This window comes from Chiloscyllium punctatum, chromosome 42 (assembly GCF_047496795.1).
Source record: "Chiloscyllium punctatum isolate Juve2018m chromosome 42, sChiPun1.3, whole genome shotgun sequence".
NCBI classification, from domain to species: Eukaryota; Metazoa; Chordata; class Chondrichthyes; order Orectolobiformes; family Hemiscylliidae; genus Chiloscyllium; species Chiloscyllium punctatum.
The window spans coordinates 31,581,655-31,693,214 of record NC_092780.1 but is presented as its reverse complement, the minus strand read 5'-3'; the positions used below and the strand labels follow the sequence as shown (position 1 = coordinate 31,693,214).

Here is a 111,560-nt window from a genome sequence, read left to right as displayed (position 1 = left end):
TCAGGCATTTATCCAAATGTTTTTTAAATGATGTAACTGTATCTGCATCCATCACTTCCTCTGGCAGTTCATTCCACACACGAAACATACTCTGTGTTAAAAACAAGTTGCCCCTCATGTCCTTTTTAAAACTTTCTCCTTAAAAATATGTCCCCTTGTTTTGAAGTCCAAATGGTCTCTTTCTGCATTGGGACTGTAAAACTCAATGAAATGGACCAGGAGGCAACTATTTAAAGCTAATGTGAAAAAAAAATTGAAGTCCTATGCTAGTATGTTAAATTTGCAGAGATTAACTATAATTGTAACTTACTCTCAGCTATTGTATTTTCAGTATGATTGAGCACCATTGCCTCCGAATGGCTTTCCTTGTCTTGTTATTTGCCTGCATCCACGGATCCCCTCCTAAAGTGATAGACTTTCTGTCCCAAGGTGAAGTGGACAATCAGTGCTTTGATGCATCATCCCTTGCTCTCGTTGAAACACGACACATAAATGCAGTTGAAAGTGTACATGACCTATGGAAGTTCCTGATATACCTGAGGGAGTCCAAGATACCCAAGCACAGATTCCTCTTCTGGGATTTGGCTCAGCTGTTCTGGGATGTTTATGTGGATTGCGTGTTGGCAAGAACTCATGGCCTAGGCAAATGAGAAACAATCTCTGATGGGAATTTCACAGTTCAAAGGTAATGACAATCATTCCCCACTTTCCATCTTCTATGCATGCAGAGAACATTCAAGAAATGGATTAATCAGGCCACCCTGAACTGTATCATCATGATACTGCAATTGATAGCAATCTTTTGTTACATAAGGAAGTTTAAGTCAATTGAGGTACAGTGACCTCTGAACTGTTGAATTGAGACTGACCTTAGAGCAATGGTCAGTTTTGCAAATAAGCCTATTTTTAAAAAATATTCCACTGAGTACTGTAGTTAACTTTGATTAGTTGAAAACAAGTTCTGCTGAAGAAAAACACTTGCAACTCCACAATTCATTTTAGATAAGAAAGGATTGATATGGATAATCTTCCTTTACTTGGCACCACCAATAGCTAATATATAATTAGAATATTCTATCTAGATTTGTAGCACCAAACCTACCAGCATAATACTGGTGCATATCACTATTTTACCTAATTAACGTGAATATATGCTGCACTAACTCAAGAGCTCAACATACATTTGTGTAGCACCTTCAATACAGTACCTTGTTACATGATGTTCATAAGTGCATCATCGGCAAAGTATCCCACTGAACCACGAGAAAATATTGAAACAGGTAATAAAACGTTGGTTGAAGAGGTAGGTTTAAGGAACATCACAAAGAAGGGGGAGGGATACAGAGCCTGAGGGGTTTAGGGAGAAAATTCTAAATGTTTGAGACCACATAGTCAGGGATACAAATGGCAGGCATTGGAAACTGGGGCTGAATATGTCAATGTGAGCAACTACAGTTATCTGCAAATTGTACAGCTGGAGGAAGTTTACAAATTATGATAAGCTATTCTTAAACTGACTGGAATAGGGAGTCTCCTATAGCTAAGTGCATGTGCTCCATGTAGAGTAGGTTCAACTCTATGGCTGTCTTGGCCACCTTCACCTTTCACAATATTTGGCTGACTGTCAAGGAATTGGGTTTTATAGTCTGGAGCACGCACAGGCATTCCTCACACTTTTAGTTCCTCAGGCTTGTCCAAAGTCAAAACTATTACAAAGTTTAATACTAGAGAAAACAAAACTGAATTCCTTATGTACTGCAGTCCAGAATCCCATTCAGCATCAGTGCTGCACACATTGACACTGCTCGCAAAGATTTCTGAACGCTGGCCCTTCATCCTGGGTGAAACATAAGTGGAACCTGCCAGATATCCACAAGGAAGACAAAGACAAAGACAAACAAAGAAATGTGGAAAATAGTAGATCATTCAACCCCGGTCCACCTTTCAATGTGATCATCCTGCTCACTACCCTGCTCCTGCTTCCTCCCCATGCCCTTTGATTCTTTTAGTTCTAAAGAACGAGGAGGACATTTTCCCTCTCTCTCTCCCTCCTCCCTCCTTTCTATACGCCCCCACCCCCACAGATGCAGCTGCCATATTTCAGAAACTTTTTAAAAATCTCTCAAGTCTTTCAAAGAGTGATTGCATGAGAAGATGAATGAGTGAGGGAATAGAGAGATGGGCAGTATTGTTGTGTTGATGTGAGGGGTCAGTTTTGGTGCTCAGTTGATTTAAGTTGGCTAGTTACAGGTGCTATATAAATGTAGGTAATCAATGTAACATATCCAGGGTAAGTATCCAGGTGTGTCCTGCAATCTAACTCAAGACTTGTGAAAGAAAAATAATGTTTAATCCATCTGTTGGAGTTCTTTGGGGAAGCAACACAATGTAAGGAGCTGGTGAATATACTACACATGAACTTCCAGAAGGCATTTAGTAAAGTGTCACAGCAAAGGTTTTTGTGAAACATAAAAGTTCATAATGTTGAGGAAAGCATATTGACATGAAAATGATAATTTGCTGGCTAACAAGACGCAGAGAATATGCATAGAGGAATCTTTTTTCAGGTTGGGAGGATGGAGGGAGTGGTATCTGCAGGGATTGGTGTTGGGAACTCAACTGTTTATATAAATGACTTGAATGAAGGGACCATAGATCTGGTTGCCAAAAGACACAAAGATAGGTAAGAAAACAAACAGAGAAGAGAACATAAGGAGGTTACAAAGTGGCAAAAGTAAATGGATGCGGGGAAAGTGTGAAACTGAGTTTTGTCAGGAAGATTATAAAACATATAATCTAAACAGTGAGAGTACAACGCTCTAAGAAACAGAGGCATCCATTTGTCCTCATGCATGTTTCACAAAAGGTCAATAAGCAGTTCCAGCAAGTGAGAAAGATGTTACAATGCTATCATTTATTACAAGGGGAACTGAATACAGAAGTAGGAAAGCTATGTTTCCATTGCACAAGGGTCTGAAGAGACTACATTGGGGAAGAAGGATACATATGTATTAGAAGTAATTCCAAGAAGATTTGTCAGATTAAAACCTGGAATGGGCACATTGTTGGGATGGGTGAGGCTTGTCTCAACTGGACATAAGAGTATGGGGTGACTTGATTGAAATATACAAGATCCCAGGGACATTCACAAGAGAGATGTGGACAGGATGCTTCCTCTTATTAGAGAATCTAGAATGCAGGGTCACAATTTAAAAATCGGGCTGCCCGATTAAAACTTTTTCTCACAGAGGTCTGAGTGTCTTTGGAACACTTTCTTCCTGATAAAGTGTTGAAAGCATTGTCCTTGAACATTTTTAAGGCAGTTAGATAAATTCTTGCTAAACAAGGGGAATGCAAGGTTATCTGAGTAGGCAGGAGTGTGGTTTTGAGGTTAAAATCAAATCAAGTGTTAAACAATGGGGCACACCTTACTGATATGCTTTGTATTCGAGACATTGAACTCGGAATGGAGACTTTCACAGAGGGTTCCAGGCAATGGAAATCGACCCTTTGGAAACTTACACTTTCCAGACAAGTTCAGCTCACGTGGTAGGATTTCCAAGGGATTGTGTGTGTGTATATCTCCCAACTCACATAAATTCTTCAACTATCTAGATAAGAGGATTTGGGTCAATGTATTTTCTACATATCGAATGTCCACTCATTGATCAGAAAGGTGTCAGAAGTTACTCAGTTTCATTAATATTTATTGGGTCTTAAGTTTTAATGTTTAAACACCCAAAGCTTGATGGACTTGAAACTTAAAACAATTTTTTTTTTAAAAATCAGGTACCTGATAAAACCAAAGGTGGCAATCTATACTGAGCAATGTAAATACTGGTATAAATGCATTGTAATGAATTAGTGTTTTCACTAATCAAATTTTGTTCTTCTTTGCCAAAGCCACAACATTTGTGATGCTGAAGAATTCCTCTTAAAATAAGGAAGCCCGGTAGTGATAGGATCAACTTTTGGACACAAGTCGTCTCTGAACTTCTGTTTTATAATTGAATGTGACTCTTTCTTGTACTTATTGTCTCAATCCTAAAATGCTGCATTCCAGAATAAAGGCTGGCATAAAATAGGAAATTTAACATCAACTGATTTATATAAAGGAACATATTTTTGCTATAAGATTATTTCATGCGTAAAACAGAAAGAGGCAGACGTGAAAAATCTGCATTCCACTTTCAATTGTTCCTGACCTTTGGTGTAGTCTTCAAATATTTTTATGCTATATAATTAGAACAAATGTACCTCAGTAATACCAGTGTTATCACTATTAAAACACATTGATGCTTCAAACTTGACAAATGAATGCTTACGTTATAGATTAAAATGAAAATTATTAATAATTCTCTTTTTGGAAAACTGTTGACTGGATATATTGTAGAATACAGAGTAAGCTACATTAAGCAAGTCACATTGGAGACTGTTGTGAGAAACAGAAACATACGTATGTATTTTAAACAATGGTTTAAGCAATTGAACGTACAAACAAAAATCCCAAGCCTGTGTCCCTTCCCTGTTCCAAAAGTGATAATTCAGCAAGATTTCAGGATCTTTCTAACCTACTGATGTATCTAACATTCATAATATATCTTGGGCAGTTATCTTCCTTGAAATAACATATCCTGTTCCTGGCAATTTATAAATCATAATTTATATGTAAACTTTTAACCATAATCCATAAGCACTGTTTTAAAAAAATGCATAACATTGTTTTACCCACAATGGTATGTACATATTTCAATTTTCCCTGCAGTCATCTTACAAATTCTAACAGTAAGGTTTGATTTCATTTATATGTGTTTCGAATAAATCCCATTATAGTACCAGCATACAATGCAGTTCCTGCAGTTTATTAACTTTTATCTGTAAAACCATGAAACAGCTATTAATGGGGACTGTTAGTGGCTAACAATGGGTTGTGTGTAATAACAGACTATGTGATACCAAGGCCTGGTGTATAGGGGTTGGAGTAAGGACATGGGAGATCTCAAGTTCTAAAGCTACATTTTCAGCCCCATGTTTGGCCCGATTGTTTGCCTAAAGCACGCATCAGCCATCTTGCACAAGTTAATTAAGGGAGTAAAACCTTATTTACAATACCTCTGTAAAAGCAAAATACTATGGATGCTGGAAATCTTAAATGAGATACTCAGAAGGTTGGCTGACAGGCTGCTACCTTGTAAACTGATGGTGGTAGGGGTGGGATTACATTCTGACACCTGTAAAATGGTGGATAGGTCGTAATATTGTTGTCAATAGTGTAATAATCACTAAGTGGCTGTCTAGCATCTGTTGAAAGAGAAACAGAGTTATCAGGCAGAGTCCACCTGCACACACACGACATGTGTGCTGGGGAAAAATAAGCACTACTGCTGTCAGGTGGTAGTGTGCAGGAAAATAAAAAATAAATAAACAGGAATGTCAGAAAGAGCAGTAAAAAAAATTAACAGGCAAACCCACTGAGGGGCTGGCTGTGTTCCCATTACTAAGCAATATGTTCGAAAGGGGAAATGGCAGTGATTGGGCAGCCATTTAGTTATTTAGCCTATTGACAGCCATTTTATGAACTACCACCCATTTTTACTGCTGTCACCATGAGCAGTTTGTATGATAACAGCTTCCTAGCCATTCTGGGAATGGGGAGATATCCCTTTATGAAGTTTTTTTTTTATTTCAAAAATATACTTTATTCATAAAATGATTTGATGGTCTGTACATTTGGTCATGCCATACATATGTCCACATTTACAAACACAGATTCGAATTTATCATTGTCATATACAGGTCTGTGCATTTTTCAATCTTATACATATATTTGGCTGAGGCATCAGCAGAGCCCAAAAAACGTCCACATGGGTCCCCTGTTCTTCTTTAGGCAGGCCGATCTTACACAGTGGTCTTTTCCATGGCCCAAAGAGCAACTCCGTAGTGGCAACACACTCTCATTAGCTCCATTACTATTGCAGAAAGGGTTCAGTCATCCACTTCTTGGGTCTGCTGACTCTTCGAGGCACTTCAATATGGAGATGCCCTCTCTCTCTCAGCCCAATCAGTGACCACCTTTATCCATGGCCCTACACAGGAGCCAACCATTTAATTTGACCAGCAGGTTGGAGAGCAGGTCGCCATCTCCAATGAGTGGGCAGTCTTGGTTCTGAACTGGCCGTCACAGGTTTAGAAAAGTGTCATCACAGTTCACCAGCATAGACTCATTCAGTCCCAATTTTACTGCCAATTATATGCTGGTGAAATTTCAGCCAACATTTCAGATTTATGACCTTCTATTATAATCCCTATCATCCAGTCATCAAGTCATTACTATTTACAACTAACTAAATTTGTAGTCAAACTCCCAAGTTGTGGATTTAGAAAAATATATGTATTTCCAATTGACCTGTTCAGAGATGTTACTAAGCATTTCTGGAGCAGACGAGACGTGAATCTAGGTCTCTTGACTCAGCGATAGGTGCACTACCACTGCAGCACAAGACCCCTCCCCCACCTAAGTTATAGATACATTTTTTTTGTCAATAACCAGAAGTGCTATCTCACACAATTAAGCAACTTTACTACCACAAAAATCACCATGTCTTTTTTTCCATTTTAAATACTAACCACCACCAATTACACATCCATACAGCCAATTCAAAGTTTCCATGCAAAGCCCCATTAAGGTAATGCAAAGTTTGAAAAGTGAGGCAACGTTAGCAGGGGAAAGGGGCCAACTCAAAATAGAGTTGGAGAGGAAAATAAGAGCACTGTATCCAACTGAAATTACTTCACAGGGGCCAGTAGTCATCACCGAGTCACCTTTTATTTACACAAGAACAGTCCTTGACTATAGTACTGTCTCACTCAGAGTCAGGTACCAGAGTGTCAGTATCTCTGACACTCCCTTTTTTTAATCAATCAATCAATCAATCAATCAGCCAGGGCTCCCTGATTGGACCATATTAAACAGGGAACCCATTTTCTATGAGGTCCAACTTTGTTACAGTCATGACACTCATCTCTCTCTAAAGGCAGTGAGAGCGTAGATGGATACCACATGCTTTCTCTTCAAAAGGTATTGAGGTATAAACATAACTGTGAAAGAGAGGCAGTAAGCATTGGTGACCCCCACCCCTCCACAGCCCACTGCCTGAAGCTGTTTAAAGCAAGATGTGGATATTTTGGGCACTTTTGTAATGTGCCCTAATTAACAGAGCTAATACCTGCCACTCAATTCACCCAATGACTACTTAATTGTGCTGAAACACCAATGCTACTCAGAAGTTGTCCTCGATTCAAAGATTATTGTTCAAAAGACATCAGAAACTCATGCTTAGAAAAATCTTATAAAGTAATACGTCCGCACAAGTGTAACACTTAGCCTATTCAATTTGAATTATTCCAGGCCTTTTCTATTAAAAAGTTGTTTAGAAAGGTGCCATTCCTTCAAGTGTTTGGAAACAAAGATTTGATGGCATAAGAGAAACAGGAGAAAGGAGTTATTCATCCTTTAATATTGAATGAAACAACATCAATCTGTTAACAATCACATTCATACTTAGGCTCAGTTCCCACCTCAAACGACAAATCGATGAAATCACAGAGTCCATTTAAAGTAAGTTTAATAAATCTTCTCAATGTAATCAGCTTCTAATGAGATGCAGCATTCAACCGTGAGTATCTTATTTTGTGCATAATCATGCAACCACATCATTCAGACTGTCGTGTCTCTTTTGAACATGCTGTAAATGCTGAAACTTTAGCTAAATCTGGCAGGTTCTCGGCATCAGCAGTTTACCATTTATGCTATGTTAAAGAACAAGAGTTACTGTGTAACAGCAATGCTTCTTTCTTGAGGTGGAACCGATCAACTTGATAATAAAGTTATGGGATTATTTCAAACTACATACTAGACATTTATTTGGAATCAAATAACCGTAACAATTCAACTCACCTTAACTAGGTTAAGTACACTCATGCCCTGAAGGAAAACAAATTCCATAGGAAAGCCTCACTCCTAAAAAATGCATTTATATATCAGATAATGGAACATAATGCAAAATAAAAGCATTTTAAAAAATTGTGGACACTGGAGATCTGAAATAAAAAACAGAAAAACGTTGGAGAAGTTCAGTGGGCCTGGCAGTATCAGTGGAAAAAGGGTCAGAGTTAATGACTCTTCCTCGGAACTTGATATAATGCACAGAATATAATGTACTCTGGATGAGCAACAAATACCTTTTAGGTTTTGTAGATCAAAAGTAGAGACACTTAGGGTGTAGGTTTGCTCACTGAGCTGTAGGTTTGATATCCAGACGTTTCATTACCTGGCTAGGTAACATCATCAGTGGCAACCTCCAAGTCCACAAAACTTGCAGTAGAGACACTATTGAACAAATCAGTTGAATACTAAAGCTTTCAGCAGCCACCTCACAGCATGAAACGGATACTTTTTGTTTCTATAAACTAATATTTTTATTGTTTTCCTGAATTGAAAGAATTGGCAGAAACCATGACCCTGGCATCAATACATTCACTTAATGCCATTGTCAAAACATAGAACATTACAGCGCAGTACAGGCCCTTCGATCCTCAATGGTTTCACATGTTGGTGCAACAATCTGAAGCCCATCTAACCTACACTATTCCATTGACATCCATATTTATCAAATGACCATTTAAATGTCCTTAATGTTGGTGAATCCACTACTGCTGCAGGCAAGGCATTCCACGCCCTTACTGCTCTGAGTAAAGAATCTACCTCTGACATCTGTCCTATATCTATTCCTGATGAAGGGCTTATGGCGAAAATGTTGATTCTCCTGATCTTCGGATGCTGCCTGAACTGCTGTGCTTTTCCAGCACCTCACTCTTGACTCTATATCGATCATGCCTCAATTTAAAGCTATGACCCCTTATGTTAGCCATCACCATCTGAGGAAAAAGGCTTTTGCTGTCCACCCTTAATTCTCCGATCATCTTGTATACCTGTATTAAGTTACCTCTTAATCTTCTTCTAACAAAAACAGCCTCAAGTCCCTCAGCATTTCCTCATAAGATCTTCCCTCCATACCAGGCAGCATCCTGGTAAGTCTCCTCTGAACCTTTTCCAGTGTTTCCACATCTTTCCTATAATGCGATGACCAGGACCGTATGCAATACTCCAAGTGCAGCCGCACCGAAGTTTTGTACCGCTGCAACATGCCTTCATGGCTCAGAAACTCAATCCCTCTCAAAAACTCAATAAAAACTAACACACCATATGCCTTCTTAACAACCCTATCAACCTGGGTGGCAACTTTTAGGGATCTATGCACATGGACACAGATCTCTCTGCTCATCCACACTACCAAGAATCTTACCATTAGCCCACTACATATTCCTGTTGCTCCTTCCAAAGTGAATCACCTCATACTTTTCCACATTAAACACCATTTACCACCTCTTAGCCCAGCTCTGCACCTTATCTATGTCCCTATGTAACGTGCAACATCCTAGCCACAACTCCAACCTTAGGGTAATGTGTAAATTTACTAACTCATCCTTTTATGCCCTCCTCCAAGTGATTTATAAAAATGACAAACAATAGTGGGCTCAAAACAGATCCTGATGGTACACCACTAATAACTAAACTCCAGTATTAACACTGCCCATCAACCATCATCCTCTGCCTTATATATAGCCAATTTCTGATCCAAACCACGAAATCACTCTCAACCCCATATCTTCATATTTTCTGCAATACCTATTGTGGGGAACCTTATCAAACGCTTTACTGAAATCTATATACACCATATCAACTGCTTTACCCTCACCCATGTGTTTGGTCACCTTCTCAAAGAACTCAGTAAGGTTTGTGAGGCACAACCTACCCTTCACAAAACAGTGTTGACTATCCCTAATCAAATTATTACTTTCTAGATGATTATAAATTGTAACTCTTAAAATCCTTTCCAAAGGAAAAAGTGAGGACTGCAGATGCTGGAAATTAGAGTGGAGAGTGTGGTGCTGGAAAAGCACAGCAGTTCAGGTAGCATCCAAGGAGCAGGAAAATCAACATTTTGGGCAAAAGCCCTTCATCAGGAATGAGGCTGTGAGTCGAGGGGGTGGTGAGATAGATGGGGGTATGGGGGGGGGGGGCGGGTAAGGTAGCTGAGACAGCCATAGGTAGATGTAGGTGAGGGACGGGGGTAATGGTGATAGGTTGGAGAGGAGGGTGGAGCGGATAGGTGGGAAGGAAGATGGACAGGTAGGACAGGTCATGAGGGTGGTGCAGAGTAGGAATGTTGGAACTGGGATAAGGTGCAGGGAGGGGAAATGAGGAAACTGGTGAAATCCACATTGATGCCATGGGGTTGGAGGGTCCCAAAGCGGAAGATGAGGCGTTCTTCCTACAGGCATCGGGTGGTTAGGGAGTGGCAATGGAGGTGGCCCAGGACCTGCATGTACTTGGCAGAGTGGGAGGGGAAGTTGAAGTGTATGGCCATGGGGCAGTGGGGTTGGATGGTGCAAGTATCCTGGAAATGTTCTCTGATGCGTTCTGAGTAGACGCTCTGTCTCCCCAGTGTAGAGGAGACCACATCGGGAGCAAAGGGTACAGTAAGTGACGTGTCGTCCTTTCCAAAACTTTGCCCACAACAGAGGTAAGGCTCACTGGTCTTTAATTAAAAGGGTTGTCTCTACTCCCTTTCTTGAATAAGAGGACACCATTTGCTATCCTCCAGTCTTCTGACACTATATGTCGTCATTGTCTACAGGAAAGGATCAAAGCCAAAGGCTCGGCAATCTCCTCCCTAAATTCCCCATATAACAAAAGGGCTTCAAATGAACATTAATGTTTCAACTCTTGAACTTTAACATGGTTAGGATCACATCCTGCCATCCAGGAAAAGTTATATATTACTACACAGGCCACACCTTAACATGAAGAAGGGACCAATGCACTGTCAAGTGGGAGACAATAGCTCTAGACAGCAAGACAATTGTGCATTTGGAGATAGTTGAAAGCTCTACTTACTGAGGAGGCAGTACCACCTGTTTCAAACATAGTGACAGTGATTCAGGATATAAACATAACCTCAATTAACGTGCTATGTTATCTTTTATCCCATGTGCTGTTAAATTCTTTATCAGTCTACCATTGGAACCTTGTCAAAGGCCTTACTGATATCCATATTAACAACACCAAGTTCCTCACTCTCAGCTACAGACATAGTCATTGCCTTGAAATATTCAAACAGATTTGTTAGACATGACATCCCTTGATAGAGTCATGCTGACTATCCCTGATTAAACTTTACCTCCCTAAATGGATTAAACCTTAACTCTCCAAATGGAGATTAATTCTCCTTCTGAATATCTCCAGTTGTTTCCCGACCACTGATATGGGACTGAGTAGTCTATAACTTCCTGCTTTATCTCTACCACCCTTGTTGAAAAGTGGAATCACATTGGTTATCCTCCAGTCCTCACTTCTGGAATCATTCTGATGAATCTTTTCCTAAAGTGTGTTGTCACAAGCTGGACACAATGCTCTAACATTGGTATAATTAAAATCAATGATGTTTACAGTGTTGACTCTGTCCAAGCACAACAGGTACTCGAAGTTGACTGAAGTCCCATTCTCCCAGTGTCTGCGTGGGTTTCCTCCGGGTGCTCCGGTTTCCTCCCACAGTCCAAAGATGTGCAGGTCAGGTGAATTGGCCATGCTAAATTGCCCGTAGTGTTAGGTAAGGGGTAAATGTAGGGGTATGGGTGGGTTGCGCTTCAGCGAGTCGGTGTGGACTCGTTGGGCCGAAGGGCCTGTTTCCACACTAAGTAATCTAATCTAATCTAATCTAATCTAGATCATGTGAAATTGATGAAGGAAATCATTTGAGGTTTGAATACACAAATACACACCAGTAAGAAGATAAGGCAGACAATATATTGAACAAAACCTCTATTTGCAGTTACAACTTTGAAGTATTTTTGAAACATGCAGAAAACAGACATTCAAACTTTTTTCTCCAAATACATAGACACGTTTTTTTAAAAAAAAACATCCATCTGTTTCATATAAAACTAGAATAATTTGCATAGATGTTGCAATGACATGTCATATTTACTTAGACAACTGTGTAACACAATTAAACGACAATGCACATTTTCACTGAAACAAAATACTTCTGCAGTTTGGAATGTAGCATGAAGTCTGTTTTTGTTTGTAGGTAACAGCAACATAAAAAGGCACCTGTTTCTGTTCCTTATGGCAACATCATTGTTTTTGTAAAGTGACTCATTGAAATCACATTAGACAGTTTTACCATTTGGCACTCCAATTACTTCATTAAAGATGTGCTGTGTAGCTAAATTAAAAACAATTACATAGAAAGTACACTTATTTTTACACAGTTCAATATTCTTGAAAATATTTAATGTTTTATGTCTTTCCCTTTTAGCTAGAAACTACCCTTTGTAGAATACTGCTTTAATATTGATTCACAATGGTGCTTTCAACCAATCAGAAGCAACCTTTTCACCATGAAGTGAACAATCAGAAGTTGACAATCAGAATACTGCCAATAACTGGAACAAAACCCTACTCTGTACCTAATATTACTTGGGCTCATTAAACTTTCCATTAAAAATATATAATGATGCTTAAACTAAAAACGTTCCTTATCAGCGATTTCTCTATCATTTTGACCTAAAACAAAACACTTAACCAAGTACAAGGTCATATGCAATAGACTGAAACCAACCAAAGGCATTCTTCAAATGTTACAATTTGTTCTCGTATATAAAAAGGTACATTTGGTTCTTTGGGAGTCAGAGTTGACTGTTTTTCGAAATAATATTTGAAGACAGTGGATTTTAATTTGGCAATTCCATTCTTAAAAGTACCCAAGGGGAACATCAAAAATTCCTTACAAGAAATGTAAAATACAAAATAAGCAAAGGATATTTCTCCTAAATGTGTGTCATTAAGAATATACTAGGATAACTTGTATTCCAAATTTGCCCTAGATGATATATATATTCTACACAAACTGTAAACATCTGCTTTTACACAATAAAGCAATCAATACTGGCATTCAGGACACTGCCACTTAGACAATGAGGGTCATAATTAAGATGATCGAACCATTTTACAAGCTTTGGAACACTAACTGAAAAATGCTAAGTCACCAAAGTAAATGTGATGGCTTCTTTTTGGAACAGATTGACAACTTTAGCAAATATTGATGAAGCTCAACAACTGATCATATAATGTTCACTTTGGTTAACCAACTGTGAAAATAAGAAAAAAGCGATATTTGGAAGTCTTCTCTCAAGAAACCTTACTGCCTAACATGCTATGGTAATTGCCTGCTCTTTGCACCTCATCATTCTTCAGAAAAAGCATCTTATTCAGGAACACATCAAAATATTGTAGTTCCTAAGTTCTAAGATACTGTGGTACGAACAATATATTCCAGAAAAATGCTCTTTTACTCAAAATGAATACAATTCAAAAAATTAAAACCGAACATCTTCTGATTGAAGATGAAAAATAAAAAGCTACATTTCAAACAATAAGGATAATTTAGCATCATCAGTCTCTTAAATAGAGAACTTTAGATTTATGAAGTGCCTCTATTAAGTATCAATTTCAAACCTTATCCCATTTGATTTCAACATATTTTTGTGCTACTTGCTTGTCTTCCTTCTCATTATGTAGAGTACTCCATAACTGATTTGGGAATAAGATCATGATTACAAATCAAGTTTTGGACAGTGCGATTCCTTGAATGTACACTGCTATCAATGACACCTCAAATTAAACATTCCTACCGTTATTTTACAGTAACACAAGCCAAAACACTAGACTCAAAAGAGATTCTGCAACTATAACAATCTACATTACAGCAAGGAAAACCTATTGTAATCAGACATAATTTTGACAAAGTGGGAATTATCCAAAGAGACAGCCATTATTCTCAGTGTTGTATAATGTGTCTTATTTGAAGTCAGTATCTGGTCTTGGTAAATCATTATCCTTAAATGTTGTGTGCAAGTATCAATATATAAAAAAAGATATAGAAGTACTATTGACCTGAATATCTAAATAACACCATTTTACACAAAATTCTTCAAATAACCTTTCACTAACTATGCAACACAGGCTGTAACTACAACCGGCCTGTATCTTATGTGTGTTCCTGCCCTTTCTCCAAGGCACTTATATATTGCTGAATAGTTAGAGCTGCATTCAGTTTTCAAAATACCTATGCCCAACTCAACAATACAGTAACTGGAAACAATAGGTACATCAAATCCAAGAATTGCAATTAATTTACTAAAGTCTACCGAACAGAAGCAACCTCCCAGTTAGCAGAGTTCTTCAAAACAAAGCTTAATGTGTCGCAAGTTCCAATGTAGACCTCCATAGATGGAGTCAAAATAAACCAAGCCTGTAGTAGGTAACACTTTGTTTTTCATGAGCTGGATCTCAGATGCTTATTTACCTTAACTGACAGAAATGGATGAACTATTCATTCATAATAAGTTAGCTTCAAGTCCACAAGTAACTGAACTAGTTGAGCAACAAAACAACTATCAAATCCACACGGAAGTTTTACCGTCTCCAGATTTGTTGCTTATGCTGCTCTTATTTGATCCAGACTTTTTCTTGTCGCTGGGATGGTTCGAGGGGTTATTGTGCTCATTATAAGCCTTGAATGCCAGGTCCAGTTGCTCCTGGGCCATTTTCAGCTGTTGCTGCACACTTTCCAAGTTGAACGGGATGTTCTCATCATTACTACCATATTGCTGCTCTTGAGCAATATTTGCCTTATTTTGTTTGCAAGCCATTTTAGCATTTGACAGTTCTGTGTACGGAATCTGATCTGGTTTGACTGCAATGTTGTAACCTGGGGGAGCTGAAGGGGTATTCCACGTGTACGGGTAACTGTAACTTGCCTCCGTCATCGAGTTTTGCTTGCTTCGTAGTATATCCCTGATCATGCCAAATCCCAAATGAATCAACTCCCAAATGTCTATTATTAAACAAAGACAGCTTACTGCGTACATTATTAACAGAAAAATGGTCTTTTCTGTCGGCCTAGATACGAAGCAGTCTACTTTATGAGGGCATGGAGAAGTTTCACACTGATATTTCGCTGCCACCTTAAAGCCATATAAAATATACTGACCCACAAGAAAACTCAACTCAAAGGCAGTCCTGGCGAGCAACTGCATCACATAAATTTTCATTAAACCATCCCTTATTATGAGACGCCTCCCATCATGCTTGGTCGGGTGTTTGTGGTCTTGGTTCTCTTTATCACTGTGCAGTTCTATCTCTGGATATAGAATGGGATCCTCAATGTTGTCATCTTCAGCTTCCTCCAAGGCACGGTGCTGTCTCCACTGCACTGCATACTGGTGTTTCTTTGGCTTACGCTGTCCATGTTCATGATCCTCCGCTGCAGCAATTTTGTGGACAGCATAACCCAGATATATAACAGACGGAGTTGCAATCAGGATTATCTGGAATACCCAGAATCTTACGTGGGATAATGGAGCAAAGGAATCGTAGCAGACATTCTCACAACCTGGCTGTTGGGTATTGCAAACGAACTTGGTCTGTTCGTCATAGTAAATAGATTCTCCTCCGACCACTGTCAGCACAATGCGGAATATAACAAGGCAAGTCAGCCACAATTTGCCAACAAATGTGGAATGGTTATGGATTTCCTCGAGAAGGCGTGTCAGAAAACTCCAGCTCATGTTATTCAATCAGATTCCCAATCAGCTCCTGCAACATAGTAAACAATTTTTATTAAATCACAGAATAAAGCATTGTGTGAACAAGTTTCAAGATAATACTAAATTAACTTTTCATTAAACAATGTTATAGAATCAACAACGTAATTTGAAGAACCTGTAAATGTTTTTGTTTTTATTAATATGTTCACTGGGTATGAGCATCGCTGGTTGGACCAGCAATTAACATCCACGCCTATGGAACAGCCAGTGGTGAGCTGCCTTCTTGAAGCATGTGGTGTAGGTAAGTGTCCATTGGCAGGGGGAGTCTAGTATTTTGATCCAGCAACAGTGAAGGAATAGCAATATATTTCCAAATCAGAACGGAGTGTGCCTTGCAAAGGAATTCCCATTTAGACATTGCCCTTATCCTTTCAAGGTCAGGGCTTTGACCAACTCTTTCCCACCTCGGCCTCATTTTGAGGCTTGAAAATTGTCACGAAACCTCAAATGAGAGGTGGAAGTGATACAGGAAGATCTGCTGGCATAAACGGTCCTGCGTAAGACTCACTGTTGGTGTGGACACAGCTATTATAACTCAACCATGGCAACAGAACACACAATGTTGTCTCAAAGCTTATGACCCCAAAGTTCAACACACAACCCCACACTTTGGGAAGCTCTGTTCTAAGTGGTGGAGGTCCCAGTCTGGAAGGTTTGCAAGTTGAGGAGCTTTGGTGAATTTCTGAAGATCATTTTGTGGACTGCTGCTGAGAATATGTATCAGGCATGAGCAGGCAAAGAAAGGGTTAAGTTTTGAGTTTTGTGAAACAAGAGGTTCAGCTAAGCATGACTCAGATCAGATAAGAACTTGCAGTTAACAATGGGGTGCTGGAGGCAAGGCTAATGGGTTAACTAGGTGGAAAAGCAGTCATTATGTAAAACCATTTAACAATATTGGAAGTATCAGCATGTAAGGTCAGTTAACAAGGTGAAAAGTATTCATTATACGAAGCCAGTTAAGGTTAAGAACATTCATTGCGTAACAGCAGGTGGTTTAATCTTTACCATTGACACTCGCTGATGGTAACGGTCAGCCAATCAATATGTATGTTGCCTTACCTGAATGCTCCTCCCTATAAAATGACTATATAACTCATGAAGAAACTGCTATTCCAGAGAAGACCGTGAATTCATGTCTCTGTACACATGGATGGTCATTTTCTCTCCCTCCAGGACCAGGAGGTAAAAATGAAGGAGGTAAAACTATACTGTGTCTCTGAACGTTTTGCTTCGACTGAAGGGGGCAAATGGGATGACGCTGCCACTGTGCTTTGGCGAAGAAGAGATTGAATGTTTAATCCAGCAGATGGGGGTTCCAATCAAGCAACTACAAGCACATGGCAAAATTGACGGAAATCTTAAATTGCATCTGAAATGTAAAGCAAACACCTGAAAATGAAAGCGGGTCACGTTCGATAAGGCACTTCATCAGAAAGGGTACAGAGAAAGAAAAATGTTTGAGGTGGAACAAGAGAGGAACTATGAGAATCCAACAGAATAAGAAAGAGAGAATGCGAGAGTGAGTGCAAAAGGTTACAGCGAGATAATTTATCAGAAAAAAAAACAGGTTGTTGAAGAAAGACGTAACAGTAAAGCTGAACTGTTGCTGATACTTCAGCGGGATTCTATTTCATACATTGAACATAGAACAGCACAGGCCCTTCTGCCCATGCTGTTGTGCCAAGTACTTATCTTAATCTAAAATCAACCTAACATACATACCCCTCAATTTACTGCAGTCCATGTGCTTCTCCAGCAGTCACTTAAATGTCCCTTGATGTATCTGACTCTACTACCAGCGCTAGTAATGCATTCCACGCACTCTCTACATAAAGAACCTACCTCTGCCATCTCCCCTATACCCTCCTCCAATCACTTTAAAATCATGACCCCTCTGTGACAGCCATTTTTGTCCTGGGGAAAAAGTCTCTGGCTATCTACTCTATCTGTGCCTCTCATTACCTTGTACATCTCCATCCAGTCACCTCTCCACTGTGAAAAGCCCAAGCTCACGCAACCTCTCTTCATAAGACATTCTTTCCAATCCAGGCAGCATCCTGGTAAATCTCCTCTGCAACCTCTCTAAAGCATCGATATCCTTGCTATAATGAGGCAAACAGATTAGGATCAAATATTCTAAGTGTGGTCTAACCAGAGTTTTATAGAGCTACAGCAAAACCTTGCGACTCTTAACCTCAATTCCCCTGTTAACGAAAGCCAAGACAGCACGCGTCTTCCTAACAACCCGATCAACGTGGGTGGCAACTTTGTACATGGATCTATATACATGGACTCCAAGACCCTGCTGTTCCTCCACACTGCCAAGAATCCTGTCTCTAACCTTGTATTCAGCATTCAAGCTCGACCTTCCAAAATGAACCACTTCACATTTATCCAGGTTGAACTCTATCGGCCACTTCTCAGCCCAGCACTGCATCCTGTTAATGTTTTGTTGTAGCGTGCAACAGACCTCAACACTATTTATAACACCAGTGACCTTTGTGTCATCTGCAAACTTACTAAGCCACCCTTCCATTTCTTTATCCAAGTCATTTATAAAAACTACAAAGAGCTGAGGCCCATGAACAGATCCCTGCGGGACATCACTGGTCACCGACTCCAGGTGGAATACTTTCCATCCACTACCACTCGCTGTCTTCTTTCAGCCAGCCAATTCTGTTTCCAGACAGCCAAGTTTCCCTGTATCCCTTACCTCCTAACATTCTGGATGAGCCTACTATGGGGAACCTTATCAAATGTCTTACTGAAATCCATATACACCACATCCACTGCTCGACCTTTGTGAACTTGTCTCATCACATCCTAAAATAACTCAATAAGGCTTATGAGGCGTGACCTGTCCCTCAAAGCCATGCTGACTATCTTTAATCAAACTATGCTTTTTCCAAATAGTCATGCATCCTATCTCTCAGAATCCTTTCCAGTACCTTGCTTACCACAGACTAACTGGTCTGCAATTCCCAGGGATTTCCCTATTCCCTTTCTTGAACAAAGGAACAACATTCTCCTCCCTCCAATCATCCAGTACTATTCCTGTTGAGAGTGAAAATGCAAAGATCATCGCCAGAGGCACAGTAATCTCAGTCCTCACTTGCAATAGTAACCTTGGATATATTTGGTCCGGGCCTGGGGACTTATCTATATTGATGCTTCCCAGAATTTCCAGCACATCCACTTTCTTCATATCAATCTGTTCAAGCCTATTAGCCTGGTACACGGTGTTCTCACTATCAACAAAGTCCCTCTCTCTAAGGAATACTGAAGTAAAAATCTCATTTAAGGCCACCCCTACCTCTTCAGACTCCAGGCACAAGTTCTCTCCACTATTCCTGATCGGCCTTACCCTCTCTCTTATTATTCTCTTATTCTCTTTCTTAGGGATTGCTATTAGAACAAGCGACAATGTATCCAAGAAAGGAGAAGTCAGAAAACAGGAGGAAAGGAAATAGAGGGAACAAAAATTGTCCTCAAAAACTAAGACAATAGATTGTCACTTCATTCAGTGATAATTACAAATCAGATTATGGACTAAAGGACTGCTTTAGGACTTCAGAGCAGTAAATAAACACAGTACTGAGGGAGTGCTCCAATATCAGAACTGCCACCGGGGAGTTTCTCTCAGCAGAATGCAAAGGAGCCCTGGTTCCATTTGACAGGCAGGGGATTATACTGCTGTCCTGGTCAAAACTCAACAGATTTACCTGTTCAATTATCTCATTTGCTGTTTCTGTGGGACAGTAATGCATACAAATTGATTGCTCCAAAAACAATAACTCTTCAGGTGCGAAACATTCTGGAAAGTCCTTAGTATCTGAAAAAGACTGCAGTCTTCTCTTGATAATTCAAAGCCTTTTATATCCCCAAATTAAAATGTAGGTATCAGGGCCCCACAAGATACAGTTCCAAATCAGTGGTCATTTGTATCTCACACTGTTCTAGGACAATTTGGAATTTGAAATGGAAACTACTCTTCTTGTAATATCTGGGCTCTTCATAAGGTGGAGCCATAACACTGCAATGGGACAAAACTATACACACAGGGATGGAAACAGAGAGCAAGGCATGCCTGTAATTTAGCTCATTCATTGACTAATTAATAAATAGTTAAAAATACACTTCACAGCAGAGACAGTCACCGAGAGGAGGCTGACCGAAGGCTTGTATGCTCTAATAGAGGGGAATGTGGAGATCAAGAAGGGATTTCAAAACATAGGATGCAAGGGATTAATGGCATGACCACACTGATTGGGCAAAGAGAAAATGCACAAAAGAATGAAACTATAGCAATGGAGAAACTTAGGAGCTCAACGAGGGAATACCTTTCAGTATTATATGGGGCGCAATTAATATGGGTGACTTGTTGGCTCAGTGGTTAGCACTGCCACCTCACAGTACCAGGGCTTGATTCCACCCTAGGGTGGAGTTTATATACACTCCCTGTGTCTGCATGGGTTTCCTCCGAGTGCTCCGGTTTTCTCCCACAATCTAAAGATATGCAGTTTAGGTGGATTGGCCATGCTAAATTGCCCGTAGTGTTAGGTAAGGGGTAGATGTAGGGGTATGGGTGGGTTGCGCTTCGGCGGGGCGGTGTGGACTTGTTGGGCCGAAGGGCCTGTTTCCACACTGTAAGTAATCTAATCTAATCTAATCTAAATGGGTGGCACGGTGGCACAGTGGTTAGCACTGCTGCCTCACAGCGCCAGAGACCCGGGTTCAATTCCCGTCTCAGGCGACTGACTGTGTGGAGTTTGCACATTCTCCCCGTGTCTGCGTGGGTTTCCTCCTGGTGCTCCGGTTTCCTCCCACAGTCCAAAAATGTGCAGGTTAGATGAATTGGCCATGCTAGATTGTCCGTAGTGCAGGGGAATGGGTCTGGGTGGATGTGCTTCGGCGGGTTGGTGTGGACTTGTTGGGCCAAAGGGCCTGTTTTCACACTGTAAGTAATCTAATCTAAATTGCCCATAGTATCCAGAGATGTGCGGGCTAGATGGATTAGCCATGGGGAATACAGGGTTACGGGGATGGGGTGGGGTGGGTTCTAGGTGGGATGCTCTTCTGAGGATTGTTGTGGATTCAATGGGCCAAATGACAGATAAGGTCTCAGTTTAATGTTTCTTCAAAAGGTACCTCCAACAGCGCGCACTCCTTCAGTACTGCACTAACATTTCAAGCCTTGGGGCAAGACTTGAACCCAAAACCTCATAACAGAACTGGTGAGAATGTTACCAACTGAGCCACGACTGACAGTCATAGATTCATACAGCACGGAAACAGACCTTTCAGTCCAACCAGTCCATGCTGAACATAATCCCAAACTAAATTAGTTCCACCTGCCTGGTCCTGGCCCATATCCCTCCAAACCTTTCCTATTCACGTATTTATCCAAATGTCTTTTAAACATTGTAATTGTACCTTCATCCACCGCTTCCTCAGGAAGTTCATTCCATACACAAACCACTGTAAAAAAATATTGCCCCCATGTCTTTTTTAAATCTCTCTCCTCTCACCTTAAAAATGTGCCTCCAGTCTTGAATTTCCCCATCCTAGAGAAGAAAGCAATTACCATTAACTATCTACACTCATCATTATATTATAAACTTCTAGAAGGTCACCCCCAACCTCAGTGAAAAAAAAGTCCCAGCTTGTCCATCCTATCTTCATAACTCAAACCTTCCATATCCAGCAACAACCAGGCAAATCTCTTCTGAACTCTCTCCAGCTTAATAATATCCACCCTATAACTGGGCAACCAGATTTTTTTTAAGTATGACAGTGAGGAATGCAGTACTTCTGGAACTGGTGAATGATTGTTAGGTCAGGGAGGACAGGTTGTTAGGAGAACAGGATTCGGCACTGGGAAGGAAATGGGTTACAGAATTTTGGAATCACGGGAGTTTTCTGAACGCCAGAGAATAGGTTGACTGGAAGGAGACCGTTGCGATAATCAAGTCCAAAGATGACATAATTATGGATGAGACAATCAGCAGCAGATAAGCAGGATAAAAGGAGGCAAGAGCTGGTGATATAAGGGTAGAAACAGACAGCTTCTTCATTAGAGAACACATGGGGTCATGGGCTAAGTAGCCTGCACAGATTCCTGAGGTTGTAAGAAATCTGGCTCGATCTGAGACAGAGGCCAAAGAATGTAACATAACATTGTCTTTGTACTGTGTACAAAATCAATCCATTTTTTTATTCATGGAATGAGGGCATTACTGACTGGGCCTGCATTTATTTCCCATCCCTAATTGCCGAAGGGCAGCTAAGAATCAGCAACATTGCTGTGGGTCTGGAGTCACACGTAGGTCAGACCACGAAAGGATGGCAGCTTCCTTCCCTAAAAGACATTAGTTGGGTTTTTCCTAACAATTGACAATGGATTCACGATCAACTCCAGATTTTTATTGAATCTAAATTCCATCATCTGCTGTGATGGGATTTGAACTCAGGTCTCCAGCACATTACCTAGGTCTCTGGATTAATAGTCTCGCCATTAGGCAGCCACCTCCCCTAGTGCTTAACTGGGGGTGGGGTGCATGTCACTGACAAAGGGGACGCAGAGTTTGTGGCAGGATCCTACACCATGTTTAACTGGAGGAAATGACGGTTAATCCAAACAAGGATTGCAACAGGACTCCAGCAATGCATAAACAGCATAGGTAGCACAGGTCAAGTAGGGTCACAAAGAGTCATGGTGGTATCACTGTGGATGCTGCCTATGATATTGCCAACGGCTACATTTGAAATTTTGTAATTTGTTCAATGAGTAGGAAGATTGTAGACAAGGCCAGTAATTTACCGTTCAGCAGGTGACACTGAGACACTTCTTGAAATGCTGCAGTGAAGGCAATGCAGAATGCAATGAGAGAGAGGTGTTTTTCGGATGAGGAAGAGGAAACAGAAAAATGGATTCTTCGGAAATAGGTGACAGCAATGGATGAGAAGCCTCTCAACATGATTGGATAAATAAGATCGAGCCAAGCAAGGCAATCTACCTGAAATTTAAAAATAGAAAAGATTTGACAAGGATACTCAATTGTGTTAATGGTCCCAGATAATCTTCATAGAGTCCTATGTTCCAAGCCATTTAATATTTCAAACTTGTTCCACCATTTTTAAAAATTATTAATTCATGGGATGTGGCCATCATAACCAGGCTATTACCAAATGCCCATCTCTGCTTGCCCTGGAGAAGTTGGTGGTGATCTGCCTTTGTGAATCACTGCAATCCTTGTAATATAGGTACGCCCACAGGGTTTTAAGGAAGGAGATTATTCAAAGATGTTATAACTAAATAGGACACTAATTCAGTTTATCCACATTGGTTCAATTATTTGTAATACAACCGACTAACAAAAATTTTCCAACCTTAGATTTAAATTATTAACTGAGCTCAATCCATTGTTTTACATTAGCAACACACTTACCCATACTTTTCATGAACTGTTTCCTAAATTCTCTCCTAATTAACGTATTCTGATTTTTCTGTCCCCTTATCTTCAGACTCCCTGCACCAGCAGAAAAGCTTTCTATTTGCCCTGTCAATTTTTTCCAAAATCTTAAAAACTCAACTTCTGGAGAGAGAACCCAGACTCAGAAGGTGATAAATTGATTCACAGGAAATAGAAGGGAAAGGTGAGGCATAGATTAGAAGGGCAGGAGAGATGAGGGGTTTTCTTGAGAAATTGAAATTAAGACAGTGGCTTTGGATAACCTCCCGAGACAAGTGCATTCTGAAGGAAGAACACCTCGTCTTCCGCCTCAGAACACTTCAACCCCAGGGCATCAATGTGGACTTCACTAGTTTCCTCATTTCCCCTTCCCCCCACCTTACCCCAGTTCCAACCTTCCAGCTCAGCACCATCCTCATGACCTGTCCTACCTTCCAATCTTCCTACCTATCCGCTCCACCCTCCTCTCTGACCTATCACCTTCATCCCCACCTCCATCCACCTATTGCGCTCTTCGCTACCTTCTCCCCAGCTCCACCCCCACTCCCATTTGTCTTTCCACCCTGGAGGCTCCCAGCCTCATTCCTGATGAAGGGCTCCTGCCCAAAACTTTGATTCTCCTGCTCCTTGGATGCTGCCTGACCTGCTGCGCTTTTCCAGCAACACATTTTCAGCTCTGATCTCCGACATCTGCAGTCCTCACTTTCTCCTCAAAAATCAAGGAAACAGGAATTGGATGACAATGACACAAAAAGCACTGAGGCAGCACGATGGAAATATTAGATACACTTGATAGAGATGGGAGTTTGGGGTTAGATAGGTCCGAGTCAAAGATTGGCTGCTTGAACATCAGACAATGCTAAACGGATAGTTTGTGACTTGAGGTCAATGAGCTGTATTTGTTAGAGATAAGGATGGAGTGAGTAAGATAAAATAAACACAGGAACACAAAGAACCTATTTAGGTCTTCAGGATTAGGACTGTTGTAAGCTCCAATTAACTATGTTTGACCCATAACCTGTTCATGCTCTTAACTAATAAAACTATACAACTCTGGTTGCCTTCTGGGCGAAACCAAGCCTTCTATAATGCTCTGGATTAAAAAGTGCTTCTTGCTTTCAGTCCTTAGTGTTTTCACTCTCACTCTGTGATTCCACATTCGTGTTCTGGCTGGCCTGATCAGAGAATGCAGCTTCTTCATTTCTACCCTAGCAAATCCTTTTAAATATATTGAATATCTCAATTACTGCATCCAGTTCTCAAGGAAAACATACAAGTTTATGCAGGTAAAAACAATGAATGCAGATGCTGGAAACCAGATTCTGGATTAGTGGTGCTGGAAGAGCACAGCAGTTCAGGCAGCATCCGAGGAGCAGGAAAATCGACGTTTCGGGCAAAAGTCCTTCATCAGGATGCTGCCTGAACTGCTGTGCTCTTCCAGCACCACTAATCCAGAATACCACTTTATGCAACCTGTTGTCTTTATAATATAACCCTTTGGCCCCATTGTAATTTTGATAAATCTTCTCTGTTCCCCCTCTAGGCCCCTATATACACACATGCTTGGGGCGGGGCGGGGGGGGGGGGGGGGGTTGGGTGTCACTGACAAAGAGGACACATAACGTCACACCGTGCATATGGGTATTATTCACAAAGCTCCCATGCAAGCAACTACAGTGCCCAGAACTGAACTCAGTAATTCCAATATCGTCTAATCAAGGGCTCTGTACAACTGAAGCACAACTTCCTTTTCTATTCCACACGGTGACAGAATAGAATTTAGTACAGTGTGGTCTCTTATCATGTTCATGTTCCTTTGTAATTTCCTGATTACATCTAGACAACTTAACTCCCCTCTTAACTTCAGTCAGCAGTTGGATTCAAGAACAAACCCTTGGAGTTTCTCAGTATCTGGTTCTTCAACTCCCCAAACGACAAAGCTCAGTGTTAGACACTATTCTAATTGCTCCTCACCAGTTCATTAGTATTAGCAAATCAGCATTGGGAACATACAAATGTGGAAAAAGTAGTGATTGAATTATCCGACTATGACTGTCTAGCAAAGTATCTTCAAAATATAATAGCCCTATAATTACAAAAGCAACTGACCTGTAATTAGCAGCATTGAAACTGACAATATTGCTATAAATAATCACTAAACCATCATTTAGAGAGATTAAATGTAAGGGTGTACAGTTGAATATCCTCTACAATTCAAAGTAGCTCTAACTTTCACATGTTACCCTTGTCTGTAAAGTTATGGAAAGGGCACTTTCCTAACCACAACACGACAAGAGTTACAGCAACAGAGACATCAACAAAAGAACTGTATCTAAAGCAACCAGATTCATTTTGCCTGCAAGCAATAAACTGCAGGCAGAAAGTTCACTTCCAGTGATGTCAGTTATAGTACTTCTCCACAGTCATTTCCTCAACCAAAATAGAAGAAGGACATGACTAAGGAAGCATCAACTGCAAAACAGGCTAGTTCATCTGTTTACTCACCCCTGGCCGAGTACCCAGTCATGACCAGAAAAAAAAAATTAAAGTCTTCTGTGGGTGTATGCTTTTCATGCCGACGGAATAACTAACGGGTGAAATAAAATTGTATGATCTTAAATTTCCCTTCATCTCCATTGCCCTATTTCCAAGGGGTTTTATCTCCAGCTACAACTCTAGCTCAGAAAATATGTTTTTAAGGTACAGAATATCAACAAACATATATCAATTTTCAAAAAAAACGTAGAGAGAGGGGGGCTAAAGTATAAATGTTTTTGATAGCTGCCTACATTAAAACATTTGCATGTAGGGTTAAATGAACGATACGAAACATGTGACTCAACCTTACGACAAAATGATCAGATTTTTGTTAACTTCACGTTTGGAGTTATGCTGATGCAGACAGAATGGCAGCTCTCCCTGAAAACGGTACTTCGTGAATGCATGAACAATTATTCAACTTTAAAACTACTGCAAACAATTCCCAACCCATCGCAGTGAAAATGGAACCACGTCCTGTTCGCTCTCATTCTTGACATTCCGATATTTTCCAGAAACCCACCGCGGGTGTCGAAACACCAGACCCGGGAAAGCAGACGAGAAGCTAGTGCATCAGTCGTACGTCTCGACGCGGACAATAAAGTCGGAAACAGCAATGTACTTTGCTTTCGTTTGAATATATGCAGTCTGGGGGGAAAAAAAACAACGGCAGAGCGCGAAAAAGAGAAAGACAAAGAAAAGCAGACAGGAAGAAAAAGTTACAACTTCGACATGTAACGACTTTGACAGTAACAAGGCGATTCCCTGGGAGCGTTAATGCTGGAAATAATACAATGCAAAACTTTAAATTAGTAGGGAGGATCTGTCTTTCTCCCATTTCCAGCCCGGAATGTTTCCCTCCCTTTCTCTACCCACTTCCCCCACTCCTGAAATTACACAAACTGTAACTTTCGGTCGGATGCATCCTTCCATTTCGAAGCCTGCAGTTGGTTGTTTGCAAATGTTAGACAAGAATGTTAACCCGGGCGGAAACTTTGTGTTCAAAGAAAAGTAACTTTTTTTTTCCAAAAACTTCTTACCTCTCCCTATTTCCAGACAGACCAGCGGCTTCCCAACGTCACTGAGGGAAGATTTTAACCTCCTCCTAGGACTAGCCTCGAACCCTCTCCTTGTGTCCCAAATCATCCCGTTATTCCCACCCCCCCGGGTAAGAGCAACACAGTCAGGTAGGGCGGGATTTCCCTGAGCGGAAACTCTCCTCCCAATCCCGAGCTGACAGTAGAAACGATTGCAAATATTCCCAAATATAACAGGCGCATCGAGTGCTGCCATCTGACTCCCAATGGCTGTAGCATCTGTTTCAATAACGCTGGGGCACAAAGTTAAACGAATTTTATCCTTTTACTGAGTTTTATTTTCCCACTTAAAGTACGTAAGAACGTAAAGTTACACCGCACACATGGGTATTATTCACAAAGACCCCATGCAAACAACTGCATGTTTCACTTTTCGTAAAACTAAGCCTGGCTAGTCTAACTAAAGTGACAGACGGTTAGAAGGTCTGTTGCATAACATTGAGGTCATTGGTTGTTTGGGAAAGGTTTTGGCTGAAATCTTCCCAATTCCTGATCATCAGAGATCGAATGTTGTAGTAATTGGGATTGTAAAGAGGTCAGAATCAAGATTGGAGTGGTGCTGGAAAAGCACAGCAGGTCGGGCAGCATCCAAGGAGCAGGAAAATAACATTTCGGGCAAAACCCCTTCATCAGGAGGTCAGCCAGGTGGAAGTCATAGAAGAGGAGTTCTCTGATTGTGGCTGTTACTCTGATCCAATCAGAGACCCCTAGCTGACAGAGATTAAACTGGAGTCTTAATAAGCACTACCGCAGTTAGGCGGTAGTGTGGGGGTTAAAAAAAAGGAAAAAAAATAAACAGGAAAAAAAATTAACAGGGGATTTTGATGAGAAGGGCAAAAAAAGAAAAAAAAAATTAAACTGGAGTCTCAGGGTTTGGGCTCTGGCTTTGCTGCCCCTCTCCCTTGTAAATTACTGTATCTCTGTATACAGCTTCTGGATTAGTGGTGCAGGAAGAGCACAGCAGTTCGGGCAGCATCCAAGGAGCAGCGAAATCGAAGTTTCGGGCAAAAGGCCTTCATCAGGAATAAAAACGTCGATTTCGCTGCTCCTTGGATGCTGCCCGAACTGCTGTGCTCTTCCTGCACCACTAATCCAGAATCTGGTTTCCAGCATCTGCAGTCATTGTTTTTACCTCTGTATACAGCTGTTAACATTAATTGTTTATTTGTAAACTGTACTGTTTAATAAAATAACATAAAAATAAACTGGACTCTCAGACTTTCTGCTCACACTGAAGAAGCCAGTGTCAAGTACTATGCACATGTAAATAAAGGGTGACCTGGTGACGGGATACCAGCCTCTGGAGTTATTTCAGTGATGATGAGAGTGGGACTATTAAAGGAGTCAAGGCCACCCTGCATGTTGGCCAGGAAGCAATTCCACGATTCTGCAAGGTCCACCCAGTGCAATTTGCCTTTCCAAGCAAATTGAGGCTGGAAAATGAAGGAATCATCAGTTTGTGGAATGGGCAGCACAGGTCATACCGATTGTGAGAGCTGACGGGTCAGTTTGCCTCTGTGGAGACTTTAAACAAATGGTGAACCAGTTCTCTCAGCTGGATAAATACCGAATCCCTCGCATAGAAAGCTCATACGCAAAGCTAACATGGGAATTGTCCTGAATGAAGCTGGGCGCGAGCCATCCGTACCTGCAATTCCAGTTAGATGAGGATTCCCAGAAGTATGCTACAATTTTTACCCAAAAAGGGTTTGTACTAATATATGAGACTGCCATCTGGGGTATCATCAGCCCGTGCCATTATTCAGTGATGATAGAAAAGCTGCAAGCATCTTTTGCAACAAATGGACTCCCAGACATTGGGCCATATTTACCAGCAGCGACTTTGAGTATTTTCTAAAGTCGCACGGCATTTCACATTTAAGGGCAGCTCGTTACCATTCATTGTATAATGGTCTGGCAGAAAGAGCGGTCCAAATTTTGAAGGCGGGCTTATAGGAACAGCCCGCAGCATCAGTCGACACCAAACTGTCCCGGTTCCTATTTGATTATAGAACCACCCCTCACACAACAACAGGGATAGCTCCAGCCGTGTTGCTAATAGGGAGAAGACTCTGCATCAGGTTGAATCTGATCTTCCTGGGGGGAAGGTGAAACGGCAACAGGAAGGCTAACACCAGACACAAGACACCGCTAAGCAAGGGAGACAGTTTACTTCAGGGGATGGAGTTTGGTGCTAAAACCATGGAAATGGCCCTGCATGGGTAAGAGTTATGGTTGATGCAAGGTCATGCCCATGACATTCGAAGTTTGGGTAAATGAGGCAGTCCTGACCAAGCACATGGACCACATGCACACTCTCAATCAGAGCAGATTCAAAACATACCCAGACCCTCAGGGCATCCGGCAAGACTACCAGAACCTGTGGGTCCTCCACCTCTCTCTAGTGTCGAAGAAACTTTGGAGGCTGAGGTGGACAGGTTGGATGTTGCAGCCTCGACATCTTTACCGCCTGAAGAAGAGGATGAATTTCTTCCGAGATGCTCGGGGCACAAGAGGCAGGCTATGATCTGGTTCATGCTGACCGTATCCAAAGCTGAGTCAGAGGAACAAGACCTGGTGCAAAAATGCCCCAGGAGAGGTGACTAGAAAAAGAATAGGTCTATGTCTCAAACATAGAGAGAGAGAGATATAGTGAGTGTAACAAGATCATAGAATAAGAATTCCCTGACTGGGGCTGTTAACCCGTGTCCAGTCAGGGACCCCTGGCTGACAAATATAAACAGGAGTCTCACCAACACCCTGGAGTTGTTCAGGGAGAGGTGGGCGCCGCAGGGAGTGGAGTGCATTATTTCCCCCTCCAACTCTATTTTGATTTAAATCCCTGCCCTCCCCTTCACTGTTTGATCACACAGCATTGCCCTTTGATGTGAAGGGCACTGCTTGTCATTGGCCACTTGGGTGTTTTCCTATCTTCCTGGTGGTGGAAATTGAATAAAGATTCGTACACCTTGTGTCTCTCACTGTGTCTCACACCTGCACACACACAACATGAGTGCTGGGGAAAAAATAAGCATTACCGCAGTTAGGCGGTAGTGTGGGGGTTAATTTAAAAAAAGAGAAAAAAAAACAAAAAAACATAAACAGGTTTCTCAGAGGTTCTGTATACTCAGAGAGCCTTTTCAGAGGAAACCAGACCATTGTCAAGTACCATGCTTGTGCAAATAAAGGGTGACTTGATGACCGGATTCCAGCCTCTGTGGAATTATTTCTGATGTGAGCTGTGACTCATATCCATTTGGAAATGTGCTTGTTTGTGCAGCCTGGGACCCTTCGCTCAATGTCTGATTTGAACCTAGCATGCTTACCTTGGAAATGTATTTGGAACAATGAATATGTGAGGACACTGTTGATCTTTCAAAAATGTCCATCTGTTCAGACAAATCAAAACAGACCTCTGGATCCAATTGGGTTTGAACCCAGAAACAAACAGAAATAGGAATCACTGGAAGAAGTTCAGCAAGGTCTTGCAGCACCTGTGGAGGGAAAACAGCATTAATGTTTTGAGTCTAGTGACCCTTCTTCAACTCTGAAGAAGGGTTTTGAAGAAGGGTCACTGGACTAGAAACCTTTATGCTATTTTCTATCCACTGATGCTGCAAGACCTGCTGAGTTTCTCCAGCAATTTCTATTTTTGCTTGTTTTAGATCTCCAGTATTCCAGTTCTTTGTTTTATTTTAACCAGGCCTTCTGCCCCAGAGGTAGAGCCACTCCCAGAAGAACCCAATTAAGGTCACTTTACAGTTGTGAATAGCCATAAATGTGTGTCCCCATTGTGCTTTCAGTTTTAGAGAGAGAGAGGTTTTTAAGATGTATACACATGAAACATTGAGAAACAAACGAACAGTTGAAATTATGTGTGGATTTTGAGAACTGTATGAAATTCAGTTACTGTAGGAAATAGCAAGGAATAAAGAAGGACAGAACTATTATCCTCAGGGTGAATCAGGATGGCTGTAGATTTCTCACTCCTTGCTCCTGTAGAAATAAGAAGTGACGAGGAGTTGGGCATCTTCCAGCCTCAAAGGCGAAATTGAGATTGCCACAGAACAGAAAACCTGAACAATTAAGACTAGCAATTTTTAACAGGGCTAGGCAAACTGTACTACAAGCTGTATTGTATTCTAGACCTTATTGAAGAGCAGAAAAATCTAAGGTGGAAATGTATTGAAGACCATGTATGATCTATCTCCAGCCCTCCAGTTACTTAGGAATGTGTTCAGTGGCAGAGTTCAGGAAAAGAAGAGGATTATTAATTAATATTGCGATCAAAATTGTGTAAGTTTAGATTCTCCAGCTTATGAAGAGTATGTATCAGCAGACTGGGAAACTCATCAAATTGTCTCCACGGTCCAATAGAAAAGAAGCCCTGGAAGGTATCAGTTTAGCAGAGAGTTAAAGAATTAAGATAGGACTGTTATTTCCCTGCACTTGAGTCTCTACTGAATAGTATTTGGAAACGGGTTAAGTTTTTTTAAAAGTTCATGTTAAGATCATTTTAGCTGCAATGTATATGCTGTTTGGTTAGTTTACTTTCTTTTGTATATTAAACTTATAGATTTGTCTCATTACTCCAACTATAATTTCTCCATTTACCAAGTCACTTTTTAAACCAACTCAGTGTCATGAGACCTCCATACGTACCATCAATTAATATTTTGTCTTTTATTATCACCCCGGAAGACAAATTATATCATGATCCATTATTAGGCTGCACCAGCATCTCTTGATTTACCTCCTAGACTTGAACAATAAGGAAATAGTTTTCACTTTGAGATAAAATATTCAGAACCCATGATCATTTGATTTTTTTATCACTACTTGATAAAAAAAATTCCAAACTCATCTTTCCCTGCTTAGTAGATTCTAAACATATTCTGTTCAAAATACTGGCAAAGTCTTAACACACATTTCCTTTCCTGATGCACCCTTTTCTGAGGATTTCTTAGACACTCCTACTATTACAATTGGTCTCCCATTTAAGGTCAAGCAACTGACTTTGGTACATCTTATCTTATTGCAGCAGAAACATATTATTTCCTTGTTCATCTATCCCTTTTGGTTGGTTGCAAGAAAGCTAACTTGGAAAGTATTTCAAGCTCAAATGAGCATGTGTTTTAAAGAAGCCAAGTTAAGCAGACTTCTTGAATTAACAAAAGGACTGAGTTCATTAATTACTAACGCACGAGACATACAACCAGAACAGGAACAACAGGTGAGTCCAAAAAGATAAAAGTTATTTTTAAAAATTCATGGATCCATCTCTGAATTGCTCATGAATTGTACATGGCCGAAAATGTGTTGCTGGAAAAGCGCAGCAGGTCAGGCAGCATCCAAGGAGCAGGAGAATCGACGTTTCGGGGATGAGCCCTTCTTCACGAAGAAGGACCCTTCCTGAAGAAGGGCTTATGCCCGAACCGTCGATTCACCTGCTCCTTGGATGCTGCCTGACCTGCTGCGCTTTTCCAGCACCACATTTTCGGCTCTGATCTCCAGCATCTGCAGTCCTCACTTTCTCCATGAATTGTACATTGCAACTGTCACAGTGGAGGTTATTGGTAGTGTTGATATTGATAGTTGAACAGTTGTTTTTTTTAAGAACCTTGATTTTACAGGATGGTCAAAGAGCCTTTGAACAGATTCTTTTTTTTTAATTGGTTGCAATACTCAGAATTAGAGAGGGTCTTTACCTGTGATACAGCATAACTAGAGGATAGTTCTTTGACTGTGATGTATCTCCGCATTCAGTCCCTCTAGTCTATTCCAGTAGAATTGAAACAGGTTTTCGTTTAACCTCTGTCCTTATGGAGACTTAAAAGTACAAGATGTGTCTGCCGTTTGGGACCTAATCCATAGGGGAAGGCTTGTTGCTGAGCAGGGGTCATCAGCCTCTCATTATCTTTCTGGTCACCAGAGATGACAAGTCCAGTTTATCTTAAGTTAATTTGACAGCTTTAGCTGTTACATCTCCTTGGATCCACACAGAATTATTTCACACTTGCAGCTACCAGGCTCCTACAACAATTTTTGTGAATTATGCAAAGAAATACAATCAGTTTCATGTTCAAATTGTATCTCGCTTATTCAAGTGAATATTGAGTGATTTGGAAATAAAACAATTTACATTTGCTGATCATTGCCCAAAACTCAAGGTGTGTTAGAAATTGTATCTTTGAAGATTACGATTAAAACTTATTTTCAAGAATGTCCTAATGACTGGGAGAAAATAATTCTTTTGTTACAGTTTGCCATTAGGCTTGTCCCTAATGAGTCCACAGGATTCAATCCCTTTGAATTGATATGTGGGCATGAAGTCAGAGAATTAGCAAATTATTTAAAGAGAAATTTATAAACCAATTTTCAGAAACTGCACATTTAGCCCACGTTTCAAGTTTCAGAGAGAAACTAACCTTAGCATGTGCGCTGGTCAAAATCATCTGGAAAGCGTTCAACAACAATGAAAACTGGAGCAAATAAAATAAAATTAAACTTCAAAGCTGTGTGCTGGAGACAAGGTATTAATATTATTATCTGTCTCTGGAGAATCAGTAAAAGAAAAGTTTATTGACTTCATCAAATCAAGAAAAAACTCAATGATGTGAATAACGTAGTGACTAGAATCATAGAGATGTACAGCATGGAAACAGACCCTTCGGTCCAACTCATTCATGCCAACCAGATATCCTATATTAATCTAATCCCATTTGCCAGAATTTGGCCCATATCCCTCTAAACTCTTCCTATTCATATACCCATCCAGGTGCCTTTTAAATGTTGCAATTGTAGTTGCCTCCACCACTTCCTCTGGCAGCTCATTCCGTACATGGACCAACCTCTGTGTGAAAAAGTTGTCCCTTTTAGGTCTTTCCCCTCGCACCCTACACCAATGCCCTCTAGTTCTGGAATCCCCAACCCAGGGAAAAGACCTTGTCTATTTACTCCATCCATGCTCCTCATGATTTTATAAACTTCTATGAGGTCACCCCTCAAGCCTTCAATGCTCCAGGGAAAAAAGCCCCAGCCTATTCAGTCTCTCTCTATAACTCAAAACCTTCAACCCTGGCAACATCCTTGTAAATCTTTTCTGAACCCTTTCAAGTTTCACAACGTCCTTCCTAGAGGTGGGAGACCAGAATTGCACACGATATTCCAATAGTGGCCGAAACAATGTCCTGTACAGCCGCAACACAACCTCCCAACACCTATACTCAATGCTCTGACCAATACAGGAAAGCATACCAAATGCCTTCTTCACTATCTTATCTACCTGGGACTCCACTTTCAAGGAACTATGAACTGCACTCCAAGGTCCTTTTGTTCAGCAGGACCTTACCATTAAATGTATACATCCTGTCCTGATTTGCCTTACCATAAAGCAGCATCGCACATTTATCTAAATTAAACTCCATCTGACACTTCTTGGTCCTCCAAGCCATGCACCTTCCTGACTTGGAAATAAATCATTGTTCCTTCACCGTCACTGAGTCAAAATCCTTCTTGATTGCATTGAGTGAGTAACTACACCAGATGGACTGTAACCGTTCAAGAGTGCAGCTTACCACCATCTTCTTAAGGACAACCAGAGATGAGCAATAAATGCCAGCTCAGCCAGTGAAGCCCATATCGCCTGAATGAGTTAAAAAAGAAAGCTGAGTTAACATGTTAAATTAGCTTAGGACTGGTTAACTGATTTAAACTAAATATGAGAAAGTGTTATAACAGATAGCATCTAGATCAATGATCCACGGCTGCAGACTACAGAACTAATAACTTAGAACAAACTAGTTCCGCCTAGAGCTATTTCTATCTCAATAGATGGACCTATTCAAAGTTCTGAGTTAAGCCTTTTAGGCCAACTGTCTTAAGTGAGCAGATTGATGGCTCAGTAGTTAGCACTGCTTCTCACTGTGCCAGGGACCTAGGTTTGATTGTAGCTTGGGTAATGATCTGGGTGGAGTTTGTACGTGTTCCCTGTTTCTGCCAGATGCTCTGGTTTCCACCCATTGTCCAAAGATGTGCAGATTAAGTGGATTGGGCATACTACATTGTCACAAAGTGTCTTGGAATGTGCAGGTTAGGTGGATTAGCCATGGGTTGCAGAGATAGGTGTGGATAGGATGCCCTTCAAAGGGTCAGTGCACAACAGGTGGGCCAAATGGCCTCTTTCTACACAGAAAGGATTCTATGATTATAACAACATTATCAGCTTAATATTTTTGTTTAAATAGATTAACACTTACTGCAACACAAATTCCCAGCTCGACGAACAGACCACGATAACACTTACTCTTTGATACAGTACATAGGTTAGCTCTGTGATGAACAGAATACAATAACATTTTCATCTATTTGTTTGTTAATAAGGCTGGTGATGTTTGGGAGGAAATAATGTGAGTTTGAATATATATTTCACAATTATTACACTTTACTTATATTTATGGGAAGCAAATAATAAGGTATAAAAATTATTCAGCACCAGTATTTGAAAAATCAGTACTGAGATCATAGGCTATTTAGGGCTGCATCTGATTTCAGGATCAGCCTCCATTTTAATGTATCCACGAGGAGCTGTTCTGGCCTCATATTACCAAATAAGCCTATTCACGTCCAAATGCTGCCATTGCAGCACTAACAATGACATTTCTGCTGCTATATATCTGTGCATTGCAATCCCATTGATAGCCCCAGCCCCTGGCCCCTCTCACTATTCAACTTCTGCTCCAAATCTCAGCCCCTGCTGCTTTTTGCTTGTCATCAGATTGCAATCTGGCAGATAGGGAAAGCATTAGGCCACAGCTCACTTGGTCTTCATGTTATAACATGCCAAGGACTCCAGATGCAAAATGCCTTTTCATAAAGTGAAGTGTAAGATGAACACAAACTGAAACAGCCAAGCAAAAGCATGAGTAAAAAAAGTGCTACCAAAAGACAGAAAATAAAGGGACAAAAGAAAAAGTTTTCAGCATGGAACAGAGGAAAGCAAGAAGCCCTCTATAGAGAGACAAAACAACATGAAAAATATTTTATTATAATTTTATAATCCTCATTTGTCTGAGAAATAATATTGTAGAATAGAAATTGTACAAAGTTAAAATACTCAAGTTATTTACTTATAGCTAAAAATGGTAAATTGGCCCATATGTTGATTCTAATCTTGTGGTGTGAATCCTTCATTTGTTCATTTGTAAGTTGACATGTAAGGGCCATAGTGGTCATAGAATCATATAACACAAGTCAGTTTTAATAATATACCAGATATATAACTGCTTTGCAATGTCATCAAAACCTCAGTATCCTCCTTCAAATCTGAACTCCAGCACGAATCCTGTGACCTGTGAAATGTGTGAAAGGTAAATGTAGGCTTGATATGACCTCACAGCAAAACGACTGTGAACCCAAAGTATCCGACCTCATGGCACTACCTGAGCACAATAGGGTTATCGGTAAATTTAGCTCCAAAGTGGAGTTTTGACGTTTCAAGAACTGGATCAGGATCAGAGAATAGAATCTCTACAATTCAGAAAGTGACCATTGGCTCATTGAGTCTGCACTGACCCTGTGAAGAGCATCCCACCATATCCCTGTATTTACCTTGGCTAATCCACCTAACCTGTCCATCCCTGGAAACTATGGGGCAATTTTTAGCATGGCCAACTCACATAACCTGCATATCTTTTGGCCTGTGAGTCCTGGTGATGTGAGGCAGCTGTGCTAACCACTGTGCCACTGAGCTGCCCGGGGAATATGTTACCAGGGAATATATATTTATTTTTATTTGGCTCCTTCAACATTTTTGATGATTACTGGAGATTTTAATCCTTAACCAAGACCATATAAATCTCCTTAATCTAAAACCTATGGGACACACACAATTCTTCATCTTGTCATGAGCCCAGTTTAATTTAGCAAGCTAATTTTTTATTTGTTGGTTTTTCCTGGTTGAAATTTACAGGCCTGGTAGGGCAGTTTATAATGCTGTTTCCTGGAATTAAATCTTAAATTAGAATGTCAGAATATATTCAAAGTACTAACTTGAAGTGTTAATGGGTACTTTGATTAAGGTTTATAGCCCCAGTGCTCATGCAATGTTCATGAGAAACTCATAAAATCAAATGGCTTGTAATGCATTTTTCCCAAAAGACATCAAGGTAATTCAAACTTATAATACAATCAAATCATCATTGGTTAGGCCACTGTTGGAATATTGCATGCAATTCTGGTCTCCTTCCTATTGGAAAGATGCTGTGAAACTTGAAAGGGTTCAGAAAACATTTACAAGGATGTTGCCAGGGTTGGAGAATCTGAGCTACAGGGAGAAGCTGAACAGGCTGGGGCTGTTTTCCCTGGCGTGTCAGAGGCCGAAACCTTATAGAAGTTTACTAAATTATGAGGGACATGGATAGGATAAATAGACAAAGTCTTTTCCCTGGGGTCGGGGAGTCCAGAACTAGAGGGCATAGGTTTAGGGTGAGAGGGAAAAGATATAAAAGAGACCTAAGGGGCGACTTTTTCACGCAGAGGGTGGTACGTGTATGGAATGAGCTGCCAGATGATGTGTTGGAGGTTGGTACAATTGCGACATCTAAGAGGCATTTGGATGGGTATATGAATAGGAAGGGTTTGGAGGGATATGGGCTGGGTGCTGGCAGGTGGGACTAGATTGGGTTGGGATATCTGGTCGGCATGGAAAGGTTGGACCGAAGGGTCTGTTTCTGTGCTGTACATGTCTCTGACTCTATTACTCCATGACTCTAGTCCGACCTGCTCCCAAAGTGTGTAATAACATCTGAGAACAGGTAGATTAGGAAATATCTACAAGTTATATTATTTTTCAGAAAAGCACAATTTAATTGAAGGTAATATAAATTGAAACCATTGGGAATAGCCAGCAGGTCCACTACCAACTGTGGAGAGAGGAATAAACGTTTCAGATCTGCAACCATTGAAAGCTGATGAATTTCACTCGTATTTTATATTTTTATTTTAGATTTCTAACATTCCTTTTTTTTTGCATTTTTTATTTAGTTGCAGTTGTTTATTGCCTTTTTAATGAAAAACATACATAAATGGTGCAGCAGATTAAGTGAATTGGCCATGCTAAATTGCCCGTAGTGTTAGGTGAAGGGGTAAATATAGGGGAATGGGTATGGGTGGGTCTGTGTGGACTTGTTGGGCCGAAGGGCCTGTTTCCACACTGTAAGTAATCTAATCTAATAAAAGATCATGTAGAAGAGTTTCAATAACTGCACGTTCAAATCAAGATTTTTCAGTGAAAGCTAGTAATCTCTACACTCTTGATACTTGGCCAGTGAACAAACAAAGCCAAAAGAAAGGTTTTACTTTCCAAAAAGAAGGCCTGGCTCCAGACAGAAGGAGTAAAGGTTATTTTACCCTCCCAAATCTCTTTCTGAATGCTTGGCCAGTCCTCTTGCGTCAAAGAGCGATGAGGAACAAATATGCACACAGCGCTGCATGCACACAAGCTCGTCCTTTGTATTGTGAGGCCTCTCCATTCACAAAGGACGGCTGGAAGTAGTGTGACTAATGCACTATCCCAGGCCCTTTTGTTTGTGCCATAATAATTTCCATGTGAAAAGACATGACATTGAATCCAGCTGGAAGAATGAAATGTTAGGTCAAATTACAGAACTCAATCACTGCCTCAATGCATTGAGCTTTTGTATGGAATTGAAAGGGTGAATTTTGTTCCCAGTAATTCTTGAAAGACAAGTTATATCGCTACTGAAATGGAAAATAATGATCCCAAAATGTGAGGTTTTTTTAAGAAGCTGCTGTTTCTGTTGTCTGTATATTTCTTCTATAATTTCATTCGCGTGTATATTTTAGACATGGCTTTGACCCTCAAGTTAAAGCACCACCAGACACCCGTCTCTAAGGAGAGAGCAGCCAGATGATTATAGTGACTCTTATTTATTTCATCTTAAACATTTTTACTACCTTTCAAATTTGTACTTAAATTAAATACCAGATACAATAACTTGGCACAACTGAAGATGGTTATTGTTGGAGGTCAGTCATCGCAGTTCCAGGACATAGAGTCAGAGTCAGAGAGATGTACAGTACAGAAACAAACGCTGTCCCTTAGGGCTTTTTTTATATCTTTGCCCTCTCAGCCTAAACCTGGCTCAGTAGTAGAGACTCTATCACTGCCCAACAAGAGACCTATTGATTTGATTGTATTATAAATTTGAATCACCTTGATGTCTTTTGGGAAAATCTCTCAGAGTTCCTCAAGGTAGTTTTCTAGGACCAATAAATAGGAAGTGACAAGTAACTTGTGTATCACACAAATGCCAAACACTTGCCATCCTGATGAAGGGCTTATGCCCGAAACGTCAATTCTCCTGCTCTTCAGATTGTGCCTGACTCACTGACCATCTCCAACAACAGAGAACCTGAACCATTCAGTGGAATTACCATTACCAAGTCCCCCACTCTCAACATCCTGACTAAATTGGACTAGCCATATGTCCAGTGGCTGAAAAAGCAAGTCAAGTAACTTACCTCCTTAACCCTCCAGCATCTAACTATCTCATACAAGGCACAAGGTACTCTTTGGTGGGTTGGTGTGGGCTGAATGGCATGCTTCAACTTTGTGGAAATCTATTCGATTTCTTTTGTATTTCATCTGTTGCATGTCTTAGCTTATAGGATGGTTCAGAAAAGATTTACAAGAATATTGCTAGGGTTGAAGGATTTGAGCTGTAGGAAGAGGCTAAATCGGCTGGGACTATTTTCCCTGGAGCATTGGAAGCTGAGAGGTACCCTTACAGCATCGGAGGCTCAGGGCTGACCTTATAGAGGTTTATAAAATCATAAGGGACATGGATAGGATAAATAGATAAGGTCTTTTCTCTGAAGTGGGCGAGCCCAGAATTCTGTAAATGCTGCAATTACAGTATTTAAAAGGCATCTGGATGGGTATATGAACGTGAAGAGTTTAGACGGATATGGGCCAAGTGCTGGCAAATGGGACTAGATGAGGTTAGGATATCTGGTTGGCATGGACGAGTTGGACCGAAGGGTCTGTTTCCATGCTGTACATCACTTTGACTCTATGATTGAACTTCTCACCCATATATATCGGTAACTCAGCCAGTTGGCATCCAACATGTAGAAATAATTGAGCTACATGTGTATTTGCTTTCCAAGGGTGGAGACAAATTGACTCCAACTGTAATTTCAAGCTGCATAGAAATGACCAACAGTCCTATATTCAGGCAAAAGAATTGTAGCGTTACAGATTGGTTACAGCCCAGGAGGAGCCCACTTGGTGCATCAAGTCTGTGTTGGCTTTCTGCAAGAAAAGAATCAGCTGGTCTCAATATCCTGCCCTTTCTTTGTAATCATGTAAATTTATTTTCTTTATGTGCTCATCCAATTCCTCTTTAATAATCTTGACTGATTCCATCTCCAGTCACACTCTCAGGCAGTGCATTCCAGATTCTAACCATTCACTGCATAAGACAGTCTCTCATGTTGCCATTGGTTTGTTTGCCACTAACATTCTTGATTTCTCGATTCTGTTCCATGATTTTGAACTTTTCTATTGACTCTCTTCTCAATTTTCTCTTCTCCGGGGGAACAACTCCAGCTTCTCCAACTGTCAGGATACCTGATGTCTTCCTCATCTTGTAGACTCAGAGATGTACAGCACAGAAACAGATGCTTCTGTCCAACTTGTCCATGCTGACCAGATACCCCAACCTAATCTTGTCCCATTTCCCAGCACTTGGCCCATATCCCTCTTAACCTTTCCTATTCATATACCCATCCAGATGCCTTTTAAATGTTGCAATTGTACCAGCCTCCACCACTTCCTCTAGTAGCTCATTCCATACACGCACCATCCTCTGTGTGAAAAAGTTGTCCCTTAGGTCTCTTTCATATCTTTCCCTTCTCACCCTAAACCTATGCCCTCTAGTTTTGGACTCACCCACCCCAGGGAAAAGACCTTGTCTATTTATCCTAACCACACCTCTCATGATTTTATAAACCTCTATGAAGCCACCCCTCAGCCTTCGACGCTCTGGGAAAATAGCCCCAGCCTATTCAGCCTCTCCTTATAGCTCAAATCCTTCAACACTGGCAACATCCTTGTAAATCTTTTCTGAACCCTTTCAAGTTTCACAACATCTTTCCTTGAGACCAGAATTGCATGCAAGGTTCCAACAGTGGCCTAACCAATGTCCTGTACAGCTGCAACATGACCTCTCAACTCTTATACTCAATCATACCAATAAAAGAAAGCAGACCAAACACCTTCTTCACTATCCTATCTACCTGTGACTCTACTTTCAAGGAGCTATGAACCTGCATTCCAAGGTCTCTTTGTTCAGCAACACTCCCTAGGACCTTACCATTAAGTGTATCAGTCCTGAAGCACCTTGGATTTATTTAAATTAAACTCCATCTGCCACTCCTTAGCCCATTGGCCCATCTGATCAAGATCCTGTTATAATTGGAGGTAACCTTCTTTGCTGTCTACTACACCTCCAATTTTGGTGTCATCTGCAAACATACTAACTATACTTCTTATTTTCATATCCAAATCATTTATATAAATGACAAAAAGTAGTGGACTCACAGTGAATACAGCACCAATCCTTATAGCATTCCTCTGGTCACAGGCCTCCAGTCTCAAAAACAACCCTCCACCACCACCCTCTGTCTTCTACCTTTGAGTGAGTTCTGTATCCAAATGGCTAGTTCTCCCTGTATTCCATGAGATCCAACCTTGCTAACCAGTCTCCCATGGGGAACCTTGCTGAATGCCTTACTGAATTCCATATAGCTCACGTCCACCGCTCTGACCTCATCAATCCTCTTTGTTACTTTTTCAAAAAACTCAATCAAGCTCGTGAGACATGATTTCCCACGCACAAAGCTATGTTGACTATTCCTAATCAGTTCATGCCTTTCCAAATACATGTAAATCCTGTCCCTCAGGATTCCCTCCATCACCGACATCAGGCTCACCGGTCTATAGTACCCTGGCTTGTCCTTACCATCTCTCTTAAATAATGGTATCACGGTAGCCAACCTCCAGTCTTCTGGCATCTCACCTGTGACTATCTCAGATACAAATATCTCAGTAAGGGGCCCAGCAATCACTTCCCTAGCTTCCCACAGAGTTCTAGGGTACACCTGATCAGGTCCTGGGAAATTATCCACCTTATCCACCTTTCAAGATACCCAACACCTCCTCCTTTGTAAAATGGACATCTTCCAAGATATCACCATCTATTTCCCCATATTCAAATCTTCCATGTCCTTCTCCACAGTAAACACTGATGCAAAATATTTGTTTAGTATGTCCCCCACCTCCGGTGGCTCCACACAAAGGCTGCCTTGCTGATCTGAGGAGTCCTATTCTCTCCCTAATCACCCTTTTGTCCTTAATGTATTTGTAAAAACCTTTTGGATTCTCCTTCACCCTATTTGCCAAAGCTATCTCATGTCCCCTTTTTACCCTCCTGATTCCCCTCATAAGTATATTCCGAATGCCTTAATACTCTTCTCTGGAACCATTCTTGTTAATCTTTTCTGCATCCTTTCTAATGTCTGCACATTCTTCTGAAACTGTGTGGTGCACTGAATTCCACTTAGGCTAAGCAAGGTTTTTAAATAAAAGTTTATTATACATTCCCTGCTCTATAAAAGAACTCTTCCTAAAACTCAGGATCACTCTTTAAGTGCTTTATCAATCTGCCCTTCTACCTTCAACTTGTAGGATTGGAGATAATTTACAGAACAGGGTAAAAAAAACTGTTCAAACCTAATGTTCAACCAAAACTAAATTGTCTCCAAATTCGGATGTTGAGCTCCAACAAAGCAGATGCTGCTTGTCTCTCTGCCTGTGCAAAGAAATGCAGCTCCAGGTCATAATTCACTTCTTCCCTGAAAATGGGCCTTTCTTCAATCATCGAGAAAATGCCAGGCCTCTTCCGAGCAGCCCTCACACCTTGACATGGCCCCCAACCCTTCCCCCATCAAATAGAACGGTCCTGGATGTTCTAAACCACTATCTATATTCTGGAAATTTCTTCTTGACAAAAATGGACGCAAATGAAAAAAATTCCAGCAGCAAGTGGCGATAGTGATGGAGGGTTCTGGTCTAGGAATTGGGGCAAATTCTATGAGACCTCCACCTACTATTGTCAGTGGTGAGGGAGGATAGCTACAGCATTGCAACAGACTTGCGGGAGAAAGGGGACATTTGATGGGAGGGGGTGATGGGAAGGGAGAGCAGGCAGACAAAAGGAATTCCTCAGCTCAATGAAACCCACACAATCATCACATACATCAGTGTTTGTCCTTAATTTTTTTTCTTGTTTGTAATGATTTGTTGCCATTCAAAGAAAGAATTCCTGCATCATGAATTTGGGTGGTCAAATCTCATGCTACAATTTCATCTTAGCTTCCGAAATGCCAATTCAGATTTTGAGAAAAAGAATATTAGAGGACCAGGATCTCAAACCTAAGATTAAGGTCATGTTTTACCAGCAGTGCAGCATCTGAGACTTATAGCAGACACCTCAAAACAAAAACTGGTCACATACTGGATGGTGCCATAGCGAGATCTTCCAAATCTGGTGGCTCAAAAAGTGATCCAACAACGATGTCCTCTCCCAGCATCGAGGTGCTAATCACTGGAAACCTGCTGTGCTGTACAGGACATGTCATGCACGCCCCGGCACAAGATTCCTGAAGCAATTACTCTACTTGGAACACGACTATGGCAGGAAACCCTTCATTTACCAACACAAGCCTGATTGCCTGAAAATAGCAGCCATGGGAGTTGGGGTTGTTGTCTTAGATACCATATCTTGTATTCAACCTGGCAAGGTTAGCACTGTTGCATGAGGGGTCATTACCCACAGCCTAACCCACTAAAAAAAAGCTGGCAATAGCTAAATGGGGCTGGAATTCTCGAATCAGATTTGGCCTGCCACTTTTGAAGTCCACCTCCTTCTATTTCTGCATGAGTGGATGACCAAAGATCTAGCTCCTCGTAGTTCACATTTGCTGAAATGTAATCATTGAAGATGACATATTCTGCTAAGTTACTGAGTTTTATTATTGGATAAATAATGCTATTTATCTGTCATAGAGTCTTAGAATCAAAGACATATACAGTATGGAAACAGACCTTTTGGTTCAACTCGTCCATGCTGACCAGATATCCTACGTAACTCTAGTTCCATTTGCCAGCAATTGGCCCATATCCGCCTGAATCCTTCCTATTCATACACACGTTCAGAAGCCTTCCAAATGTTGCAATTGTACCAGTCTCTACCACTTCCTCTGGGAGCTCATTCCGTACATGCATCACCATCTGCTTAAAAAGGTTGCCCCTTAGGTACCTTTTATACCTTTCCCCTCTCACCCTAAACCTATGTCCTCTAGTTCTGGACTCCCCCACCCCCAAGGAAAATACCTTGCCTATTTAACCTATCCAAGCCCCTCATGATTTTATAAACCGCTGTAAGGGCACTTTTCAGCTTCTGACACTCCAGGGAAAATAGCCCCATCCTATTCAGCCTCTCCCTGTAGCTCAAACCCTCCAACCCTGGCAACATCTCTGTCAATCTTTTCTGAACCCTTTCAAGTTTCACAACATCCTTCCTGTAGGAGGGAAATCAGAATACTCCAAACCGTCATCTCTTTACATCTCAAAGCCTTTTTGTTTTAACCTTGCATGTAAAAGTAAGCAGCTTTGGATATAAGGTGAACACATGAAACATTCCCTTTTAGATTGGGAGCTTCATACTAACAAGGAAGTTTGATTCAATAATTAAATTATTTGACTTTCCTGATGTACGTTTACAGATATACAAGTGTAATTTACTTCTATGATGTACCAGAGGAAAAGTTCAATACAATTTTAATTTTATGGTATTATTATTAAAGTAACTTATCCTTTTTAAAGGTTGACCAAATGTTTTGAAAAAATGTTATATTATCATTTTGCAGTCAGATTAAAGTAGATTTGATTTTCTGTACTAAATATAAGTGATTACTACTGGCCATTTTCAAACATTTGTTGCATGTGACAATAAATCTAATTCTCATTCAAATACTATGGTAGACCTTCCTTTCAAATGTGTGCATCATTTGTGCCATTGTTTTTTTCCAAAAATTGTCTAATACAGTCTGAAATAACTCCACAGAGGCTGGTAACCCATCACCAAGTCACTCTTTATTTAAACGTGCACAGTACATGGACTCTGACCAGCTAGCTCAGAGTCCCTAGAGTGAAGAGAATCCCTGAGACGCCTGTTTATATCTGTCAGCCAGGGCTCCCTGATTGACCCAGGTAAACAACCACAACCAGGGAACTGATACTTAATGAGATCCACCTGGTCAACATTGTTCCAATCACTACAGGGGTCATCAATAATATACTGGAAAGTGAACTCCCCTTTATATTAACATGGCTTCAGACTCACTCAAAAACAAAACATACGAACAGTAATACACAGGCAAAATTTATTTGACTATCAAATTTATTCTCCATCAGCCAATATCTAAGTTGTTTTCTCTTCTGACTTGTATGACAAGAATAATTAAATCACTGTTTTGCAGGAATAAAGGTATTTGTATCTGGCTAACTTTATCAAATATTCATTAGCTTGCCTTGAGTCCTTGTGGTGACTTGCACTTTGGTTCAGTTCACCTATCTTTAATGATAGCATGACTGAAAGTTGCCATTTTTATCTCATCCTGGTCACGCAATCTACTGTTTAATGAATAATGTACTGGAAACAAGGATTATAACTGAAGATATCTTCTTACGCACAGTATAGTAACTACAATCTGTGAGTTTCTAACCTTGATAACTATGGATTAACCAGCTTCAAGAGGTACTTTGGGATTGCAAGAAGTATTTTGGACTTCCTTGTCACTTTTCAATTTTACAGAGTTTGGCTTTCATTATTTTACATGATAATAGAAAATGAGTTCTTTGGCATAGATTAAAACATTTTCTTCCATCAGGCAGAAGCCTATTCATCTGTTATGATTTCTTTTATAGAATATTGCACATATGTCAAATTGTTCACTCAATGAAATCCCTGTAGCATTAAAAGAGCCCAATAAGGTAATGCTTTTGAAAAGATGGCACATGACCAGGGAACACTCTAAAAGAGAATGCAGCATACCAAGTGAGGCAAAGTAAATTTGGTTAGTCATGCATCTGTCACAAATAGCGTGAGGCTAGAAATCTCCTGCAGCAATCTACAATGGATGCCTGTGACGGATCAGAGATTTCACAAATGATTTAATTTAGATATGTAATATTAGTATGGATTTTTATCTCAGAACTAGCTTAAAAGTTGTAGTTATCTAAAAAAAGCAGATCCTCAAAATGGTTTCAGAATTCTATACTGGGAGGATGCTTTGTATTTTTTGACTTTTCATTAAGCATGTAAGACAGGGAAAGGTCTGTCATCTTGGCTGAGTAGTTAAGCCCAAATAGCTGAAATGTACAGGGGAACCTCGGTTATCCGGTATTCAATTAACCGAACGAAATACTTCCCACCTGTGTCCTTCGGATAATTAAGGTTTCTCTGTATTGGGTATACCCTATGTAGGTTCAAATTCCAGAGATCTTGTGGTGCAATGATAGTATCCCTACATCTGGGTTAGATAATCTGAGCTCAAGTCCTACCTGTGTGTCACAACATGTCCAAACTATTTGATAAGATTAGCTATAAGACAAATGACAATTTATTTGATGATTCACTTAAATGTATATATTAGTTAATAATCAAGTAGATTATTGCTAAGTAATTATTACAAGTAGTATATATTAACATATATTAATCAATAATATAATTGGATCAACAGAAATGGTATTTATCAAATGCCTTAGATGTTCATTGCTATGTATTTTTGCATATTATTGAGCCTATTGGCCAGTGTTTGAATGAACCTATTCTATCTGGCAGACTAACTTATCTGTGATGATGCTGTACATCATTAAATTTTCCATCCATAAAATCATAACACTTCATGATTTTGTGACAAACACACAGAAGGTACCATTCTGTAGGCAGGAACATAGTTGTTTCATATACTGTAACTAATTGGAATCATATGTCTATTCCCATTTTAAAAAGTGCATGCCCATTCATATTTAAAATTTCTCAAAAGAAATGTCAACTGATGGACGTTTAACCGGTTTAACACTCCAATGAACTGATTCAAAGCTATTTTAGTTTGGACTACCCTCAACTCCTGTTGCTGTATGAGCTTGCAAATTACTCTTGCGAATAAATCTGTTTGATGGTTTAGACTGCCATGCAAGTTAATTGGTGATGGAAGTAACCATGGAAGGGAGTTCTTCCCCTGCCATCATAGGAATTGCAAACCTGTACCCACACCTCCCCTGTCACCTCCATCCAAGGCCCCAAAGGAACCTTCCACATCCATCAAAGTTTCACCTACACATCCACAAATATCATTTATTGTATCCTTGGCTCCCAATGCATTGTGGAGCTCGGACACCTTCTTCCTGTGCTATCTCTTTCAATCCCTCTGCTAACATATTGATTGTCAAAAATTTAGCCCTAGAGGAACGTCAATTTACTCCAGTCAAATATTGCCTCTGGTTCCTGCTGCAAACACACTGCCATTGGTGCTTAGCCTATTCCCCTCATCTGGTAATGACTCATGCTGAATCACAGTGTTCACATATTTTATGATTCCAATTTCGATCTGACGCCACATCCTCACCATCAAAGACTGCCTTGATGTACAGGAACAGAGACCCAGCTCATGGAGCAGACCAGGCTGTTTCTCAGGGCTGCTCTCTTAGCACTGCTCTTGCTTAGCCCTGGCCTAAATCTTCACAGATCCCTTGCCAAACCAGTTAGCACAGTCACACAAGCGTGCAGCGAGTCCTCAGTCAAGCAGGCACACATTTTGCTGTACAATAGTGTGGTACATCAATCTCATACCTCCACGATGTGCCAGCAGCTAACATGACAAACAAGAGCATCCACACAAATGTTCCTGACATCAACAGTTCTGTTTCATTGGCCTCTCATAATTCCATGCTGCTTAAATTGCCAGAATTGTCAGTATGGTTTTCAAGTTACCAAAGGCACTCTGACATTCTTTTATCCATTCAAATTTCTTGATTTGGAGGAGCCAATGTTAGGCTAGGGAGTACAAAGTTAAAAATCATACAACACCAGGTTATAGTCCAACAGGTTTATTTGGAAGCATTAGCTTTCGAAGTACTGCTGATGAAGGAGCAGCGCTCTGAAAGCTAGTACTTCCAAATAAACCTGTTGGACTATAACCTGATGTTGTGTGATTTTTAACTTCAAATTTCTTGCCTTTCTTCAATAAATTTGTCAAAGGAGGTACGACAATGCAGAAATTTTGAAAGGATATCCGATACAACTTACTTATGCCAATACATATTGTAGGATTTCATATTTTGCCTTCAGCATGGGATAATCCAAAATAGCCCTTTCGCATTTCTACATGCTTCTCGACGTGTCTCATGGTTTAGCCCAAATAAGTCGACCTTGCTTTAGCATATTCACTTTAACCAGATTTATGATCAAGTTGTATCTTTGTAACTGATCAAACAATTTGTTCAAGAGATGCAAATGTTCTTCCCAGATCTATTTGGATGCAATCAAGTCATCGTTATAAACAATGTACTTAGATAGTATTCAATAATTCTCTTGGTTAATCATTGGAAAGTTGCTGATGTATTTTTCTTTCCAAATGGCATGACTTCACATTGATAAAGTCCATCCAGTATCATAAAAATCAACATTTGTTTCACTCAATCAGTCAATACAACTTTTCAATATCCTTCCAACAAGTCAATTTGATGATGAACCATGTTTGCCTAAATCTTTCTATACTTCAAGTCATGGAATTGGAAATAAATCCACTTTTGTTACCTCATTAACTTTGTAATAATCTATGCAGAATCTTTGCAAAGTATCCAGTTTCAGCACTATCAAGACAAGTGAGCTTCAGCTGCTATGACTCAGTTCAATAATGTCATTGTCCTTCTTGAACAAATTTCTTTGGATTGAGTCTATAAGGTTGTTGTTTTAAAAGTAATGCATTCTCTTTATTAACATCATGTATAACCAAAAAGGTTTTTCCAGAATATTTAACAAATTGCTTCATAAGTGTCTAACAGCTTTTGTAAGTCACTTAAGTAATTTTCTAGAAAACAGAGTATTCAGCTATCCAGTGTTTTAAACATTTTGATAGCAACTAATTTTAATTACTGGTAGATCAACTTTAGAAGTCTTGGTCTCTGATTAATTTTCAAATTACTCTGATGTATTCATTTAATTCCCTTTTTCTCTCACTAAAATAAGTATACTGTTATCCTGACTGTTCTTGCTGGCATAAAACTTCCTACCATGACAGACTCACTGAGTTTTTTTTTCTACCTGGAGTACTATGGGAAGGATGTTGTGAGGCTTGGGGGATGTTTGGAGGGGATTTGTGGGGATGATGCTAGGGGTGGAGGGTTTGGGCTATCAGAAGAGGCTGAATAGGCTGGTGCTGTTTTCCCTGGAGCATCATAGGCTGAGGGGTGACTAGATTAACTTAGGATATCTGGTCTGCATGGATGAGTTGGACCGAAGGTTTTGTTTCCGTGCTGTACATCTATGGTGGTATTTCCATGTATCTGCCACCCTGTATCTTCTTGCTACTCAATTCTCTTTTCCCAAAGACACCTTCAGCATTTAATATTAGCAAGCCCTATTGACTAGTGTTGGAAGGAAGGTTTGTGGCAAGAAATCTATTCAAAGAAAATCCTAGCAGAGCCAGATGTCAACAGCAGGTATCTTTTGCAATATAGCAGCAAGTGGTATGTACTTCTTACTACACGGTGGAGCAGTGTTTAAAGTGTCAAAAGTGAAGAAAACATCAGCAGAAAAAATCTATAGAAATTCAAAGAGAAGATTGAAGAGAACTCAGCAAAAGAAGAAATGTTAAGAATTCAGCAGCTTAAAAGTCACACAGAATCAGTCAGCCACTGTGACAGCAGCAGCTAACATTTAAAGGCTGAAACAGCTATAGCAATAGTGAGACTTCCTTTAAAAGTTTAAATCAGCCAGAACCAGGCAACAACAAAAGTATTAAAAAACTTGTGAGGACCAGGAAGAGTCTGCCTGAAGCTACAACTTGATAAATCTGGGAGAGAAACTTTTAACATCAAGCTCCAGAAGTAAACTCAAACCTTTGCAGAAAGGATAAAATATTTCATTTTATGATGAAATTCAGCGGTTGGGAAGCTGAAGAAAGCAGACTTTGTTACCTTTCAAACAAAACAAGCATCTTTTTAACCACAAAAAACATTATCATGAGCTGCAGCGATTTTGTTTTCTGAAAGAAGGGAATTACTTTAACGGCTCTTCAAGCTTTCGATTAAAAACAAATAATTTGCATTTTAAAATGAATTTATGTTCTACAACAGAAAATATTTACAGGCATAGAAATGCTGCAACATCAAGTGGGACATTTAAAAAATGCACTAAATCCAGAATTTGCTGATTATATTGGCAAAGAAATCATTACATAATACCATACACCATTAGAAAAACAATTCTGACTCCCGAGATAAACTTCCATTAGAACATGCATCATTAGATACTGATGTATCTATTTTAAAAGAAGCACCACAGCCATTTTTAAAGGAAATAAATGACCCATCTGACTGAATTCAACCATGGCAATTGACATTAAACTTAATTAAGCTTGATACAGGAGTGCCCGTCACTGTATTAACTGAGAGAAACCCTTGGTTGAAAAACAAAGTTACAACCTACCAATCAGACATTACATTGGGCAGACAAACAAGACCTAAGAGTAAAAAAGTTGAAATGTGTCTTTATGAAATAAAGATTATCAGTTTGCAGAACATGCTTAGGCCATCCAGAACAGAAAATTTAACTTTAGAGCAGATGTTTTGCTCTAAATTTGCTGTTTCAGCCCTTAGATATTTGCTGCTGCCGTTACAGTGGCTGACCGACTCTCTGTGATTTTTAAGCTGCTAAATTCTTAAATTTACTTCTTTTGCTGAATTTTCCTTCTCTCTTTTTGGATTTTTGTAGATTTTTTGTTTTGCTGATGTTTTCTTCACTTTAAACACTACTCCACCACGTAGTAAGAAGTAATGATGTCCATACCACTTGCTGCTATATTGCAAAAGAAACCTACTGTTGACATCTGGTTTAGATTAGATTATATTCCCTACAATGTGGAAACAGGCCCTTCGGCCCAACCAGTCCACACAGACCCTCCAAAGAGTAACCCACCCAGACTCATTTCCCTCTGACTAATGCACCTAACACTATCAAACTTTTAGGAAAAACCCAACATTCAAAGGAGACTTCTCTCATTAACTAAATATATGTGGGTCAGCACCAAGCTTTAATGGTTTTCAAAGTTTCTTGTCTGAGCCCAGGAAGAAGCATGTACCAACTGAGATCAGCTACTTTGTGACTAAACAATTGTTTCACATTACCAACTTGATTTCATTAAGCTGAAGGAACTGTTTACTTGTTCCTCACCTGTGGAAAGATTTTCAAGGCTTGATTTCCAAAATCTGAGGTAGAACCACCATTGGACAATCGCTAAACTCATACTCCAACACAACTAGAGAACACAAACTGTTGAGAGAAGAGTTTGCCAATACTGCACAGCACTGCACTGACAACATCGATAGCAATGGAAGATCTTGACCAGGTGACAATGTCAAAGGAAGAAGATTAGTTCTTTCACGAACTCAATTGTTTCCCATTGCATACTTTGCAGAACATAAAGATTCTACAAACAGGATAACTGCTGCACCAACATCAAGAAACATCTTTAATGAAAGATATTCAAGAAGTCAAAGAGCCACTGGCACAAAATGACAAAAAGCAACGTCTGAGCAGATCATTGTTGAGCCAACAACCACCTACTCATCCAAGTCAAGAAAAGTTTACAAAGTCAGAACATTGGACAGGTGAAGGTACACTGGCAAGCTAGTTATACTTAGTAAACAATTGTATTATGGTTTAAACAAAGGAGAAGCAGCTTGGAGATTGATTTTGTATAAACCTAGTGATGTGGACTGGTTAAATTGAACGCTCCGGAATAGTGACACCCACTGATATAGAAATTACCGTCTCTGGGGAGGAGCTAGTCAGTTCTAAGTTGTGAATTCTATAACCTACAACCATTTGGTATGGACCTAGTTACTATCTCTTAGGAGATAACAATATTGCTTACCTAGTTAACACATCTTAAATTATGATGTGGAGGAACCGATGTTGGATGGGGTGGACAAAGTTAAAAATCACACACAACACCAGGTTATAGCTAGACAGGATTATTTGGAAGCACTAGTTTTCAGAGCACTGCTCCTTCATCAGGTAGCTATGGAACAAGATCATATGACACAGAATTTATAGCTATAACCTGGTGCTGTGTGATTTTTAATCTTAAATTAATGTAACCTGTAATCTTACTATTATGTAAGAGATAACTTGATGTTACTCAGCATAAACCTCTTCCAAAGATGTATTGTGGTTATTCCTTCACCATTTATCATAAGTCACTCCCATATACTAGTATTACAAGAAGTATTAGTGGCAGAAAATCTACTCAAAGAAGATTCTGCCAGACCACATGCTAGCAGCACAAATCATTTACAATGTGGTGGTAATTGGTGAAAACATTGCCATCTCTTACCATTATCCACTTAGTTCCAAAATTAATTTTTAATAAAGTCAGCAGTCATGTGAATATTTTAAATTTCAATTATTCAAAGTCAACACAGCCAAAGGACTAAAACTATTCTACAAACCTGAAACAATTGCAGAAAATGGCTAGGCCAATCGACAATACTTTTCAGTAACACTGATATGTGCCTGATTCTTTGTGCAACACTTTTGGTTGGCATTGCCTGGTCGTAATTGGGTTTGTAACTAGCTGGAGTCAAGATTAGAGTGGTGCTGGAAAAAGCACAGCAGGTCAGGCAGCATCCAAGGAGCGGGAAAATCGATGTTTCGGGCAGGAGTCCTTCATCAGGAATGAGGCTGGAAGCCTCCGGGGTGGAGAGATAAATGGGAGGGGGTGGGTCTGGGGAGAAGATAGCTGAGAGTGCAATAGGTGGATGGAGGAGGGGGTAAAGGTAATAGGTTGGAGACGAGGGTAGAGCGGATAAGTGGGAAGGAAAATTGACAGGTAGGACAGATCATGAGGATGGTGCGAAGCTGGAAATTTGGAACTGGGGTAAGGTGGGTGGGGGAGAAATGAGGAAACTGGTGAAGTCCACATTGATGCCCTAGGGTTGAAGAGTTCAGAGGCGTTCTTCCTCCAGGCGTCGGGTGGTGAGGGAGTGGCAGTGGAGGAGGCCCAGGACCTGCATGTCCTCGGTAGAGTAGGAGAGGGAGTTGAAATGTTGGCCCACGGGTGGTGGGGTTGATTGGTGCGGGTGTCCCAGAGATGTTCCCTGAAGCACTCTGCGAGAAGGCATCCATTCTCCCCCGTGTAAAGGAGACCGCATCGGGAGCAACGGAGGCAATAAATGGCATTAATGGAAGTGCAGGTGAAACTTTGATGGATGTGGAAGGCTTCTTTTGGGCCTTGGATGGAGGTGAAGGGGGAGGTGTGGGCGTACATTTTGCAATTCCTGCGGTGGCGAGGGAAGGTGCCAGGAAGGGAAGGTGGGTTGTTGGGGGGGGTGTGGACCTGACCTGGTAGTCATGGAGGGAACGGTCTTTGCGGAAAGCAGATGGAGAGGAGGGAAATATATCCATGGTGGTGGGGTCCATTTGTAGGTGGAAAAAACATCCGCGGATGATATGGTTTATGCGGAGATTGATGGGGTGGAAGGTGAGGACTGGGAGGTTCGGTCCTTGTTGCGGTTGGAGGGATGGGGTTTAAGGGTGGTGGTGCGGGAAGTGGATGGGATACGCTGGACGGCATCTTCAACCATGTGGGAGGGGAAATTACGGTTTTTAAAGAAGGAGACTATCTGGTGTGTTTTGTGGTGGAACCAGTCCTTCTCAGAGCAGATACGGCAGAGGCGGAGGAATTGAGAATACGGGATGGCATTTTTGCAGGAGGTAGGGTGGAAGGAGGCGTAATCCAGGTAGCTGTGGGAGTCGGTGGGTTTGTAAAAAAATGCTGGTGTTGTAACTAGCTAGGCTACTTCTAAGATCAATGCTGCACACATAGATAGCTTTACCCAGGATCAAAATCTCAAGAAAACAGCATAAAAATTCAAGCAACAGGGACTGGGATTATTTCTGTTTGACCGGAAATAGAAACTTCAATCCTGGTTGAAATGAAATGTCAACATGAAGACTTCTATGACAGTTGGCTATGGATAACTCTTACTAAATTGCCACCAGGTCACCACTAAATTGTGCTACAATTTCACTAAGGAGTATAAATTAGAATTGGCAAAACTACATGCTCCCAAAACCAAACTGCACATGGCTAAATATTTTGAGAGTGAACAATAACATTTTCTTCACCAAACGTTTTAAAAAGATAACTCAAGTTTTCAAAATTTCTCAAGCATCATTTCAAACAGAACCCAATACAGTGGTGCCTTGGAATCCGAATTTAATTCGTTCCAGGAGGCTGTTCGGATGCGAAAAGTTTGGATTCCGAAACTATTTTCCCCGTAAGAAATAATGGAAAGTGAATGAATCCGTTTCTGGACCCAAAAAAAACATTTTCAAGACACTTTTAACTGCAAATACACATGGTTAAGGTAAAATAAGATGAGTAAATGACCTAAACATCAAATAATAATAATAATAAAAGCAAGAAGTAAATGTACTAACATGTAAATAACTTCATTTACCTTAGTCAGGAGTGCTCATGGTGAATGCACTTATTTGCTTCACTACTCTTCTTGGGTGCCATGGTGAATGCACAAGGGTGATAATTAAAAAAACAGCACAAATCAAGGTGAAAACACGAGGTAAACTAGTGATGAACACACGAGAGATGCTTTCATGACTACTTCCTGGGACGAACTGAACAAACAATGTGTGACCTGAACGGTACGTGGTGTTCGGATTCTGAAAATGTGTTTGGATTTTAGGGCAAAATTTTCTCGAAATAATTGTTCGGATTCCAAGTTGTTCGAACAATAGGGCGTTCGGATTCCAGGGTCACCACTGTATTTCACACAAGGAGTATCACTGGCAGCACTGTTGGAAGCTCAGACGTATTTTATATAAAAGTAGCAATTGCTCTGATGCAGTTGTGGGGAGGGTAGGGCTTTTTGTTATATATTAACTTATAGGATGTGGACAACAGTGGCTTGGTCAGCATTTATTATCCATTCATAATTGCCATTGGAAGGTGTTGGTGAGTGACGTTTTTGTATCACTATAATCATGGGATTCAAAGTCTCCTTTAGAACTGCTGAACTTCTTTTATTGTTCTTGATTCTAACATCCTTTCCCGTATCTGATACCTCCTGAGAATGTCTTTTCCAGCATCTGTCTGCTGCTATGTTGAAAGGCAATCCAAGTGGAGAAAATTATTCCATTTGGCATGACTGGCATTTCCTAACTTTTTGAAAGTAAAGATGTAATTAATATTTCTCAATATTATGTTAGTATATTATGCTTCAGAAGTTCCTGTTCTTATGGGTTTTTGCCACTTACAGGCAAAGAGATTCTTTTTAGTTCTTAGTTACAATGCCTTTTTGACCACTGCATGAACTAAATGCTGTTGACACCAATGCTTGCAATCTGTAAACAATATCAACAAAATGAGCAGACTTTTATAAACTGGCACATAAAATTAATCACAATGTTGAGATTGACATAATGGAGAGAAGCCTTTTACAGATGTATTTAAAATTAAAAGCAGTCAGTTAATGTGTTTGGCTCTAGTAAGTCTCCTGGTTTTCTAATAGGCATGGGAAGAGCTTTGGAGACATAATGACTCAGATACTATTCAACCAATGCAAATGCCAATAAAATTCTTTGATCATTATGCCAAATAAGCTACTGTACTTAACCAGCCAGAAGAACTGGCTATTCTTCTGCTTAAGAATGAACAATCAAGCACACCACATTCAGGGTGACAACTCAAGTGGTCAAAGCCAAGACTGCAATTAACTCATAGTTTTATTTTGCAGGGCATCTGTTACAGGGCAAGACTTAACTCCCCTCAGTATTATTCTTGGCTCCTCTCTTACTGGCACATAGTTGCATAAGTGTTGGCAATTGTGTGACTGATCTGATCAGAGTTAAAAATCACACAGCACCAGGTTACAGTCCTTCAAGGAGCGCTGCTCCGAGAGCTAGTGCTTCCAATTAGACCTGTTGGACTATAAACTGGTGTTTTCTGATTTTTAACTTTGTACATCCCAGTCCAACACCGGCATCTCTAAATCAGATCTGATCAGAGTCAACTGTCAAAGAGGGTATGGCTTTTCATAAAATATTAAAGCATTTTTAAAGATGGACACAAACTAAAATCTGACTAGCAAGCTGGACAAGGAAAGTGGTCAGCAAAGCTGGTGAACAATGAAGAAGAATAGTTCATATTTCATATAAAAGAATATAGGAATTAGCTTTACTAATAAGAAGTCCCACCAGCTTGTTGGTGGCTTAAGTCTATGTACTCAGTATATCATACGTTCCCCCTCATCTTTCTAGAAATGCATCGAATTGCAGCTTGAATCCATTTATACTGTCCTCTTGAATATCTTTCATAAGTTGTGCATTGCCATCGCCCACAACCCTCCAGATGAAAGGATTTTGCCTGAAAAGAGAGAAGTATTACCCAAAATATTCATCGTATACTCATTAGGACAAATGCAAGAATACCAAATTTCAAGCAATTAAAACAATTTATGCCATAGAGGAAGAGAATGCTGTTCGTTGACAAGTTGACTGTGATTGACAGTCAGACTGTTATGGAGAAAGAGACTATTAGTTACCCGAGCTACTGGCTAATTAAAAACTGTGCAAGGCTAGAACATATTCCTTTTGCTTGGAGAGAACAGCTCCATATGTACGAATGTATGTAACTTGTAACAAGTGTAAATGAGTCATGTTATGATCTAGATTGGTTATCACAATTTAATTGTTACTGTTCAATCTACTACAGACAACCAGAGAATCATAGGGTCTAATTTCCTCCTCTCTGGAGGTCACAAATTGTTTTATGAAACAGATCCCAGACAACACAGCACTGTACTTTTAAGACATCATGACACGTAATATTCCAGTATAAAAGTAGTTGCCTTATTCTCATTGTTTGTCATGGAGACTGTATAGTGTGTTCAATCAATTATGTGTAACAGAAGTTAAATTACCATTGTCCCAATAGAGAGACACAATTAGCAATAAGTTTAACTCAAGGATCACTACACCTCAGGCGAGGTGAAGATTGACAAGGGAATATCTTCAAAGTGACCTCAGCCAGTGCATGAGTTCAACCCACACTATTGGCAGCACTCAGTGTCAGAGACCAGCCATCCAGCTAACTGGGATAACCAACTTGTTGACAAAATGTGTAAAAGCTACAACATTTTGTTGAACTCAATATAGTGAAACTACAAGGAAAATCATCACTCAATCTCAGGGGCTGATTGACATACTTATATCTTTATAAAATCTTCGCCATAGGTCTACGAGTACTTTCATGACCACTACATATTACTTCATAGCTAAAATTTAAACACCACAAACTGTCTATAAGAACAACAGCAATGTTGGAAACCTTGTAGCTTAAAATTAGAAGGCACAAAGGCTGGATAAATAGCAGTTATACCAACTTGGGAGACATTGATCAAAGCCCGAATAGAACCTGACATCCTACACATGAGGCTTTAATCTCAAATTCCAAGAATATTAAACCAGTCAAACCCTTTAATTACATTGGTGTCCAGAGCTGTTAAACATTACTTGGGGAAAAGAAATGCTTAGAGATATCTCTTTGTGTGAAGACACTACATTCTGAAGTTCACAAACTCGCTTAGTTTGTATTTATATGCTGTTGGAGAGCATGTTGAAGGTCAAAGATGTAGGAAGGCTTACATAGAATCAATGAATAAAATCAATCAATTATTCAAATTAAATAATTAGTTCAGTTATTTAAATTAATCATCTTAATCGACCACATCAATCATTATTAAGCAGATTAATCTAATTGTTTAGCTCAAATGATGTACTTATTCAAATCAATTAACAATAGTTAATTCAATTAATTGGTTAAATCAATTGATCTGGTTAATTAATCAAGTCAATTAATCTAATTCCTTGAAAGTGGAGTCGTAGCTAGATAAGATATTGAAAAAGGCATTTAGTGTGCTTGCCTTTATTGGTCTGTGCATTGAGTATCAGAGTTGGGAGGTCATGTTGTGGGTGTTCAGGACATTGGTTGGGCCACGGCTGTTGTGAAACATGAAAGAGTGCAGAGAAGATTTACAAGGACGTTGCCAGGGTTGGAGGCTTTGAGATGTAGGGAGAGGCTGAATAGGTTGGGGCTGTTTTCCCTGGAGCATTGGAGGTGACCTTATAGAGGTTTATAGAATCATGATGAGCATGAATAATGTAAATATTCAAGGCAATTTCCCAAGGGTATCTGAGTCCAAAACTAGAAGGCATAGGCTTAAGGTGAGAAGGGAAAGATTTAAAAGGGATCTAAGGGGCAGCTTTTTCATGCAGAGGGTGGTGTGTGTATGGAATGAGCTGCCAGAGGAAGTGGTGGAAGCTGGTACAATTGCAACATTTGAAAGGCATTTGGATGGATACATGAATAGGAAGGGTTTAGGGCGATATGGGCTAAGTGCTGGCAAATGGGACAAGATTAGGTTGGGACATCTGGTCAGCATGGACTAGTTGGACTGAAGGGTCTGTATCTGTGCTGAAGTTGACCTTCTTCAGGACTAGGGGTGGGTGTGGGGGGAGCTGCAGATAAAGGGGGTGGCAGGGGCAGGGTGGTGAACTAGGGATAGGTGAAGACAGGCAGAGGTTGATCAATGGGAGGAATGAATCTGGTAGGTGGCTGGGAGGTGTGGAAGGGAGGGGGAAGGCATGGGAAGGGAGTTGGGGGATGGGAAGGGAGGTTATTTGAAATTGGAGAACTCAATGTTGAGTCCTTTGGGCTGTAGACTGCCCAGGTGGAAGATGAAGTGTTGTTCCTCCAATTTGTGGTTTAATTCATTGTGGCAATGGAAGAGGCCAAGGATGGTCAAGTCAGAAAGCAAGTGGAAAGAGGAATTCCCACCAGGCCCCTGCCGACCTGGCTGAGATGCTTGGCGAACCATTCCCTAAGTTTCTGTTTGATCTCCCCAGTGTAGTGAAAACCACTTTGGGAGCACCTGATGCAGTAAAGAGAGGCATGTGAACCTCTGTCTCACCTGGAACAAGTATTTGGCACCCTGGATGGAGGTTTTGCATCTTTTCCAGTTGCAGGGGGAGGTACTTGGTGGTTTGGGGTTTGGTGGGGAGAGTGGCACAAACTGAGGACTGTCGAAGGGAACATTCCTTGTGGAAGGCAAAGAGGGGTGGGGAGGGGAAGATGTTCTTGGTGGTGGGGTCTAGTTGGAGTTGGCTGAAGTGCTTAGGGACTGGTGGGGTAGTTGGTGAGGACAAGGAGGACTCTTGTCTTTATTGCATTTGGGGAGAAGTTAGAGCAGGAAATGGGAATGAAGGTGGTGCAATGGAGGGCTATTTGGATGACAGAGAGGAAAAGCATGTTGTTCGAAATAGATGGACATCTGGGATGTTTGTGAGTGGAATATCTCTGCGTCCAAGCAGATGTGGCAGAGGCGGAGGAATTGGGAGAATTGGATGGAGTTCTTGCAGGATACTGGGTGGGAGGAGGTGTAGTCCAGGTAGTTATGGGAGTCTGTGGGTTTGTAATAAACGTCCGTCTGCATATTGTCGCTGGAGATGAAAATGGAGAAATCAAGAAAGGAGAGGGAGGTTCTGAGGGGGACCAAATGAATATGAGGGAGGGGTGGAAGTTGTGGGCGAAGTTGATGAACTGCTCCAGTTCAGCCTAAATGCAGGATGCTGCACTGATGCAGTCACTAATGTAACAATGGAAACGTTGGGGCACAGTGCCTGTCTAGGTACTGAAGAGGGACTGTTTGACATAGCTAACAAAGAGGCAGGTGTAGCTGGGACCCATCTGGGTGCTCATGGTCACCCCCTGGATTTGGACTAAATGGGAGAAGTTAAAGGGAGAAGTTAAGGGTGAGGACCAGTTCGATGAAGCAGAGAGGATATTGGGGAAGGGGGAAGTACTGGAGGCCATCCTTGTGGGGTATCAATGTGTATAAGGACTGCACATCCATAGTGAAGATAAAGTGCTAGGGGCCAGGGAACTGGAAGTTACTGAAGAGATAGTGGGCATGTTTGGTGTTGCGGATGTAGGTAGGAAGTGCCTGAACGTGGGGGAGAGGATGGGGTTGAGGTAGGACGAGATGAGTTCAGTGAGGTATGAGCATGTCGAGATGATGGATCAGCCAGGGTTGTTGGGCTTGTGGATCTTGGGGAGTAGGTAGAACCGGGCAGTGTGGGGCTGGGGGACTATGAGTTTGGAGGCAGTGGAGGGGAGATCACCAGAGGAAATGAGGGCACAGACAGTGCGAGTGATGTATGGAGTGAGGTACCAGAGGAAGTGGTGGAGGCTGGTACAATTACAACATTTGAAAGGCACTTGGATGGATGCATGAATAGGAAGAGTTTAGAGTGATATGGGCCAAATGCTGGCTAATGGGACTAGATTAATTGAGGTTCTCTGGTTGGCATGGATGAGTTGGCTGGAAGGGTCTGTTTCTGTGCCGCATTTCTCTTGGACTCTAATTGATTCAATTAATTCTAAAAAGAAAAAGAAAAAAAATCCAGAAAGCTTTTAATGAATGACCATTCAAAAAACTATTGGATCAGATTTAATTGTGTGGAATTGGGAGAAAGACCGAATCAGTGATTTGGAGTGTCTGGAAACAATAGGCATTAACTGAAGTAATTCAGTGTGGAATCAAATGAATGCTGGATTCCTATGAAGATCCAATTCAAGATTATCGCTCATCACATCTTCCTTTATGATTTCAATGAGGGCATGACCGAAGTTTTTGCAATTAAACTGCAATACAGTAAAAAAGCAAAAATTATTAGCAACTGAACTCAAGTACAAAGGCCAGCATTTTTTGCTGACTTCGGACAACTCCAGAAATCTTTAAAATGAGAAGTGGAACAGGGTCCTCAGAATCAAAACATCGTTTCATTCCAAATGCTTGCCTGAGATTTAAGACTCACTTATAGATTAGCTCCGCAGGAGTCTGTTTGATATTTAAACAACCTGTCTGGATATAGAACACTAAAAATCACACTACAACAGATTACAGTCCAACCGGTTTATTTGGAAGCACTAACTTTTGGAGCACCGTTCCTTCGTCAGGAGCAGCGCTCTGAAAGCCAATGCTTCCAAATAAACCTGTTGAACTATAACTTGGTGTTGTGAGATTTTTAACTTTTCCCACCCTAGTCCAACACTGGCACCTGCACATCATGGATATATAATGACACACCTGAGGCAGGTGAGACTTGAACGCACATGTAGAAAGACTATCATTGTGCTACATGACTGTCATCGAGTCATAGAGATGTACAGCATGGAAACAGACCCTTCGGTCCAACCTGTCCATGCCGACCAGATATCCCAACCCAATCTAGTCTCACCTGCCAGCACCCAGCCCATATCCCTCCAAACCCTTCCTATTAATATACCCATCCAAATGCCTCTTAAATGTTGCAATTGTATCAGCCTCCACCACATCCTCTGGCAGCTCATTCCATACACGTACCACCCTCTGCATGAAAAAGTTGCCCCTTAGGTCTCTTTTATATCTTTCTCCTCTCACCCTAAACCTATGCCCTCTAGTTCTGGACTCCTCGACCCCAGGGAAAAGATTTTGTCTATTTATCCTATCCATGCCCCTCATAATTTTGTAAACCTCTCTAAGATCACCCCTCAGCCTCCGACACTCCAGGAAAAACAGCCCCAGCCTGTTGAGCCTCTCCCTGTAGCTCAGATCCTCCAACCCTGGCAACATCCTTGTAAATCTTTTCTGAACCCTTTCAAGTTTCACAACATCTTTCTGATAGGAAGGAGACCAGAATTGCACGCAATATTCCAACAGTGGCCTAACCAATGTCCTGTACAGCTGCAACATGACCTCCCAACTCCTGTACTCAATACTCTGACCAATAAAGGAAAGCACACCAAATGCCTTCTTCGCTATCCTATCTACCTGCCAGTCCACTTTCAAGGAGCTATGAACCTGCACTCCAAGGTCTCTTTGTTCAGCAACACTCCCTAGGGCCTTACCATTAAGTGTATAAGTCCTGCTAAGATTAGCTTTCCCAAAATGCAGCATCTCGCATTTATCTGAATTAAACTCCATCTGCCACTTCTCAGCCCATTGGCCCATCTGGTCCAGATCCTGTTGTAATCTGAAGTAACCCTCTACACCTCCAATTTTGGTGTCATCTGCAAACTTACTAACTGTACCTCTTATACTCGCACCCTGTCTTCAACTATACTTTATAGAGATTTTTGATTAACCTCTTCAGACACATTATGTCACAGCTCTGGACTGTGGACTTGAAGCCAGGCCTCTTGGTTCAGGGGTAGGGACGCTACCACAATGCTAAAAGAGGGTCCTCACAGGAGTCTGTTTAACAAAGGCTGAAGTGCATTGTCAGTTTTAATTGATTGGCATCATTATGAAGTTATAATAAGTAACTCTTTAGTATTTTTCCCAATGTCTAACATTTATTTGGACATTATTTATAAGTATGAAACTAGGTTCAGATTCAGTTATTGAATTATGAATGGCAATGGCTAATGAACACTTTTTATAAGGTTGTAAGAGCAGCAGTAGTATTTCCAAACAATATTTATGAATGGATGCCTTTATTGATGAATGTTTCAAAACTTGCAAGTGTTGTTTTACGTCTCAATGGTTCAGCACATAATACATAATGTGGGAGTGGGCATGGAAGAAGAATATGGATATCAGGGATGTGGGGGATAAGAGTGCTTGGGAGCTGGATGAGGGTGAGAGTACATTAATGCTGATGGGCATTTAACGTAACTGGGATTTTAGTTGCAGAACTTCAAGGCAAGCCTTCTAAGCTGCATGCCTTGGCTCTCATCTATCTCTCTGACCAACTCCAAATCACATCCAGGGTCATCCCAACTCTCCAGAATCGAAATATACACTCAGGAGTCATTTATGTGAGATGGTTCTGCCAAGTGGGGAAAGTTCCTGATTTAAGCTTCCTGCCTTATTATTGGAAATTAGGCCCAAAGGGTACAACACAATTCCTGGGCACACTGGAGTAACGAATCTTTGTGACAGGCATCTTTCAATATTTGGAGACAAAGTGTGATCAGTTGTGGGTTGGGTTATTCCAGTCATTAAAGTAATGGCTCCATTTAATCTAACATAGCCACTAACAAGTACAATAAGTAACTTATTCACCTAGAAAGTTCATGGATGCAACAATGAACATCAATGTATTTGAAGGGAAATTTAGACATATGAGGGTGAAAGGAATAGTAGGGTATGTTGATGGATGCTTGAATGAAGAAGGTAGTGAGGAAGTTAGTGTGAAGTATAAAAACACAGCATAGTTCTAATGATGTGTTTCAGGGCTGTACATATTATGTAATACAATGCTAGGAAACCCAACTAAGAGCTGGATTAGGAGGATCAGCGTAAATAAATCTTTAAATGCTCACATGGAATTTGTGGATTTAACTGGAAAGACATAGATATTGGAGGTATGATTGAGGTAACAAGAATGATAAAGATTCTCGGTGGGCAATATGCCACTCAATCTCAACTAGCCTGTGTTTGCAAGCTTTAGAAAAGCACATATAATATTAGTTAAGATTTTGCTACTGGAGTAATCTGGACTGTGCTACTGGAAACCAAATTTCAGTTCATTATTTGAGCTTGTAGTGTAATGTATTTGCATGTGTTGGAAGCCACATGTATAAATACCCAGAGCCCTGTTTTAACTAGCTGAAAGGAATTTGTTCATGCATCACTCCTTTTTCAAAACTAGGGACTGCAGAGACAACCAATCTGTGCTGCATCCCCATGGTAACAGCCTAACCAATCAGAATCTACCCATGTGGTCTGAGAAATAAGATTGACAGGTAACTGCTCATGCTGCATTTCCATGTTGATGATAGCCCAACCAATCAGCACCCACTTTCTCATTCTGTATAAAAGGGTATCCCACTGTTCAAGTATGTTTCTTGTATCCAAGATCTGTTGTGTATAAGATGAATGTTCAACTTCTAGTCTTTGTTCATCAGTGTTTAATTTGGGGACTACTGAGCAATTATTATTAAAGAAAATAGAGTCTGCCAACATGTAATGCAGCCAATTGACAGCAAATAGAAGTTTAGGCTACAATTGTGCAATATAAAACCAGAAATTTATCCTTGCACGGTACATAATTTGTTACAGCCACATTCACAGGACACATCCAGTTTTGGTCTCTACATTTTTTTTCTTTGGAACTAAAGCCTTGAAACCAAAGAAACTTGAATAAAGTAACACTCATTCTTAGGGTTGTTAACAATCAGGATAACTTCAAGTCATTTGTCATTTTCAATGGAGAAATATAGATACAAGATTCAGGTATCAAATAATGGTCAAAATATCTTATCAAGATTGTACCAGTGAGAGAAGGATCAGAAATCTCTTTCAAATAAGTGTAAATATTCCAGACTTTTTTGTAATATTGGTCCTGAATTTTTCTTTCTTTTGCCTTGAAGATGAGATGACTGCAGAGGAACTGGAGCATGTATTGGGTATGGATACCTTCTCAATTTTCAAAAGAGAGTTGTGATGATACTATGTCTTTCAGGGCTGTATTGTGTCCTGTTTTTTTTAATGAAGAAATGTTGTGACAGAGGTGACTAGCAGTCTGTTTCAAAGCCAATAAAATACAAAACTTGTGAAGCCTTGGGCTTTTTTCCAAAGTTGGAACAATAGAAGCATACTGAATCGGTGGGGTCAAGCTCCCACAGAATCAGGATTTCTTTTTTTTTAAACCTTCAGTAGCAGTTGCTGGGACCTTGAAGCTGGATGTGGAAGCTCTAATTTCTCTGTCACAGCTAAAAGCTGGGGTACTCATCCTGTTGCTAGAATTACGTGGGAGATAATCTACTTTACTGAATTAGTCTTTGCCAAAGGTGCATTTATAGGTGATTACTATATTGGAACAGTTAATTAAGAGTAGTTAACATATTTTGTTCAGCATTTTTATAGAATTACAGTTAAGGCAGCTTTTCTTTTGTATTTTATCTGTGTTTTAAATGTAGTATAAAAATAAATTGTGTTTTACTTAACATCCAGTAGTTTGACCAATTAAGTTACATCCATATCACAACACTTTACACTTAGCTTTAAAATAAGAAGAATTTATGGCCTAGACTATTTTATGAATATATTTTGAGGGGGTTTGGTCTTGTCCATAACAGTTCTTCAGAGAGACAAGCAATTTCAAGTTATAAAAAAGTTAGATTACACAGAAGTTTGGTAGAACATGCTTATTTGGGTCCTGAGATCAGAGAGGGAGTTTCCAGAAATTTTTCTAAATTGTTAATTTTATTTGCTTTTCCATGGAAATTACAAAACTGGTGGTTGGGTTAACTGAGTACAAATTTGCACATTTCCATACCAAAGGATTTATGGATCAGATGGTTATTATTTAACCTTTTTCATGCATCCAAAAACATGAATTGTCATGTTAGATATTAGTATTGAATTAAAACAAGAACATATTAGTTTAATGGTAATCAAAAATATTATATCAAATTTAAAAGGCTGGAGTACAAATTTATTGTACAAAAGACACCAACAATTTGTAGTGTGGTGTGATTTTAGAATGAACAACTTGATACTATATATTATATATTTGTATGTATGAAAACTTTTTCTGCTTTTCTGCACAAAACATTTCCAGCAGCTCTGGATTCAATCACTTCCACATTTGAGAGCATGTACACTCTAGACAAGTAGCAAATAGATACAGCTCCAAAGTTCAGAATATAGATGACCTTCCTCTTGCCTTAATGCACACATCGATTCTAATGTTCAACATTAAGTGTAATTGGTCAATAATTATCAAACAGGCAAACTGCAGTGTTACAGGTCTTGCTTTCAAATATGCGTTCAATTCCAGTAAATCCAAACCGCTTAACAGGTGTGTTCAGAAGGAATATAAGGGTGAGGCTGATAGATTGAGGAAATGCTTGTTTTGAAACTTAATTTTGGTTGCTACCTGTCACCAGTGGATCACTTTGTAGCACTCATATCTCTGGTTACAAGTTATGTCCAACCCAAAGGCCAAATCTAGGTTGGTACTCCAATGCATTACTGAAGGAATGCTCCACTGGTGAAGGTGCTGTCTTTCAGGTAAGCCCCATCTGCCAACCCTGGTTGACATAAAACATCCCATTTGAAGCCAAGCAGGGAAGATATCCCAAATAACCCATTGGATATTTGTCAATCAATCAACAGCACAAAAATAGATTATCAGATTGTTATCATATTAATATGTGTGGGAGTTTGCTGTTTGCTGCTGTTTGTCATGTGATACAACAGGGACTACATCCTTGGCAATAAGTACTTTGAGATATTTGGTGGATATGAAAGTTTCAATGCAAAGCATTTATGGAGAAGGTATGGTTTACTGTGAAAATTATTTAAAGCCTTGCACTTTGTTCTATCCTTGCCTTCTCCAAAATGGGCAGGATGGTGACTCAGTGATTAGCACTGTTGCCTCACACTAGGAACCTGGATTTGATTCCAGCCTCGAGCGACTGCGTGTGGAGTTTGCACGTTCTCCCTGTGTCTGCATGGTTTCTCCAGTTTCTGGTTCACAAAGATGTGCAAGCTAGTTGGTTTGGCCTTGTTAGATTGCGCATAAATTGTCGGGCTAAGCAGGCTAAGTGGATTAGACATAGGAAATGCAGGGAAAGGGTAGATGGATGTGGCTGGACAGGATGCTCTTTGGAGGGTCAGTGTGGACTTGATGGGCCGAATGGCCTGCTTCTGCATGGTAGGGATTCTAAAAATAAAATGCTGCTGTTCTAATTAGGGAGAAACTAATTAGCAACAGTGCAATACAAGAATTTGCAAGAATTTAAAAATAAAATCTATGTTGATATAAATCGATTTTGAGAGAAAGACATGTTAACACTCAGACGATGAAAATAGAATTCAAACTTTTAAATTTACAGATTACATAGACTTACAGTCCAGTAGGAAAAAGAAAAAAAAATCATGAAAAGGTAACTAATTATTAAAAACACAACAGAAATTAATGAGTATATCTTCAAACTACATTTACTGGAATAAACTTAAATTACTTTCCATAAATCAGTACTGTACATTAATATGTCTGAACTATAACTTACTTTTAAATTATCCCTCATGGAATGATTTTATGTCCATAATTTTTCTAAATTATTGTGGATTACAATAAATATTGCAGATCAAATTGATACACAAGTATGTGCAGGAAATGAGAATTTAATTATACTTTTAAAAAGTATTTCTAAAATGTACAAGCATAAGCATGTTTTAAGTTTCTACAACTTGTCCAATATGTTTCATTTCAGGCGTAAAACAAAGTTCAGGATGATGAACTTTTAGAAACATGTACAACATTGGGTTATACTTTTAGATTCCCATTTTATAAACCTGGATGTTTGTGATTGAGAATAAGAAAGTTTTAAGCTAGGGACAGCTTTCTGCCAACCTTGTATCAAATTTGGGAGCCAGTTAGCTCAGTAAGTTGGATGTCTAGTTTGCAACATAATAATGCCAACAATGCATGGTTCAGTTACAGTTACCATAAAAGTCCCACCTTCTCAACCTCACTTGAGGTGTGGTGATCCTCAAATTAAACCTCTGCCAGTTGGCCCTCTCTCTGTCTCTTTAATGGGAGGGCATAAAACAATAAGATACAGGAGCAGAACTCGCCTTTTGGCCCATCGAACCTGTTCCATCATTTGAAAATGGCTGATATGTTTCTCAGCTCCATTCGCTTGTCTTCTCCCATAATCCTCGATTCCCATACTTATCAAAAACGTATCTATTTCCTGCTTAAAGACTCTCAATAACCTGGCTTCCACAGCCTTGTGAGGCAATGAGTTCCACAAATTCACTATCTTCCTCCTCAACTCAGTTCTAAGTTATTCTGAGGCTTTGCCCTTGGATCCTAGTCCCTCCTATTAATGGAAACATCTTCTCTGCATCCACTCTGTCTCGACCTCTCAGCATTCTTTATGTTTCAACAAGATTTCTCCCTCATCCTTATAAAGTCCATCAAAAACACATCCAGAGTCAAATCAAACAGAGGACCTCAACTGCTCCTCCTGCAACAAAACCTTCCAGCTCAGCGAACAAACCTACATCCACAAACCCTTCATCCCCGGATCATTCTTATGGACCTCCTCCAAGACCAGTGTATCCTTCCTTGGATATGAAGCCCAAAACTCCTCACAACATTCCAATTACAGTCTGACCAGAACCTTATACAGCCTCAGAAGTACACCTCTGCTCCTGTATTCTAGCCCTCTCCAAAGGAATACTAGCATTGCATATATGTACCTCACTGCCATCTGAGCCTGCATGGTAACCTTAACAGAATCATAAACTAGGATTCCCAAGTCCCTTTGAGCTTCAGATTTCCCAAACCTTTCCCCATTAGAAAACAGCCTGTGCCTCCATTCTTCCCACCAAAATGCATAACCTCACACTTTCCCACATTGTATTCCATGTGTCACTTAGATTAGATTAGATTACATTACAGCGTGGAAACAGGCCCTTCAGCCCAACAAGTCCACACCGACCCGCCGAAGCACAACCCACCCATGCCCCTACATTTATCCCTTACCTAACACTATGGGCAATTTAGCATGGCCAATTCACCTGACCTGCACATTTTTGGAATGTGGGAGGAAACCGGAGCACCCGGAGGAAACCCACGCAGACACGGGGAGAAGGTGTAAACTCCACACAGTCAGTCGCCTGAGGCGGGAATTGAACCCAGGTCCCTGGCGCTGTGAGACAGCAGTGCTAACCACTGTGCCACCATGCCGCCCATTCACCTAGCCAGTCCTTGCTTCCTCAACACTACCTGCCCCTCCACCTATCTTTGTCTTATCTGAAAACTTAGTAACAGTGCCTTAGATCCTTCATCCAGGGCATTAATGTATTACATGAATAGTGTGGTCCTGACACTAACCCCTGCAGACCTTCACTAGTCACTGGCTGTCATGCTTTATTTCTAAAGGACCATTTATATCTACTCTCTGCCTTCTGCCAGTCAGTCAATCATCCATGCAATAAATTGCCACTAAACACCTTGGGGCTCATATTTTGTTTAGCAGCCTCCTGTACTATACCTTGTCAAAGGCTTTCTGGAAATCCAAATAGGTCATATCCACTGACTCTCCTTTATCTAACTACTCATTACCATTTCAAAGAATCCTAACAGATTTTTTAGGCATGACCTCCTCTTGACAAAGCCATACTGACTCAGGCCTATTTTACCTTGCACTTCCAAGTACTCCAAAATCTAATCCTTAATAATGGACCTTAAAATCTTACCAATGACTGAGGTCAGGCTAACTGCTCTGTATTTTCCTGTCTTTTGCCTCCCTCCCTTCTTTAACAGGGGTGGTACATTAGATATTTTCCAGTTCTCTGGGATACACCCTGAATCCAGTGATTCCTGAAAGATCACCACCAATGACTTCACAGTTTCCTCAGCTATCTCCTTCAAAGCTCTGGGGTGTAGTTCATCTGATCGGATTGATTTATCCACCTTCAGACCATTCTCATTCCCCATCCCCTTCTCATTGTGATGACCACTACACTCACCTCTGCTGCCTGACTTTCTTGATTTTCTGGTACGCTGCTAGTGTCTTCCACCATGAAGACTGATGCAAAGTACCTATTCAGTTCCTCTGCCAATTCTTTGTTTCCAATTATTACTTCTCCAGCCTTATTTTCTGGTGGTCCAACGTCCGCTGTTGCTTCTCTCTTACCTTAATACGAATTTAAAAGCAACTCTTTTCATCTTCTTTTATATTACTAGCTAGCTTACCCTCATATGCCATATTCTCCTCTTATTGCTTTTCTTAGTTATCCTCTGCTGGATTTTGAAGGTTTCCCATTAATCCTCACCACATTGAATGCTTTTCCTTTTTTTTTATGCTGTTCCTGACTTCACTTGTCAGCTATGGTTGCCTCATCTTCCCTTTTCTATGGGGTTTAAAAATTCTTTTTTGGGATCAATTTCTGCTGTGCCTCCCTTATTAACACCCCCTCCCCTCCCAGAAACTCCTGCCATTGCTGCTCCATTATCTTCCCTGTTAGGCTCCCCTTCCAATTAACTCTACCAGCTCTTCCCTCATGTCTTTGTTGTTACCTTTACGTCTGATTCTAGCTTCTCCCTCTCAAACTGCAGAGTGAATTCTATCATTTTATAGTCATTGTTCCCTAATAAAATCTGCTAATCAAGTTATACATATCACCAAATTCAGAACTGCGTGTTGTCTACTGGGCTGAACCACAAGCTTTTCCAAGAGTCCATCTTGTAGACATTCCCACAAGTTCCTTTTCTTGAGATCTGCTAACAATCTGATATCTTCCAGGTCATCAGCATATTAAAGTCTCCCATAATTATTGTAATTGTGCCTTCCTTACATGTCTTTTCTATCTCCTGATTTATTTTCTACCCCACGTCCTGACTACTGCTAGGGGGCCTAAACATAATTCTCATCTGAGTCCTTTTTCCTTTGTGGTTCCTCAACTCTACCCACACAGATTCAACGCTTCTGACCCTGTATCATTTCTTGCTATTGATTTAATTTCATTTCCTACTAACATGACAACCCTGCCCTCTCTGTCTATTTGCCTGTCCTTTCAATAGGAAATATATCCTTTGTTAATTAGTTCCCAGCCCTGTCCCCTTATAGCCATTTCTCTATGATGCCAACAATATCATACTTGCCAATTTCAATTCGAGCTACAAGCTCACTTAACTTGTTTGGTATACTCCATGCATTTAAGTACAATATCTTCTTTAGTCATGTGTTGACTGTCCCCCTTCTCATAGCTGTCCCCTCATTTGCTATGCCTGAAGTTAGATTCCCTAGCATTCCCATACTGTCTGTCCTATTACTTATTCAGGAAGGTTTAATAATCTCTCCTCAACACTTGTCACAGATGAACCACAATGGGGTTCACCATCTCCCACAACATGCAGTACAATACATTGCCTGGTCCTGCATTTCAAAACAATTTAACTAGTTTTTAATTTGTATTTTAAAATTTTCTACTCATCTTTAGTTTTTAGTCTATAAAATATTTCTCCAATTTACTTTTAATCTGAAAGTTAATTAGAATTGGTATTCACTCTACTTAACGATTTTCTCCACCCCCCCCCTTGGTTTTTTAAAATTATTCTATATATATATATATATATAGGCCGGGGGGGGGTCTAGTTAATGTTGGTGGGGGAGGTGGTTACCTTATTCTATTTTACCTCTGTCTCTAGGAGCGGGGTTGTTTTCCTTTGTTATTTTGCATTATTATATTTAATTATTACTTGTTGAGGTTGTAATTTTATAGTTATATATGTTTATACATGGTATTAACATTACTTAATATATCCAGGTGTTGGTGTGGGTGGAGGGGTGGGGGTGGGGTGCTCACTGTTAACTCTAGCTCTGTAGTATATTTGAATTTTCCTTATCCTATTGAGGAGCGCCTGGGTCAAGGGTGGGGCACTGGTTGGGAGAGGATACGATGGACCTTTGGAAAGGAAGTGATACCCCCTGCGAACAAGGGGGAAAATCTCCATTTAAAGACTTTTTTTTATTTAGAAATAGTTTTTTATTATACTGTTGTGAGTGTATTAGAGAGCCTTTATTTTTGTGAATTTTATATGCTCTATGCTCGGGATGTTCTGGATAGGGTTTCCCCTCCCGAGAAGTCTCGGATTTGCCCGGACGATTATGGTTGATCAGTCGGTTAAGTGGTGCACCTGGAATGTTAAGGGGAGTAATTCGCCGGTCAAAAGGAAGAAAATATTATCAAATCTCAAGAAAGAAAGGGTTGATATAGCTCTCCTATAGGAGACACACTTGTTGGATAAAGAACACTTGAAATTACGACAGGGTGGATTTGATCAGGCCTTTTTTTCTTCTTTTAGCTCAAAAAGCAGGAGAGTTGTTATTCTTATTCGGAAGAATTTCCCTTTCAAAATTCTAAATCAGATAAAAGACGAATCTGGACGATATATTCTGATTAAAGCCCTTATAAATGGAGAGGAATATGGGATTTTAAATTTGTATTTCCCCCCAGCACATCCTTTTAAATTTATAACGGAAGCCTTCTCAAAATTGATGGCTCTTGGTGCCGGTCATACAATTATAGGGGGAGACTTTAATTGTATTATGGATCCGGAAATAGATAGGATTCCCAAGAGTACTGCAGGAGTATCTCCCAGATCTAGACAATTGGTGGATCTGAACAAAGAATTAGGACTAGTAGATGTGTGGAGATGTCTTCATCCACAGGGCAGAGATTTTTCTTTTTACTCCAATCCACATAAATGTCATACCAGAATTGATATGTTTTTTGCCCCTACAATTTTTAAAAATTCCATATCATCCTGTAAAATAGGTAGTATAGCAATTTCTGATCATGCTGCTGTATATATGGAAATCAAGGCGAGGAACAATGAGACATCCCCTTGGCATTGGCGTATGGACCCCTTCCTGATGAAAGATAGTAAATTCGTAAGGCACTTCTGTCAAGAATTTAAAACTTTTTTAGAAATTTATCAATGATGTGGGAGACCATCATCAAAGCTTACGCACCAAGTTTGATCATCTCATACTCAGCGACCCAGAAAAAATTAAAGGGAGAACAACAGCGTCTGCTCGAAGCTCGCTTAAAAGCAGCTGAAACAGCACACGCTGATAGACCTTCTATTATCAAATTGCAAAGGATTACGGCCCTTAGGACAGCTCTAAACACCATGCTTACCCAAACGGCTAAGAGGGAAATATTATTTGCAAAACAAAGGTTATATGAATTTGGCGATAAACCGGGTAGATACTTAGCATTTCTTGCAAAGAAAATAAAGGCCCCTCAAACTATCACGTCTATCAAGGAAAGTACGGGTATTTTGACACATGATCATAAAAGGATTAACGCAATCTTTAGAAAATTTTATTCTGATTTATATAAATCGCAGAATTGTGAAGATAGGACTAGGAGGATGCAATCATTTTTTAAAAATTTAACCTTTCCGGACCTAACTCCGGAACAGGTATCGGTCTTGAATGCTCCCCTAACAATTCAAGAAATACTTGACGCAATCAGGCAACTTCAGAGCGGTAAGGCACCTGGCCCAGATGGCTTTCAAGCTGAATTCTATAAAGAATTTACAGGAATATTGGCTGGTCCACTTATGGACATGTATAACTACTCATACAGTCAGGGCTGTCCCCCGGCTTCGTTGAAAGAGGCGAATATCTCTCATATCCTTAAAAAAGGAAAGGACCCAGAAGATTGCGCGTCATACAGACCAATATCCTCGCTAAATGTAGATTTTAAAATCCTTTCTAAAACGTTAGCATTGAGGCTAGAAAGGGTATTGCCACATATCATAAAGGAGGATCAGACGGGGTTTATTAAGGGCCGTAAATCATCCAATAATATTAGAAGGGTTTTGAATATGATTCAAGCCTGCCATCAGGGAAAGATACCAGGAGTAGTAGTCTCATTAGACACGGAGAAGGCATTCGATAGGGTTGAATGGTCATATTTGTTTTACACGTTGGAAAGGTTTGGCGTTGGAAAGGTGTTTACCAAATGGGTCTAAACATTGTATAGTGATCCCAAAGCAGTTGTAGTTACCAATGGATTAGGTTCGGATAGCTTCAGTGTGGGTAGGGGCTGCCGTCAGGAATGTCCTCTCTCGCCATTGTTATTTACTCTAATAATTGAGCTACTAGCAGAAGCTATACGGGGTGATCCTAATATAACGGCCCCGAGGATTGGTATAGGTAAACATAAAATTACCCTTTATGCAGATGATGTTCTTCTATTCATCAGTAATCCTCTGATGTCCGTGCTTCGCTTAATCCAAGTTATTAATGCTTTTAGTGCATTCTCAGGCTATAAAATTTACTGGAAAGGATAAGGCAGGACCTCCAGTGATGGAGAGACCTTCCAATTTCCTGGCTGGGTAGAATAGCACTTATTAAAATGAATGTCCTGCCCCGTCTCCTATACCCTATGAGAATGCTTCCGGTGATGCTGCCGAGGCTGGCACTACGTAAATTATATGGCTGGTTAGGTTCCTTTATCTGGAATCATAGACGGCCCCTCATTAAGCTGAAAAAGCTACAGCTTCCACAGGCAAGGGGAGGATTGGACTTCCCAGATTTTAGGAAATATCAGTTAAGTTCCCTATTAAATTACATAGCTGATTGGGTCTTGACTGATCCGCAATCAATTTGGCTGGACATCGAGGCTTCTCAAGTAAAATGCCCACTTATTAACCTTTTATTTTCAGACAAGAGGAAAATCATTACGGATCACTGTAAAAATCTTATAATACTAAACACAATTAAAGCTTGGAATATAATGCGGCAAAATGAGGGCAACATGGGAGCATGGGGATTTCAACCGGGGTTTACAGATGCCACTTTTAAACTCTGGAGATCCAGGGGTATCTCATGTCTAGGGGACCTATTTAAAGAAGGGGTCCTGATGTCTTTTGAACAGCTGCGTCAGAAATTCGGATTACCTACTGGAGATTTCTTTCGATACTTCCAAATTCGAGATTATATACAGAAGAAAACTACGTTATTAGATCATCTTTATAAATCAGATAGAGAATGTAGAGTGCTATGGCCAATGGGGGTATCTTCCGTCAGTACTATTTATCATTTACTACATGATGAAGTATCAGGAGATATGGACAATCTGCTTAAAACATGGGATCAGGATTTGGGACTAGAAATCTCTATAGAAACGTGGAATGACATTTGGGAAAACACCAGAAGAATCACCATCTGCAACAGAACTCAGGCTATCCATAGGGCCCATATAGCACCGGATCGATTGGCAAAATTTAAGGCAGGAGCATCTCCAATATGTCCCAAATGTAAAATAGAGGTGGGCACTCTTGTACATTGCCTATGGACCTGTCATAAAATCCGTAGATATTGGACTAAAGTAGCAAGTACCCTGACAGAAATTTTAGGAACGGAAATTAAAGTGGACCCTGTATCTCTCCTTTTGGGCTTTTCAAACTTACCCTCCCTGGATATGCACGGGAAGAGATTATTTTCTATTCTCTCTTTCCGTGCAAGGAAAAATATTTTGGTAAACTGGGTGGCTGAGGGCCCCCCTGGATTTTCAAATTGGCACAGATTAATTATGGAATGTATTCCCCTTGACTTCCTTACAAATATGGTGCAGCGAAAGACTGAATTACTTCATAAAATATGGCAGCCCTTCTTGAATTATATAAATAGAGATATTTCGGTGATCCTAACAAGGGCTTTTATTTAATTGAGATTGCGAACCTGGCTGGTCCGAGACCATTTGGGAGAGGAATCCCGCACGAATACGGGTTTTGTTACATTTGATGTTAACACATTCCGAGCATGTATCTCACTACCCAATTTCTGCGTTATCTGTTGGTTTTTTTTTTCCTTTCTTTCTCTTATTTGAATAACGTAAGAGACGTAATTATACACTCTGGTTAGTTGTAGGTTAGGTTAGTAGTTAGTTGAGTTTTGTTTTTTTTCTCTCGGTATTTTTCTTTTGTTAAATTTTGGTTATTATTTATTTAAGATTTCATTGTATATCAATATTTGTACTTGAGATTTTTTTTATTTTTGTAAATTTGTAAAAATATTGAATTTCCAATAAAAATATCTGTTAAAAAAAGAATTGGTATTCAAATAAACAGACCAATATTAACATCATTTGTCCAATTTTTGAATTGAATTTATTTTTAAGTTGCAAATCTTAAAAAATAAACAAGTAATTAACACAAAATAAATAAGAAAGACATTGTTTGCATTTTTGGGTGTCTTTCACACCATCAGGATGTTCAAAAATTCATTATAGATAATGTATTACTTTCACTAAACTCTAGGCACAGTGTAGAAAGCAGTCAAATTGTATGTAGCAAGGCTTCACAAATAGGAAATGTTGGGATAATAATATCCATTTGAATCTGTGAATTAGGAGTGCAATAGCTTGCTTAGTCACTCAAGCTGATCTGATTGCGGCCTTAACCCCATTTTCCTACCTACTCCCATCACCTTTGAGACAATTGTCAAACAAGAATCTTAAGACTTGCTTCCATTGCTCTTATGGGAAGAGAATCCTGTATACTATAACTCGCTAAGAACAAAAAAAACTCTTCATTCCAGTCTTTAATGGGAGACCCCTTATTCTTAAACTGTGTCCCCGGTTCTAATTTCTCCGACAAGAGGCAATATTCTCTCAGCATCTACCCTGTCAAGTCTCTTCGTAATGTTATATGACTTAGTAAGATCACCTCTCATTTTTCTAAACTCCAGTAGATACATGCCCAATTTGTTTCCTCATAAGATAACTCCCATGTCCCAGGAATCATTTGAGTGATCATTCTCTTAACTACTTGTAATACTAATATATCATCGCTTCTTAAGTAAGGAGACCAAAACAGTACACAATACCTCAGAAGTGGTCCATCAGCACTCTATAGAATTGGACCAAAGCTTTTCTATTCTTCTACTTGATTTCCTTACAGTAAATATCAACATTCCAGATCTTCCTAGTCACTCACTGCACCTGCCCACCAAATGTAGAGATTTCAGTACCAGGATACTGGGCTCACTGTTCCGCAAATTTCGGCAACCTGAATCCTTTTAAATAATATGCTGCTTTTCTGATCTTCCTGTTGAAATGGACAAGGTCACATTTTCTCACATTAAACTTCTTCTGCGAATTTTTCTTTTTCTCACTTAGTTAATCTGTCTATGGTCCTTTACAGTCTCCTTATATCCTTTTCAACACATACCCTTCTACATAATTTTGCATCATTGGTTTAATGTAGATTAGATTCCTTACAGTATGGAAACAGGCCCTTCAGCCCAACAAGTCCACACTGACCCTCCTAAGAGTAACCCACCCTGACCCTATATTTACCCCTGCCTAATGCATCTAACTACGGATAATTTAGCACAGCCAATTCACCTGATGTGCACATCTTTGGATCGTGGGAGGAAACTGGAGCACCCGGAGGAAGCTCGCACAGACACAGAGAGAATGTGCAAACTCCACACAGGCAGTTGCCCAAGACTGGAACTGAACCCAGGTCCCTGGTGCTGTGAGGCAGCAGTGCTAACCACTGAGCCACCCCAAATGTACTGACCATACATTCTGTGCTTTCACACAATCATTTATACAGATTGTAAATCTCTGAGGCCCCAGCATTGATCCCTGTAGGATTCCAGCAACTTGAGATTAGTGCCCAATTTGATTTTGGTTTTTCGAGAATAAATATTGACCAGGAGAACTTTTACAGACATTTCCTTCAGACATCTACCCAAGCGGGTAAGGAGGACCTTGGGTTAACATATCATTCAAAAGACAATTTCAACATTGTTGTCCTTCCTTTGCCCTGTATTGAAGTGCCTGTCTCGATAACAAGCTCAACTTCCAAAGTGGGGCTTGAAGCCAGTTTCTTGTGGGGTTTCTTCAACCCTAAGCTGCTTCTTAATTTCTGGCTCAAACCAGAATCACTCTGCTTAACAACAATGTCGATTCATTATAATTGCTTCCCATATTGAGAATCAAAATTCCTTTAATTCTCCCTCAAGATTCTATGACAGACTTACCATCCTATTTGCATCCTAAATATAGAGTTAGATAAAATGGACAAAGTAACAATCCATAGTATCCAACCTCTTGAATTTTCTGAACAGGGACATCTTTTCAGCAAGATTGTTAAATTCACACTCAAAGTAATATTCATGATTTTTTTGTGACAAGCTAGTTATCACAATGAAATGCAAACATTGTGTCATTATTATTCAAACAGACTCCAGGTCAAGAAGGATTCTAGACTTTAAATTCTACATTGATTTTATAGCAATTTCATAACATCAGTAATTCTCAGGGTACCATTGACCCTCATTACCTTCATTGTTTTGTTTTCTATTGTGTTACAAACTATTTCCCTTTCTTCACATCATTGTCAGCCTTATTTTAATGTCAAACGTTTCAACTAAGATGCTACCTTGGCAAAATCACACACTCTTCAATAATTCTTCCCTCTCTCTCTCTTCTCCTGTCATGCTTCCTTCCTTTTAGAAATGGCAACAGAAATTACCTTCACCATGATATCATTGGTTATAGAAATCTTAATAAAGTATGTTTTCTTAGAACAGGAAAAGGTAGAAAGAGAGTAATGGTCACAAATTCAAACTGCTGTGCAGATCTCATGAGTGTACTATGACTGAAGGTCTTGGGAATTCAATCTTTCATTGTAGAAGTGTGTTTGGAAATACAAACAGCTGCATCATTTCTCAAACTGCTTCTATAGTTTGTGGGATGACAGCATGTTCTCAAAGTGTATGAGAACATGAAATGATTCCCAAGATATTTTGATGTGCCAAAACAAGCAGAAGAGCAGGCCAAAGGCCCAAATGATAATGCATTGAAATTTGTAAATGTTGATGTTCAGAGAGATTTGGACGTCTTCATGGAAAGGAACTCAAAACTTTAACCTGCACGTACAGCAATCACTCAGAAGGTAAATGACATGCTGGCCTTTATTTCACGGGGATTGTAGTGCAGTAATCACACATATTAAATACCATGTGCAGATTTGGTCTCACAGGTTTGGTCTTCATTGTAAGGAAGGATATCTTTGCATTTGATTATTCATTAGATCGGTCCCGAATTATCCCATGTTGAAAAGTTAAGTAAATTGTGCTTATATTCACTGGAAAAAAGAAAAACAGAAAGTGTTCCCATTGAACGATTCTGAAGAGACTTGACTGGGTAGGTGCTGACAGGTTGTTTACCCTGGCTGGAGAATCTAAAATGTAAAATCTCAGGATAAGAGGGTGATCATTTCGAGCTGAGATGAAATGGAATTTCTTCTTTCAAAAGGATTGTGTAACTTTGGAATTCTCTACCTCTTTAGTGTGCTACCGTTGTTCAGGTTTTCATTGCTCAATACGTCAAGGGATAGAAGGCGCAATCAGAAAGTGGAGTTTAGGCTGAAGATCCGCCTTTATGATGCCGCTGATATGATGAGCCACATGATCTACTCCTGCTCCTCTTTCTTGTATGTTGTTCATTATTGCAGTGCTAGTACTTACATTCAGAAGTAATTCCCAAGCTTCATGTCTGAACTGGTTTCAATTATATACAATTGATTGTCTCATGTGTGTGTAGAGCCTTTTACTGTGTGGGATAGGCCAATTAATACCATCTTTTCTTGTTCTCCATTCTAAGCCACTCCTGTTGTTCCTAGCTGAAAATGCTGGAAAAGCACTTACCTGTTAAATCCAGGAGTGCTCCCCTCTTCTTAGCTATCAAGTTTCCAACCCCTGAGAAATATGGCCATTAAACTTAAAAGGTTGCTCTATTTAGGGGCGTGCAGCCTGAATAGCATTAAGGTTTGTTATATTAGCTCAATATTGAATATTGAATTTTAACTTCCACCATTTAATTGTTATATCAGAGACCTGTCATGGTTTCTGAAAGATAGGAAATAATTACCTGATCACAGATTAAGCAAGCTTTGAGGAATGAATAAAACCATATGCACTGACATTACCATTTGTATCTGAAGATATTGAAATCAGGCTTTCCTTCTAGTTAGCCAGCTCAGAAAGACAAGGAGGCCATACTCCAAAATATACACTAAACTATATTTTAGCAGCTGCTTTGAGGAAGAAGGAGAAAAAGTAAATTTGTGACAAGTGCTGGAACCTTTTCCCTCTTCCTGCCTGTTTCTCTCACTAGCTTGGAATAGCACCCAGTGAAAAAGCAAGTTGGGAAATTGACCATTCACCAAGAATTCAAAAAAATCTATTGATTCTACTATTGTTGAGCATACTAGTCAACAACTATTCAACTGTGGTTTCAGGTAAAGAATCTAAAACCTCAAGGATTCTCAACACTTTATGTAAACTGCTGTCTGTACCAGGCATTACCTTTTATAAACTTATTATCTTTGTTTGTGCTTATGTTTGACGTAGTGTCTTTTTTTTTCCCCAAGGGTTAATAGGTAATAAAATTCCTACTCTTTCACTCAATAAAGCCTTCGTGATTTGCTCCTCTATTTTCTAGTCAAATCCGTTTTTAAGTGTAGTCTGATAGTTGTGTGCGATAAGAAATTGTTGCATTAAAATGAAGGGAACCAATTTTCCTTTCCACCTGACCATTGCAAATTCTTGACTTTTCACTGTGTAAGTGAGTTGATAATGACTTGTAGTTGGATTTCCCATTTTCACCCTTTTAATCCACTTTTTGTTGGCCTCTCTCTCTTACCCTTCTAGGAGTGCAACTCCCCCCCTCTGAAGCTAGAGCTTTCTTAGTTTCTGCTCTCTCCAACTGGGCATTGTGATGATATGTGTCTTTAAAAAGGATTTGTTCTGTCCTGTTTCTCTGGAAGAGGAGTGTTGTAAACTTGGTGGTGATGTGTCTGCTTTATGGAAAGCAGAGTAAATAGCTTTGGGCTTTTTCTTTAATGTTAGACAGAGGAAGTGGGTGGAGTCATCCTCTCGCACACCCGGGGTTTTAGTTTTTGCTTTCAGTTGATGAAGTTGGGTTTTTTTTGGAGTTGTAGCTGCTAGACACAGATCTCTCTCTGCTGCTGCAAAAAGCTGGCATTCTCTTTCTCTCTCTCTGTCTCACAGCGCCTGAGACCCGGGTTCAATTCCCACCTCAGGCGACTCTCTGTGTGAAGTTTGCACATTCTCCCCGTGTCTGCGTGGGTTTCCTCCGGGTGCTCCGGTTTCCTCCCACTATCCAAAAATGTGCAGGGTAGGTGAATTGGCCATGCTAAATTGCCCGTAGTGTTAGGTGGAGGGGTAAATGTAGAGGAATGGGTTTAGGTGGGTTGCGCTTCGGCGGGTCGGTGTGGACTTGTTGGGCCGAAGGGCCTGTTTCCACACTGTAAGTAATCTAATCTATCTCTCTCTGCTTCTAGATTCATTCTTTCCTTTCTCCTGGACTGGACAAGACAGCAAGTGAGTGAAATCTGTCTTGCTGAATTTGCCTTTGTCAAGGGCATGTTTGTGGGATGCTGCTATAATGGGATAGTTGATGAGTAATAGTTATATAATACATTATTCTGTTAAGTCTTTAAATAGAGTTAAAGTTATGCCAATTCTTCTTTTTCTGTTTATAGTGTAGTGTACAATGTCTTACACTGCAGTATAAGACTAAAGAGTGTTTTACTTAAAGTCTAGTACCAATGGATTCACATGTGGAACACAGCAGATTACGCTGGCCTTTAAATAAAAGTTAGAGTCGAGGCTATCTCCTTGATATGTTTTGAGGGGGTTTGGTCTGGTCCATAGCAACATGGTTGGGAAGGCCTTCTCTATGGATCTGATGGAACTCTGCTCTCAGAACTCCAGCAATGGTGACTCAATAAAGATGGAGCAAGATTTTGATCAGAACTGAAGAAAGAGTTCAGGATGAATCACGGGAACTTTTCAAACTGAAAAGTATAGAAAATTCAGGAATTTCCAAAATCACACGATCAGAAAAAAAGTCAGTGAAATATGCAAATGATACAAACAGGTGCAGTTTTAAAAATAAAAGTTATTCATAGGATGGGGATATTCTCAGCCAGCATTTATTGCCCATCCCTAATTGCCAAGAATCAGCCACATTACTGGAGTCTGACGTGTCAGCAAGACCATGTAAGGACAGCAGATTTCCTCCGTAAAGGACATTAGTGAACAAGACAGGTTTTTACAATAATCGGTAATAGTTCTATGATAATCATTAGGCTCGATTTTAATTCCAAATTTTTAAAATTGAATTAAAGTTTCACCACCTACCATGCTGGAATTTGAACACATGTCCCCTGAATATTGGTCTACAGTTCTGGATTACTAATCCAGCAACATCACCGACTGACACCTCACAAACAAAAACCCATGTTATTCACTAATGTTCAGGGAAGGGAATCTGCCATCTTTACAAAGCAGAGCCCAGCATTGTGGTTGATTCTTGACAAATTATGGATGGGCGATAAATGCTGGCCGAGCCAGCGATACCCTTAGCCCATGAATAATCTTTTTAAAAAACTGGACCTGTTTGTACAGCACAAAATGGAGCTCCAGTCTGATGAAGTTGTTTATTTCCAAGTATTACATGCTTTTCGTTCTGACAGTCCAGTCCCTCAGGTAGGGTCGTGGGGATGGGTGTGAGGAGATGGTTTGGTGGACGTGTGATCCTATTCAATATGGGACATTTCAAAGATATACCTGCATATATTCATACAGCATGAACAGCCTAGTTTCCTGATTGATGAGAATATAGCTATCAAATTCATCCATTAGCTGACATCAGATGCTAAAATATGTATGACAAACACATATAGCAGAACGATGCGTCATCCAAAATGATAAAATTATAGGTCAATCTAAAATCTTGCCATAAACCATTAATACTATCACACATTACAGTAGCAACTCAAGAATGGAGGGACTTAAAACCCTAAGAAGAACCTTTAATTTTATATGTGTTGATCTTCATCAGAGCCCGATGAGACACATTCAGGGTCATATTCAGAGTTGCTCAGCAGAAAAGGTGATAGCAAAAATAAAATCAGCACTCATATTCCGGATACTCCATGGGAGAGTGTTTGGAGCAACAGGTGGGGGAGGATTTAGGATTGAGAAATCTGGAAAGATGTTTTCCTCCAAATGGCAAGGAGTTTTGAGTGTTTTTACATATAGATTTCCTGCCAAAAGTTAGCCTCATTGAATACTTCCCTATCTATCCAGCATCCCAGAGGAGTGTACAGTTGAAGACAACTCAATTCCTTGGTTGTTGGAAGTAGAGGTTGTGGAAGGTATATGCAGGGGTTTAGATTGTGGTGTGGTAAAGGAGGTCAGGCATAATTAAAGGTGTTGACATTTCCATGGTGTAATTCAGGAAGACTGAAATGGCTCTGATATCCAATGTGGATGATATATTAATATACTACACTTGAATGCTCATGGCATAATTTCAAAATTGTCAGATGACATAGAATCTGAAAGTATTATGAGCCATGGGAATGGTACCGTTAAATTTCAATGGTGAAACAGGCAAATATTTGGAATTAAAATTTAAAGCAGAGAAATTATTAATTTTCACAGGGATGAGGAGAGACAACATGAAAAAAGCAAGACAATTAAAGGATAGAGGAGGAGAAGGACCTGTGGGTAAATTTGCATAAGGCTGACAGGGCCAGTTGGAAAAGGATCCTGGTCTTAATAAAGCCACAGCATATGAAAGCAGGAAAGTTACACTGAATCTTCATAGAAGATTTTTGTCCTCATTTGAAGTATTGTCCAGTTTTGGCACAACAGCTTAGGAAGAATGTGAAGGCATTAGGGAGAAAAGATTGGCAAGGTTTCCAGGGAAGATGAAACTCTGTTCCAAGAACAAACTTAAAAACCTAGGACCCTGCTCCTTTGCAGAAAGAAGGTTTATTGAGATCTTCAAAACTGAATGATCTAAATGACAAAAAACAGTTCGTGTTGGGAATGAATTTTAGGTGATGGGTAAATAAAGAAAGAACATTTTTAGGTTGTCTAAATCTGGCTTCATGAGTTGAAAAGGCAAAGTAGATAATTATCTGGAGAGGACACAACAATTACAGAGCTATGGACACCAGGGAAGAGCAGTAGGTGAATTGGTCTTGCACAAAACAAGCATGAATATAATGGGCTAAATGGTTACCTTCTATTCTGTAACCTTTCTATAGATTGAATTGGTTGAAGACCGGCATCTGTGAAGCTGCTTATCCATGATTTAATTCCATTTTTGAATTCTGTTTGGATCTCTTTTAGTCCTGGTATAAATTAGGAAGCTATCCTCCCCTCAGAATAACTATAGTCTGAGCTGAAAAATGTGTTGCTGGAAAAGCACAGCAGGTCAGGCAGCATCAAAGGAGCAGGAGAATCGACGTTTCGGGCATAAGCCCTTCTTCAGGACTCTGGTAAGTTTCTATGAAACTAATTCTGTTGGAATAAAATGAATTGTGTGAATTTGAATCCTTTTCTGATGTCTGTGAGGGAATCTCTCTGACTTTCTTTGTGTAATGGAGTTCATATTTTTATTGTTTAATAAATAATGCATCCTTTGATTTCAAAGCACACTGGCATCTTCCTGTGAATATATTGGGTAACTAACCCCCACAGGTGAAAAAACAATATTAGGATCTAACAATCCACGTTTCACTACTGGAACTGAGTTATTCAGTATGAACATCACCTGGGATCATAATGTTACCCCCAGTGCTTCTTCAAAGTGCTTTAAGTTCATTTGAGAACGTAGGCAGGACTTTCAACAGCACAGTCAACAGTACGGCTTCCTTGGTGTTGTAAACCCAGATTATTTAATGTTAAATAGTCCACAATCTTTGAACTCATGGACTGCGCTGACACTTTAATCAGAATCTATTTGGCTGTGGTTTCAAACTTCACTGGAGAACTGAACATATACATTGTTATCACTGAGTTATCCCCATTTATCCAAGATCTAAAATTGACGATCAGCTCATTTATTTCATTTTCTTTTTTCACACAACAAGTACCTAGGTTATAGAATGCAGTGGCTGGAGATGTAGAGGGGTTAAGTTCAAGGTGATATTGGATGACTAGTTAATATAAATAATACAAAAGAGCCTGGGTAAAAAGCAGGAAGGTGACAGTAGGTAATGGTGCTCATTTGAAAAGCTGGTGCAGATATGACAGGACGAATGGCCTTGTACTGCATCCTAACATTTCTGTGAATGTGTAATATTTGTGAAATATCCCTGTGTAACCCAATAACTGCCATGTTGCATAAATAACAGCAATAAGTACTCTTTATGAAGTTAAAAGCTTTGGGACATCCCAAAGATATAAAAAGGTATATATAAATGCAAGTTCTTTCCTTACTGGTGCAGGGCCATGCTAAATATAGGGTGAGTGTGGGAATAAAAAAAAGTTAAAAATGACTCCTATTTGTTAAACATCTGGTGATAAAAATAGGGAGCTGGATTGTAATGTGAAAAACATGGATTCAAGAATGCAAAGCAAAAGCATTCAAAATCATGAGAAAAAAAGAATGCCTTTAGCCTCACAGAAATTAAATAGATTTTGATTTCTCTCAAAGAGGCTATTGAGTTAGTGGGATTCCCAGAAGCCAAAAACACAAAACTAAATTAGAGAGGGGTTAGTGGGTGCATCTGGAAACTCACAAAGCTTCCCAGCTGCAGTGTAAGAGCCACACTGACTTCAGTGATAATACAACAGCGCTACCACAAACAGATTTTTTAAAAGTCAATAAATCTAACTGAGAAATATTTGCATGAAAGTTAAACCCATTACCAAAACTTAAAGCAAAATCTGAGCCTTCAGAATTAAGTGATGGTACAGATCATCACAAACACAGTAAATGACTGTTGAACTCTTGTCACCATCAAACAATTCACTGTATCTAATTTTCACAAAGCAATAAAAATGCAAGAGAGAATGTGAAAAATTGAAGCCCTGTATCATTATCCCGTCAGGACTGAGAATGCTTCGCCTAATGCTGTTTTCAAGTGGCAGTGATGAGCGTGGTATGCTTACAATTAATGCTTTTGCCAAACTAAAACTGTCTTGTTGCATAGGTCAGGAGCAGTTTCCCTGAATCTTACCTTCAGAAAGTCTTTGTTTTGTTCTCCATCAATGTGCCGCAGTTTGCCAAACTATTTGGAGCTGACCCGATCAGGAATTCCACAACAGACTCCTTAGCATCCACTGCTTTCCAAGATTAGCTACAGCCTATCAGTGGTGGGAAAGCTGTCTGCTGTAAATGCTTACATAAATGTGTCCATGCATCAATGACAGAGGCTTAAGCCAAGAACAGGCTCCAGTTTTCAGTACCCAAATGTCCAGTGCCTGTAGGCTTCGCTAGTGGCAGAGACAAATGAGGACTGGTATAAAAACTTCATAACTGGTCAGTTCTGGCTGAGTTTTAAATAATTAATGAGGCCCCCTTCCTTTTTTAAATAAATTTATCTGAATGCAAGTCTACACTGCAGCAACTCAGGCACAAATAAATCCTGTCATGGATAAATGGGATCTGGAGCATTTATTCTGGTTATAATGGTAAAGTCCATAGTCTGATTGGACCATAGGCTGCACTCTCATTAGGGAGAGACAACTGGTGGTGGTTAAACCTGAGGGTCACCATAGTTTAGGTGAGGGAAAGAGGTTGAAAAGAAGAGTCCTTCATAGTAACCTCAACCAAGGCAGGAGTTGAACCCATGCTGTTGGCATCACCCGACATTGCAAGCCAAGCCATCTAGCCAACAAAACTAAAGTGGAGTCACAGCTAGATAGGATACTGAAGAAGGCATTTGGTGTGCTTGCCTTTATTGGTCACTTTATAAGAGTTGGGAGGTCATGTTGTTGCTGTACAGGACATTGGCTAAAAAGTGTGGTGCTGGTAAAGCACAGCAGGTCAGGCAGCATCCGAAGAGCAGGAGAGTCGACATTTCGGGCATAGGCCCTTCAGGGCTTATGCTTAATACGTCGACTCTCCTGCTCCTCGGATGCTGCCTGACCTGCTGTGCTTTTCTAGCGCCACACTTGTTGAATCTGATTTCCAGCATCCGCAGTCCTCATTTTTCCAGGACATTGGTTAGGCCACTGCATGCAATTTTAGTCTTCCTGCCAAAGGAAGCATGTCGTGAAATTTGAAAGGGTTCAGAAAAGATTTACAAGGATGTTGCCAGGGTTGGAGGGTTTGAGCTATAGCAAGAGGCTGAATAGACTGGGGCTATTTTCCCTGGAGCTTTGAAGACTGAGGGGTGATCTTGTTGAGGTTTATAAAATCATGAGGGGTACAAATAGCATGAATATTCAAGATCTTTTCCCCAGGGTAGGGGAGTCCAAAACTAACGGTTGCTCAGTGATTAGCACTACTGCCTCACAGCACCAGGGACCCGGGTTCAATTCCCGCCTCAGGCAATTGCCTGTGTGGGGTTTGTACATTCTCCCTGTGTCTGCGTGGGTTTCCTCCGGGTGCTCCGGCTTCCTCCCACAGTCCAAAAATACGCAGGTTAGGTGAACGTAAGGGAATGGGTCTCGGTGGGTTGCTCTTCAGATGGTTGGTGTGGACTTGTTGGGCCTAAGGGCCTGTTTTCACACTGTAGGGAATCTAATCTAATGTAAAGGGCACAGGTTTAAGGTGAGGAGGGAAAGATTTAAAAGGGACCTAAGGAGTGATCTTTTCAAGCAGAAGGTGGTACATGTTTGGAATGTGCTACCAGAGGAAATGATGGTGATTGGTACAATCACAACATTTAAAAGGCATCTGATTGGGTATGTGAATAGGAAGGGTTTAGAGGGATATGGGCCAAATGCTGGCAAATGGGACTAGATTAATTTAGGATATCTGGTTGGCACGGACGATTTGGACCAAAGGTTCTGTTTCCATGCTGTACAATTCTATAACTCTATGACTGTATAACTGACCCATTGACATTGTGAGTAGCTATAACCTTTTGATGGACAACAGGCTCCAGAATCATGAGGCATTAGCGAACAACTTGCCATGATTGACAACTCTCGCTGTAAAATTCCCGGTGCTCTGATCCAGTCACAGCTAAACACATGGCATTTTCAAAACTCCAGATGCCCCACTAGATTTCCCAAACTTTACTCACTTTAACTAATGATATGCTCTCCATGGTGAAAAGACGGAGCTGGGCACAACCATATGGCAATTCAGGCTGGTTAGACAAGAGTAAGGGAGAGATTCTTTATTGGAAATAACAGGAAGGCATGGGTCTAATGTTACTAGGGCCACCCATGGGAGGGAAAGTCAATGAGTGCACCCATAAATCAGAGTACTGTGTTTGCAAGGTTTGTGAAGGTTTGTAGCTCAGGTTGAGGTTTAGGGTGTAAGTTTGCTCGCTGAGCTGGAGGTTTGATATCCAGACATTTCATTACCTGGCGAGGTAACATCATCAGTGGCGACCTCCAAGTGAAGCGAAGCTGTTGTCTCCTGCTTTCTATTTATATCTTTCTCCTGGATGGTGTTCCTGGGGTTTGTGGTGATGTAATTTCCTGTTCATTTTCTGAGGGGTTGATAGATGGCATCTAGATCTATGTGTTTGTTTATGGCGTTGTGGTTGGAGTGCCAGGCCTCTAGGAATTCTCTAGCATGTCTTTGCTTAGACTGTCCCAGGATAGATGTGTTGTCCTAGTCGAAATGGTGATTTTTTTTCATCCGTGTGTAGGGCTATGAGGGAGAGGGGGTCGTGTCTTTTTGTGGCTAGCTGGTGTTCATGTATCCTGGTGGCTAACTTTCTTCCTGTTTGTCCTACGTAGTGTTTGTGGCAGTCCTTGCATGGAATTTTGTAGTTGATGTTGGTTTTGTCCATGGGTTGTACTGGAACTTTTAAGTTTGTTAGTTTTTGTTTGAGAGTGTTGGTGGGTTTGTGTGCTACTAGGATTCTGAGGGGTCTCAGTAGTCTGGCTGTCATTTCTGAAACTTCTTTGATATATGGTAAGGTGTTTAGTGTTTCTGGCTGTGTTTGGTCTGCTTGTCGTGGTTTGTTCTTGAGGAATCGCACACTGTGTTTTTTGAGTATCCGTTCTTCTTGAATACATCGAATAGGTGGTTCTCCTCTGTTTTTCAAAGTTTGTCTGTGCTGCAGTGTGTGGTGGCTCGTTGGAATAGTGTTCTGATACAGCTTCGTTTGTGTGTGTTGGGATGGTTGCTGGTGTAGTTGAGTATTTGGTCAGTGTTTGTCGGTTTTCTGTATACGCAGGTTTGTAATTCTCCCTTGTCCTTTCTTTCTACTGTGACATCCAGAAATGCGGGTTTGTTGTCAGTTTCTTCCTCCTTGGTGAACTTTATGCCTGTGAGGGTGTTGTTGATGATGTTAAATGTCTCTTTTATCTTGTTTCGTTTTGTGATGACAAAGGTGTCATCTACGTAGTGAACCCAGATTTTTGGTTTGAGAAATGACAGACAGACTACTGAGACCCCTCAGAAGCCTAGTAGCACACTAACCCACCAACACTCTCAAACAAAAACAAACTTAAAAGACCCAGTACAACCCATGGACAAAACCAACATCATCTATAAAATTCCATGCAAGGACTGCCACAAACACTACGTAGGACAAACAGGAAGGAAGTACATGAACACCAGCTAGCCACAAAAAGACATGACCCCCTCTCCCTTATAGCCCTACACACAGATGAAAAAACCACCATTTTGACTGGGACAACACATCTATCCTGGGACAGTCTAAGCAAAGACATGCCAGAGAATTCCTAGAGGCCTGGCACTCCAACCACAATGCCATAAACAAACACGTAGATCTAGATGCCATCTATCAACCCCTCAGAAAACGAACAGGAAATGACATCACCACAAACCCCAGGAACACCATCCAGGAGAAAGATATAAATAGAAAGCAGGAGACAACAGCTTCGCTTTACTTGGAGGTTGCCACTGATGATGTTACCTAGCCAGGTAATGAAATGTCTGGATATCAAACCTACAGCTCAGCGAGCGAACCTACACCCTAGAGTATAGTGTGTGTAGCCACATGCCCTCTGCCAGCCAGCACCCCTTGCCATCACTGCCGCTGACCTTTATGAGCAACAGGGATGAGTCAAGCTGGTTGTCTTCTCAATGAATGTCATTATTAATTATTATCTAATTAAGGGCCTTATCCTGCTGCTGATTTAATATACTTCAGGAGAATTTGGCAAGTCTAACTGTTACACTGGAAATGTTGACTTCTCTACCTTTGAAAGCTGCCTGGCTTGCTGTGTTCTTCCAGCTTCCTGCCTGTTTACCGAGTTATAAAGAACAGGGGAGAGGTGTTTCTTGCTGGGTCCCTGCTGCTAATCAGAGGTCCTCCCACTTCCATCTTCCCCCTATAACCCTCTCCTGCCCCTCTCATCAGAGATAATCCAGGATTTTAAATCAGTGGTTGGAAAATTATAGGAGAAGATGCTGAGGGACAGGTTTTGTTCACATTTGGAAAAGGATGAACTTATTAGGGATGAAAATTATTGGGGGTAGAGCAGTGGATGTTGTCAACATGGATTTTACTAAAGCATTTGACAAGGCCCCTCATGATAGGTGTGTCCAGAAGAATTGGCTTGGTCATAAAAGACGAAGATTAGCTGTGGAGAAGTGCTTTCTGACTGTATGTCTGTGACCAGTGATGTTCTGCAAGGGTCAGAGCTGGTACCTATCTTTGCAATTTAACGTTATAGATGAAAATGTACATGATCTGATCATTAAGTTTGCAGGTGGCACAAAATTTGGTGGAGTTGTGGATAGTGTGGAAGCTTGTCAAAGGATACATCAGAATATTTCAGTTGGAAAGTTATGCAGAGAAAAAGCAGATGGAGTTTAATCTGAACAAGTGTGAGGTGATGCATTTTGGGAGGTCAAATGCAAGAGGAAAGTTTAAAGTAAATGGCAGTAAATGGAGCACTAATATACAGAGGGATCTTGGGGTGCAAGTCCATAGCTCTCTGAAAGTGGCAACTCAAGTGGATAAGGAGGGAAACAAAGCATGTGGTATGCTTGACTTCATTGGTTGGGGCATTGAATGTATAAGTTGGCAAGTCATGTTGCAGCTGTATGAAACTTTAGTTAGGCCACATTTGGAGTATTGTGTGCAGTTCTGATTGCCACGCTATATGTGGTGGCTTTGGAGAGGGTGCAAAAGGGGTTTACTAGGATGCTGCCTGGTGGGGAGTGTATTATCAATAAAGTGAGGTTGGAGAAACTTGAATTGTTTTCGCTAGAGTATCAGAGGCTGATGGGCTGATAAAGGTATCTAAAATTCTGAAAGGCGTGGATAGGATGAATAATTTGAGGTTTTTTCCAAGAATAGAAATATCAAATACTAGGGGGCATAGATTTCAGGTGAGGGGGGAGAGTTTAAAGGCAATGTGTGAGGTAAGTGTTTTACCCAGAAGGTAATAGGTGCCTAGAATGTGATGCCAGGGAAGGTGGTAGAAGCCAAAAAGTCTGCAAAGTTTAAGAGGTTCAGACAGACACAGTTAGGGGAGAGAGGGATACAGACCTTGTGGTATTAGTTTAAAATGGCAACATAGTTAGCACAGACATGATGGGCTGAAGGGCCTGTTCCTGTACTATACTGTTCTATGTACCCAAACACACCAAGGCCTATCAGCCTAGCCCCAGCAAGTTCCCAGATACACCTAGATGCCCTGACTCTACGGTGATTGCCACCTCTATGGCCCACCTGCTGCACAAACAGTGACCATTGCTCTTGATACTGGCAATGGACAGAACCCCTGCCACATAATAAATAAAGGGCCATCTCCTGAAAGATTAAAGCTGGGCAATCAGGCCACGCAGAGGCAGACCTGCCCCCAGCATTAACATTGAGATTGTAGGGAGCCGACCCTCAGTATATAAACCAGCCCCATGAGTGCAATCACACTGAAGATTTTAGATTAGATTAGATTCCCTACAGTGTGGAAACAGGCCCTCCGAAGAGCAACCCACCCAGATCCATTCCCCAACATTCACCCCTAACTAATGCACCTAACACTACGGGCAATTTATTATGGCTTATTCACTTGGCCTGCACATCTTTGGACTGTGGGAGGAAACCAGAGCACCCAGAGGAAACCCACGCAGACACAGGGAGAATGTGCAAACTCCACACAGGCAGTTGCCCAAGGCAGGAATTGAACCCAGGACCCTGGTGGTGGTGTGAGGCAGCAGTGCGAACCTCTGAGCCCCGAGTTCCTCATGGCTGGCCTCTTAAATATATCTCCCTCACTCCTAAAGCCTTTTTTCATCTGACACTGCAATGATATTTTGCTCACATAAATATCAAACAGATTTATTCCTCCAAAATGCACTTTATTCATGAAATTTGTAAAAGTACATTCCAAAACATTTCAAATGAATACAGTGAAAAAATGCAACAGAATTGGCAGCATGGTGGCTCAGTGGTTAGCACTGCTGCCTCACAGCTCCAAGGACCTGAGTTTGATTCCAGCCTCAGGCAACTGTCTGTGTGGCATTTGCACATTCTCCCTGAGTCTATCTGGGTTTCCTCTGGGTGGTCCAGTTTCCTCCATTAATCCAAAGATGTGCAGGTTAGGTGATCTGGCCAAGCTAAATAGCCTGTAGTGTTCAGGGATATGTAAGTTAGGTACATTAGTCAAGGGAAATATAGAGTAATAGGGTAGGGGAATGGATCTGGTTGGGCTACCCTTCGGAGGGTCGGTGTGGGCTTGTTGGGCCGAATGGCCTGTTTCCACACTGTAGGGATTCTATGTTTGAATCCAGTTCAACTTTTCTCCATAAAACATTTTCCATTCTGAGGTAGTTCAAATTCAATCTTAACATTCTTCATGTTTATAATATATATTCCATGTATGCATTCCACATATATTTTCCACTTCACAGCACTGGGAGTATTTCCACTCCAAATGCAAGTTCAAGAAGTCAGTTCACACAATGCAGAATTCCTAAGATACACATCATATGGGTATCAGTCTCTGCCATAGATTCCGAATCACCCCTCCCAAACACACCCCTCCCGGAAAAGAAAGCACCATTTCATGGACAATTAGGAATGACCAACAAATTTTAGCCTAGCCAATGATGTCCACATCCCACAATTTTGACACGATGACTGAGCAGGAATAGCAATATTACTTCACGTCAGAATGGTGTGAGGCTTGGAGGGGAACTTGCAAATAATGGTGTTCCTATGCATCTGCTGCCCTTTGTCCTTCTGTATGTTAGAAGGTCATGCCTTTGGAAAGTGCAGTCGGAGGGGGGCCTGTGAATTGCTGCAGTGTATCTTGTGTCAGTGGTGGAGGGAGTGTATGTTTAAGGTCATGAATGGGATGCAAATCAAGCTTTGATTTGAATGTTGTGCTTTTTAAAGTTTGACTGATATTCCACCACATCCTCTCTTTTCACATGTGGATGGTGGACAGGTTTTATAGAATTAAGTAGTTAATTACTTCTGACCTGCTGCTGCAGTGAGAGTAGATTTAGGGCTGGTCCAGTTATTTAAAGTTGGAGGATTCGGTGGTGGTAAAGAGAGGTGATTATGTTCTCTCTAATTAACTAGGAGAAAGTGAGGACTGCAAATGCTGGAGATCAGATTCAAAATGTGCAGTGCTGGAAAAGCGCAGCCAGTCAGATAGCATCTGAGGAGCAGGAGAGTCTCCCTGACCAGCTGTGCTTTTCCAGCACTGCACTTTTTGAATCTCTCTTGTTAGCAGTGGTGTTTGCCCAAGTACCTTAAATTATCCAGAAACAGAACATGATGCACTATTCAATTGACCCCTCAATTTTCCTGGAAGCCTCTCTTTTGAGATTATTACAGTATCTTCCGCTGACCTATTGCATATTTTATGAAAATAATGCACCTCTCAGATTTTAAAAAGCTGTTCATTCATAACATATTTTTTGGATTTGAAGTTGGCAGAAATATGTCCCCTAATGTTCTTGAGCTGGCAGTTGGATGTTGAACTCTCAAGTTAATTCTGTCAAGTCCAATGCCTTTCTCCAGGACTAAGTGCATCAGAAGAATTATTAATGCAAGGAGGCACAAGCAGAGAAAAAGGCAAATTAGATCAATTCGAATAGCTAGGAAGGAGGGGAATAAAACCTGGACTGGAACAATTGGACTTTCAGAATAATTCAGTTAAGATGAAAATCAACTTTGCTGTGTTTAATATTGCATAGCACTACATAAAACATCGAAGAATCTAGTGATCCTAGCTTATGTGGAAAATATAATACATAAGTGTAATGAATAATTACCAGGTTGCGATCAAAATTGGACAACCGTTTAAAAAAAGTGATGTCTAAACCACAAAAGAGTCAAGTGATGACCATCTCCAACCAGAAGCTTATTAACCATTTCTCCATGATGTTCTATGCCATGATAATAGTTGAATGCCCCACCATCTTCATTTTGAGGGCATCACCATTCGTTAGAACGGTACATAAGTACATTGTTTAAAAAAACAGGTCAGAGGCTGGGAATTCTGTAGCAAATGATTCACCTCCTCAGTCTCTGAACCTGTCCTATACCCACAAGGAGAAAGTGAGGACTGCAGATGCTGGAGATCAGAGCTGAAAAATGTGTTGCTGGAAAAGCGCAGCAGGTCAGGCAGCATCCAAGGAGCAGGAGAATCGATGTTTCTGAAGAAGGGCTTATGCCCGAAACGTCGATTCTCCTGCTCCTTTGATGCTGCCTGACCTGCTGCGCGTTTCCAGCAACGCAATTTTCAGTTCTATACCTACAAAGCACAAGTCATAGAGTCATAACATCATAGAGATCTGGAGTACTGAAAAAAGCCCTCTGGCTCATTATTTTTGACCAGTGCAGACACAATCATCTAACAATTCTAATCCCATTTTCTAGCACTTGCCCCATGGCCTTGCATGCTTTGGGATTGCAAATGTACATCTAAGTTTAGATCAGAGTGATGCTGAAAAAGCACAGCAGGTCAGGCAGCATCTGAGGAGCAGGAAAATCGACGTTTCAGGCAAAAGCCCTTCAAGAGCTTTTGCCCGAAACGTCGATTTTCCTGTTCCTCGGATGCTGCCTGACCTGCTGTGCTTTTCCAGCACCTCTCTGATCTAAACTCTGGTTTCCAGCATCTGTGGTCCTCACTTTTGCCTAATGTACATCTAAATACCTTCTTAAATGTTTGGAAGGTTTTGCCTCTACAACCACCACAAGCAGTGAGTTCCAGATTCTCACCACTGTCTGGGTAAAAAAAAACTCTAGTTCCTTACCTTAAATCTATGCTCCCTGGTCATTGATCCCACCACGAAGAGAAAATTTTCTTCCCATCTATCCTGTCTACGCTGCTCATAATTTTAGACATCTCAATCATGTCCCACCTCAGTCTCCTCTGCTTCAAGGAAAACAACCCCAGTCTGTCCAGTGTCTCCTCAAAACCAAAGCTCTTCAGCCCAGACAATATCCTGGAAAATCTCTTTTTACACCGTCTCCAATGCAAATACATCCCTCCTATAATGTGGATTCCAGAACTGCACTCAATACTCTAGCTGTGCCCCAACCATGTTTTATACTGTTCCATAACTTCCCTGCCCTTAAACTCTATGCTTCGGCTAATAAAGGCAAGTTTCCCATATGCCTTCTTAACCACTTTACCTACCCATCTCGTTCCTGAAGGGACTGGTGGATATGCATTCCAAGGTCCCTCTGATTCTTTGTGCTTCCCAGGGTCCTACCATTCATCATCTATTCCTTTGTTTTGTTTGTCCTGCCCACAAACTGTAATGACCTTGACACTGATCCTTAAGCATCCCACTGGATCCAGGTTTCTAGTTACATAACACCTCCCAACCATCACCCTCCACTTTCTGCCTCTCAGCCAATTCTGGATTCAATTAGCTAAATCTCCTGGAATCCCATGGGCTCATAACTTTGCTATCATATGAGAACATAGCAAACGTTTATCAAAAGTCAAGAGAATGGCATTATGTCCTTGTATTTCTTGCAGCTCCAAAACACTGAAGAAGCTTGACCTGGCAGCAGTGTGTTCCATCCACGCAATTCACTAAGTGACTTAAGGACTGGACTCTTTCAGCAGTACCTTTCAAACCTCCAACCTCTACCACCTTAAACAAGAGGGACAACACTGTACAAGAACACCACCAATCAAGTCACTTCCCATCTTGACTTGAAACAATATTATTCTTCCTTCATTGTTGCTGGGTCAAAATCCTCCATCTCTCTCCCTCACAGTTCTATGGGTGGACACACACCACACACTGTTGTCTGTACCTGTTCAAGAAATTAATTCAACACCACATTCTCAAAGCCAAATAAGGATCAGCGAATAGATACTGATTTTATCTGCAATGCCCAAATTCCAAGAACAAGTGCAAAACAAAATGCATCGATGTGTACTGAAACCTTAGTGCATGATCTAATACAGTTAATTAGTTAATTTGTTGTCTAAAAACATGACCTTAACAGTAAGCTCCAAGAGAAAATTAGAAGAAGTCTTGGTAAAATATTTTGGCTTTATAAATAATGCCCAAAGGCAAGATGTTACACTGGGACGTTATATTCTGTAGGAGAAAGTGAGGACTGCAGATGCTGGAGTGCCAGAGTTGAAAAATGTCGTGCTGGAAAAACACAGTAGGCCAGGCAGCATCTGCACATTATATTCTGTATAATTATATTCCTGTAATATGGTGTATAGTGTTGTTTTATTCACAATGTATTTTCAGGTTTCATACATGAATGTGGTTACTTAATCCAACCTGCTAAAAAAAAACAGTAGAATTTTAAATATTTGAATGCCATTTATCTACTCGATTGAATATAATAGCAGTTTGACTTAGTTGAGTTACTGTATTAGGACGCTCTGACCAAGCGGTACTTCCCTTGACTTGACTGTGGACTATGGACAACATGACAATCTCCTAGGAAAGCAAGACACACATACTGTGAGCCTGGTATCACTGGATGAGGGGCAAGGTGCAAAAAGGCAAGGCATGCATGCATCCAGGCAGACTCAGAGTGAGTGAGCACTAAGACAGCACATGAATAGCCCTGAGATGCAGTCTGGTCCAGTCCATGAGCTAGGTGCATATAGAGTCATAGAGATGTACAGCACGGAAACAGACCCTTTGGTCCAACTCGCCCATGCTGACCAGGCATCCCAATCCAATCTAGCCCCACTTGCCAGCCTGGCCCATAGCCCTCCAAATCCTTCCTATTCATATACCCATCCAAACGCCTTTTGAATGTTGCAATTGTACCAGCCTCCACCATTTCCTCTGACAGTTCATTGCATACACACACCACACGCAGCATGAAAAAGTTGCCTCGTAGGTCTCGTTTATGTCTTTCCCCTCTCACCCTAAACCTAAACCCTCTAGTTCTGGACTTCCCCACCGCAGGGAAAAGGCTTGTCTATTGACTCCATCCATGCCCCTGATATTACAATGCTCCAATGCTCCAGGGAAAACAGCCCCAGCCTATTCAACCTCTCCCGATAGCTCAAATCCTCCAACCCTGGCAACATCTTTTCTGAACTCTTTCAAGTTTCACAACATCCTTCCAATAGGAAGGAGACTAGAATTGCACGCAATATTCCAAAGGTTGCCTAACCAATGTCCTGTATGGCTGCAACATGACCTCCCAAATCCTATACTCAATACTCTGACCAATAAATAAAAACATACCAAATGCCTTCTTCACTATCCTATCTACTTGTTATTCTACTTTCAAGGAGCTATGAACCTGCACTCCAAGGTCTCTTTGTTCAGCTACACTCCCTAAGACCTTACCATTAAGTGAAAAGTCCTGCTAAGATTTGCTTTCCCAAAATGCAACACCTCACATTTATCCAAATTAAGCTCCATCTGCCACTCCTCAGCCCATTGGCCCATCTGATCAAGATCCTGTTGTAATCTGAGGTAACCTTCTTTACTGTCCACGGCACCTCTAATTTTGGTGTCATCTGCAAGCTTACTAGCTATACCTCCTATGTTCACATCCAAATGATTTATGTAAATAATGAAAAGTAGTGGACCTAGCACTAATCCTTGTGGCACTCACTAGTCACAGGCCTCCAGTCTGAAAAACAACTCTCCTTCACCACCCTCTGTCTTCTACCTTTGAGCCACTTCTGTATTCAAATGGATAGTTCTCTCTGTATTCCATGGGATCTAACTAGTCTCCCATGGGGAACCTTGTTAAACACCTTACTGAAGTCCATTTAGATCACGTCCACAGTTCTTCCCTCATCAATCCTGTTTGTTACTTCTTCACAAATCTCAGTCAAGTTTGTGAGACATGATTTCTCAAGCACAAAACCATGTTGGCTATCTCTAATCAGTCCTTGCTTTTCCAAATATGTATAAAGCCTGTCGTTCAGGATTCTCTCCAACAACTTTAATGGGCGGACAGTGATTCAGATGGGTGGCACGGTGTCTCAGTGGTTAGCGCTGCTGCCTCACAGCACCAGGGTCTCAGGTTCGATTCCAGCCTTGGGCGACTGTCTGTCTGGGTGTTCTGGTTTCCTCTCACAGTCCAAAGATGTGCAGGTCAGGTGAATTGGCCATGTTAAATTGCCCATAGTGATAGGTGCATTAGTCAGAGCGAAGTGGGTCTGGATGGATTACTCTTCAGAGGGTTGGTGTGGACAGGTTGGGCTGAAAGGCCTGTTTCCACACTGTAGGGAAGCTAATCAAATCTAACTTGTCCATCACCAATGTCAGATGCCCCAGTCTATAGTTCCCTGGCTTGTCCTTACCACCTTTCTTAAATAGTGGTACTGGGGAGGAGGGGATTTCAAGATGACAGTGCTATAAATAGATCAACCTTGCTGAGCTCTGCACCCCAACCTAAGGTACTAATAGATTTTCACCCCCCATCTTAGTATTTTTTTGGAAAAAGTTATTGTTAATTGGTAATACAACAATTTCAATCCTTTTTCAAGCATGCGAGAATGACTAAGGGGAAGCAAATGGCCAAGTCTCAACACTGCGGACACTCAAATATTGGGCAGGCCCGAGACCGTAACTGGGGAAGCAGTTACACCTCCCTCTGCAGCCGTGAAAGAAATGCCTGCGCAGCAGAACATCATGGAGGAACTCGGAGCGATCCGATAGCTGATCCAGGAGATGAGGGAAGAGACTCATAATCAACTGGAGCCCATCTCAGCCATGCTGGAAAAACATGAGGAGGATTTGGAAGGGCTCGGGAAGTGAGTTGAAGAGGTTGGGCTGTGGGACCACGGCGTCGGAGACTGAGGTCGAGTCCTCGTTGGGGCAGATCCACGCCCTTGACATCAAGTTCGGGCCCTGGCTGAGCAAGTTGATGACCTGGAAAATAGAGGGAGGAGGAAAAATATCTGGATCGTTGGCCTGCCGGAGGATGTAGAAGGTAGGCAGCCAACAAGGTTTTTTGAAGACTGGTTGTCACAATTTCTTGGCTGGGATGCCAGGTGAAGGTTGACAGAACTCACCGGGTTGCGGTATGCAGATCCAGTCATGGTCAGCGCCCCACCAGGTTCTGATGCGATTTCAATGCTACAGAAACAAGCAGCGAGTCATGGAAACTTCTAGAAGTTTGGGGAGAGATCCACAGGTCCTGACCTATCAGGGAACTAAGATAATGTTTTTCCAGGACTTTGCTGCGGCAGTGATCCATAAGAGGAAATCATTTGATGAGGTTAAGAGAAGGTTAAAGGACCTTAGTATTCAATATTCGATGAGATACCCAGCAATGCTCCATATTACTTGCAAGGAGACTGTGCGGTTGTTTCATTCCTTGTAGCAAGCTAAAAACATCTTGGACACTTTAAAATAATGTTGATGTATTTATGGATATGGACAATAATGTCTGGGTTTTTTTGTCATGCTTTTATTTCTTGTACTTTCACTCTTTTCCCAAAGAAGCCGTTGTTGGTGGGTTTTTTATCTCTCTGAGCTGGAGAGGTGTTGATATATTGTGGGGGGGAATGGGCAGAGTGCTCACTGTTTTTGTTTTACCTTTGTGTTCACAAGGTTCTTTGTTTGGTTTCTTCCATTGCTTGTGTTTGGGGTGTGGCTCGAGCGGGAAGGGGGGATGGAAGTGGGAAATGTAAGCGCCCTCAGTAGGCAGGGCGTAGCATCCCTCATTAAGTGCCTTTTGTGTTTTGTAGTTAGTTCATTTTTTGAATGTTTTTTTTGTAAATAGGCTCTATGAGTCTCCTTTTGAGTATGCTCAGCGTGTTGTAAGATGAATTCTTCTTCTCGGCAGGTCAAAGGTGATTGTAAAGGATCATGGTTAGCGGCATTCTTAAATGGTGCCCCTGGAATATCAGAGGGATTCATTCGCCAGGTGAAAGAAAAAAGGTGTTGTCGAGCCTTAGAAAGGAGAGGGTGGATGTTGCCCTGTTACTGGAGACTCATCTTTAATGATGAGGAACACTTGAAGTTGCAGCAGGGTGGGTTTGATCGGGTGTTTTTCTCATCCTTTAGTACTAGGACCAGAGGAGTGGCAATACTCGTCAGAAAAGGTCTTCCATTTAATTTAATAGTTTGTGTTCAAGATAAGTAAGGTCAGTTTGTTATTCTTAAGGCCCTTCTACATGGCAAGGAATATGGTATTTTGAATGTCTCCTGTCCTCTGGCCCACCCTCATAAATTTCTGGCTGATGCACTATTTAAGCTGGTGGCCTTGGCATTGTGGCATATTATTATAGGGGGGAGGACTTTAATTGCCTTATGGATCCTGTGCTGGAAAGAATGCCCAAAGGCCTCCCAAAGCTTTCTTCACAACCTAAGCAGTTGGGTGATCTATGTGTGGAGCTGGGCTTGGTAGACATTTGGAGATGTTTACACTCTATGGGCAGAGAATTTACATTCTTTTCTAATCTTCGTAAATGCCACACAAGGATTGATTATTTCCTAACTCCCGCAGATTTTTTTAGATTTGGTGGTATCCTGTTTGATTGGGAGTATTGCCATCTCTGATCATGCAGCGGTGTATTTAATGATTAAGATTAAGGGTGATGCAATGGGCTCACGGTACTGGCGAATGGATTCCTTCATCCTCAGTGACAGCAAGTTTGTAGAATACTTCTCTCGGGAATTTGAAGGTTTTTTGACCACCAAATCCAGTACAGCCAGTAATCCTTCCATTCTTTGGGAGACTGCTAAGGCCTATGCTAGAGGGATAATTACCTCATACTCTGCCAATCAGAAATGACAGAAGGGAGAGCAGCAACGCTTGCTTGAGGCACGACTGAAGCCAGCTGAGATGGCATATTACAGTAAACCATCAGTGACTAAGCTGCAGCGGATCCCAGCTCTCTGATCCACCGTTCTCTCCATGCTAACGCATACAGCAAGGAAGGAACTTTCTTTTGTGAAGCAGAGGCTGTTTGAGCATGGTGATAGGCTGGGTAAATACTTGACATATTTGCTCAGGAAGAAGAATGCCTCCCAGTCTATTGCTTGTATTAGGGGATGGAATGAGACTCTTACTCACAATGCTAAAAAGATCAATGAGGCATTTCAGAGGATTTACTCTGAACTTTACCAGACTGAATGCTGTGAGGACAGATGGGATAAGATGGAGTTTTTTTTAGGAACTTGGATTTTCCTGGTGTGTCTGTTGAACAGGTTTCCATCCTTAGTGCTCTCTTAACAGCCCAAGAGATACAGGAGGCAGTGAGGCAACTTCAAAGTGGTAAGGCACCCGGCCCCTGATGGCTGCCCAGACAGTTTTATAAAGAATTTGTAAACATACTGTCAGGACCAATGCTAGACATGTATAACTATTCATATAGTTGGGATTGCCAGATGAAAGATCCAAGCCAACTGTTAAGCCTCTGTAGTGCTTGCCTGGTCAGAATCAAAGGGAGCATTCGCACGGGATATAATAAACAAGGAAGAACATTCATTTTGACCAGAGCTATTCTACCCAACCAGGATATTGGAAGATCGTCCCAGCGCCGAAGGTCCTGCCTTATCTTCTCTGGCAACTGCACAAAGTTAGCTTCATATAATTGATTGAAGGCTGGGGGTGATAAAAATGCCGAAATACATGAAACCTCCCTGTGACTATCTGAAAGGGAAACAGGTTCCACCCCGAAGATCGGATATTCTAATAAGACCCCCACAGGTATGGCCTCTGACTTCATGAAATTGATTTTATATCATGAGAACGAACCAAATAGATTGATCACCTGTATTAAACGGGGCACAGTATCATGGGGCACAGGATTAGTTAAAAACAGAAGAAGGTCATCTGCATAAAGACAACTTATGTCTGCCTGATTCTACCTCCAGGGCAATTATATTGGGGTCCCTCCGGGTGGCCTCTGCCAATGGCTCAATCACCAATATAAATGGTAGTGGCGAGAGGGGGCACCCTTGTCGGCTACCTGTACCGATACTAAAATTGTCAGACCTTATACCATTAGTAAGAACCGCTGCTTTCGGATCACTATATAACACTGACACCCACCTGGCAAAAACCCCTCCAAGACCAAACCGCTCCAGTACATAAAAGAGGTTCGGCCACTCCACCCGGTCAAATGCTTTCTCTGCATCCAGGGAGACTGCCAAGCCTGGAATCGACCCTTGCTAGCACACCTGAACCATGTTTAATACTAGACCTATGACCCTTAATAAAACTTGTCTGGTCCTCCTTTACAATGAAGGGCAAAACTCTCTCCAACCTCAATAGCAGCATTTTTGACAGAATTTTAAAATCCATGTTCAGTAACGATATAGGCCGATATTCAGCGCAATCCTTTGGGGCTTTCCCTCTCTAGAGAATAAGAAATATTTGCTTCTCCCAGAGAGGATGGGAGGCAGTCCTGACTGTATGAGTAATTATACATATCCAACAGTGGCCTGGCCAGCGTTTCGATAAACTCCTTGTAAAACTCACTTTGAAATCTGTCTGGGCCAGATGCTTTACCACTCTGGAGCTGCCTCGCAGCCTCCTGTATCTCTTGGATTGTCAGAGGGGCATTCAAAAGAAACGCCTGCTCTGAAGTTACACCTGGAAGGTTCAGGGTCTTAAAAAAGGACTCCATCTTCGCCAATCTGCCCTCATAGCCCTCCAACTGGTATAGCTCAAAGTAGAACTTCCTAAATATTTCATTAATCTTTTAGGCATTGCAAGCAAGAGTGGATGTGATAGATTGGGGGGGCATTCTTCTTTCTGGGCAAGTATATTAGATATCCACCCAGTTTATCACCCCATACTCGAATAACCTCTGCTTTGCAAAGGAGATTTCCCTCTTTGCTGTCGGGGTGAGCATAGCATTCAAAGTAGCCCTGAGGGCTGTAATCCGCTGCAACTTGGTTACAGATGGTCTGTCAAAGTACGATAACTCAGCTGCCTTCAGGCGAGTCTTGAGCAAACATTGCTGCTCCCCCTTCTGTCGCTTCCGTGTCGCCGAGTAAGAAATAATCAAACCCCCTGCATAGGCTTTGGCAGTCTCCCAGAACACCAACAGATCACTGGCCATACCCAAATTAATGTCCCAAAAAACTTTAAATTCCCATAAAAAATATTTAATAAACTTGCTATCCTTCAGGAGGAAAGGATCCATGAACCAGTGCCACGAGCCTGTCCCATTACCACAGGCCTTAAACTCCATGTACACTGCCACATGATCGGAAATGGCTTTGTTCCCAATTCTGCAGGACAGCACCAAGTTCAAAAAGGTTGATGGGGCAAAAAACGTATCAATCCTAGTATCGCACTTATGTAGGTTAGAGAAAAAGGTGAAATCCCTACCCTCAAGGCGAAGACATCTCCACACATCCACCAACCCCAGCTCCATGTTCAAGACCCACCAACTGCCTGGATTGTGGGGCATACCCACAAGGCTCCTAGGCATCCTGTCCACTTCGGGGTCAATAAGTCGATTAAAGTTTTCCCCTATAATTGTATGAGGTGCCCCAAGTGCCATCAACCTGGAAAGCGCATCTGCTAAAAATTTGAGGGGATGTGCTGGAGGGCAATATACATTCAAAATCCCATATTCCTCTTCATGTATTAAAGCTTTAAGAATCATAAACTGCCCATATTCATCCTTAATTTGGTCTAACAGTTGAAATGGGAGATTTTTCTGGATGAGTATAGCACTTCCTCTACTTTTCGAATTAAAGGATAAGAAAAACACCCGTCCGAACCCTCCCTGCTCTAACTTCAAGTGCTCCTTATCAGTTAGATGTGTTTCTTGCAGCAAGGCTACATCGACCCTCTCTTTTCTAAGGCTTGAAAGTATCTTATTCTCTTAATTGATGAATGACTCCCCTTAACATTCCAGGTGCACCACTTAAACGAACGGTTAGCCATAACCGTTTGAAACAGTCCATGACCCCCCGGAAGGAAGAACCCCACTCATAGCGCACCGAGTGAAAAGAGTAAACAGTTTGTATAAACTTGAAAGTACAACTGCCAAAACTACCAGATCAAAACTTCTAACAACTACTTCTACAACAAACCAACATATAACACAAATGAAAGGAGACTTTCCCCCTTGCCCACAGGGGGCACTCATGCTACCCACTAACCCCTTCATGGCTCCTTCCAGCTGAAGCCACGCCCCAGCCCCAGGCAACACAAAGTAAGAAAAAGTTACACAAGTCTTATAACAAGAAAGTTAAAAGTGGGGACTCAACCCATCCCATCCATACTTTTACCCTAGGCACTCACTCCTGGTAAAAAAAATACATAAATCCCTGCTCCCTAACTGCTCCCCCCCCATCCCATACTAAAAGAGACAAACAAAAAGGAAATGGTGAGGAACAAAACAACAAAGGATAACGGGAAGGGAGAGAGAAAACGAAAAAAACAAGTAGGGCCCCCACATATTAAAAAAAACCCTGACAATAAGGTAAACCAGGCAAACTACGGAGAAAACAAAATAAACATTATTGTCCAAATTACTTGAGCCAATCAGTCTATTTTAGGAAGTACTTTGTCTTTTCCGGTGAGTCAAAATTAAACACAAACCCTCCGTGCATGTAACGTAATATTGCTGGAAATCTTATGGCGTGCTAGATATTCAAGTCCCTCAGCTGCCTTTTTACCTCATCAAAGGCCTTCCTCTTGTGAATCACAGCTGCAGAAAAGTCTTGGAAAAGCATAATTCATGATCCTTTGTATGCCAGAGCCTGTGGATCCTTTCCCAGTGCTCTAGAAGCTTCCAGCACCACTTGCTTATCTCTGCAATTCTGGAGTCACACCAGAACCGGGTGAGGGTGCTGGTCCGATCCGGGCCTACACACTGTGACCCGGTGGGCCCACTCGACCCACACCTGGCTGCCTCGACTTACAGCTTGAAAACCTCCAGGAGTCAGTGGTCCAAGAAGCTGACACGCTGGCATTCCTCCTCCTGTACCGGCAGCCCGACCAGGCGGATGTTCTTCCGACAGCCTTGATTTTCGAGGTCTTCGACCTGCTCCACCAAGGTCTGCACCTGTTGCTCCAGGGTCTGGACCTGATCCGCTGAGGATTCTGCTGTGGTTTCGGCGGCGTGGTCCACTGCTCCACCTTCATAACACTGCCCAAGGCACTGGATTTCCTGGTCATGCCTCTGCAGCATGACCGAGATCGTTTCAGCCTAGCCTGGGTCTCCTCCATCGCTGAATCAATCTTCTCTCGGAGTTTCTGGGGGTCAAAAACAATCAATTTCTACCACAATGTGTAAAAAAGGGAGGGCGAGTGCGCCACTTTGTCTGGGTTCTGGTGCAGAGCTCAGCAGGGCAGACCTACTGGATTGCCGCCATCTTGTACCTTTTAAACTCTGATTTTAAAATTTTATCAAAATCTCTGGCATTGAGTTTGGAAAGAGTGTTGCCCTCTATTGTTAAGGAGGATCAGATGAGCTTTATAAAGGGTTGCAGATCTTCTAATAATGTTAGGAAACTGCTTAACATGATTGAAGCGTGCCAGCAGTGGTTAGTTCAAGGGTTGGTGGTCTCCTTGGACACGGAGAAGGCATTCGGCTGGGTGGAATAGCGGTACCTTTTTTATACCCTGGAGTGGTTTGGCCTGGGTGAAATGTTTACTAGACGGGTAAAGGTCCTTTACAGTGATCCTCTGGCGTGGTTCTCACTAATGGTGTTTGGTTTGATCATTTTAACATTGGTAGGGGCAGTCAGCAAAGGCTGTCCCCTCTCACTTTGGCTCTTCACATTGGTGATTGAGCTGTTGGCAGACGCCATTCGTGGGGACCCTAACAGAGCTGCCCCAAAGGTAGGGGTCAAAGGTGCATACGATCACATGATATGAGGATGATGTTCTCATTTTGCTTTCGAACCAGGCCATTTCGGTGCCCTATTTAATACAATGTACTCATTCATTTGACTTTTTCTCAGGTCACAAGAGCAATTTTTAAAAGTCAGAGGCTATGTCTATGGAGGGGTGTCTTAGGGGAATATTGGACATTGAAGGTGGGTTCCCCTTTAATTGGGCACAGGGAGGCTTTCTTTATTTGGGCCTCTCAGTTATCTCTAGTTTTGATCAATTATTCGAGGCTAATCTTGTTCATTTGTTTTACCAAGCTTAAACAAGACCTTCTAAGATGGGGGTGCCCTTCCAATATCATGGCTAGGTCGAGTAGCTTTTATTCAAATGAATGTTCTTCCTCACTTATTATACCCTCTGTGGATGCTTCCCTTGCTTTTTCCTAGACAAACATTTCAGAAATTAAGTGGTTGGTTTTGTTATTTTACTTGGTGCCATAAGCAGCCCCTTATCAAGCTTACAAAATTACAAATGCCCCAGGGGTTGGGAGGAGTGGATCTCCTGGATGTCAGAAGACATCAGTTGAGCTCCCTTTTATCTTTTGTGAGTGGTTGGGCCTGTGAGGATTCAGCATCAATATGGTTGGACATTGAGGCCTCCCAGGCAGTGTCCTCCTATTAAGCTGTTGTTTCTGGACAAAATAGGGATAGTTGCAGATCATTGCTGCAATCCAGTAGTTATTAATACTGTCAAAGCATGGAGGGAAATGAGATAGATGGAGGGTAATATGTCTAAAACATCTTTCCATACTCCCATAGCTGGTATGCCAGGTTTCTGGCCAGGGACAATGGATCCCAGGTTTAAGTCCTGGGCGGATAGGGGAATCTCTTGTTTGGGTGACTTGTTTGAAGATGAAATGTTAATGTTATTTGATCAAATAACTCGTAAGTATGGATTATCGAGCAGGGACCTCTTCCATTTTATTCAGATCAGAGATTTTATCCGAAAAGAGACTGCACTGAGTGTTATATATCTGAGTGTTATTGATCTGATAGGCTAAGAACACTATTTCAGTGAGTACTTGCTATTATTGTTGGGGGGAGGTTCCTCGGGTGACATTGAGCGATTACGGGAGGTCCGGGCGAGAGAGTTAGGGGTGGAGATCACTCCAGAAACTTAGGAGGACATTTGTGAGAATGCGAGCAAGATTTCGATATGTAATCGGACCCAGGCTATGCAGTTAAAGATTCTTCACAGGGCTCCTCTGGCCGCAGATTGTCTTGTGAAAGTTAAGCAGGGTGTGTCTTCAATGTGCCCCAAACGTAAAATAAATACAGGTACCCTCATTGTCTGTGGTCCAGCCACAGGCTTCATACGTACTGGGGCGCTGTGGCAGGAGTAATAGAGAGGGTCTTGGGGACCGAAATCAAGGTGGACCTGGTTCCTCTTCTCCTGGGTTTGCCGAATTTATCTCCCTTAGATACACACGGGAGAAAGCTTTTTAGCATCCTCACTTTTTGTGGGAGGAAGAACATTCTGATGTGCTGGGTGTCTGAGAACCCCCCCCGCAGGGTCTGTCAGGGTGACATAAATTAATGATGGAACACATTCCTTTGGACTTTCTTACAAACATGGTGCACCAGAAAACGGACAATTTTTATAAGACATGGCAGCTCTTTTTGAATTATATGGAAACAGATCTGTCAGGCGTTTTGATTAGGGCTTTTGTCTAGCCATGGTGGTTTGGTTTAATAATGTCCTGAGAGGAAGAATATCAAGCAAACATGGGTTTAATAGTTGATGCTCTCGAAGGTTGAGAGCTGAGGTCTTGTTACGCTGAGCGGTGTTATTTATTTACTTATTTATTGATTGATGTGTAATGAATGCAGTTGTGAGTTCTTTTGTAGAGTACTCTAGTAGTTGGTATATTGTTTATTGTTGTTGTTTTTGTCATTATAATGTTATATTTTCATATTTTTGTAATTTTATAATTTTGTATGGAAATTTTTTTTCAATAAAAATATCTTTTTAAGAAGTGGCACCACATTAGCCAATCCCCCAGTCTTCCGGCACTTCACCTGTGACTATCGATGATACAAATATCTCAGCAAGTGGCCCAGCAATCACTCCTCTAGCTTCCCACAGAGCTCGAGGGTACATCTGATCAGGTCCTGGGGATTTATCCACCTTTATGCATTTCAAGACATCGGCACTTCCTCCTCTGTAATATGGACATTTTTCAAGATGTCACCATCTATTTTCCTACATGCTATATCTTCCATGTCCTTCTCCACAGTAAACACTGGTGGAAAATACTCGTTTAGTATCTTCCCCATCTCCTGTGGCTCCACACAAAGGCCACCTTGCTGATCTTTGGGGGTCCTTACTCTCTCCCTAGTTACTGTTTTGTCAATAATATATTTGTAAAATCCTTTGGATTCTCCTTAAACCTATATGCTAAAGCTATCTCATGTCCCCTTTTTGCCCTCCTGATTTCCCTCTTAAGTCTACTCCTACTGCCTTTATATTCTTCTAAGGATTCACTCGATCTATCCTGTCTATACCTGACATTTGCTTCCTTCTTTTTCTTAACCAATCTCTCAATTCCTCTAGTCATCCAGCTACACCTACCAGCCTCATTCAATGAAAAGTGTCCTAGCTGCAATACTACAATGAGAGTTTCCATTGCACCCTGATGTGCAGCATTGAATTGTAGAGGAGTCCTGGAAGTGGACTGGAGATGTGCAATGAGGGTCCTTAAATGTCAAATGCTAATGGCCATGGACAAGGAGTGTGTGAAGCTGGTTCCCATGGAGTGTGCCCTGAGATGTTGGTGCTTGCAATCCTTAGGAGCAACAAGCTGGAGTCACCAAGTGCCCACTCTGCCTTCAAGGTCCAGAATTCTCAGTTTCGAGATTGATCAGGGCGAACGGTACAATAGAAATCTGCATATTATTGAGATGATATTTGCAATTAATAAGGTCATTATCAGCTACTTAGTGAGAATCTTGCCTTGACACCCAAAACTTTGTAAAAAGATGCAATTAGTTCCTGACATCAAGGTAGACATCAATAGCACATGGTTCTGCTCCATGTCCCACCATAGCCAACATTGTTCAAGCCCTTGTAAGATTTCCTGACAAAGACACCAGAGATTAAGAACATTAGAACCAGGAGAATTCTAAGCCAAGACACTGATGACACCAATATTTTACTAGGAGTTCACAACCATGAGATTCCTAGAGGAAATTTGAAAGAATACGCTGAATAGAAATTGCTGGAAGATCCAGGACATCAAAAGCAAATCTTTTTGAATGGTGCTCAGACCAAATGGTTTACCATCAAATTTCAAATAAGTATCTAACTTGAATATTAAGGGTGTATCTCAAGAGGGGTCCTATGGTGCAGTGGTAGTGTCCCTGGTTCAGAGATGTGTAATAAGAATCTCCAAACCGCTTGGTTAGAAAATATCTCTTGTGATGTCCCAGCAAACATGGACCCCACACTTTCACTCATCAAACAGACATTGACTGTGCCTACCCTGGATATCGTCCCATCTATTTTCTGTACACAATTCTTATCAATAGACTGGAAAATGATGGCAGAAAACGCAGCTTGCGGTGGACACCATCAGCATTGGGCCCAGTTGGATGCTGGGTAACCCATCAGAACCTCTGAGCACCTTTATACCTCACACTACCCTGACAGCCCAATTCCATTCTTCACTTCCATGCGGACACCAACCACATGAACTTTGCTTCTAACTATCCTCCCCATTCCAATGAGCTCTGACATTACAACTTAAATGATGTTCATCCCATAATCCCCATGGAGGTCACAGTGGTGACCCCCAGCCTCCCACTCCCATAGCCTACCTATCCTCTACTGCTGTTCTGCATAAGCCCATTCACCTTGACATTCTGCCCTATCATCGCCCTTGTCCTGCCTCCACAAATGCTTTTGCTTTCATCCTCCAGCCTCAACTCCCCCACATCCCTTTCAGCAGTGACTCCCTGCTACCCTTACAGCACCCCCAGCCCCTCATATTTCCTGAATGACCAAGACTGTAGTCATGTCCCAGAACTCTGACCAGCCAATGAGCAGCTCCGAGTCATGACTGACCACTGTCTTTGCAGCTCCTGGACTGAGATGATGAGGCATGGTTCTGCTGACAAACTGTGATGGCCCTACAGAATAGACCAGTGCTCAAGCTCCTGGACTGTCAATAGACTTAACCCTTGACTCTGAGCAGCCCAAGCAGACAACTATCCATGGCCAAGCCTTTGGACTGTGTGCCGACCATGCCCTTGACTGATGCCTCTGGGAACCCCCTGATTGACAGTGGTCTCCTTGTGATTAGACTAGGGATTAATTCCCACAAGTTTCAGACATGGCCATTTGGTTGAAAGCAGTGTGTTAACCATGCAAGCAGCTAGCACTCACTGAAGTCAATAGATTGACATCTTGGTGTACAGCACTGCAGGATGGTTGTCCCCACACCCCCACCCCAAGACAGATCCTTACTGAGAGGCATGACAAGCAGCCAGAGTTTGTGCCTGCACAAATGAGCACCTCAACATAGTGGTACAGTCAACCATTGGCTCTGGCTGAAGCATCAATGCAATGATGAACATGGTATTGCAAGGTAAGACATGGAAGCTGTGAGCGCACGGTTAAGCACCAAGTGCTAAAGGAGCAAGTGAGTAGCCCTGGGCTGTAGCCTGGTCCAACCTGGAAATGGGTGCCTGACATGTTACAGAGCCTTCCTGCTGCAACTTTACAATGCTCACTGCTAATGAACCTTGCGAGCTTGTGCTTCCTAAGCCAGTGTATTGGTGAGGGGCCATGAGAGGTTAGTAACTTCTGGATGCAAATGACCCTGGTGCATGTAACTGGTGCCTGAGAAGCTGAGTGGCTGTAAGTGACACAAAAGTGCTTCACACCAGGTGGAGAGATGAACCTGTCATGTATCTGTTTGTTTTCCATGCTGGGTTTTCGTGACACTCAGTTTGTTTGACATATTTGGTAAGGCAGAAATCTGAATATTAATGAGGTAAGTTGGGCCATCAGTAAGTCATTTAGCAAGCAATCATTATCTTTAACAGGTAACTCACAGCTGCCTCATGAGAATTTGCCAATATACTTGGCAAGAGCAAAAAAGGTGAAACGAGTTTCTCCCCCTGTTGAGATGGGCTTCCCCAAACCTTTTGTCCAAATTTGTCATAAGTCTTATCATATCCCACATCGTATAGACCCCTCAAAGATTCTACCCTCAGTAATTTTCTGTGTTACTTTCAGCATCATTAATGTATTTATTAATGTTCACCCGTCAAACTCACAAACATTTTCAAATTAAGGGACCAGGGCAGCAGATACATAAGAACACCACCACCTGCAAGTTCGTCTCCAAGCTACTCACCATCCTGACTTGGAAATAAATCACTGTTCCTTCAGTGTCACTGGGTCAAAATCTTGGAATTCCCGTCCTAACAACTTTGTGG

General features: G+C 41.0%; 1 protein-coding gene across 7 annotated transcripts; it reads right to left on the bottom strand.

Moving 5' to 3' along the window:
• Positions 1-8,453: 8,453 nt before the first annotated feature.
• LOC140465873 (gap junction gamma-1 protein-like) lies at positions 8,454-86,218 on the bottom strand. 7 transcript variants are annotated; one of them, XM_072561748.1, is made up of 3 exons: positions 85,969-86,218; positions 34,480-34,547; positions 8,454-15,784 (listed from the first exon to the last, which is right to left on the bottom strand). In XM_072561748.1, the coding sequence occupies exon 3, from the start codon at positions 15,754-15,756 to the stop codon at positions 14,584-14,586; it is 1,173 nt and encodes a 390-aa protein (XP_072417849.1). In that variant the 5' UTR covers positions 15,757-15,784; positions 34,480-34,547; positions 85,969-86,218; the 3' UTR covers positions 8,454-14,583. The 7 variants fall into 7 exon arrangements, with proteins under 7 accessions (XP_072417849.1, XP_072417847.1, XP_072417851.1 ...); XM_072561746.1 differs by lacking the exons at positions 34,480-34,547; positions 85,969-86,218 and adding exons at positions 35,161-35,233; positions 54,801-55,137; XM_072561750.1 differs by lacking the exon at positions 34,480-34,547.
• Positions 86,219-111,560: the final 25,342 nt, after the last annotated feature.

What these genes read in the sequence shown, in the direction of transcription:
- LOC140465873 (XM_072561748.1), bottom strand. Translation starts at nt 15,756, where the DNA reads ATGAGCTGGAGTTTTCTGACACGCCTTCTCGAGGAAATCCATAACCAT.